The sequence below is a fragment of the Urocampus carinirostris genome, chromosome 14 (genome assembly GCF_059441175.1).
Source record: "Urocampus carinirostris isolate Australia breed hairy pipefish chromosome 14, RoL_Ucar_1.0, whole genome shotgun sequence".
In the NCBI taxonomy this organism is placed as follows: domain Eukaryota; kingdom Metazoa; phylum Chordata; class Actinopteri; order Syngnathiformes; family Syngnathidae; genus Urocampus; species Urocampus carinirostris.
The window spans coordinates 38,074,382-38,218,560 of record NC_142362.1 but is presented as its reverse complement, the minus strand read 5'-3'; the positions used below and the strand labels follow the sequence as shown (position 1 = coordinate 38,218,560).

At 39.6% G+C, this 144,179-nt stretch overlaps 3 protein-coding genes, 1 long non-coding RNA gene, 1 other non-coding gene and 2 pseudogenes across 7 annotated transcripts in view; 4 read left to right on the top strand and 3 right to left on the bottom strand.

The window, feature by feature from the left end:
* The window catches only part of dpp10 (dipeptidyl-peptidase 10 (non-functional)), a 149,008-nt gene extending 97,696 nt beyond the window's left edge, over positions 1 to 51,312 (top strand). Inside the window, exons 12-26 of the mRNA XM_088353056.1 lie at positions 1,512 to 1,550; positions 11,357 to 11,464; positions 15,527 to 15,618; positions 16,642 to 16,689; positions 17,484 to 17,605; positions 20,008 to 20,052; positions 22,375 to 22,473; positions 22,561 to 22,630; positions 26,267 to 26,461; positions 29,054 to 29,108; positions 30,217 to 30,316; positions 36,136 to 36,194; positions 45,611 to 45,683; positions 45,930 to 46,003; positions 49,025 to 51,312. Of these exons, the coding sequence (XP_088209182.1) occupies positions 1,512 to 1,550; positions 11,357 to 11,464; positions 15,527 to 15,618; positions 16,642 to 16,689; positions 17,484 to 17,605; positions 20,008 to 20,052; positions 22,375 to 22,473; positions 22,561 to 22,630; positions 26,267 to 26,461; positions 29,054 to 29,108; positions 30,217 to 30,316; positions 36,136 to 36,194; positions 45,611 to 45,683; positions 45,930 to 46,003; positions 49,025 to 49,162 (1,317 nt within the window). The 3' untranslated portion in view covers positions 49,163 to 51,312. The remainder of the gene's footprint in view (positions 1 to 1,511; positions 1,551 to 11,356; positions 11,465 to 15,526; positions 15,619 to 16,641; positions 16,690 to 17,483; positions 17,606 to 20,007; positions 20,053 to 22,374; positions 22,474 to 22,560; positions 22,631 to 26,266; positions 26,462 to 29,053; positions 29,109 to 30,216; positions 30,317 to 36,135; positions 36,195 to 45,610; positions 45,684 to 45,929; positions 46,004 to 49,024) is intronic.
* Positions 6,412 to 9,155, top strand: LOC148353387 (general transcription factor II-I repeat domain-containing protein 2A-like). 2 transcript variants are annotated; one of them, XM_088353058.1, is made up of 2 exons: positions 6,412 to 6,933; positions 7,096 to 9,155. In XM_088353058.1, exons 1-2 carry the CDS (start codon positions 6,699 to 6,701, stop codon positions 8,544 to 8,546), a joined length of 1,686 nt encoding a protein of 561 aa, XP_088209184.1. In that variant the 5' UTR covers positions 6,412 to 6,698; the 3' UTR covers positions 8,547 to 9,155. The 2 variants fall into 2 exon arrangements, with proteins under 2 accessions (XP_088209184.1, XP_088209183.1); XM_088353057.1 differs by having other exon boundaries at positions 6,412 to 7,902; positions 7,972 to 9,155.
* Positions 9,926 to 10,176, bottom strand: LOC148353386 (U2 spliceosomal RNA; annotated as a pseudogene).
* Positions 10,205 to 10,344, bottom strand: LOC148353385 (U2 spliceosomal RNA; annotated as a pseudogene).
* On the top strand, positions 40,643 to 42,147 carry LOC148353384 (uncharacterized). Its single transcript, XR_015852717.1, has 2 exons — positions 40,643 to 41,043; positions 41,772 to 42,147. It is a non-coding gene; the product is annotated as an uncharacterized LOC148353384 (long non-coding RNA).
* Positions 51,313 to 74,164: 22,852 nt separating the features above from the next.
* Positions 74,165 to 143,536, top strand: gdap2 (ganglioside induced differentiation associated protein 2). Of its 2 annotated transcripts, none has more exons than XM_088352582.1 (14): positions 74,165 to 74,378; positions 77,987 to 78,184; positions 79,855 to 79,994; positions 83,789 to 83,942; positions 89,814 to 89,902; positions 92,112 to 92,188; positions 94,019 to 94,178; positions 95,422 to 95,572; positions 95,929 to 96,005; positions 100,264 to 100,340; positions 101,844 to 101,983; positions 103,456 to 103,510; positions 103,889 to 104,032; positions 141,839 to 143,536. In XM_088352582.1, exons 2-14 carry the CDS (start codon positions 78,012 to 78,014, stop codon positions 141,947 to 141,949), a joined length of 1,548 nt encoding a protein of 515 aa, XP_088208708.1. In that variant the 5' UTR covers positions 74,165 to 74,378; positions 77,987 to 78,011; the 3' UTR covers positions 141,950 to 143,536. The 2 variants fall into 2 exon arrangements, with proteins under 2 accessions (XP_088208708.1, XP_088208709.1); XM_088352583.1 differs by lacking the exon at positions 141,839 to 143,536 and adding an exon at positions 118,182 to 119,064 and having other exon boundaries at positions 74,167 to 74,378.
* Positions 126,052 to 126,235, bottom strand: LOC148353382 (U2 spliceosomal RNA). Its single transcript, XR_015852787.1, has one exon. It is a non-coding gene; the product is annotated as a U2 spliceosomal RNA (small nuclear RNA).
* Positions 143,537 to 144,179: the final 643 nt, after the last annotated feature.

Genomic DNA, 144,179 nt, shown 5'->3' with positions numbered 1-144,179 from the left:
AAAATTCTTAAATTGTAATGTTTTGTGTGATGTGCTTGAAAAGGCTTGAAATCGTTGCCATTACCATGTTTCTTGGCAGTCTGACTTTATAATCTACGCAACAAATTACGAAAAATTAGTGAAAATAACATTAAGATACCTGCTCTGGTGGCTTGTCATTATGGCGTCATCATGTGAAGCTTTACGGTCCCCTACTGGTACCACCTAATAGGACAGCCCCATATAGAAAACCGGAGCTTTTGGCCCGGGTCACTGAAAAGACTATTTTGCCTCCTAAACAGCTCCTCAGATTTTTTTTTGTATGATATATAATAATAATAATAATAATAATAGTAATAATTTAAAAAATATTTGAACCAAATTAGAATTTCATATGTTTTGCAGGGGACCCCTGTAAAAAAACCTGATAAGATATAAATTTAATACAAACAGATCTACAAAGAAAATTGTAAAATAGAAAACTATTTTAGCTTTCATACACTGAACCGATTTAAAGCCAAAGAACAACACAAAATCCCTGAAAATGCCAAACATTAAATAAGAATGTTATCAATTGTAAAATGCAAAAAAAAACTATTTACAAGTAAATTTTGACCAATTTAGATCGTACAGGTGCTTGAAATCTTTGAAATGGTGTCATAATAGTCTGTGATAATAGTTTGCAATAGTCTTTGATCTGTGCAACCCTTTGAGACTCTTTATGATTAAGGGTTATACAAATATACATGACTTGACTTGAATTTTAATATTGTGTTTTCAAAGTCAGGGAAATGCTTGAACTTTGGTGAAGTGCTTGAAAATGCTTGAAAGTGTTGCCATTGGAATGTTTCCTGGCAGTCTGACTCGATAGACCACGTACTAAATGAAGAAAAAGAAACAAATCTGCTTGAAAACGGCGCGACACGCCTGCTGCACGATATCGTGTTGTCATGTGAAGCATCACTGCTCCCAAATGGTCGTATACCAGAGGTTGGGTGCATTAGAATTGTCATAGGAATTCCAGCTCTATTTTGAGAACCGGCTTTTTCAGCTCCGCTCAGTGAGAAGAGCCGGCTTCCGAATGGCTCCTCAGATTTTTTTTTTTTTTGTGATATATATTATCAATAAAAATAAAACATTATGCACTGATTTATTTAGTCATTCATTTCTAAGGCAAGCTACAGTGAACTTTTAGCCAATTCAAATCAAACTTTCAGGTTGTTTCTACGAAGTATCTTTCAAAACCAAGCAAGAATCCCTAAAAAAAACACTTCTGAAAAGGTGTACAAACCCTGTGGCAGCATTCGCAAGTCAATTGTTTCTAATTCCAAGCTTTTAGCACACTTTCATATTAAAGCGGGGGGCCTCAAATTGTCGACACGCTGCAAATGACCCCTGCTTTAGTGTTCTTGATTTTGTCAAAGGTATCATCAAATAAACGATGTTCAACTAATTTGTTGTCAAATAATTTGTTTTGGGGTTATTCCTGCTCTAAAAAGAAAAACATACTGACCTTTTATTTTCTTTTTCAGAGGCATGAAGAACATTCTGAGCTCTGGCTTTCCAAACAGGTAAATTATAACGTCCCTTGCATGATGATTTATTAATTTTAGACTTTTTGTCTTTCCTCTGATTCTTATTCATATTTTTTTCCAAATGAAAGCACTTTTTTTGGTCGTAACCTTGACAAAAAAGTCACAGATTTTTACAAACTTGTCTGGACTGCTGGAAATGTTGGTATTTGTATGTTGACATTCAATATTACAAAAAATTAACAGCATAGCCCCCCCCCCTGGATTTGCAAAAGAAAATAGATTTCGCGCACCATTGATTGAAATTAGAGGTAAGATCTTAAGCAGGGGCCTGAACCCAGCCCGAAATTCAGGCATATAATGTAAATCATTAAGTCGTTTTTTCTTCTTTTTTTTGTTTTTCCTTTTTGGAGAAGCTGCACAGCATGCACTTTCTTTTACTCAAGTAATTACATGGAAGACTACTTTTTACTTCTTCTTGAGTAATATTATTCTGAAGGTAACAGTACTTTTTACTTAACTAACACACTCGACGCTGCCCTCTGGTGCCTCGCATACTTCGGCGCCGAAGTTCACACTTGATTGAGAGACCGAACCTCAAGTAAACCCGAGGCTGTACTTCGGCGCTCCATTTTGGTGCAGCGTGTATTTCCGCACCGAAGTTCACATTTGTTTTGAAATCCTTTAAAACCATTGAATTCTAATGTTGTACTCTCAACATTTGAAAAGTGCTTGAATTTTTGGTGTAGTTCTTGTAATTTCTTGAAATTGTTGCCATGGATTCTGACTTGATGGACCAGGCATTTGTATGTTTGTATGGCGTTGTCCTGTAAAGCGTCATCGCCCCCTATGGGCCGTGTCCACAAACACAGGTGAAGAGACCAAGATGTTGGGTACTGGAGAAGTTGGAAAATTGGCTTTGAAAGTTCGTCAATTTGGCCATGAAAAAAGTGTACAGACCCTGTTTATTATTCGATGAAACCAAAAAACAAAGTATTTGTTTAACGAATAAAAGTACTGTACTTAAAAATATTTTCTTTTTGTTTGTTTGTTTGTTCTTCTGTTTCTTAAAATAATTTCAGTACTGTCTATCTAAAATTACAAAAATAATCCTGCTTCTTTATTGCACAACTGTCTTGATTAAGGACACAATCCAATTTATTTGACATGATACTTTCTAGCTATTACGCGACATTATGAAAAACTGCATTTACCGTATGGTCTGCCCTCCAAGTGTTCAAAGAGCCATGGTACAAAAATAGATACTGTACCCACTGTACCCAAGCCTTACATAAGCCTCATAGATACTGTACCCATTTATAATCATGAAAAAATGTCAAGACAGTGTCCTGTTTGGTCTTTTTTAAGAAACCATGCATTTTTCCATTATCAAACATTTTTTTAAAAAGCACAAGGGAGCCACTAGAGCCACATGCAGCTCCAGAGCAACATAAGCGGGTCGTGAAGTCTAAATTTGTTGGCGATTGAAAGCCTATTTCACTCCCTTTCTGCCCTGACCTCCAGTACTTTTGTCGGTCCAGAACTTTTTGTTGACATAATGGCTTTAAGAGAAGGGTTAAAATTTCAAAAGATTTACACATAAATATGTAGGTTCGTCAAACTGTTTAATGTACATGTTATTGTTGTGCAGGCGGAGACAGTAGAAAAGGTACAGGGCAACTGTTTAGCCCAGGGGTCGGGACCTTTTTGATCCCAAAAGCCATAATGACAAATCATAAGCCAAATTTGGCCGACCATAAGGCTCACATAGAAGTCTCAGTTTTCTGCAAATTGTGCAACGCGCCTTTTCGTGTGTTTGCCCTGTGTGTGATGTAAAGCGAAGGACGTAGCTAAAGACACCGTTAGGCTGCGTGGTAACTTTGGGAATCAGCGCTAAAGGGTGTGGTCTGGGTGTGTTTATAAGGCTAGGTTCACTCTTCACAGCTTAATGCTCAAGTCTAATTTTTGGATGAAAGGCAATGTTTTTGTGAGATTGTTCATATATTCAACTAAATGCGACTTGTAAGTTTCCTGTGACTTCTACGTGTCTCCTGTATCTCCCGATGGAGGAATCTGCCACACTAAACTGTGCAAATTTTGAGGCCTGCCTTACTGAGATAAAAGAGTGGATGTCACTCAATTTCTTGCGTCTTAACTCAGAAAAGACCGATATGTTAATTATTGGTCCATCTAAATGCCGCAACTTATTCTCTAAAACTGCTGTGAACATTGACAAATGTCACATCACACAGAGTGACTCACTTAAAAATTTAGGTGTCACATTCGACCCCGATCTGTCCTTTAAAACACATGTGAAGAAAATTACTAGAACCGCTTTCTTCCATCTTCGTAACATTGCTAAAATTCGTCCTATACTGTCTCAGTCGGATGCGGAGATTATAATTCACGCGTTTGTTTCCTCCCGTCTCGATTACTGTAATGCCCTTTGAGACTCTTTGTGATTAAGGACTATACAAATAAAAATGACTTGACTTGACTTGACTCCTGTATGAACGTGACAAGTGGCCCTCTATTAATCGCTTTCTGTGTTTTCGTCCGTTTTGATTGCTACGCTACGCGGAAGAACCGCGAGAGTATTAAAGATTTATTACTCGATGGTTAGCAAGCAGTGTTCCCTCTAAGCTGCGCGCGTGCGCAATTGCGCACTGCTCTCATATTCTCAGAGCACAAGAAAATCTAGCCAGCGCACAAAAATGAGGGCTCAAAATTACTAATTAAGAAGCGACTTAAGTCAGTTACAGTGCGTGAAGTTAAAAATACACGGGTTCCCCTGACGTTTTGTCCTAAATGCGGTATTTTGAAGTCAATGTCGAACGAAGTTGAAAAGTAAAGTCAGTAGAGTTTGTTGAGAACCGGCTTCTTCGGCTCGGCTCACTAAAGGGAACCGGCTCTTTCGGGTCCTAAACAGCTCTTCAAGTTGTTTTTGCTTCTTCAATCCCAACATGACCAAATATTATGTAAAATTGTGCATAAAATTACTTAAAGGAATGGGGGAATAGAACAAAGAAGACAAAAATACCAAAATGAAAAATAAGTGAAAAGCTGAGAAAAAAAGAAACAAAAGGAAGAGAAAAAATAAGGAAAAATTTAGAAAAAAGCCAGAAAAAAGTAAAGAAAGAAATGTAGGAAAAAAGTAAATAGAGAACAAAAAGAAAAAAGTAACAGCTCGGAGAAAATAAACACAATGAGATTTTTTTTAAAGGAATTAAAAAAAAGTAGAAAAAAACACGGAAGAAAGAAGAAAAAGTTTGTTTTTCATTCAAATAGTTTCCATTTATATCAAGTGAATCTTGTTGCCAGCATTGTACTTCCACTAAAAATGCGATTAAGTACAGTTCTGTATCTTACAACCGACTAAATAAGCCCCCAAAAATGTTAATATTATGCGACAAAATATGTCAGGAAATAAAAAGAAATGTATATCTTGTGAAAGAATTGTAAGAACAAACGACGTTTGTAGGCCGTACAACCTTTGCAATAGTACATGAGTCAATTCATTCAAAAGAGAAAAATTATTTTGCATTGCCGGAAACTTGCCACACTTGGGATTATGGTTGCTCACTGTTGTTTCAAGCGTTGCTCACCGACTTTGTGTGAACGCTCAGACCCGTGGAAAATCAGAGGGAACATTGTTCGCAAGTGTAGAAAGCTGAAAAACAAACTTTATTCATGTGTTTTACTTTGTGATCAATACTTAAATAAACCACAACCAAACTCAGTTTTGTTACTGTTGTATTTTAAAAACGCACACTTGTATGCCTTTCTGTGTTGTAAGGCGGCTGTAACAGAGGGCACCCGTGCCCTATTGGGCGGTACACCCTGTGTATGTCTCAAATACAGAAATACAACCAGCCTGGGGGACTGCTCCTTTTAACAGAGTGCGCCCTATGGTCATGAAAATACGGAACCTCAGATCGTTGAAGTTCATTTTGACAGCACATTTTTATTTTATTTTAAGATGTCAGATGATTTTTTTATAATTCATGAAAAAGGAATAATTCCAATGCCTGTGTCCATTATCAGAAATATACCACTTCAAACTTGTCTCCCTCCTGTAATTACAAAAGATTGTTGAGGCTCATTTTGCCCTTACTTATTTTTAAAAACAACGGTTTAAAAAACAGGTGCAAGCAGAGTGTTTTTGTAAAACATAAAAATACTGCAAACAACGATACTGACATATTTACCATCTTTGCAGACGGCGCTGGGCATAGAGAAGTGCACTGTGTGCATAGCTCCCCCCACCTCTACTGCTCACCCAATAAAAATGCTCAGTGTGCTTGGCTGGTCTAACTATGTGTTTACAGTTTGTTCTGTGGGCTTTCATCATACTGGACCGAGCGCTTGGTCAAATAGTTACAGTTACAGAATTGGAACGCTATAGAGATTTGTGTGATTATAATTTTATCTCAGAGCCATATGTACTCATGAAAAGAACCATATCTGGCTCGCGAGCTATAGGTTCCCAACCCCTGATTTAGCCAATGAGAATGCAGAACACAATGCATGATGAAAACCCCTAGGGAAGTCACGAAACCGCGAGAAGTGAACCGTGGTGTCGAACGAGCGACCCAGAGACCAAATGCAGCCCTCAGGGTGATAGTTTTAGCTTCTTGTCTTAAAATCAAAGTTAGAAGGAAGGTAAGTATTAATTGACCACTAGAGATTGCTGTATTATGTCAGGCAACCTAAAACGAGCGTTAAAACGCACAAGGAATAATACAATCTACAGAGATTCTGTAGAATCCACATGACCAAAAAGGAACAGTTTTTCTTTTCATTTTAATGCCCGCAGCCTTTTCTAACGTTTTTGACTTTTCGTCCACCCTTAGAAGCAAGATGTTTATTTGACATAACATGCCTTATGTCAGGTGTCACCAACACGGTGCCCGCGGGCACCCGGTCGCCCGCAAGGACCACATGAGTCGCCCGCGGGCCTGTTCCAAAAATAGCACATCTCATAGAGAGCTGCGTCTAAAAATTAATTTTGTTCTGTTGCTATTATTTTTTTAATCACACTTGTATGTATATAGATTTAAAAAATACTATCTTAAAAATACTTTAAGGTTAACGCGCACAATATTTACCTATGGGCAGTAAAGTAGAGCTTGTGGGATGTGGAGAGTAAGCTAGCGGGCGCTGTATGCACTTTCGTACCCCAAAAACATGGCAGAAAAAAGAAAGAAAACGTATCTCTTTCACAGTGAATGGGAAGAGGAGTTCTTTTTTACGACTGTAAAAGAAACCTGCGTGTGTCTGATTTGCGGGACGACCGTGGCGACAGCAAAACGGCACAATGTGGAGAGACATTTCAATACGTGTCACAAAAGCTACCATGATAAATATCCACCTGCAAGCGCCCTACGGGCAGAAAAAGCCCGTGAGCTAAAGACCGCTCTGGGTAAGCAACAGTCTTTTTTTACGAGGCCGGCCAAAAACTCACAAAAAGCAACCGAAGCCTCGTTTAGAGCTACACATTTTCTGATCAAGAAAAAAAAGGCATTTACAGATGGAGAAGTTGTCAAAGAAGCGATGTTATTAATTGCTAACACTGTATTTAAAGACGAGAAAAATGGAAGCGACCTAATCTCCACTCTTTCCGACGTCCAACTGGGGGCATCTACGATGGCAAGACGAGTATCAGCTATGTCCAGTAACTTGGTCGATCAGTTGGAGCAGGATCTGGCGAAGTGCAAGTGGTTTAGCCTCCAGTGCGATGAGTCCGTGGACAGCAGCAGTACAGCGCAGTTATTGGTTTTTATCCGGATGGTGTTTAATGATTTCTCCACAAAAGAAGAACTCCTGACACTACTGCCCTTAAAGACAACTACGAGAGGAGTTGACATTTATAACACGGTGAAGGAGTTTTTCGTGCAGAAAAAGGTGCCATTGGAAAAGCTGGTAGCGGTGACAACAGACGGGGCTCCTGCTATGGTCGGCCGACAGACAGGTTTCATCGCTCACTGTAAACGTGACCCAGACTTCCCCAAATTTCTGCATTACCATTGCATCATTCACCAGCAGGCGTTGTGTGCGAAAGTGATCGGCTTTGGGCACGTGATGACTCCCGTTGTGAAAATCATAAACAACATCCGCTCCAAAGCAAAGCAGCACAGGATTTTCAAGGTACTATTAGAGGAGATGTCAGCAGAATATGGGGACCTACTGCTACACACAGAAATCAGATGGCTCAGCAGAGGACGAGTTTTGCATCGTTTTTTGTCTCTTTTGCGTGAAATCAAAGAGTTCATGCAGTCCAAAGGCGAAGATGTCTCACTGCTAGAGGACACAGAGTGGACACTTGACCTTGCATTTTTGGTGGACATTACTGGGAAATTAAACCTCCTGAACTGCCAGCTGCAAGGCAAAGGTAAGACTGTTGTCGATATGATAAGTGCTTTAAATGCATTTAAAGCCAAAATGAATGCATTCTCTGCAGATTTACAGAGAAAAAAAGTTCTGCACTTTCCCTCTGTGCAGTCAGTGCTGAAAGACAATGCTTCTGCATCTGAGACATTTGAAAAAGTGGCAGAAAAGTACATTGAAGTAATAAACAGACTTGGGCAAGAGTTTGAGAATAGGTTTTGTGACCTTCATCAGCTTGAACCATGTGTGTTCTTCATTTCCAACCCTTTCATGAATGGGGACACAACATGCTTTGCTGAGCAGTTAAGTGCAACGTTCAACTTGGATGCTGGACAGGTGGAGATTGAAATTATAACATTGCAAAATGATCTCCATCTCAAAGCCTACCAGGCTGCACCAAACTTTTGGCGCCTTGTTGACACAGAGAAGTACAGTGGAGTATGCACAGCAGCCATGAAGGTTGCCAGCCTGTTTGGCTCAACCTATCTCTGTGAATCAGCATTTTCTGACATGAACTTCATCAAAAACAAACACAGAACACGCCTCACTGATGCACATCTGAGAGACTCACTCACAGTTGCAGTGTCAAGTTACACACCAGATTACAACACACTGGTGAACAGCATGCAATGCCAGTCTTCCCACTAACCAAGGACGGATACCAGATGTAGTCAGTGACAACATGGTAGTGCCATGGCAAAGTTGAATTAAAATATTGAAGAATTGTGTTCAATTTAAAAGTGTGTTCATGACATTTAAAAGTTATAATTTTGTTAAACATAACACAGACTTGGCCATTAGTTCAAAATGTGAAATAAAAAATGTATTACATATTTAAAAATATGTAAGTTGATTTTGTTTAACATTACATAATTGTTAACTTTTTGAAACATGTTGCAACATAGTTCATGATTTGTTAACAGGGCATGTCAGTGGCTTGTGCAAATGGGATATTTTTTGCTAAAATGTAGTGATGTAAGTGATCATCTGAAAATGTAACAAATACTGTGATTAATAGAGATAAAGTGTTGAATATTGATATCTGTTTCCCACCTTGTTGTCATTTTTGATAATCATTGTTAGAAATCATTAACATGATCAGTGTCTTTACATAGGTGAGTATTACTAATCATTATAAATAATGTATAACTAAAGGCAAACTGAGCAAATTTGTTATTTCAGAAGAGCGTATCAAACTGGTAGCCCTTCGTATGATTCAGTAACCGTGAAGTAGCTCTCAGTTTCAAAAAGGTTGGTGACCCCTGCCTTATGTTATGTCAAATAAACTGAAATTTGTCAACCTACGAATATTCAAAAAAAAGTCCACATTAATAAAGAATTTCATGTATTCAACCCTCCTGTTGTCCTTAGGTCAAAATGACCCACCACTTTGTTGTTTTCAATGAATTACATTTTTACCACATGGAGGCAATGAATAATACACGCTGTCCCTTTAAGTGCAACTCTAGGGGATTATGGATCCATTTTATATAAACTGTTTTTGATTCTGAATGTTTATTTTTTTAATATCTTTTTTTGTGTAGATTTTAAAAAACAATATTTGAGAATAATAGAACTTTTTTTGTGGCCCAACCTCACCAAGACCCACAGGTATATTGACTGTGATAGCGCTGTCTTAGACTGTCAACTGTAAGTTAGCGATAGTCCTTTAATATGCTAATTTGGCATAATATATAAATTCCGGACTATGGAGCGCACCTGATTATAAGCCGCACCCACCACATTTTAAGAGGATAACCGCTTTTGTACTTACACAAGCCGCACCTGTATATAAGCCGCATGCGCCCACATCAAAACATGTGACAAAATCACAAAATTAACCCAAAACCTACTTTGAGTCCCGCAATTTTGGGGGGGGATTTTGTAAGGTTTATTGTTATATATTCTTTATCAATAATCCATTATCGGTCAAATCATATTATGCTACAAAGCCAAGGGGCCGAGACACTTGCTCTCAGCCAAGAGGCTGAGTCAAGGTCCAAGCCACAGAGCCAAGCAGCGATCAGTACGAATGCACCGTTCCCAGAGGTACTGCAATACCGTGTCGATGCGTGGAGTGGACAGAGCAAGCTCTTATTCCATCTCCCGATTGCAAAAATCAAATGTCCTTCATTGAAGCGGGGGGGAGGGATTTTGTTAGGTTTATTGTTCTATATTCTTTATCAATTATCCATTATCCGTTATCGGTCAAGTCATAATACGCTACAAAGCCAAGGGGCCGAGACACTTGCTCTCAGCCAAGAGGCTGAGTCAAGGTCCTAGCCACAGAGCCAAGCAGCGATCAGTGCGAATGCACCGTTTCCGGAGGTACTGCAATACCAGGCCGATGCGTGGAGTGGACAGAGCAAGCTCTTATTCCCTCTCCCGATTGCAAAAATCAAACTCCATAATTGTAACTTCATACAAATTCAGAACCCTCATAGATGGTAAACAAATTCAGAACCACACTGAGCATAATGTACACAGTTCAAAAACCACAGGCGGCATAAATTCGGAAAATTATACCGGTACTTACAATTTAATGCAGACCTGCAGAGTCCAGGTCCCGTTAAATGTAATCCAAGGAAAAAAAAAGTGTATATTTCCAAAGGTAAAGGTGGGAAAACTATATATCCACTATTTTCTGCCGTCATTCCCCGCGTCTGTTACGCCCCCTCTTTTTTTAATTGGTCAGTGCAAGACTTATCAGAATAAGTGTCCAAAATAAATACAAATAAATACATTACAAAAATATACAGTTGCAAATACATATTATACATGGTTACACATATTTACAAAGAAAGACGGTACACCGAGAGAGTTTTCAAAGCTTTAATAATAATATAACTTTCATCCCAAACCGTGTCTGTGAAGGGTAGCAAAACGCTACTAACAACACGCTCGCAACACAGTTAATGGGGCTGTTAAAAGAAACATACCGTTCATGTAGAAATCACGGTAAACTATTCTCATCTTCTGCCCTATAACTGACGTAATCAAAGTTGTCCTCCTTTAGTATGGGAAAGAGACTTTGTCATATGGACTTCGTCCCACGCTCCCTTATTCAAAAACACGCTCGCAAGGTAAAGTTTGCGTGCAGTAGCTCTGTTTCCTTCTTTATCGGACTGCTCGATTGCGTTTAGCTTGTAATCTGCGTCATGTGCCTTGAACTCGAGCGCCGCTGGCGGCTGTAAGAAAAATTACATAAATTGGCCGCATCACTGAATAAGCCGCAGGGTTGAAAGTTTGGGAAAAAAGTAGCGGCTTATAGTCCGGAATTTATGGTAATATCAGTTTTCTTGTGCCATTTCCTAGCCTAAGCAGTGCAGTTTTGCACTTTCCAGTCCCCATTTACAGTCATGAAAAAACAGTGATTAATTTGCTTTTGTGTTGAATACCTAAAATAGGAACCTTATATTTTCCATTGATGGTACAAAACATGTTTTTTTTTTCTGCAGAACCAAGAACCTGTGTTCTCTAAAGATGGCAAACGATTCTTCTTGACCGTTCCAGTTAAGCAAGGGGGGAGAGGAGAGTTTCATCACATCGCTATGTTTAACACTCAGGTGAAGCTTTTTTCCAAATGGCATTTAAAAAAATAGCAAGTGGGTCACTTTAGGTTCATATCTCATTTTATGACAATGTAATCTACTATAACTCATTGCCGAACATCTGTCATTGGTTGCTATTTTGTTTGTCAAGTCAGTCTTCAAGTACTAGTAACAGCAAGTTATTTTTCATCTGTAATTCCTATTTATCAAAATATTCGTATAAGTTTGGATAAAGACAGGTAAGCTTTATTCTCAAACAGCTTTTCAAAAATAACTTTTGAAATTTCAAATGATTTAGTTTCCGACAGAAAATTTATTTTGGAATAAAATACAGGGTCCGTACGGGTACATGTAAGCCATGAAAGTGCTTGAGTTTCAATGTTGTGTTTTCAAAGTCAGGAAAATGCTTAAATTTTGGGTGAAGGTCTTGAAAATGGTTGAAATTGTCGCCATTGTCATGTTTCATGGCAGTCTGACTCTGTAGACCATGCAATAAATGAAACAGTGTATGAAAATTATTCCAAAACGCCTGCTCTCCTGGCCTGTCATTATGGCAATTTAATGTGAAGCATCACAGCCTTCTACTGGTTGCAAGAGGACAGCTCTATTTAGAAATCCAGGCTCTTTTGGCTTTGTTTTCAAACAGCGACTACTTGTTTTTTGTTTTGTTTTTTGATATACTGGACTGTCTCAGAAAATTAGAATATTGTGATAAAGTTCTTTATTTTCTGTAATGCAATTAAAAAAACAAAAATGTCATACATTCTGGATTCATTACACATCAACTGAACTATTTCAAGCCTTTTATTATTTTAATATTGCTGAATTTGGCTTACAGCTTAAGAAAACTCAAAAATCCTATCTCAAAATATTAGAATATCATGAAAAAGTATACAAGTAGGCTATTCAACTAATCATCTGAATCATCTAATTAACTCGAAACACCTTGCGAGGGTTTCCTGAGCCTTAAAAACACTCAGCTTGGTTCAGTAAAATAAATCACAAGTATGGGGAAGACTGCTGATCTGACTGCTGTCCAGAGGACCATCATTGATACCCTCCATCAGGAGGGTAAGACACAAAAATAAATTTCTCAAGGAGCAGGCTGTTCACAAAGCATAGCCACAAAAAGTCTGTTGGAAGGGAAAAATGTGACCGGAAACGCTGCACAACCAAGAGAGATGACCGCAGCCTTAACAAAATTGTGAAGAAGAGCCGCTTCCAGAATTTGGGGGAGCTTCAAAGACAGTGGGCTGAAGCTGGAGTCCAGGTATCAAAAGCCACAGTTCACAGACGTGTCCGGGAAATGGGCTACAATAGCCGTATTCCCATGGTCAAGCCACTTCTGAACTCAAGACAACGGAAGAAGCGTCTGACTTGGGCTATGGAGAAGAAGCACTGGACAGTTGCAGAGTGGTCCAAAGTCCTCTTTTCAGACGAAAGCAAGTTTTGCATTTCATTTGGAAGTCAAGGCGCCAGAGTCTGGAGAAAGGCGGGAGAGGAGCAAAATCCAAGTTGCTTGAAATCCAGTGTGAAGTTCCCACAGTCAGCAATGGTTTGGGGAGCCATGTCAGCTGCTGGTGTTGGTCCACTGTGTTTCATCAAGTCCAGAGTAAATGCAACTGTGTACCAAGAGATTTTAGAGCACTACATGCTTCCATCTGCTGAAAAGCTCTATGGAGATGAGGATTGCATTTTCCAGCATGATCTGGCACCTGCCCACAGTGTCAAAACCACCAGTAACTGGTGCACTGACCATGGCATCACTGTCCTTGATTGGCCTGCTAATTCCCCTGACCTGAACCCCATCGAGAATTTGCGGGGTATAGTTAAGAAGAAGATGAAAGACACCAGACCTACAAATGCAAATGAGCTGAAGGCCGCTATCGAAGCATCCTGGGCATCAATAACACCTCAGCAATGCCACAGGCTGATTGCCTCCATGCCACGCCGGATTGATGCAGTAATCCGTGCAAAAGGATTGCCAACCAAGTACTGAGTGCATCAATGGACATTTTCAAATGTTTGATTTAGTTTTGCTGTTATAAAATTATTTTTTTACTTGGTCTGAGGAAGTATTCTAATATTTTGAGATAGGATTTTTGAGTTTTTTTCAGCTGTAAGCCAAAATCAGCAATATTCAAATAATAAAAGGCTTGAAATAGTTCAGTTGATGTGTAATGAATCCAGAATGTATGACATTTTTGTTTTTTTAATTGCATTACAGAAAATAAAGAACTTTATCACAATATTCTAATTTTCTGAGACAGTCCAGTATTCATCCATTCATCCATTATCTGCACCGCTTATCTTAAGTAGGGTCGCGGGGGTGCTGGAGCCCATTCACCCGCCTTGTCACCCTAATAGAATAGAATTGAATAGAATTTACTTTTATTGTCATTCTTTGTAACAATGCATACAGAACAAAATGTTGATACACCTGACCCGTACAGTTAAACTGTAGCGAGCCGATGCAGCTATTTTAGTCATTAGGTGAGCAAACCCCCCAATTCCAACCCTTAATGCCGAGCGCCAAGCAGGGAGGCAATGAGTACCAATGTTGTAAGTCTTAGGTATGACTCGGCCGAGGCTTGAAGCCTCGGAGCGGGCACCCTACCATCTAGGCTACCGATAATAATAATAATAAAACACCATTATGCACTAAATTATTTAGTAACTAGTAATTTTGCTGGAGATTCCTGTAAAACACATGAAATATAAATTAAAATATTGACAGATACACTCAAGAAGAATAAAAATTCAAAGCAATTTTAGCAATTTGCACACTGAACAGATATAAAGTCAAAGAACAACATAAAATCCCTAGAAATGCAAAACAATAAAATCAAAATTAAAAATATTAACTCTCCATTCCTAAAAATAAATGATAAATAAATGATAAAATGCATTGAAAAATAACTAAAATATAAATTAAAATAAGGCAAAAAGCGGGCAGCACGGCGGCGCAGTGGTTAGCGCGTGTGCGGCACAGTTTTAAAAACTTGGGAACCTCCTGTGTGGGTTCAAATCCAGCTATCCGACCTACTGTGCGGAGTTTGTATGTTCTCCCCGTGCTTGCGTGGGTTTCCTCCGGGCACTCCGTTTTCCTCCCAAATTCCAAAGACATGCAATTCAGGTGGATTGGTCCAAATTGTCCCTAGGTGTGAATGGGCGAGCGAGTTGTCTGTCCCTGTGTGCCCTGCGATTGTCTGGCAACCAGTTCAGGGTGTCCCCTGCCCACTGCCCGATGATTGCTGGGATAGGCTCCAGCACCCCCGCGACCCTACTGAGGATAAGCGGTGCAGCTGATGAGATGAGATAAGGCAAAAAGCAAAAAAATAATAGCAGTCTCTAAAATTGAAGGATTGAATGCTCTCTGCTTCTGCGCAATCAATATCATGAAAATGAATGCAATTTTGGCTTATTTTTCTGCTTTTTAAACATACGTACAGTACTTTTATATTTTAGTCTCCCAATTGAAGTTATTACAATACCCAAATGACCGAATTCATGTCAGTTTATAGCAGGCCATTGACACAAAAAGATTGTAGGTCATAGATAGGAACAGCTCAAAATAGCACAATGTCTGTGATAGCAGGAAGATAGCGACTTTATCTTAGTCATCAATGTCAACAAAAAAAACGTTGTTTTGATCTGCGCTGGATTTCTTCCCTTGAAGGTACTGGAAAAATTGAAAGTGCTTAGAAAGTTCTTAAATTTGGCTATGAAAGAGGTGTACAAGCCCTGATAACTAAATGTAATGTTCAGGAAACCAATAGGGGTGGTACAGAAGCATAAAGCAGGCACGGGGAGAACATGCAAACTCCACACGAGGAGGCTACAATAGCTGAACTGAACCTCCGCACCGTGGGGCTGCGACCTAACCACCCATCTGGGATACTTTAACTATTGTGCAGGTTTTTGGTTATAATTTGCCAAACCAGTGAATCCCATCATTGATAGCTCGATAGATTATGCTTATAAGGTCAACCACTGGTTTTGCACAAATGTTGTCCGACTAACATATTATACAGCTATTGGATGTTAACAAATGCAACACAATCTTGTTTTGCTTAGTTCAGAACAGATGAAAATGAAATCCGACATTTAACATCTGGAAACTGGGAGGTGACAAAGATCCTCGGCTATGATGAAAACATTGATAACCTGTGAGTTTACCCAACGACTGTACAAATATTGTTCACTTATATTAACTTGTTCCCTGGGATATTTTTAATGACCGTTAACCCCTTGACGTTCCTGTAAAATTTGCCTCAGATCCCAATCCAAGACATACCCAAAGTAAATAGAATGCTGTTCTTGAACTGTAGGGAGAATATGGACGGGTTTTGGTCTTTTTTTAAAAGGTAGCAAACATACTGACGTTTCGTCCCAAACTGACAAAATCACTGCAAAAGCTAACAAGATTGAATAATCTGAGTTGGAACACACAGAAATAAGTTTTTATTCTCGCCTGAATTCATTTTTGTGATCTAACGCTGGCAGATGATTGCAACATGGGCATCTTAGCTGGAAAAAAGGTGAGGCAATAGCCTGAAGCTTTACCTGGTACCTTCTCAAATTTGATTACAATCTAAAAAACTAAACATTGTATTTTGCACATTTTTCTAAGGGTAGGTTTAGGCATTTCCAAAAGTAGCCATTTGAAGACAACCAGTTTACAGCACTACAACCTTTTCAACTGTGTATTTTACTTTGGCCATTTTTTCAGGCAATTTAAAAGAGTTCTTAATGTTTATCACTATTATGCCCTAAGCCTTAGGGCATAATACTGATAAACATTAAGAACATTAAATAAAAGTGCCCTAAGGGCCTAAGGGCACTTTTACTTTGGGGTCTAATTTGAATAAACAGTGAATATATCTGTATCAGAGTTTTTAGGGCTAACCAATGTGCTTATCATCAATTGAAACGGTTACTACTGGCTAAAAATATTCGGGGCTAAAGTGCATAACACCGTTTGGCCGAGTGGTGTTAATCAAAGGTCAGAGGCTAACGGCCATATTGGAAATAGCTTTACGAGTCTCATTATTTCTAAACGGAAATTATGTGGTGAAACAGATGGATTGCAACAAGGAACGTTGAGGGGTTAAAACTATTTTAAAAAGCTTATTGTTTACTAAAAGTATTAAGGAAGCTAACTTGAATGTTTGTTTATAATCTGGTTGTAGTTATTTTCTTAGTACGGAGGGTTCACCTCGAAGGCGACACCTTTACAGGTTTGTAATTTCATTAGTTTCCTACGTTACTTTTTTGTTTTTTAATAATGCAGTTGTGTGGGGATAATGATGCAAAATATGTTCAGCAATTTCATATAATTATTCAGCACTCACTTTGTTTTACATGGTTTCTGTCATTTTTAGTTTTGGCCACCGTATGCCCAGTATAAAAAGGTTATTTTGCCAATTAGGCGGGGCTGACAATTCACCATCAGAAATAGTTCGAAATAGTCTCGTTGTCTTCAGTAATTACCATGAATGAAGCAATACTCCAAACATATTGTATTTGAGCTTTAAATGGTCGATTCTACAGTTCATTGATAGTGATAATGATTGATCAGTCCAAAGGAAAAATATTGACACACAAATAAATAATGCGACATGTTTTAATTCTAAACAAACAACTATTTATCTACATGGCAAGGAAAATCAAATAAAAAATAAAAAGGACATTGTCGACAAGAAAAAAATATCATTTCTAACTGCCAAAGGAAATCTCGTGTTTAGAAAGGTTATGGGGGGGCAAAGAAATCATTTTGGTTTGGAAGTATTGACCAAGAAGTCCAATTTTATGATAATCAACTTATTTAAAGAATCAGGAGTTACTTCGTAGCGTGTCAAAATAAAACATTTGTCCAAAAAGACCAAAAATGGTTTGTTAAGGAAACATTTTTTGGGTTACCTTTGAAACAAAAGAGGGGAAAACATCAATGTAGTACTCGACAATGACATGTACCAGAAAATGTTTTTTTTTTTTTTTTACATTATCGTACTATTTAAATTTTCTCTTTTAGTGTGAAAACTACAGGATTGTTCCCACGATGGTGTTTAACGTGTTCCCTAAATAAGGCACACTGTTCGCACTTCGATGCTGTTCTAAGCCCAACACAACAGCACATTATCCTTCACTGTAAAGGTAAGTATAATCATATTGCATTGCGCATGAACATTCAGAAAACAGGAACATAACAGTATCATCATCTTGAGTTATAACGTTAATAATAATTTTATACTGAATGTAGTGTGAATGGGATTTAACTGCAGGGGCATGGAGGTTCACCATGATCAAGGGCTTTCTGACGTTTTCAAGATTGATCCGTACATCCCTTGTGGATTAAGTGACTGATTTTTAGAGAACCCCGCTCCAAGTATGAGAGAAAGAAAAATCAGAGTTAGTGATTCTGTAAATTTGAAAATAATATGATGACTATAATCCATGTCACCATGTTGGAGACCCCTGCTCCAGATACTTGACTTGCTTAGAGGATGTCAGTTATATAGCTTATCTAACCAGCTAAACTGTTTTCAGCTGTAAAGATTTTCTAATAATCCAAAACCCGTCTGACACAATTAGGAAGCACAATGTATTATTAGAACACTGGAGTGCTGGTTGCTAGAAATGGGCCTCTTTAGACCTATGTCAACATTGCATTAAAAAAAAGATAATTGCAGCTTCAATCGTAAAATACCATATTAACAATGTATGGGGTGTATTTCTGATAAGTTTTATTTTACTTTCATTAGACAAGGAATTTTCCTTACAAAATATGGAAATTTCTAAGCAACCCCAACTTTTGAAAGGTACTATACAACGTACATACTGTATGTTGCTTATTTTTCATCAGAATAAGCAAGTATTCATACATCCTCCCATGTAAGCTTTTGAGAACGGTAATATTTTCTTTGCATTGAGACTCCAATTGATTGATACACAAGTGGGGATTACAATTCAAGGTCAAATCAAATACAGCTTTTCTAAACACCAAACAAGTTTTACACATTGTGCACGAACAAACATAATAGGCCCTGTTCAGACTGCCAGCCCAAAGCCCCATAAATCCTTCAAGATTTGATAAGAGTTGGGTCAAAGAATAGAAACTATGTTTTGTACATAAATATTTATTCGACACATGTATACTGCTGTTAATCTTAATATTTTCTTAACTCACCTTGAGTTAATTTTGTATTTTTCTATTTTTAATATTTGTAATATTTTTTATGTATACTTGTATGCAGTTTCTTAGTTTTATTACACTGGCAACTGTGTGGACAGCAAAGTAAGAATTTCATTGTGCAGGGAATTGTGGTTCTTTATTGTGCATATGACAATAAACACTTTGAATAGTTGAATATTTATGTATGAAATGTCCTATACAAATAAAGTTTGATTTCTTCATCAATTGCTTTTAGGAACGAGTGCGAGTGATATCCAGGGTTCGTACAGATGGTTAAAATGTGTGAAAACGCTTAAATTATAATGTTGTGTTTTCAAGGTCAGGAAAGTGCTTGAATTTTGGGTAAAGGGCCTGAAAATGCTTGAATATGTTGCTATTGTCATGTTTCTTGGAAGTCTAACTTGATGAACCAAGCAATAAATGAAGAGGTTTTCTTTTTAGTGTGTGAAAATGCGCTGACTTGCCTGCTCTGGTCGCTTGTCATGGTGTTGTCAAGTAACGCGTCATTGCCCCCTACTGGTCGCACCTGAGAGCACAGCTCTATTTAGAAAATCTACTCTTTAGCACGGGTAACTGATAAGAGCTCTTTAGGCTCCAGAACGTTTTTCACTTTTTTGTTTTTTTTTAAAAAGAGGTCGCAGGTTCGATTCCCGGCTCCTCCGTGTTATATAGCGAAGTGTCCTTGAGCAAGACACTGAACCCCTAATGCTCCCGATAAGCTGGTAGTTGCCTTGCACGGCTGACGCTGCTATCGGTGTGTGAGTGTGTGTGTGAATGGGTAAGTGTGAAGCACATTGTATACCGCTTTGGGAGGTCTTCATTAACTTGAAAAGCGCTGTATAAACGCAGACCATTTAACTGCAATTTAGCATGTATTGACAATAATCAAACATTATGCAGCAAACTATTTAGTAATTACTAATTTCAAGTTTTGCAGGGGATCCCTAAAAACACATTAAATGTAAATTCAAATTTTCACAGATTTCTAAAAAATATTGTTGAATACCAAATATTTACAGATTTTGACACACAGTTATACAGTCGAACAACACAGCCCAGAATCTCTGAAAATGCTGCTGTCACGCATTGCATTGTTTTTTTTTATTTATTTTGGGCCAGTTGATGTAGTTCCCCTCCAAATCTTTTTCAAACTAATTTCATAACACGGATTTTTTTCAACCATTTCTCAAGGGGACCACTGTAAAACATCAAAGTATTCAACGTTTTTTTAAGTGACTCAATTACAATTTTACAGAATACAGCATGATCAGTTTAACCATGTATGAGTCATTTTTGGGGAATTTGTTGCTCATGTATCTATTTCTTGTTTTGTGTGTGTAATTTATTTTATTTTATGTTTTAGGTCCTGGAACACCTATGGTCATCATACACAGCCTCAACAGTTCAAGTAAGGAAATATGTAATTGCTGTCAAGTTTGTGAAACATTGTATGCAACAAGATTAGATATGGCACACCAGATAAACATGTAATAATTACTTTAAAAAGAAAACGACACCGTCAGGATAAATGGGCAAAAATATTTCCAAAGTAGTGCTGAGAGACAGTCCTAAGTTATAATAATAGTACAATGCAAGAATAGTGCATTGTAACAGTAGTGCAATGAAAAGTAGTGCAATAACATTTAGCTGTAACAAGAAAGATCCAAAATACCTTGCAAGATATATATTTTCACAGTTTTGCACGCGTGTTCTAGGGGTGGTGGCCCAGGGGACAAAACTGTCTCTAAGTTGGTTTGTCCTTGTTTTAAAGAGACCCGTAGCACCTACAAGGGGGCAACGGGTCAAGTCTCTTTGAAACTGACGCTGGCACGGCTCTTTACCTTTTGCAACGAACACAGACGAGACCCAAAAACGAAATCAAGTGGTAGAGGGCCTTTGAAGAGCCGCTCTCTTGTTTGTGACCGACATAGTTGGGAACTCGTGGTAGGATGCTCAGGAGACATAACTTGCAGGCCGGGCGCCATATCTTCGCATGATCTGATCTTGCGTGAATTTCACAAATGATTCGTATTGTTCTGAAAGTTTTGTGTTTAGGATGTGTTCGTACTCCTCACGGATCTTCTCCTCATGGTCTTTGAGCAGGCGCTCGCACAGGTAGCTCACCTGCTTCAGTGTGAACGAGGGCTGGTCTCGTCTGGAAGCGCCTTGTGGGGAGCTTGAACGGGACACAGGGGATATGGTCTAACCCCTCTAGGGGGACGTTTATTTAAACAGCAAAAAGAAAACACTTTAGCGGCGAGAAGCGGATGTGGGATGAGGATAGCAGAGGGGGAGATCTTAAAAGGGAAACTTTGGAGGGGTTTGTTGGAGTGGGAGAATCTTGAAAAAGCAACTTGGAAATACCTTTAAGAAGACAGTTGCAGTGACAGGGAATGCAATCACAGCCATCAAACTTGTAAAGGACTCCTTTTACCTTGGCCACCACCTCTTTCATCAGCTGCTCTAGGGCAGGCACTGCCGGTACTTTAAAACAGGAGTCTCCAACCTTTTTCAAACTGAGTGATACTTTTGTGACTATTTAGCACAAAGGGCACCATGTTTGTTATGCAGGGTTCATATGGTTGCTCGACGTCTTTGAAAATGCTTCAAATGTAATGCTGTCTTTTCAAGGTTTGAAGAGTGCTTTAATTTTGGGTGAAGTGCTTGAAAATGCTTGAAATTGTTGCTTTCTCTTTCCCCGTTTTAACTCGATAAACGACGCATCAAATGAGGAAAAGTAAAACAAGTCTGTTTAAAACTGACGCTGGCACGGCTCTTTACCTTTTGCAACGAACACAGACAAGTCCTGCATGAATTAATCAATAGCTCTATACTTTGACGTTGTAAACGGATTTATTCTATGATAATACTGGAGAAATTGGAAAATTGCCCTTTAAAGTCCTTAAAAATAATTTGCTCATCAAAAAGGTGCACAAACCTTGAAAATAACAACTTATCATGTTATTACTTTGTTGTTACTATTGTATTACGATGTTACTACCAGGTCCATTATTGAATGTAGGGTTAAATATACTCAGTCAACCACAAAAAAAAACTATTTTACTAGAAAATCACAATGACCCAGCACTGGTGAACTATTTTCAAAACAGGTTCCCGGGCATCTCAGTTGTCCTTAGAGGGGGACCCTGGTGCCCGCAGGCACCACGTTGGCTCAGAGACAGTTTTTTTCCCAGGGCCATCACCACCCTAAACAAGCGTGCAAGACTGGAGAAAATATATATATTTTGCCTATTTATAAAAAAAATAATAACTATTTTGATTTTATTTCTGGAAAATATGTTGTTGCTAGTAGCACGGCGGCGCAGTGGTTAGTGCGTGTGAGGCACAGTTCTGAGGTCGTGATCTTCCTGTGTGGAGTTTGCATGTTCTCCCCGTGCTTGCGTAGGTTTCTTCCGGGCACTCCGGTTTCCTCCCACATTCCAAAAACATGCATGTCAGGTTAACTGGCAGGTCCAAATTGTCCCTAGTTGTGCATGAGCGAGCGAATTGTCTGTCCCTTTGTGCCCTGAGACTGGCTGGCAACCAGTTCATGATGTCCCTGCCCACTGCCCAAAGATAGCTGGAATGGGCTCCAGCACCCCCGCGACAATAAAGACAATTTTCATTGTAATTGTAATACAATTACTCGTGCTTTTGTCGCTCTCCTATGCTTACTTAGTACATGAGTGCATGCAGCGAATACCTGGCTTCATAGTCCTTTCCTTTTCAGATTATTATATTCTTGAGAACAACTCCTTGCTGAAGGCAGCCTTGAACTATAAAAGGATCCAGCTTACTGACTTCAGGACCATTTCAATTGGGCATTTCGGTGAAAAAAAGAATGCCGCCGTAAAGTTCACATATTGCATCCTTTTGATGATTTAGAATTCATCATCTGTTTTTTTTTCTTGCATAGATCTACCTTTGAAAATCTCCTATCCACCGGACTTCTCAGAATCCCGTCACTATGGGCTCCTCTTGGTTGTGTACGTATCTGACACAAGATGTACGCTGATAAGCATTGTACTAGGCATATACAGTAGCACACACAGCAATATTCCCAAGTTGTATTAATAAAACTGCAACGATATTGCTGCTGTGGACAGGTTCAGATGTTTTTTTTATTTCCCGCCTCCTCGGGTTATTATTTATGGAGTATAATTTTAATTTGGTATTTATTGGCCAGCAATGTATCAAGAAGGGGAATAAAACCTTGAGTCCCTCCCACAAATTGACTTGATTTATAATGTGTGCATGCAACAAATAAGTGTTTATTATGCTAGAACAATAGCTAACCCATCAAAGAAAGTCTTTCTACATGATCAAGATACACCATCCTGTTAGCAAGGGCCGGCAAAAACACCTCTGCCCCCAGCTCCTCAATTCATGTTTGTTTGTGTAGTCCTTAATCACAAAAAGGGCTGTGCGGAATACAAACTACTATTATGCCATCCCCTGATCTAAATCTCACATGAGGGCAAGGGAAAACTCAAAACATCAGTATGAGGAAATTAAGAACCTTAAGAGGGAGCCGCACATAAGAATTACTAGAATTACCAGGCTGCAGTGGATGTTGCAAGAGCAACAACAAATAATACACGGACATGAAATATAGGTAGTTTATAAGCTATATAATATGAGAGTGTTTTAGGCCTAAATTGAAACAGTTCCACTGAGGTTGCAGATCAAATCTCAGATGGCAGATCATTCAACAGCATCGGGGTCTGAATGGAGCAAGCTCTGCAGATTTCTTTTTGGCTCTTGAGAGCACTTGTAGACCAGCATCAAACATGAGAAAGCTCCTTTCACCCGGCAGAGAGTGGAAGATCAGAGTTGACCTCAGGAGACAGTTGCAGTTTCCCAGGAAGATCAATGAAAGACCATTGGGCCAGACATGGTGGACCTCCTGGTGTCCCTTCGGAGTAAGGAATACAGGTGGCATACATGAGGAAATGGGCAAAATATGCAAGGGTTTTATAGGCTCATCAACATCTTGCCTGTGCAGACCTGGGATGCACAGGAGCTGGCCACCAAAGAGCAACAAAAGAGCTGGCAGAGATAGCAGAAATAAGCATCTTCTGGTTGTGTCTGTGGAGGAAGGATAGGAGCTGGGGGACTTTAAGCAACACTTAAGGCAGAAGAGTCAAACTCATTTGAGCTCAAAGGCCACATACCAATACCACCGATCTTGTATTTCCAATTGCATTAAATGTTATTGAGGATTGTCAGTCATTCATTGTTAATTTGTAAGCATCACCAACATAAGAGTCCAACTAAGAAATTCCATTTTGGCAGCAGTTACTTGTCTTAGGAGCGGTAAGATGTCAGACAACTTTGAAAGTCTGTGGATTAATTTTCTGTGTTCTGTGCAGAGTTCAGCACAGATGTAACATAACATGGGTAAGACGTTGCCTTTATGTCAGGTGAAAACACACTGTGATGTTTAGATATTGTTACTTCTTCAATGAACAACGCTTGAATCAACAACAATTTACCATTAGAGGGAATAAACTAGACAAAAACAGTCCACAGCTTTATATTACATAGTAACTCATTATAATACCTCACCCAGTGTGAAAAAGTGGCGCCGCAACATAAATTTACCAGATAATATGTAGCAGGTTTCCAAATAGTAAAAACCCACATTTTGCCACTGTAAAGACAGTATCTCAACAAGATAAGTGTTTTTGTTGGTGTTGCAAAACTCTCTTAGTAACAGGATAAAATGTAATGGCTCAGCAGAAGCTTGAAGAATTTTATCACATTAATTTAGTATGAATAACACTATTTTCTGGATTTTGCCGTCTCCTTTATTATTGAAAGCACTTTCCTTTTGAAGTAACGCCTGTCATTTTTTTAAGATTGATCAACGCTTCATGGGTGTTCCTTTTAAACTGAATCACTAATTAATACTGTTACAGTGATTGAAAATTAAATTTTAGCACCTGACTAAAAAATATAAATAATAGACCTGGTTGTCTTTGCAAAAGTTTGAAAACGCTTCACTCTTGTGATGGGAATTCCAGCTTACTAAAAAGAGCCTTATATCCAAATTGGCTGTTCCAAATTTTTGTTGCTTTAATCCATTACCAAATATGTAACATTTTGCAGAAAATGAATTATCCATCCATCCATTATCTGCGCTGCTTATTCTCACAAGGGCTACGGGGGATCTGAAGCTCATTCCAGCTATATCCGGGCAGTGGGTAGGGGACACTCTGAACAGGTTGCCAGCCAGTCACAGCGCAAGTAGAGACATACAATTCACTTGCTCATTCAAACCTAGGGACAAATTGGACTGGCCAAATAACCTGACATGCATGTTTTTGGAATGTGGGATGAAACCGGAGTGCCCACGAGGCACAGAGATAACATGCAAACTCCACACGGGGAGGCTGCAGTAGCTGGAATTGAACCCTGAACCTGCGCACTAACCACCCAGCTGCCGTGCCGCCCCAAAATGTTTTTTTTTTTTAATGCCCCCAACACAATAGATTAGTGACAATGTTGTACTGTTAAATGCAGTGTTTAAGGAAATATTTTAATTACAGCGACTAGATAATACAGTGACAAATAAAGATTTGCCTTTTTAATGGTGGTTTATGGCTCAGAAATATATACTTACAGCAGGACGGTGCAGAGCGGTTTGGAAAATAGCTCACCCAAAAAAAAGGATTATATGTACTATATGTATTATATGTATATATATATATATATATATATATATATATATATATATATATATATATATATATATATATATATATATATATATATATATATATATTTAGTAGTATGTTATTTATGTAAAATTATTTTGTTTTAGTGGTTAATTGAGTTTATTTAACCTTACTTCTAATAATTAACCCGATAATGATCTAGTTCAGGTGATCGAAATCCTTAAAAATGCTTCAATGTCTTTTCAAGCACAGGAAAATGCTTGAATTATGGGTGAAGTGTTTGAACATCTTGAAGTTGTTGTCATTACCATGTTTCCTGGAAGTCTAACTCTATAGACCACACAATAAATGAAGAAGAAATTTAAAAAGTGCAAGAAACTGACACCGACACGCCCCCTCTGGTGGCTGGTCGCACCCAGAAGGACAGCTCTACTTAGAAACCGCCTCACAGAGAGAAGCGGCTCTTTCGGCTCCTAAACGGGTCCTCTGATCTTTAGTTTTTTTAATGATATATTATCAATTATAATAAAACATAATGCACCAAATATTTAGTAATTAGTAATTTCATATGGTTTGCAGGGGTCCATGAAAAACACATGAAATCTAAATTAAAATATTCACAGAGCTACAAAAAAAAAGAACTTCTTTTGGTCGGGGCTGGATTTCTTCCTTTGAAGGTACTGGAAAATTCAAAATATTGCCCTTGAAAGTGTTTGAAAAATTAATGAATGAATCCTGATGATAAGTTATTTCATAAACGCATAATAATAGGGTGCCCTTTGTGGTAATTAGTAACAAAAGGTTGCTCTCAGTTTAAAAAATGTTGGAGACCCCTAAATTAGAGTGGGTATACCTGCAAGTATAACTCTCCTATTAAAGTGTTCTTTAACAAAGCACAACTTGTTCCATTCATCATTCTGTCATTTTGTCGCCTCTTGCCAGAGAGGGGTTCCCTGGTGGCCAGGCTGTTAGTGACGACTTTTCTCTGGACTGGGACTCTGTACTTGTCAGTTCAGACAACGTTATTGTGGCTCGCCTTGATGGACGGGGTAGCGGCTTCCAGGGACAGAGGGTTCTTCACGAGGTCCACCAGAGACTGGGCATTGTGGAAGTTCAGGACCAAATTGCAGCAGTCGAGTAGGTTTTTCCTTTCTGTCTGTCTCTCTTTTATTAACTTGGCAGTGGTGGGCGCATTATTGAATAAAAAGTAATTATATACAGTTACTAGTTACTTCAATTAAAAAATAATTTAGTAGCCCCCAAGATTATTGATGCTAAAAAGTGACTTGTTACTCTGAATTTAAAAATAACAATTATCGTATATACAGTACTTACGTAGAAGCCAAAACCCTTAAACTGGGGTGCCGACGACTAGCCATCAGACTGTTGATAAATAAAGTTGTGTCTTCATGATGTCACCAGTCACTTAAAAGGGTCATGCCACATATAATTGAAAGCTTAAACTATTGGGATTTAAGATATGTTTAGCATTTTCAAAATATACTCATCGCAGAAACATTATGATCAGTCCGAAACAAGATACCCGAAAACTATCAAGACTATAACTTTCCCAAAAGTGCTATAGACTACTACTCATTAAATGATTCCCCGCAAATCGGGTGTGGTTACATTCCACGAGTCCAGTGATTCCAATAATGTAAAATATTTACTCCAAAACCCACCCTTATGCCTACAGATGAAAAAAATAATCCACCTAAAAACATTCCTGCAAAGTTTTACGAGCTTTGTTGTATCAGTCTGTTTGACTTAATATCTCCCCTTTAAAAAAAACAGACTCGTCAAATGATTTTCGATACGTTTGTTAGCCACTGACCTTTTGATTCTAGCTTATAGCTTTGAAAATGCTACAATTTAGTGTTGTGTTTTCAAGGTCAGGAAAATGCTTGAATTTTGGGTGAAGTTCTTAAAAAAGCTTGACATAATTACTATTACCGTGTTTCCTGGCAGTCTAACTCAATAGACCAAGCTTTTAGATGAAGAAAAAAAGTGTGTAGAAATGTGGCTCCCGTCCTCATTATTGAGTTGCAATGTGAAGCGTCACTGCTCGCATCCAAGGGGACATTTTTTTTGAGAAGGGGCTCTTTCGGCTGTGCTCACTGAGAAGAACCGACTCTTGGCTCCAAAACGTCTCCGCAGGTTTTTATCTTTTTTTAGTTATATATTATCAATGATAATAAAACATTATGCACAAAATGATTGAGTAATTAGTAATTGCATGTGTTCTGCAGTGATCCCTAAAAATAATTTTTTTAAATACAAAACAATTTTACAATTTTACACTCTGACCAGATTTAAAGTTTAACAACCACACAAATTCCCTGAATATTAAAAACAATAGAATATAAGTTAAAAACCGTAACTCTTCAATGCTATAAAGGAATGATAAAATGCAAATATATATATATATATATATATATATATATATATATATATATATATATATATATATATATATATATATATATATATATATATATATATATATATGTATACTGTCTTATCTCATCAGCTGCACCGCTTATCCTCAGTAGGGTTCGCGGGGGTGCTGGAGCCCATCCCAGCAATCATCGGGCAGCGGGCAGGGGACACCCTGAACTGGTTGCCAGCCAATCGCAGGGCACACTCCTCCTGCTGATTTGGTTTTACTCGCAATTCACAGCTATTCATGATTCAGGATCCTGCTGCTTGACTATTTGTGGTTTGTTCTTACAAACTTTTACTTGCCTTTTCAGTAGCTTCTACTGCTAGCCACTAAAGTTGGCAATTGAGAATTTACCAATTTCAACTCGTCATAGTTTATAGCTCGGGTCAGGTATCTATGGGTCGCAACCCATATATGTCAGAGAGCAAAAACGGAGACAGGTCCCACTTGCGTTCGTTTTATTTAGAAGGAGGAAAAGTCAGTCACGGGTAGCAGGCCTTAACATATTCTCGAGCATCCTTCGCCAAAGATGGCCAACAGAAGCTTCGGGAAAGGAAACTACTGGTCCAAGCTGCCCCGGAGCTCCCTATTGGGGAACCTCTGATCGTAAGCCCTCCGGGACGAAAAGACGCCCCTCAGGACAGGTACTGGGGCCTGCTTGATACCGGAGCGCCTCCCTGACCTGATCCTTGATGTCCCAGGTGAGCGTAGCTACCACACAGGAAGCAGGGAGGATTGCAGCCGCACCCCGGGGTTGACTGTCCTTATTCTGGAACTGACGGGAGACGGCATCGGGCTTGACATTTCGGGACCCGGGAGGTAGGAAAGGGTGAACTTGAACCGGGACCAAATCAAATCAACGTGCGTCCCAGGGACGCAACTTTTTTGACACGAAATCATCATTATCATTTTTTAAGATTTACCAGACTCCAAACTTTTCGTCAGGCAGATTCGCCATTGTGGTTTTGGTCTCGCGATTCGAATTTTCGTCTGCACGCCAATCTCGAGTTCGAGTTGTGTAGTGAAAGTCCATCTCTTTTTAGAAAACCGGCTTTTTCGGCTCAACTCATTAAAGAGCCCGGCTCTCAAACGGCTCACTTGCTTTGATGCATTATATTACGAATGATTATGTTTGCATAAAGAAGTTAAGAAAAAAAGGAAGTATAAAAGGAGAAAAAAAAGACAGGTTTGTGGTGATCCCTTTTAATCAGTATATTACTTGCTTTTTACAGTTGATTTATAGGCATATAGCAAACTATTAATGAATTGATTTTGCGATCTTTCAGCTACATGATGAACTTCCCATACATCGATAAGACTCGGATAGCAGTCTTTGGAAAGGTAACCCTGTATTCTTTAAGATATTTTATGCAAAAAATGTTTTCTACAATTGCCTTTTCCTGTTTGGGCTTTTATTATAATTAGATTATAAATGTTATTTACCAAATGTGATGCGCATTGCGCTACAAGTTTTCCATTAGCTACATTGTGAAACATTTTCTAAGACACCATGATTTCTAAAAAGGCAGCTTTTTGAGAAACTGTAGCACCGCCTAGTGTCTGTTTTTTCAGATCGCAGGCCACCCTAATTGTAGAGCAGGGGTACCCAACGCGTTGCCCATGGTTTTTTTGGGGTGCCTGCAGACCTGTTCTGAACTAGCTCACCAGTGCTGGGTCAATGTGATTTTCTAGTAAAATCATGTATTTATTTTTTGTTGGTTGACTGAGGCTAGTTAACCCCTATTTAGTATAATTAACCTGGTACTAACTTAGTAACAAATAGTAATAACACGATAAGTTGTTGTTACAGATATTCAAATAAATCAAGGCCAGTTCATGGGCTTCAAGGACAAAAAAATTCAAAAATATTCAAGTATTGATAATTACTTTTAAGAAACTAATCTAGTGAGTATACATGTGTATTTAACAAATGTATTCACTCATCTTTTTTATTTTACAGGAAATACAACAAACTATACAACTAACAACTTATGGGTTTTTTTAAAGTGAATGAGCAAAAATTGTGCTTTTTAGCAAGCTATCTGGTTACCATTTTAGCTTTGTTGCTAGCTATATTTCTATCTTTTTGCTGTTTAACATGCTATCCAGTTAACATCGAACATTTTCTGCCAGTTGTCAAGCTAAATTTTGAGCTTCTTTCTTGCTAGTTATCTAGCTTTGTTTTTTGCTCTCTATCCCGCTATTTAGATGGATTTTTTACCCTTTTAGCCAGCTATCTAACTTCCTTTTAGAGTTTTACCTGTTACCTTTCTAGCTAACTATCAAGCTACCTTTTAGCTATTTAGCAAGCTAAATTGCTATTTTACAAATTGATGTCAAACTTGGAGCTCATTGCGCTAATTAAGGAAAAAAGTAGCTGAACGCTTGAAAAAGGCTGAAGAACCCTGTTGGAGAGTGATGTGTGTTTGTGTTTTTCCTTTTTGTTTAGGGTTATGGAGGCTATATTGCATTAATAATGCTCAAGTCGATACACAGTGTCTTCAAATGTGCATGTGCAATGTCACCCTTGACAGATCTGAAGTTATACGGTGAGCTTAAAACGTTTTGCACTACCTTTTGCAACATGTCAAATGGAGAGAAGACATTTTTAGGCATTTTTAATCTGTGTTCAAGTGCAAATACTATTATAAACAGGGGTCTCAAACTCGTGGCCCGGGGGCCAATTGCGGCCCCCACGATGATACAAAAGTTAAAGGGACAGTCTGTATTATTTTCCCCCTAGATGTAGCTGTATCATGTCATGCCACCGTAAACGAGTGCTAAAAACACAACGGAAGAAGACAAAATACGGAGACTCAAAGTGACCAAAACGCATGTAAGATATATAAGATTGTAAATGGTCTGCATTTACAGTGGAACCTCGGTTCTCGACCATAATCCGTTCCAGAACCCTGTTCGAAAACCGATTTGTTCGATCACCGAAATCATTTTTCCCATTAATAATAATGTAAATCGTTTTAATCCGTTCCAACACCCTGAATGTTTACCTTGATTGTTTGACGTAAACATAAAGCTAACCCAAGCTAATCGTAAGTTCGCGTTATCGTAATCTTCCGTACGAAAGATTACGCTAGCGTGTAAAAATAAAAAAATCAGGTCGTTTACAAGTCATTTAGCACCCGGGTCTCCTCAACAAGTGGTGATCGGTTCATTGGAAAAGGGGCTCCGTTCCAACACCCTAAATGTTGGGCTCCATTCCAACACCCTGAATGTTTACCTTGCATGTTTAACGTAAACATAAAGCTAACCCAGGCTAATCGTACGTTCGCGTTATCGTAATCTTCCGTACAAAAGATTACGCTAACATGAACGTGTAAAAATTAAAAAAAGGATAAAGAAAATAATTATGAATAAGATTTCTTACCTTTGTGGTGGTTAGCAGAAGGCGCAGGTAGACGGTGGGGAGAGGGATGGAGGAGGAAGGAAAATTATTATTTGGAAGGATCTAATGACACTTGCTTCTGTCTTCTTTTTAACACTTTTCTAAAGTGACTCATAACAGTGTCATTAAAGTCATTGTACTATCGTACTGATCGCAGATTTAGCCATGCTGTATTCCCTAGCAAGATCAGACACTTGCACACCTCCTTAATATTTTGCTATTATTTCTTTCTTAAATGCAATAGTTGTACGCACTACTTTTCTTTTTTCACCTGTAGCAACTTTGCTGCTTGCACTGACTTTCTTCTGAGGCATAATTAAGGGCTAAAACACTTCGTACACCAATATTAAAAGTGAAAGCAAAACGAAGCACGTCCGCACGGGATAACAGTTGGTCACGAAAAGAGCGATCTACACCCGTACGCCGCTAAGCATCGCACCCTAGCGTACGCACTCACGCATTACCGGCGTTCGAACTCTGATTTTTTGACCTAACAGCGAAGCAAGAATTTCTCGAAATTTTTGGTCGGACTCCGATTTGTTTGAGCTGAGAGGCATTCGAAAACCGAGGTTCCACTGAATATAGCGCTTTTCAAGTCAATGAAAACCTTCCAAAGCGCTTTACAATGTGCTTCACACTTTTCCCTTTTACACACTAACTAACAGATAACAGTGTCAGACATGTTATCGGAGGCGTTAGGGATTCAGTGTCTTGCCCAAGGACACTTCGACATATAACACAAAATGAACACCTGCGACCTCTTGATCCCAGAAAAGAAAAAGAAAAAAGAGAATTAAAAAAGAAAAGAAAAAGGATAAAAAAAAGAGAAAAATGAAAAAAAGAAATGATAAAAAAAGTAAAACTTTTCTTTCTTTCTTTTTTTCTTTTTCTGCATTTCCCTATCATTGCTTTCCTTTCCCCTACTTCTTTAATTCCCGTTTTCCTTTTTTTAAATTTTATTTTAAATTTCTTCTCCCCTATTTTAAATTCCTTTTTCAAAAAAAGAAATTCCCTTATTTTTGTCTTCCTTTGTGAAAAAATAAAAGAAAAAGGGTACTTTTTGCTCCCTTTCGGTCTCTGTAGTAGTATGTACTCTTCTTTGGACTCATTTTTGTTACGCTACACATTGCAGCGACATTTAGTGGACAAATATAAAACACTGCCCTTCATGAACAGCAGAGCGTTTTTATCAGCGCTGTGGAAAACCCCATTTGGCCCAACCCTACTTAAACCCTAGCTTCAGGGGCCCACAAATTAATTAAGTTTGAGACTCCTGATTTAAAGTATTATTCATTTTTAAACCAGGATACATTGTCTAAACGAGTACATAAACAATTTTCAGTCTTACAAGCATGCCATGATTTATAGTCTTACTGGAGTAAAATTCGCACCCTGTCAAGAACCAGGAATGGAGATGGGAACCCAATTGCATTAGTTTCTTAGTTTTATTGAGAACGTAAGCTGGCCCCCACGATCCAGTGATCGTTGATTGTGGGGAGCAGGTCGCTCAGGACGCGGAAGTGGCACTTCTCTGGCGAGCGATAGCTGTGTGGAAGAGGGAAAAGCAGGTCGGGTTGTCGGGGCGCAGGAGCAGAGACGTGATCAACAGGTCGAAGCCGAGAAACTTAGAGAGTCAAAAACAACAGGGAGTCAGGTTTGGAAGGCTTGCCTTCGCGGGAGCTGAAGGTTCGCAACGATCAGACGCCGGTAACAGGGAGTCGGGGGGTTTAAAAAGTGGCAAGGAGCCAATCAGTGACCCGGGCTATTGGCGCCACCAGGTCAGCCGCAGGTGCCCCGGATCAGTAATCATAACATAACCCCCCTCTCAAGGGACGGCTCCAGAACTCCCCAAAAACAAAAAGTAATCCAACCAGCAGAAAAAGGCAATCCAACGGGCAGGAAAGAAAACAAATGCACCCAGAAAAAAAATAATTCAAAACTCCTCCGAGTGAACCGAGGCACCATCATCAGCATCAGGAGGTGGGGCAGAAGCAGGACCCAGAGGAAACCGAGCGGGCAGGTAGGCGTCGTAGCCGGGAAGACGGGTGTCGTAGCCGGGCAGACGGGTGTCGCAGACGGGTGTCGCAGACGGGTGTCGCAGATGGGTGTCGCAGACGGGTGTCGCAGACGGGTGTCGCAGACGGGTGTCGCAGACGGGTGTCCAGACGGGTGTCCAGACGGGCGAGCAGGCAGACGGACGTCGGGACAGGCGGGCAGACGAATGTCGAGACAGGCGGATGGATGGATTCCAAGACTGGTGGGAATGCAGGCGGGCGGACGTCGAGACAGGCTGGCAGACGAAGCGTCGGGCGGGCAGGCGGACGAAGCGTCGGGAGGGCAGGCGGACAAAGCGTCGGGCAGGCAGGCGGACGAAGCGTCGGGCAGGCAGTCGGACAAAGCGTCGGGCAGTAAGCCGGACGAAGCGTCGGGCAGGCAGCCGGACGAAGCGTCGGGCAGGCAGCCGGACGAAGCGTCGGGCAGGCAGCCGGACAAAGCATCGGGCAGGCAGGCGGACGAAGAGCCGGACTGACGGGCAGACGAGCCGAACTGACGGGCAGACAAGCCGGACAGGCGAGCAGACGAGCCGGACGGGCGGGCAGACGGGCCAGACTGGTGGGCAGACGGGCCGCACGGGCGGGCAGACGGCCGGGCAGATGAACTGGACGGGCGGGCAGACGGGCCAGACGGTCGAGCAGACGAGCCATACTGGCAAGCAGACGCGTCGGACGGGCGGGCAGACAAGCCACGGGTGTCCCAGGACGAGCGGTTGACCGGGGGGAAGGAAGCAGGTGGAAACTTATCCGCTCGTGGTGGTTCCCAGACAGTGTCATTTCCACCGGCTTTGTAACTTTGGTTGCCGTGCACAATAGATGACCGTCCAGAGCTTGGGCAGGAACTGGGGTTGAAAGGGGAACACACCTCAATCCCATTCTCCGGGCTAAAGTCGCATCCAGGACGTTGACCTCTGCGCCCGGGTCCACGAGGGCGGACAGGGACTGGGTTGACTCGGGGCTCCGAAGATGCACCTGGAGCCTTGGCCTTCCGGTCCGGGAGATCGGGGTGTGAACGGAACTTAACCGGACGACTCCAATCATCCGATTAAGCTCCCCCTTTAGACGGTCAGGATGATATCCGGTGTACTTGCCCGCCACAGTACAGGCAGAGGCCCTCAGAGAGTCGACGCTGACGCTCCTCGAAGGAACAGCGACGCGCGATCCACCTCCATTGCCTCTGGTGGGTCTAGTAGGGTTGCGGGTGGCTGCTGGAAATCCGAAGGGGCGCCAGTCTCCTCGGGTAAGCAGGAAACTAGGTGGCTCTGGCAGATTCTCTCAGGGTGTCTGCCCTAGACCCGACGATTGATCCGGGCCGTGAGCCCAATGGCCTTGTCCAGGTTGGTAGGCGGGGAGTGGAACACCAACTCGTCCGTCATGAAGTCTGCCAAGCTGTTGAGATAGGCGTCCACTAACGCTTCTGCATTCCAGGTGCTCTGGCTTGCGAGTGTCCGAAAATTGATCGAATAATCGGCGATCGATCGCTTTCCCTGCCGTATCCTCATCAGAGATCTCGACACGTCGACTGATGAGGATCCTGTGTCAAATACCTTGAGAATCTCGGACTAGAAGTTTCGGGGTTGCAGGTCGAAAATGAGTCGGCAGTTCACAATGAATTGCACGGACCTGTGCCGGGTCTCCACAGAACTTTTCAGGTGCGCCCACTCACGGTACTGCCGATCCGATGGCAGGAGAGTTCGTGAACAAGACGGGCGGGTCGAGTGGCGCCACGGCAGACGGGGAATTACTGGAGGGCTGGGCCGATGTGTGCTGCTGACGAGCAAGAATTTCTGTGTGAGAATCCAATTTTTCTTGTTGGTGTTGTAGCCACTCTTGTTGCAGCTGGACAATTCGAAGGATGGCAGACACTTCACCCGCCATCCGTCGGACCTCCCCCAAAGCCCGATGCGAACGCTGCATGTCTCCTTTCGCCGACCGGCGCTCGTAAAAATCGTCCGCTGGGTTTTTTTTTCTGGTCCGATTGTTCTGTCAAGAACCAGGGATGGAGATGGGAACCCAATTGCGTTAGTTTCTTAGTTTTATTGAGAAGGAGATGTAAGCTGGCACCCACGATCCAGTGATCGTTGATTGTAGGGAGCAGGTCGCTCGAGACGCGGAAGTGGCACTTCTCTGGCGAGCGATAGCGCTGTCAAAGAGGGAAAAGCAGGTCGGGTTGTCGGGAGCAGGAGCGGAGACGTGATCAAACAGAAACAGGTCGAAGCCGGGAAACATACGAGAGTCAAAAACAGGGAGTCAGGTTCGGAAGGCTTGCCTTAGCGGGAGCTGAAGGTTCGTAACGATCGGACGCCGGTAGCAGGGAGTCGGGGGGTTTCAAAAGTGGCAAGGAGCCAATCAGCGACCAGGGCTGTTGGCGCCACCGGGGCAGTCGCAGGTGCCCTGAATCAGTAATCATGACACACCCCTTTTATTGATAACCTACACTGTGAGCATAATAGCAACATGAAATTTACACTGTATTTATATAAAGTCTTTTAATGTACGATTCATCATCAGAAACTTCAAAGTGCTTTTTTTCCATTATTCATATCTTTCAGGACGACCTTCTATTTTCTCCACTAATCTCTGGTAACGTGAAAACAAATAGTGTGATAATGAGATAAAATCTAACACCTTTTAGGATGTTATCTTTGTAACTGGTGGTGTAGTATTTAGGATTCAGTGCTCTCACTGGTGCAACCAGGGTTATAATTCAGTTGCGTTGAATGTTTTGCGATTGTGGTCAGCGATCATTCATTGCTCAACTATGGTGAGATTCTACCGTAAAACCTTGTGTATAACGCATAGCTAAACTTTGCATTCTCTTTTAGGTTGAAAAAAATGCCCAATACAGTAGACTTATGAATAGAGTAAATATATAATGATCATTTAAAATGATAAATTGTTCTTTTCATAGCATCAGCCTTCTCTGAGCGCTACCTTGGTATGCCCCTACGAGAGGACAGCCGATATCAGGTGCGTACACCACTTCAGATCGAATGTCTGCAGCAACATTCCCAACATGCATTACACGTAGTTACTTATTTTGTGTTAATTTTGCCACAAAGTGATTGTTTAGATAATCAACTCTCTGATGAAATTATTCTATGCCAGGCGTCTCCAACGTGGTGCCCTCCAAGGACAGTTGAGGTACTTGCTGACCAGTTCTGAAAGTGCTGGGTCATTGTAATTTTCTAGTAAACTGAGTTTTTAGCGGTTGACTGAGTCCATTTAACCCTGCTAAACACTATTTTTCTATTCTATTTTATTTTTAATGACTTACCTAGTAATAACATTGTAAAAATATACTAATAACATTTATGGGTTTTATAAAACAAATTAGCAAAACATGTGCAGTTTTTTTAACTAGCTATCTGGCTTCCTTTTTAGCTTTGAAGCTAGCTATCCTCCTACCTATTTAACTATTTACAAAGCTATCTAGATAGCTTTTTTGCATGCTATCTAGCTAACATTTGACATTTTTGCTAGTTATCACACAAAAGTTTGGCCTCCTTTTAGTTAGCGATCTAGTTTTGTTTAGGTTTCTATTTAGATGGCTCTTTATTTCTTCAGCTAGCCATTTAGCTCCCTTATAGTTTTTTACCTGTTTGCTTTTCTAGCTCACTCAGGCATCCTTTTTAGCTATTCAGCAAGCCATCTAGCTAAGTTGTTCTTTTAGAAACTCATATCAAACTGGGTGCCCATCGTGCTAATTAGTAACACAAAGTAGCTCTCAGCTTGAAAAAGTAGGAGACCCCTGGTATACGTGCATGAAAAATCCAAAAATAAAAGTACAAATTGTCAAGAACTCACGGCAGGTGGTATGGAAGCAAGTAAAGAAAGACTGATTAATACAGCAATACATATATACATATACATATTTATGTGTGTATATATATATATATATATTTATATATATTTATATATATATATATCTCATCTCATCTCATTAGCCGTACCGCTTATCCTCAGTAGGGTCGCGGGGTATATATATATATTAATATATATTAATATATTCTCGTGACAAGGGAGAGTGGTGAACAGAGGGAAATCATGAAATCAGGATTAGTGACTGCAGCTATGAGGAGGAAAAAATAGTTAGGGAATGAAAATCCAAATAAAGGCGGTGGTACCTGCAGAGAAACGGAAACTTGAGTGCAGGATTGTGACACTTACTTAAACTGTTTCAGTTAAACTAGGACATTAATCAGAATTCTGTAATCTAACTTCAATCAGACTATTGCCTGCATGTAAACTTGGTTTCCGGTTCGGGTTATCGAGTGGCGGGAGTTTTTGTGTTGCTCACGGAGTCGCGACTACTAGATCGATTCAGATTCCTACTATAGAAAAATTCTGGACTGAGATTTTTTGTCTCGAACAGTTGAAAAGTTTCAGGTAGGTATCTCGGACGATTGGCGTAAGGTAAGTGCTGCGCACAATTGTTTTACAGTCGAGCTGCTGCCGATCGCTGGTAAAGGGCAACCCACGGCGCTGTTCGGCTTCCGATTGCTCACAAGTGAGTATGGGTTGTTGCTCCCGATTCCAGAGGCAAGTAGCCCTTCTAGGGGGACGTGTCCGTGAGCTAGAACAGTTTAAAAGGAAAATGTTAGGTGCCGCGGACACCACTGCTAGCGTGGGTCGTAGCGAACCTGCTAGTCCGGTTAGCACTAGCCCTGAACAGCATACTAAACGCGGTGAGCCAATTCAGACACATAATAAGTTCAGCCCCCTATCTAGTCCCACTCCATCCCGTTCTACTGGCCCCCGCACCCTAGTTATATGTGACTCCATCACCCGTAACATAAAGCTTAGCACCTCAGCCACGGTTATGTGTATATCTGGGGCCAGAGCACCAGACATTGAGGCTAATTTAAGGGAGCTGACATGCAAATCTAGACACCAGGACAGGGCTAGCTACACTGATATAGTCATTCACGTCGCCTCTAATGATACTAAAATGAGGAAATCTGAGATTACAAAGAAAAATCTTGCCAGCAAGATGAGTCGGCATCGAGTAATTGTCTCTGGCCCCTTGCCTGCGAGAGGCAATGATGAGAAGTTTAGCAGACTAGTCTCGCTAAACCGGTGGCTGGCAAGTTTCTGTAGTCAGCAGGGATTTAGGTATGTGGATAACTGGTCTGCTTTATGGGGCCTGCTTTCCTGCTGAGGAGAGACGGCCTTCACCCTAACTGGGAAGGTGCTCTCACTCTTTCTAAAAATATAGATCACTGTTTAAGCCTTCCATACACTAGTGCAGGCCAGGTCACAGGTGATTAGTGAACCTGTAATCACAGGTGTGGAGTCTGTGACGCTAGAGCTAACTAGCGCTATGCTAGATTCATGCAATTGACATAGTTTTTGTAGTTTAGAGTGTTCCATTGCCTGCACCACACACCCTGATCTGTACTCTTCTATACCATCTTCTTAAGTGCTTCTTACCTCTGATTCTACCTTGTTAGGTGAGGAGGGAGAAGAAATAACATTATTTTCTACCACTAGTCATCCTGCTACTCCACCTGTCAACAACATTCCTGTGGTATGGAATTCGGGCCGCATCTGCCGTCATGCCAGGCACAGGACCCGGGACTGGCAGTATAATCCTGTGGAGGTTACCACTAAGGTTGCCATTAAGATTCAAAACTCTGGAAAGGGTTCAGCTCAGTCCACAGTGCTGAAGCTTGGCCTTCTGAATATTAGATCACTAGCCTCCAAAGCTTTACTTGTCAATGACCTCATTAATGAACACAATCTTAACCGTATTGGCCTTTGTGAGACCTGGTTAAAACCAAATGAGTTTGTAGTGTTAAATGAGGCTTCTTCCCCTAACTTTGTGAGTTCGCACTTGGCACGACCATGCAAAAAAGGTGGAGGCGTTGCTCTTATATCGGAAGGTAAGTTGAAATTTACTCCTGGTAACCCTACTGTTTTTAAAACGTTTGAAGCACTTGTTATGAGGTCCTTAATATCAACACCAATTTATGTAGTTGTTGTGTATCGTCCAGCTCGACCATACTCAAATTTTTGGTATGAATTTTCAGAACTGTTAACAGACTTGGTAACTTATGCGGACAATGTTGTAATAATTGGGGATTTTAATGTTCACATAAACTCCTCATCAAATTCACTTGCAATTGCTTTTAAGTCACTGATTGATACATTTGGTTTCAATCAAGTAGTTGATGTGCCCACTCATAAAGATGGTAACACTCTAGATCTTGTTCTGACCCGTAGCGTAGTAGCCTCAAATGTTAGTGTTACCGTATCCCAATGCCATCTCTAATCACTATCTTGTTAAGTGTGAGGTGCTGTTTAATGTTTACTGTGATAAGGAAAATGTAGGCTTTAGCATTCGCAATATCCGCCCTACAACGGCATTAGCTTTAAAAGAACTATTACTTATGGTAACTGCAGCCTTCCCTTCGTACAATGGGTCTGTTGACTCACTTTCAAATAACTTTAATACTGCTTTGGTTAATGTCCTTGATTCTGTGGCGCCCCTAAGGGATACATTTCGACCTAAGAAGCATACACCTTGGTTTACTGAAGAAACCAGGTCACTCAAACAAGGTTGCAGAAAACTTGAACGAAAATGGCGCACTACAAAGCCTGGCCTGGTGTGACAGCTTGCTGAAATATAAAGTAGCTCTTGCCTCAGCTAAAGCATTCTTTTTCTCTAAGATTATTGTGAAACATAAGAATAATCCGAAAACTTTGTTTGACACAGTGGCAGACTTACCAGACAACAACTTAACCCAAATAGTTCTTCTTATTCTGCTAATGACATTATGGATTTTTTAAATAAAAAGATTCAACTAATCAGGGATGACATTTTAAAAGAACGCTCTGTAACCTCCTCCTATCTCAAAGATGTGGAGGTGTTAACTAAGGACCGTGTCGGCGGTTGTTCAGAAACATTCTCCAGTTTCAATGATTTGTCCCTTGATAGTCAAACACAGATGGTCAGTAGGGCAAAACAAACTACTTGCCTGCTTTATCCAATTCCAGCTTCACTGGTGAAGAATCTGTTTGGGATCTTAGGACCATCAGTTTTAAATATTACTTATATATCCCTATCCTCGGGTATTGTTCCATTAGCCTTCAAGTCTGCCGTTATTAAACCCACGCTTAAGCGACATAACCTTGACCCAGAAAGCCTAGGTATTTATAGGCCAGTGTCAAATCTGCCACTTTTTGCAAAATTACTTGAAAAGGTCGCTGCACAGCTGTTAAATGACTTCATGTCAGAAAATAACCTCTTTGAAACTGTCCAGTCGGCATTTAGGGCAAATCACTCTACTGAGACAGCCCTGGCTAAAGTAACCAATGATCTACTTTTAGAAATAGATTCCGGTGCTTCATCAATGTTACTGCTGCTACTGGATCTTAGTGCTGCTTTTGATACTGTCGACCACAACATACAGTATTAGGCCCAATCCCATTTCTCTCACTCGGCCCCGAGAACCCTCCAGTGAGGTCCCTCGATAGAGGAGTGCCCTCATCGAGTCGAGTGCAAAGTGGAAAAGGTTTGGACAAGACTTGCAAGGTTCCACCCCTGTCCAGGAGATGGCGGTAATATTAATTGGCTGTAGACCTTAGTGACGTATAGGCCTACGTCACATGTAAACAACTCGAGTCTCAACCTGAGGCGTGTTCAGTAGTGTGTCAGTTGGAGATTTCGTGCAACGTTAAAAATGCCCGCTACAGCTGTGTTATTACCGATTGCCTGAAAGCTCATCATCTTTTCCGTGTCTCCAATCAACGGAGGAGAAATGTGCTATACTGAAGACAGCTTCGGCGCTATGTAGTGCTGATTCACCTTTACAAGGTACGTACACTCAGTAAAAAAATGACCCGTTCGGTCAAATACAGTAAGAGTAAACATACAATGCACGTTCACATAATACCCTATGTTTGTGTAGACATAAATGGCAATCTACTTATTAGTATCTCAATGCCATTTTATGACACATAGTAGGGGTCTTGAATGTGTGACATGACGAAAAGTAAACAAACACAAGAACAGTCCACCTGACCCTTAAGCTGACATAATATCGTCACCAAACTTCCCTGTACGACCCAAAAACCTTAGTTCATAAGGAATTTAATTCAAAAGAGTTGTCATTGGATATAAAAAAGGTGCTTGATTGCTGTTGTTTGGTCATGATTGTTTTCTGTTGTTGGTGTCAAGGGATTTGTTCAGACCAAAAAAGACAATCGACTTTGGCTTGGACAGATCTATTGACACTAACAAAGATATCATATAATGAAATTGTGAATATGCTTGATTGCAAATAGGATTTTCGAGAAGGGTTGTTCAAACCCTCACATTGTGTTTGCTGTTAATAACATCATATTGGAATATAATATTGTGAATGTGCTTGATTGCTGTTGTGATTGTCATGATTGTTTTTTTTGTTATTAGTGTCAATAAATTTGTTCAAACCAAAAAAATTTCAACATTTTTTCATGATGCTTACATCACAGTTAAAGCGGTCTTTTTCTTTTCTATGCCCACATTTATGTCTAAAATGTTTGTTTTCTATTGTGTTCCAGAGTGGCTGTCCCATAAGCATGGACAGGTTGGACAGGAATGTTCCCATCCTGTGCTTATGGTTGGATGTGGAGTCAGAACTCATTCAGGACTTAAGGTTGAGCAAGAAGGTTATGTGGGCCCTGCAGGAGCTGCTAAAGAGGGAACAGGGCCATGGCTGGAGGTCCTGATCTACGTGTACTGGCTGGCCCACGCTCTGTCCTACCGTGTGGTGTCACGGGTCTTCAGGGTTCCCAGGTCCACCGTACAAAGAATTGTCCACAGTTAATATGGAATAAATTGCCCAAAAGCCATATTTTAGGCTCTTTAAGTCAGACCCACATTTGCATTATGTGCTTTTCTGCATTACTATTCAATAAACATCTTCATTTTGAGTAACACCTTGGTGGTTTATTTCATAATGATGTGAGATACTGCGTGTGAACTATGTGACTGTTGGACAGAAAACAACTACAAATCACTCCAGCTTAAATAATACTTTACTTTCAGAAAAACAAACTCACATTGGGCCAAAATACATAATAGTAAATAAATAATGTGTCACAAATTTTAACAAAAATATACCAATACTTCCATAAAGCTGGAAAACACAAACTGGAACTTCATTGAGTTCTTAATAAAAAAAAATATTTTCCTTTTATAAAACAAAGGGAAACATTGCAGAGATGTCACTGTTCTGGAAATTTGTCCACGAGCTTCCCAAAAAGGACGGGAACCGCTCAGTTTTGGCCACAGTTTCTTCGAGACTTTTCCTCACTCCGGCAGACTCCACTTTCAAAAAGTCAAGGAGTGTATCGTGCTTCCTTTTTTTTTCTGGGTGATTTGGGGTTTGGCGCCGGATTAGAAGGTGCCAACGACGTGCCCGGTGGTGTGGATGGCGTGGTAGCTGTGATGGTGACCAGCTCTTCCACGGGACGTTCTACAATGGCCTTTAGGTTGGGTGGAAAAAACAAGAATTACTTAATGCTGATGTATTGTACAAAAACAACTGTGTATACGATGCTCAACTAGTTGATGTGAGACATGAAATTGACATGTTATTCTTATGGCTGTATGAGCCTTCTATTGGCCAGCATCACATATGCTTTAGAATTGTCTCCACATTTGGACAACATTTTGAGAAGGTAATTCGTTCACTTAATATGTGTTTACAGAGAAGACAGTGAACTATGTGATAGTAGTTTGTTTCAACTGTATTTCCACGTGAAATTCGGAGACATTACTCGTAATGCATGATGAAAACTAATGCATTCTGATCTCACATGAAAGAATCATATTGTAAATAAAACACGACACCCGAAATTGTGTGCAGTAAACAAGCGCTTATGTCCAGAACGGTATTCTGACTATGCTCCTTTAGCGACTGGCCATGTACATGAAAAGCACGACTCGTTTAAGATAAAAACAGGGATGGGCTGAACCGTGATTTTCTGCACAGTTATCCTACTTTACAGTTTGTAGCGTGAAGGTTTTTTTTTTTGCCAGCTCCCTTGGTAGATTAGTGCACTTCGTAAAGTAGCGATTTTGCAATGTTCGTGTTTTAACGCGAAAATACGATTTTCTATTGCATTTACGTCTAACTAAGATATCTCAATACATTTTATTGCAAATACATGCGTGGTTGTGGAAAACTACTTACATTTGTGCGGTTCCTTTCCGGGCATGTTTGTTGATATTGAGAATTCGCAAAGCCTTCTGGGTAGTCACTTCGCCGCCAAGTGAGGTAGGGAGCCCCCTCGGTCTTGAAGTGGTTACGACATGGTTTGAGGTCACTTCTGCCTCGGACTTGAGAGTATCGGGACACACTCCATTTTCACGTGAACGCGCAAACCGAGTGACTAGGGCACATAGCGAGTGAAAGTGCGAAGAATGGGACGCAGCCTTACTTGTTCGTCTGGAATGCATTGGTATCTCAGGAACTGTACTGTCATGGTTTAGGTCCTACCTGTCAGACAGGATGCAATGTGTTAACTATGGCAATCTGACCTCTAAAGAATCTAATGTCTCCTGTGGTGTTCCACAGGGCTCTGTACTTGGCCCCCTTCTTTGTAGTATTTATATGATCCCGCTTGGTGACATTATGCGCAAGTATATTAGTTTCCATTGCTATGCAAATGACACTCAACTGTATGTGCCACTGGAGACAACTGTCAGTTAAGTTGTAGAAATCTGGAGGCTTGCCTTACTGAGATTCAAAGATGGATGTCACTTAATTTTTTGCACCTTAACCCAGAAAAAACTGAAATGTTGATTATTGGTCCAGCTCACTGTAGTGAGTTGTTTTCAAACACTACCCTGAACATAGACAAATGTAATATCACCCAGAGTGAATCAGTCAAAAATATAGGTGTTATATTTGATCCTAATCTGTCGTTTCAGTCACACGTGAAAAATACAGGTATTACTAGAATAGCTTTTTATCATCTCTGTAATATTGCGAAGATTTGTTTGATGCTGTCCCAATCAGATGCAAACCTTTAACATTTTTTTCCTCTCAACAATTGGGGCATTTACAAGAAAAGAGGCGGGAAAATAAAGACAATATGCAGCGTAAAAAGGATTGTTAACATAAAAAAAAAAGCCATCAACATCAAATTAAGTTTGTATGAACAGGAACTCAACAGCTCAGCATCCATTACTACACAACATGCAATAAGGCACCATCAAGTGGACCTATTTCAACCTGCAGCTCCTTTTTCTCTTGCACTTCTCTGAGCGATGGGCCGGATTCAATCCCTAAGTGGGCCTGATCCGGCCCGCGGGCCGCCTCTTTGACACCCCTGTTTTAATTCATGCGTTTATTACTTCTCGGCTTGATTACTGTAATGTATTGCTTTCTGGTCTCCCGATGTCTAGCATCAAAAGTTTGCAGCTGGTTCAGAATGCAGCAGCTATAATTTTGACTAAGACCAAAAGGTTTGAGCATATTACTCCTGTATTGGCCAACTTGCACTGGCTCCCACTCCACTTAAGATGCGACTTTAAGGTTCTCTTATTAGCATATAAATGTTTGCATGGATTTGCACCCACTTATCTCTCTGATTTGATTTCCCCCTATGATCCTGCACGGAGTCTGCGCTCGGAAAATGCCGGTCTACTTGTGACTCCAAGAGCCAAGAAGTCTGCAGGCTTGAGAGCGTTCTCCATCCGGGCCCCGGTGCTATGGAATGCCCTGCCTATGGAGATAAGATCTGCAACCTCAACGGAAGTTTTTAAATTAAGGCTTAAGACACAATTCTATTCCAAAGCTTATGATTGATGGCCACCTCATATTCTGTATTGTCCCGTCTTTTTCCGACTGCCTGCCTGGTGGTGATACGAAGGAGAAGGGCAATTTGATACAAGCAGCGGACCAGCGTTTGACCTGAAGCATGTCAAAACCTGCATTGACCAGCTGGCAGAGATAGGAAGCTGCGTCATGGCCATCATATACTTTCTGGACTAGTTTACAGGCTGGGAGCGTCGCTGCTGTCATGCACTTTCCGGACAAATTTTCAACATGTTATCTAGTGTTTACTATGTTTGTGTACTGTAATGCTAAATGTAATTCACCCTGGTCATCCTGAAAGGGTGATACCACTTGTGAGGTCCCTTCTCAAGGTTTCTCTTTTTCCTCACGCTGAGGTTTTGAGTTGTTCCTTGCCCGCATGTTGGTTTAAGATTAGGTAATTGTATCATTGTAAATCTGTGCAGTCCTTTGAGACATTTTTGTGATTTAGGGCTATATTAATAAATTTGACTTGACTTGACTTACCCCTCTTTCTTCTTTATATTGTATGTACATCATGCAGGAAGTAGTAATTTTTTAAATTATTTGCTCCATTGTTTTATTACATTCCAGTTCTCCAGTGTGTTGCAGAATGTTCATGCACTACGAGACCACACACTGATGCTGGTGCACAGCACAGCAGATGGTAAGTGAAAACTAATTTGTGGAAAATAAATACATCACTGCTGAGTACAAAAAAAATTATTACCCAAAGGTAATGAGGTAAATGGCTTTAATCATGGAAAAAAGAGGAACGTGCTTTGCCTAAATTAGAGATATCTAAAGATATCTCAATGAGGAATGAATACCAAAATTGTTGTTGTAGTTCAAATCAAGCAGCCTTTAATTTGAGTGGAAACCATGCTGACACATTTTCAATTTTTATTGGCAGCTAACATCCACTTTCAGCATACTGCCGAGCTTGTCAAGAACCTTGTGAAAGTTGGAGCAAATTACTCAATGCAGGTGAGCGTCACACTGGAAAATATGCTTTGCCAATAGGGTGCTTGAAATCTTTGAAAATGCTCAAGGTCAGGAAAATGCTTGAATTTTGGATGAAGTGTTAGAAAATGTTTGAAATTGTGGCCATTGCCATGTTCCTTGGCAGTCTGACTCTGTAGACCACACAATAAATGAAGAAAAAGAAAAGGGGCTGGAAAATGACTGACCCACCTGCTGTGGTGTCTTGTCATTATTGTGTTGTTATGTACTACTGATCGCACTCAAGAGGACAGTTCTATTTAGAAAAACGTCTCTTTTGGCTTGGCTCACTAAGAAGAGCCCGCTCATTCATCTCCTAAACGGCTTCTAAGATTCAGTTATTCTTAATGATATAATATCAATAATAATAAAAAATGATGCACCATGTTATATAGTAATTAGTAATTTCATGTGTTTTGTGGATCCCTGCAAAAGACATAAAATATAAAATGAATTTTTCACAGTTGTTCAAAAAAATTATAAAATACAAAACACTTGTAGCTTGTTACTCACTAAACAGATTTAAAGCCGAACAACAACACCAAAACCCTGAAAAAGAAAGAAAAAAGTATATATATATATATATATATATATATATATATATATATATATATATATATATATATATATATATATATATATATATATACATATATATATACCGTAAATTCCGGACTATAAGCCGCTACTTTTTTCCTAAATTTTCAACCTTGCGGCTTATTCAGTGATGCGGCCAATTTACGTAATTTTTCTAACGGCCGCCAGCAGCGCTAGAGTACAAAAGGTAAGATTTAGACTGCAACTTCTTAGCTTGTGCACAAATAAAATTAGCGTGGACATATCCTCATCATGCAAACTGCAAAAAGAAAGGCACATGACGCAACAGTAATCGAGCAGTCCGATATAGAAGGAAACAGAGCTACCGCACGTAAACATTACTTTGCGAACGTGATACTAGTGTGCTTTTGAATAAGGAAGCGTGGGACGACGTTTTCATGACAAAGTCTCTTTCCCATACTGATGGATGACGACTTTGATGACGTCAATTATAAGGAGGAAGATGAGGACGGTTTACCGTGCTTACTACAAGCACGGTATGTTTTATTAACAGAGCTGTTTACTGTGTTGCGAGCGTGTTCCTAGTAGCATTTTGCTACCCTTCACAGCCACGGTTTGGGATGAAAGTTATAATATTATTATTAAAGCTTTGAAAACTCTCTCGGTGTACCGTTTTTCTTTGTAAATATGTGTAACCATGTATAATATGCATTTGCAACTGTATATTTTTGTAATGTATTTTTTTTTAGAAACTTAGTCTGATATGATTTGTACGAGCAAATGAGAAAGAAGGGGCGGGGCAAACGCGGGCTGACGGGAAGTGGAGTAAAGGTGAGACGTGTTTGTGGACGCGGCCGACAATAGTGGATATATATTTTTCCCACCCTTACCTTTGAAAATATACACTTTTTTCCTTGGATTACTTTCAACGGGCACCCGGACTCTGCAGGTCTGCATTAAATCTTAAGTACCGGTATCATTTTCCGTTCATTTTGCCGGCTGTGTTTTTTGAACTGTATCCGGTATGGGTTAATTTCGTGTTTGTATTGCGTTTTTTTCAATGTGGGCGCATTCGGCTAATATACAGGTGCGGCTTGTGTATGTACAAAATCGGTTTTCCTCCCGAAATCTGGTGGGTGCAGCTGATAATCAGGTGCGCTCTATAGTACAAAATTTACGGTATATATATATACCAGCTCAGTAGCCTAGATGGTAGTGTGCCCGCTTTGAGACTGGGAGGTCGCTGGTTCGCGCCTCGGCCGAGACATACCTAATTGGTATACTGGCGGCGCCCTCTGTTGGCTGCGGCTGCATCGACTCGCTACAACGGGTCAGGTGTATCGACATTTCGTTCTGTGTACATTGTTACAAAGAATGACAATACAAAGGAAATTATTATATATATATATATATATATATATATATATATATATATATATATATATACTGGACATCCATTCATTATCTGAACTGCTTATCCTCAGTAGGGTCGCTTGGGTGCCGGAGCCCATCCCAGCTATCTTCAGGCATTGGGCAGGGGACACCCTGAACTGGTTGCCAGCCAGTCGCAGGGCACACAGGGACAGACAATTCGCTCGCTCACTCACACCACGGACAATTTGGACCGGCCAATTCACCTGACATGCATGTTTTTGGAATGTGGGAGGAAACCGGAGTGCACAGAGGAGACCCACGCAAGCAAGGGGAGAACATGCATATATATATATATATATATATATATATATATATATATATATATATATATATATATATATATATATATATATATATATATATATATATATATATATATAGGCAGCATGGTTAGGTTAGCGCTTGTGCGGCACAGTTCATGTCATGGGAACCTGTCGTGGGTTCAAATCCAGCTCCAGACTTCCTGTGCGGAGTTTGTATGTTCTCCCTGTGCTTGCGTGGGTTTCCTCCGGGCACTCCGGTTTCCTCCTACGTTCCAAAAACATGCATTTCAGGTGAATTGGCCGGTCCAAAATTGTCCCTAGGTGTGAATGATCGAATGAGTTTTATGTCCCTGTGTGCCCTGCGATTGGCTGGCAACCAGTTCAGGGTGTCCCCTGCCCACTGCCCGGAGATGGCTGGGATGGGCTCCAGCCCCCCCGCGACCCTAATGAGGATAAGCGGTACGGCTGATGAGATGAGATGAGATGAGATATATATATATATATATATATATATATATATATATATATATATATATATATATATATATATATATATATATATATATATATATGCATGTTCTCCCCTTGCTTGCGTATATATATATATATATATATATATATATATATATATATATATATATATATATATATATATATATATATATATATATATATATATAAGCTAAACTTGAGAGCAGGATTTTGACAAAAGGATTCATACTGTAAGACTAATGTGCCTTCTCCCCACCAGCTCTACCCAGACGAAGGCCACTTCTTGTCCCATCAAAGTAAGCAGCACCTGTATGCCACTCTTACGAGCTTCTACAAGGAGTGTCTGAAGGAGGATTTACTCCCACCGATTGACAACGACGACGAAGACGAGGAGTAGCCGGAAGTTGTTTTGCATTCTTACGACAATTTCCACTGACATGTACAGTAGAGTGTAGAGCTGCACAAGCACTTATGCCTGTGCGTGTTCATATGTTTTCAAAAGACATCTATTGATGGCAGTAAGATTTTTTTTACCGTTGGAACTTGAGGTAAGAAATGGCCTCCAAAATCATTTCAGTTCTACTGCAATTATTGTCAAAGCACACGCCACTCTGTCCCTGCCTTTTACGGGGTTTTTCATTATTGTGGTTCTTCACCATTATTCCAGTTGCATGGTTCCGATTCATTCCTTATACCTTTGTGGTAGAGACACTTTTTTGTATCTTTCCTTCGATTTTTTAATTTGCAACATAGAAAGCTGTGTTAAACAGAATCACCAAATGGTTATGTTTACAGTAATCCCTCGTTTTTAGCGGCGGTTGCGTTCCAAAAAAGCTTGCAATAGTCAAAACCCGCAAAGTCGAAACATTTAGCATTATCTATTAAACCCCTTAACGTTCTGATAAACAAATATATGTCTGTATGATGTTACAAGTCATTGAAATCTGTCATGCAACATAACATCGGAAAGCCTCAACTCTTGGGATTCAAGATAAGATGACCATTTCCAAATGCAAGTATCACAGAAACATCACAACCAGTCTGAAACATGATACCCAAAAACTATAAAGGCGAGGTGTCTCACCATTAGGTCCTCTAGGAGTCGGTTCATAAGATAAGATAAGATATGATAATCCTTTATTCGTCCCACAATGGGGAAATTTCTTTTGTTACAGCAGTAAGACAGTGAACAATGAATAACAGCGAGAATATGAACAGTATAAACAAGTATTTAGAAATATAAAAAATAAAAACTAGAATATTTCCAATGGCAAATGTGCAAAATAGTTAAATTGGCCAGTACAGTAATGTGCAAATATGCAAAGTCATGGAGGGTGTGCAGTCTATCGGAAGCACTGCTTATTATATTGTCTGACGGGTGCAGGAAGGAAGGACCTGCAAAACCGCTGCTTTACACACTTGGGGTGAAGGGCTGGGTGTTGAAAAGGGGGAGGTGAGAAGGGAGGTGAGCAGCATGGAGGACTGGGCCAGGCGAGGGGCAGATGATTGATCAAATCTATTGAAGAAAGTGTTCAGGTCATTTGCCTACTTTTGGTCCCCCACAGCTAGGGATTCTGGTTTATGGTGGCTTGAGATTGTCCTCAGGCCTCTTCAGATTCCACGGATGTTTTTCTGCTGCAGCTGGTCCTCCATCTTCCTCCTGTAGATGTTTTTCCCCTTTCTGATCTTCCATCTCAGCTTCTTCTGCACAGCCCTGAGCTCGTCCCTGCTTCCTTACTTAAAGGGATTCTTCTTCTCCTTAAGCAGGGCCTTTATTTCAGAGTTAATCCACGGCTAGCTGTTGGAGAAACACCGGACAGTCCTGGTGGGTCCAGTATTTTCCACACAGAAGTCGGTATAGTCCGTTATGCAGTGTTTGAGACTGTCGATGTCCTCTCCTTAGGAATCACAAAATTCCTCCCACACAGTTCAGTCAAAACAGTCCTTCAGAGCCTCATCAGCCTTGTTGGACCATCTCATCACTGTGCGGGACGCAGCTGGTTGCCTGTGTATGAGAGGTCTGTACACAGGCAGAAGATGAACCAGGTTGTGGTCAGATGAGGTGTATGCCTCCGTGGTGTTGGCATAGCACAAGTCCAGTGTCTTATTGTCTCTGGTGCAGCATGTTACATATTGGGTGAAAGTGGGCAGAGTGGAGGATGGAGAGGCATGATTAAAGTCCCCAGAGATAATAAAGAGGGCCTGTGGGTGCTCTGGCTGCAGCCTGCTCACGATGGAGTGGAGAGCGTCACAGTCTGCGTCCATGGTAGCAGGAGGGGGAATCTATGCAGCTATCGCGATAACATGCGAGAATTCCCACGGCAGCTAATATCGCCGCATTGTAATTGCTAACAGTTCGATGTACGTGATCCCCAGACACGGTCACAATCAAAAACAGTGACAAAAACAAAAGAAAGACCAGAGCAAACCCGGCAACTTTGGTCTTCATAGTTTGCTGACAAAAAAAGAACGCACAATAAAAAAGAAATAAAGAAAGAATTCCGTTAAAAAGAGGGAAAAACGTTCATAAGTGAACGGAGCTGCTGTAACAAGTGCAGCGCCATTTTAGAGATGATATTTTGCAAACATGGACACGTTACATACGAACCATCCCATGAATCCAATTGTGTAAGATAATGTCTTCAAAACACACGATAATGCTTACCGATTAAGAAATCTGCTGAAATGCATTCCTGCATCGTTTGGCATTCCTTGTTGTAATCTGTCTGTTTTGCCACATAATTCCCGTTTACAAATAAACGCACTCGTAAAATTATTTCCAATGTGGTCGTTAGCCTCTGATCTTTTGATTTACACCACTGCAATAGCAGGCTTTATTTTTATGTCCACAGTCCGTATTAGCTCATAAGGGCACATGTTGATAAAATGGAGAGCGCCTTCTTTAGCCTTGCATATCTTAGCCAGTATTAACTAATTCAAATGATGATTGACACATTACCCATTAAAAGTCTAAAACAAATTCAGATTCAGATTCAGATATACTTTATTGTCATTCTTGTACACGTGTATACAGAACGAAATGTCAATACATCTGACCCGCACAGTTTTCTTGTATGTACATACATAAATAAATGTTGTACGGAGTTAGAGTATTGAAGTACTGATAATATGCTAAATAATTTATAGCTTTGTAGAGTATTATACAGTAGTGCAAAGAGTGCAAGAGGAGCAACTAACCAGATGTGCAAAATGGGCAGTCAGATAAACAATTCATTATACAATAACAATAACACTGGAGTACGATAGTGCAGAGGAGAACAGATGTGCAAGGAGTGGCTAGGTATAAGAGAACTGCCTTTAGTGCAAAAAAAAACAAAACAAAGAGATGTACAGATTAGCAGCTGTGTAGGCTTACTGTGTGTGTGATAGACCATTTAACAGTCTAATGGCCAGGGGAACAAAGCTGTTGCAGAACCTGGTGGTCCTGCACCGCACACTGCAGTACCTCTTCCCAGAGGCTAGCAGAGTGAACAGTCCATGATGGGGGTGAGAGGGGTCCCTAATGATGTTTTTGGGGCTCGGGATAGGCAGCGCTTCTGGCCAATGTCCTGAATGGAGGGGAGAGAAGTCCCGATGATTTTCGCTGCTCTCCTCATCACCCTCCTCACACTACCCCAGTCGGAGGCACTGCAGCCTCCACACCACACAGGGATACAGCTGGTCAGGATGCTCTCTATGGTGCCCCTGTAGAATGTGATAAGGGTGGGTGTGGGCAGGATGGGCTCTCCTCATCCTCCGCAGGAAGTACAGGCGCTGCTGTGCCCTCTTCACCAGTGATGCGGTGTTCACAGATTAATGTTACACAGATATATATATATATATATATATATATATATATATATATATATATATATATATATATATATATATATATATATATATGGTCTTAAATAGCATAACGTTTCAGGAAGCTATTTAAGTTTGATGTACATTTATATGAGTTGCTGCTAAGCCTAATTTTATTTCCTGCATTGTCAATTTTTGGCTTGTTTGTGAAAGACTAATATGTTTGTTGTGTCGAAATTCTAATTTATTTACTGTAAAAGGTTTTCAGACATTTATTTATCTGTATTTGTATTTGAATTCTTAAAAAAAAAAAAAAAAAAAATATATATATATATATATATATATATATATATATATATATATATATATATCTCATCTCATCAGCCGTACCGCTTATCCTCATTAGGGTCGCGGGGGGATGGAGCCCATCCCAACCATCTCCGGGCAGTGGGCAGGGGACACCCCGAACTGGTTGCCAGCCAATCGCAGGGCACACAGGGACAGACAACTCATTCGCTCATTCACACCTATGGACAATTTTGACCGGCCAATTCACCTGAAATGCATGTTTTTGGAACGTGGGAGAAAACCGGGGTGCCCGGAGGAAACCCATGCAAGCACGGGGAGAACATACAAACTCCGCACAGGAAGTCTGGAGCTGGATTTGAACCCACGACAGGTTCCCATGACATGAACTGTGCCGCACAAGCGCTAACCACTGCGCCACCGTGCTGCCCATATATATATATATATATATATATATATATATATATAATATATATATATATATATATATATATAAAATATATTTTTTTTTCTATTTTTTTTTTTTTTTTGCATTATTAAAATGTTCTAACGCCAATTTTTAGGCTTTTACAGCAAATGAACATTGTCTTCAAATATCAGTTATTAACCTCCCCTTAATAGTAAAAATTGGTATCGGCCCTGAAAAACCCATATCGGTTTATCCCAAATCGAATCTGCGAAACCGTGATACAGCTAGGGATTACTGTAAATCAGAGGGGGAAAAAAGGAAATTCTTGTCCTTTACTGTAAGCAATGTAGTTTGTGTCAAATATTGTATTCATTTCTCATTAAAGAGGCCATGTATTGAATGCTCAGAAAACAAAAGCTCCCCGGCCAGTTACACCTTAAATAAGTGCAATTCCTACTCTGTATTCTGCCACCACTGCCCCCGACTTAAAAAACCTTCCTCTATGTCAGATTTATTATCATGGGGGGTTAACATGCACAATGCCTTATGATTTTCAACATTCTGTAGTATAGGTGTCTCAAACTCACGGCCGGAGGGCAATTGTGGCCCGCCGGATGACAGCATGAGGACCCCGCTTTGAGATGAAAGAATTAAGGGACAGTGTGAATTATTATGAACCTCATGGTGGTAAAAAGTCTTTCATTTAAAAAGATTAATTGATTTAAAGTTAAGCAAAGATACATTACCTATGATATAAACATCCATGGCATTAAAATACTCAGATGTGGAGAAATTACATGAACTAATTGAACAAAATGTTTTTTTCTTCCATTTTCCCCTTTTTTCTTTTTGTTCTTCTATATTCTATTCATTTTTCTTCGTTTTCTTTCCTTCTTTTTTTTCTTTTTTTGTGAAAGGCTGGGCGATAAATTCAAAAGAAAAATGGTGCGTTCTGGTCACTTTGAGTCTCCGTAGTTTGTATTCTTCGTTGTGCTTTTAAGCACTTATTTTCAGTTGCACTAAAACAATACAACATCATCGAGTGGACAAATAAAACACATTGTCCCCTTAATGTAAAAGTGCAGACCACATAAATTATTACTGATTGATTGATTCTCGCATTAGTTCGTGATGAGTTTAAAACTTATTTAGTTTTACACATCCAGACCCCAGGTCCTGCAGCCCCGGAGTTAATCGAGTTTGAAATCCCTGCTGTTGTATATCTTGACATCAGTGGTAATTTAGAATTAGATATGTCACTTAAGCCAATGACAACTCAGGTGTTTGAGAAATAGAAACAGTTTAGATAAGAAAAAACCCTCTGCTGTATGGTCTCAATTAACGTTATGTTTTTACATGAAGATAATAGCAATATTAACTCGTTCACTGCCAGCCAAGTTCATATGAATCATTATTATTCATAGTTGCCAGTGGCAAGGAAGGCGTTAATTTGATAATATAATAAGTTATTTAAAATTAAATCAGCAGTAGCATTTAGAATTGGTGCATATTGTTTCTTTTTGCTTTTTTTGCAAGACAAAATGCAAATATGTTCCAGAGGGAGTAGTAAAAAGGACATTTTTTGTGTCAAAGTGTTTGCATGTCTGGAGAATGTTTCACATTTTGTCACATTTTGTAAATTACGAAGCAGCAAAGTATGTACATAAGTATATTTTTGAGATGCCTTGTAGAAAGTAAGGTTGAAAGGGGATTCGTTTATTTGACTAGACTATATTGTATTGTTATGTTTCTATTATCTCTACAATCATTGATTTTGTAAAATATGCTTTTTTTTGTTTCATTTTACGTGGGAAAAGAGCAGAGGATTTGGATGTTGGGGTTATTGTGATCGTGCTCTAGCAATGGGTAAAAATAGATAAATGATTAAAAAAAACATGAATGAAGTCTTTTGTGTCAGCATTGTACACACATTGCATAACCCAGAAGTGAGCAACCCAGTTTTGAGGGCTGTATGGCCTGCATGTTTCGTGTTTTTTTTTTTTTTTTTGCTCCAAAACAAGTCATTCCAATCACCATAATGGTTATCAACAGTATTCGGCATGTTACTTTAAAAATTATTTAGTTATAGTTAATGACTACTTCTTAAAAAGGTAACTAAGTAAGTAACGGAATTACTCCATAGTAAAAGGAATTCATTTCCAGTGAAAATAACTATTTTCGTTACTTTAAAAATAAGTTGTAAGTCAAAGAATTTGACATTTTCTGAGCAGTATTTGTGTCAGTTAAATAGAGAAGACATTTAGTTGTGTTATAGAATCTTGTAATGTCATGATTATTGATTCAGGGCACCTGCGACTGCCCCGGTGGCGCCAACAGCCCGGGTCACTGATTGGCTCCGTGCCACTTTTTAAACCCCCCGACTCCCTGTTACCGGTGTCCGATCGTTGCGAACCTTCAGCTCCCGCTAAGGCAAGCCTTCCGAACCTGACTCCCTGTTTTTGACTCTCGTACGTTTCCCGGCTTCGACCTGTTTCCGTTTGGTCTCTGCTCCTGCGCCCCGACAACCCGACCTGCTTTTTTTCTCTTCGACACCACTATCGCTCGCCAGAGAAGTGCCACTTCTGCATCCCGGGCGACCTGCTCCACACAATCAACAATCACTGGATCGTCTGTGACAGCTTATGTCTCCTTTTCAATAAAACTAAGAAACTAACGCAATTGGGTTCCCGTCTCAGTTCCTGGTTCCTGACATGTAATATTCATTGCACTTTTTCTGCATAAGATTAATCCTTCACTTGAAGTGCAACCAAAAAAAAGTTAACAATATGAGAAAACAAAAAACAGTAAACATTATAAAGTGAGTTTAATATATTTGATGAAAAAAAGTCCATTCAAGCAATGTTAATTTTGATAGCCTTTAACCACAAAAAGTCTCAAACGACTCTAGTGTACAGACTACTTGTAGAAATTCAATGACAAAAGGAAAAAAAGAGAGATAAAAGAAAAATAAGAAAGTTTCCATGTGTATATACACATTAACACTGAAAAACACAGGAGATAAAAATAAAATATTTAGAAATATACAAAAAAAAATTAAAATCCAAAACCGTTTTAATCTATTTTTATGCTCAGCAAATCAGTAAATAGTTTTTTTGTAATCGCTCTCTAACTATATTGTAGTTGCTCTCTGAAATAGTGACAAAATCTGAAAAGAAGTAACCTGAAGAAGGGAGGGAAACCTTATGAAAACAGTGTAAGGTTTGAGGGGACGCAGCCAAAGTAACGCACCGCTTTTGACCATCAGTAACTGTAACGGACAATAATGACAAAAAAATTAAAGAGTTTCATTATCCCATTACTGAAAAAAAATCCTGTTTTTACATTACAGTGTTCTTTATAATTGCGTTACTCTCAGCTCTGGTTATTACGCTAATGTGTTACTTGATAATGATCTTCTGAAATAGCTGAGTTGGGGAAGAATAATTGCCAAAATTATGCATAAACCAATTCCATTTACATTTAACTACACAAACAAGGAAAATTTAGGCCACAAAGATGCAATGCTACAGGAAACTTCTTGGCATCAGCTACAACCCTCTTGTGACAAATGAAAATTGCATCAGAGACAGGGTTCGTATGGATCCTTGAAAATGCTTGAATTTTAATGTTGTGTTTTCAAGATCAGTAAAATGCTTAAATTTTAAAGTTGAGGTGTTTGAAAATGCCTAAAATTGTTGCAATTGCCATGTTTTTCGGTCGCCTGACTCCATAGACCACGCAATTAATGAAAACATATTTAAAAATGTGCATGAAAATGATGCCGACAAGCTTGTTCTGTTAGCTTGTCAGTATGGCGTTGACATGTGAAGCGTCACCACTCCGAAATGGTCACACCTAAGAGGACAGCTCTATTTAGAAAACTGTCTCTTTTGGCTTGGCTCCCAAACAGCTTGTCAGATTTTTTTTTGTTTCTTTAATGAGATATTTCAATGATAATAAAACCTTTGGCAAAATATTTAGTAATTAGTAATTTCATATGTTTTGTAGGGAATACCCGATAAACACATGAAATATAAAGATATTCACAGATCTACAAAACTTTTTTGTAAAATATAAAACAATTTTAGCTTTTTACACACTAAAAGGATTTAAAGTCAAACAGCAACAAAAAAACTCTGAAAATGCAAAAGAATAAAATACAAATTAAAATAAAAATATAAATTAAAATGAGTAAAATAAAAAGTAAAAGATCTCTTAAGATTGAAAGATTTAATGCACTCTTCTTCGGAGAAATCAATATCCTTAAAATGAGTGCAAATTTGGCCTATTTTTCTGCATATAATACATACAATTCTTTTTTTTTGTCTTCCAGATTGAACTCTATTATACCTATTTAGCCTTTTTCATCTTTGTAAACAACTGATGTAGCCAAACATTGTTGAAGCAGAATGTCAGAATTCATGTCAGTTTATAGCATCCCAATGACACAAAAATATCGTAGATAGGAACAGCTTAAAATAGCACAAGGGTTTTGCTAGACATCAAAGAAAACAACAACAAACAAGTTTTTTTAATCAGCGTTAGATTTTTTTTCCCTTTAAAGATACTGGAAAAATAAAAAAAATGGCCTTAAAAATGCTTGAAAAGTGCTTGAATTTAGCCCTAAAAAGATGTACAATCACTGTGGATGGCAAATTGGACCCTACGAAAAACTGTTTTCAACTGTGCAGATGAAAACGGCATTTGTACATCACAAGATCATCAGGACTGTCCAAGATCATTCTCCGGGGCTCTGTCAAAGAGGGAAGAAGGAGAGGAAGACCGAAAAAGAAATGGACCAACATCATCAAGGAACGGACTGGTGCCAACTTAACTAAGACCCAATCCCAGGCCTGGAACAATCAGCAGTGGTGAAAGCTGCCCAGATTTATATCCTCAGTGATACCCTGTTGACCCAGGATGTCAAGGGATCCGTGAACTGTGAAAACAAACAAAATAAATTATTCTCTTAATCTTGACATTTACAAAAAAAAAAAACAGCTTGAAGCAAAACAAACACAACTCAATATGAGCAGTTTAGTTGTGAATGGCAGTCGACGTTTTTTCAAGTAGTTTAGTGGTTTTAAACTATTTGCAACTAGTTCAGTTGTACTGTTAATTCTGGACTGCACAGCACACCTGATTCAAATATGCATATTCATATTTTAAAACGAAACTCAACTTGATGTATGTACGAGCTGCACCGGATTTAAAGCGGCAGGCTTAAACAGCCTGATATAATGCACATCCATTTGTTATATTTTAAGTCAAGTGCACACCTGCCACAAACGCATAGGGAATTTGGCGTCTTGCAGGCCAGATTAAAACTCTTGGCGGGCCTGAACCGGACCGCGGTTCGCCTGCTTGACACCTGTGGTTTAGAACGCAAGGAAGTTGCATTTTCATAATATTGCAATTAACATGTTCATTCTCTCATACAAACCTCAATCTGAAACAAAAAACGAAATCTATTTAATATAGAATAAACATTCCCAAAAAATACTGGATACAAATTTGCTTTTGTTGCCTGACCTTTCATTTTATTGAATTTGTGAAGTGTAGTTCAGGGTAGTCCAGGGACAAGAGAAATTAAAGCATAATGGGAAAAAATGGGACTTGAGGAATTTAATAAACTGAGCGAGCCTTATTGAGCTACAGTACACTGTATTGCAAAAATCTTGAATTATTTCCCTCTAGTATTGGATTGTAAAACTAACAGTCTGAAAAGCAGTGCTTTACAGGTGTCTCACTGATATTATTTCTAGTTGAAACAGTCAAGTTGGCACTTAGCCAACCACTGTTTCAGACCAAGACGTACGGGCCAAACACACAGGGTTCATGCGGGTGCTTGAAATCCTTAAAAATGCTGGAATTTTAATGTTGCGTTTTCAAGGTCTATGTAAGAGTGCCTGAAAGCCTTGAATTTTAATAGTGTTTTCAAGGTCAGGAAAATGTTTGAATTTTGGGTGAAGTGCTTGAAAACGATTTTAAGATTGTTTGACTTTATAAACCACACAATAAATGAAGACATTTTTTCTTTTTAAAGTGGGTGAAAATGTGTTGACAAGCCTGCTCTGGTGGCTTGTCATTGCAGAGGTCTCATGTGAGGCGTCACTGCCCCCTACTCGACGCATCCAAGAAGACATCTCTATTTAGGGGGCCGGCTCTTTTTTAAAAAAAATTTTATATTATCAATAATAGTCCTCCCCTGCCCATTGCTCGAAGATAGCTGAGATGGGCTCCAGCACCCCCGTGACCCTACTCAGGATAAGCGGTGCAGAAAATGGATGGGTGGATGGATAGTAATTTCATATGTTTTGTAGGGGATCCCTGTAAAACACAAGCAATATACATTACTATTATCTGTTCAGTGCTATAAATGAATAATAAAATGTAAAAAATTACCTATTTACAGTTATATTTTAACCAGTTTAGACACAGACGCTCTGAAAAACGTGCAAAAAATATAAACTGAAATAATTTAAACAAAAAGCAAAAGATCAGAAGTCTCTAGGATTGAAAGATTGAATGCACTCTGCTTCGGATAAATCAATATTAATAAGATGTTACAGACAAGGAACGGAGACGGGACCCAATTGCGTTCGTTTTACTCAGTTTCTATTAAGAAGCAGAACAGGACTTGCATCCACGATCCGATGATCGTCGGTCACGGGTAGCAGATAACAGGAACGCGGAAGTGGCACTTCCGTGTCGAGCGAGGGTAGTCATTGACAGCGAGAAAAACAGGTCGATGGCCGGGGCGCAGAAGCAAAAACATAAACGGGTCCAGAAAAGAGGTCGGTAGCAGGTATCAGACAGAAAACAGGGCAGGATAGAGTCGGAGAGTCACAAAACCTTGCCTAGCTGGGAGCATAGGTTCGCAGACAATCTGACGGGTTCTTTTAGGAAGAGAAGAGTTTAAAAAGAGTCCAACAGCCAATCAGGGTCCGAGGCTGTTGGCGCCAACGGGGCAGCCACAGGTGCCCCGCATATCAGTAATCATGACATAAGATGAGTCCAAATTTGGCTATTTTTTTCTACTTTTTATGCATACAGAACTTTTTGATTTTTTGTCTTCCATATTGAACTAAATTATTACCTAACACCTATAGAGCCCTTTCCCTGTTTGTAAACAAGTGTGTTAAAGCAGAATCGCGGAATTCATGTCAGTATACAGCAGGCTATTTGACACAAAAAGGTCACATAGACAATTGATAAGAACCGCTCAAAATAGCACAAGTTATGTGCTAGCAGCAACAAAGCCACTTTATTTCATTCGTCTAAGACTTAGACTTAGACTCTAAGTGGACAAAAAAAAAAACATTATTTTGTTTGGCGTAGCGTTTCTTCCCTCAAAGGTACTAATAGAATTAATAATTGGCCTTGAAAGTGATTGAAAAGTGCTTAAATTTGGCCATGAAAAAGGTGTACGAACCCCTATTTTCAATATAAACATTTTCACGATGGCTGTAAACAATTGATTGCAATCATTGGGTTTTACTCAATGTGATTTGTCTGACCTGCCATTAAATTAGAATCAGATTACATTCCAGCTCAGGGCAAGAAATAACCATCAGCATAAGGTGATTTTTTTGTTTGTTTCAAAAGTCTAGTATGTAAGAAACCTCTGACTGTAATGCTCAACACATTGCTGAAAAGATTGTAGGATTGTGTTAATACCCTTCCCACCATGCAGCACATCTCATCACCATGACCACAGCATCATAATTAATCTTCATTGAACCACTGAACCTTAAAGCTTACAGGCTAAGTGCTTGCTAGCTGGATAACAATGTCCCCCAGCGTGGCATTATAACCATTCTGATAAAAGTAGCTTTAGGAACAACTGCTCAGTGTAATTGTTGACACGGTGTACAAAGCTGAGCTGTAACAAATTGTTCCCTTTTTCTTTTAAAACGGCTGTATTTTCTGGACTATGAGTTGCATTTGTTTTTCATAGTTTGGCCCGGGTGCAAATTATACTCCGTTGCGACCAATGTTCCCTCCAAGCTGAGCGCAGGCACAATTCTGGACATGTCAGACCTCCTCAGTGCACACAAGCTATTCTGCGCATAAAAATCAGAGCACAAAACTAAAAAATTAATTCACCAGTAAATTCGGCCAGCGTCACAATGCATGATGGAAAAAACAATGTGAGTTCTCTTGGCAGTCGGTTTTAAACAAAGTCTTTTGAAATCAATTTCAGCCCCAGATTGGGGGAGTTATTTCAATAGAGACACGGCGATGTTAGGGGGAAGGAAATTGCTTCTCTTTTTTTATTATCGTATTACATTTTTATTACTAAGACAATACTGTAAAATATAGAGAGGCAAGTGTGGATTACTTTAATAACTGCCTGCACAGTTAATATATGTAGCTATAGTATGTGACCTTTCTTACCTATGTGACTATGTCAATGTTGATGTACAAGTTTCTGTCTTTTTTCAGAGAAGCAGCTCTTTCGGCTCGGGTCACTAAAAAGAGCTGGCTCTTTTGGCACTCAAACGGCTCCTCGGATCATTTTTGTTGCTTCCATCCATATCTTGCCAATTATTATGTGCACAAAATTACCTAATACGAGGAAAAATAGAGCCATAATTGGAGAAAATGCAAATAAGAGGAAAAAAGAAAACAATCAGGACAAAAAGTAAAAAGAGGTAAAAGCAGAGGAAAGAAGTAAAAAGCTACTAAAACAAAGCTAGGGAAAAATAAACAAAAGAAGATGAAAATTAAAGAAAAAGGGTAAAAATTAAAGAAGCAGGAAAAGGCATGGAAAAGGCCACGTTTTTGGGCACTCTGCTCGTGTTACATTCAAATCATTTGCAAATGGTTTGAAAGCAACAGTAAATCTTTTTGCCAACATTGTACTTACACTAAAAAAGTGTGATTAAATTCAGTTCTGTATTGTGAAACCAACTAAATAAATCCTCAAAATGTTATTATTATGTCACAAAAGATCTTTTTTTTATTTTATTTTTAAAGGGAAATCTCCTGTACTAGTTGTAAAAACACTTGTGTAAGCTGTGCAACCTTTCCAATATTACATGAGCCAATTCATTAACATTTGGAAAAAAAATTGAAATGCCAGAAAGCTAGCAAAATGTAACTTGATTTGATGTCAAGTTTTGGACGTGTTTTAGAATGATTTGGTTGCAATCCTCGGGATTGATGTTGCTCGCTGTTATTCCAAGCGAAGCTCACAGACTTCGGGTGATTGCTCAGACCAGTGGAAGCTTACAGAGAACATTGGTTGCGACTTATACATCCATTTTTCCTTCTTCATTTTTTTTTGTGCTGGTGTGATTCATAATCGGAAGCGATTTATAGTCCGTAACATACACTACCTTAAGACTTATTTGGGTTTTAATTGCTGCTGCCAATGTTTTTGCACTTATTTTCATCACAGTATTGTTATAAGGCAATATTATTTTTCAATGTATGACTATTATAACATCAGTCAGTTTTCTAAGTACTTCGTTTTAATTTTTTTTTTGCCTATTTACCCTGATACAGTTGTACCTCTACTTACAAATTGAATTGGGTCCAGCAGTGGCGTTGTAAAATTAAAAGGTTCTAAATAGAGACACGTTTTCCCATTGAAATGAATGAAAACGGGAGTAATCTGTTCCAAGGTCATCAAAAGCAACCAAACCCACATTAAATCTACCGTAAATGCACTCGTACACTAATTTTAACTAAAGCTGATTTTGAAAAGTTCCCACTGGAGCCGACGAATGCTGACAAATTGTGACGACAATGCAGACCACTTCAGAAGAAAAAATTCTAAAATCAAGTCCAGCCTTCAAGCCCATCAGAATGTAAGATCTACAATAGCTAGACAATTTATTTTACCTGAGGAAACACTGGAAGGTTTTGCTTTGGTTAATGCAAGGACTCTTGGTCGAGTTGTCTGCCAAGTCAACCTAACAACCTGCCCACATCTTTTAAGGACATTTTATGAATTCTCCGAGGAACAGATTTTAAATATAGTTAACTGCTCTCTCCAGACAGGCGTTTTCCCTGCCGCCTTTAAAAAGGCAGTAGTTAGGCCCCATCTGAAGATCAATTTAGACTCAAGAATTTTTAATAACTACCATCCAGTGTCCAACCTACTGTTTATAAGCAGAGATATAGAAGAATTGGTTTACAGCTGAATTCTTTTATTTTAGAAGAAAAAAGTATTCTAGAGAAATTTCTGTCTGGTTTAAGGAGCAACCACAGTACAGAGACAGCCCTTTTAAAAGTGTGAAATGATATGAGGCATAATATGGATTTTAATAAACACATAGTTTTGGTGCTACTGGATCTCAGTGCTGCATTTGACACAGTAGATCACCAAGTCAAGTCATAACTGATTTAGAAACCTCACAGACAGACATTTCTTTGTAGGTATGGATTCATGTTCCTCCAGAACCCATGAAATTACATGTGGTGTTCCCCAAGGTTACATTTTCGGCCCAGTACTTTTTAATCCGTCTATGCTTCCCCTTTGGGGAAGACATCAAGAGACACGGAGTCAACTTCTAAAGTTATGCTGATGACACCCAGCTCTACATTCCCGTGCCCCATGATTGCCCAAGTCCTATAGATACCCTTTTCAATTGCATTTCAGATATTAAGTCATGAATGGCAGACAACCTCCTACAGCTCAACCAAGACAAAACAGATGTTTTAATCATTGGTCCTGAAAGTCGGAGAGAGAAACTTTTACCAAAACGACACGATTTTAGACCTTTAGATTATGTTATAAACTTGGACGTTATCTACGTCTCTAAGCTCAATTTTATTCCACATATCAAAAACGTGTTTTTCATCATCTCAAAAATATAGCCGGAGTCTGCCAATTTCTCTCAGGCAAACACGGAGGTACTGTTGCAGTGCTTTATATATTCTTGTTTAGATTATTGATATGCTCTGCTCTATGGTCTTCCCAAAAAGAGTATTGCCAGCTTGCAGTTATTGCAAAACTCAGCAGCACGGGTACTCACGGGGATCGGAGGGAGGGATCACATTACACAGTTTCATATTAGTTGGGATTTTAATGTCTTTTTGTATGCTATGTTTCTATACAGCAGTTTGAGTGGCAATTCTTTGCCAAAAAAATACATTACCAATAAATTTGATTTGATTTTGATTATGTACAGTCAATGTTCATAAATATAGCGTATTTTACTTTACTTTATTTATATATGTGTTTTCCATCTTAATTATGCATTTTTGGCTAGTGCGACTTATAATTCATAGCGATTTATAGTCTAGAAGATACGGTGTTGCTGATTGGTTTCCCAAAAATACTTCGCAATCATGTTATTCTGGTTCAAATACAAAACTAAGTAGCGTATTTCAGTTTGAAAACAACTTATACAAATGGGTTAAAGGATGTGAAAGTAGCCTGAGAGTGATCAATTCATCAGGTCAATTGGAATTCCTGTTCTGCATTATTTAAGCACTAGGAGAAAAAACGAATAATTTTCTAAGCTAAGGCTTACTAGCATAAATATTGACAACTCAACGGTTTCTCTAATTTGTAGAATATTTTACTCTTTGCTAAGTCCCCCACATCTTACTTGCTACAGCTGAAATCCCCCAAGTCACGGAAAGCAAATAAGTTTGATAGATAGATAGATAGATAGATAGATAGATAGATAGATAGATAGATAGATAGATAGATAGATACTTTATTCATCCCCGAAGGGAAATTCACTTTTCCAGCAGCATCCCTAAGCTGAGAACAATCGAAAATAACTGAGAACAATCGAAAATAACACGGGAGCTGCTGGAGTGGCTGCCATTCGTGACGGCGCCGGAGAAACGATTCAATTTGAATCATGTACAAACAAACAAACAATTGAATCATGTACAAGAAACGATTCAATCTGAATCATGTACAAACAAACAAACAATTGAATCATGTACAACAAACAAACAAAATATTTATGTTTCAATAAGTGGAGTGTTAATAAAATGGGGTGAAAATAATTTCTGATACTGATATAACCAGGTAAAACTAATTTTAAGTTACCTGACCTGTCCAAATGAATGTTGTGCCATCTCACCTTTCCCACTCTCTCTGCTCGCTCCTGAAACTTTATCAAATAGTCCAAAATTTTACCTCATCTTCTCCGCTCACCTCGTCGTCCTCTTCTCCTTCCACTTCAATTGTCACCAAAATTAAAATAAAGCATTTCTTCCACACAAAATAACAGTAACATTAAAGGTGCTGTACAGAATTTGGACATTTTCTACCGTATTTGCCATTTTCTAGCTTAAGTCATCATTGCAGCCCCTGTCAAGCTCCTTACGTGGCGCATGCAAGTACGTGCATGTCTTAGACATGCTTGAATATACTTTTCCTTTTCATCTTTTGGGGATTTTTGGTAAGTGTTAGGACTGTATTTGAAACGGGAGTTTTCATACTTTTTATGGTACACTAACAAAAAACTGGCACAAGTTTAAAATGATTCTGCAACCTTCCTAAAATGTGGTAGGTCCTGAACAACATTGCTTAAAATAAGATAAAGCAGATAGCAAGCGGTACGGCTGATGAGATGAGATGAGATGAGCTGCATTAGAAATAATGTAAAGGCTCTTTGAACACATGTAAAGACTCTTTGGGCATTGTTAACACATACTCAATAGAAAAAATATTCTACTTTCAACTTTCTAAGAACACCTCATACAACGGACCCCACTGTTGACGTTACAGCATTGACCATGTTTTGGAATTAGCCAACAGCCATGTTGACTTGCGCTAGCAACAAAGCTAAAAACATATTAAAGTAAAAGGAAGCCAAACAGTAAAAAAATAAAAAGATAAATGAATGGCTGGGTGATTGGTTCCATTAACCACTAGGGTCGTAGGGGCACCGTTTCCTGTGGTGTGTACTGGGCAAGTACAATCTGGTGGCGCCCATCCCTCTCCAGCTAACCAATCTCTTTAAAAGGTTTCAAACGTGTTTCAAACGTTTATACCGCAGCAGTCTTGATTGAAAGGATTAAGCCTTTAATGTTCCGATGGCCCGCTGGTGGGCCTTCAGACTGTTGACTAATAAAGTTGTGTCTTCACGATGTCACCAGTCATTCGTTATGCCACATATTCAGATTCAGATTCAGATTCAGATCTACTTTATTGTCCTTCTAGTACACGTGTATACAGAACGAAATGTCGATACATCTGACCCGCACAGTTTCCTTGAAGTACAGATATAAATATATATAAAATGTTGTATTGAGTTGGAGTATTGAGTACTAATAATATACTAAATAATTATGGCTATGTATAGTATTTTACAGTAGTGCAAAGAGTGAAAGAGGAGCAGCTAACCAGATGTGCAAAATGGGCAGTCAGGTAAACAAGTCAGGTAAACAGTAACAATAACACTGTAGTACAATAGCGCAGAGGAGAACAGATTGACACATCATTGGAAAGCTTCAATTCTCTGGATTCAACATACACTGACCAATTTAAAATCTACTTATCTCACAAACATAACAATCAGTCTGAAACATCATACCCAAAAGTAACGTCGGAATAGCTCACCAATAAGTCCCCCGTTAGTTTGAGATAATACTCTGCAAATATGGACTCGTTACATCCAGGACCATCCAGTGAATCCAACCGTGTAAGATATTTACTCCAAATCACACAATAATACCTACAAATATATACTGGTATATATATATATATATATGTATATATATATATATATATATATATATATATATATATATATATATATATATATATATATATATATATATATATATATATATATATATATATATATATATATATATATATATATATATATATATATATATATATATATATATATAATAATAATAATAATAATAATAATTATTATTATATATATATATATATATATATATATATATATATATATATATATATATATATATATATACAGTATATATATATACTGGACTGTCTCAGAAAATTAGAATATTGTGATAAAGTTCTTTATTTTCTGTAATGCAATTAAAAAAACAAAAATGTCATACATTCTGGATTCATTACACATCAACTGAACTATTTCAAGCCTTTTATTATTTGAATATTGCTGATTTTGGCTTACAGTTGAAAAAAACTCAAAAATCCTATCTCAAAATATTAGAATACTTCCTCAGACCAAGTAAAAAAATAATTTTATAACAGCAAAACTAAATCAAACATTTGAAAATGTCTATTGATGCACTCAGTACTTGGTTGGGAATCCTTTTGCACGGATTACTGCATCAATCCGGCGTGGCATGGAGGCAATCAGCCTGTGGCATTGCTGAGGTGTTATTGATGCCCAGGATGCTTCGATAGCGGCCTTCAGCTCATTTGCATTTGCAGGTCTGGTGTCTTTCATCTTCTTCTTAACTATACCCCACAAATTCTCGATGGGGTTCAGGTCAGGGGAATTAGCAGGCCAATCAAGGACAGTGATGCCATGGTCAGTGCACCAGTTACTGGTGGTTTTGGCACTGTGGGCAGGTGCCAGATCATGCTGGAAAATGAAATCCTCATCTCCATAGAGCTTTTCAGCAGATGGAAGCATGTAGTGCTCTAAAATCTCTTGGTACACAGTTGCATTTACTCTGGACTTGATGAAACACAGTGGACCAACACCAGCAGCTGACATGGCTCCCCAAACCATTGCTGACTGTGGGAACTTCACACTGGATTTCAAGCAACTTGGATTTTGCTCCTCTCCAGCCTTTCTCCAGACTCTGGCGCCTTGACTTCCAAATGAAATGCAAAACTTGCTTTCGTCTGAAAAGAGGACTTTGGACCACTCTGCAACTGTCCAGTGCTTCTTCTCCATAGCCCAAGTCAGACGCTTCTTCCGTTGTCTTGAGTTCAGAAGTGGCTTGACCATGGGAATACGGCTATTGTAGCCCATTTCCCGGACACGTCTGTGAACTGTGGCTTTTGATACCTGGACTCACTGTCTTTGAAGCTCCCCCAAATTCTGGAAGCGGCTCTTCTTCACAATTTTGTTAAGGCTGCGGTCATCTCTCTTGGTTGTGCAGCGTTTCCGGCCACATTTTTCCCTTCCAACAGACTTTTTGTGGATATGCTTTGAAACTGCACTCTGTGAACAGCCTGCTCTTTGAGAAATTTCTTTTTGTGTCTTACCCTACTGATGGAGGGTATCAATGATGGTCCTCTGGACAGCAATCAGATCAGCAGTCCTTCCCATACTTGTGATTTAGTTTACTGAACCAAGCTGAGTGTTTTTAAGGCTCAGGAAACCTCGCAAGGTGTTTCGAGTTAATTAGATGATTCAGGTGATTAGTTGAATAGCCTACTTGTATACTTTTTCATGATATTCTAATATTTTGAGATAGGAACAATCCCAAAGCCCTTTTTGACACTGTAGCATCGCTTACAAGGCAACAGACTACTGCAGATAGTTCGACGCACTCTGCTCATGACTTAATGGTCTTCTTTACTAAGAAGATTCAATGCATACAGGAAGAAATTGCTAAAGAAATTATTAATACCACACATACTAAAGGGCTGAAATCTACAGATGCACGACAGGGTGGCTGTCCTGGGAAATTGTCCGGTTTTAGTGAACTGTCACTTGATGATCTCAAACAGGTGGTGAATGCGGCCAAACCGACAACTTGCCAGTTCGACCCGCTCCCAGGTTCACTTATTAAAAGTCTTTTTGGCGTCCTTGGACCTTCAGTTCTAAATATTATAAACATATCACTCTCCTCAGGTGTAGTTCCAGCAGCTTTTAAGTCCGCCGTTATTAAACCCTGAAACGACCCAACCTTGATCCAGAAATCTTAAGTAATTATAGACCTGTGTCAAACCTACCTTTCCTCTCTAAAGTACTTGAAAAAGTAGTGGCACAGCAGCTAAATGTTTTCATATCCGAGAATAACCTTTTTGAATCCATGCAATCAGGATTCAGGGCTAACCACTCTACTGAGACAGCTCTGATCAAGGTAACAAATGATCTCCTACTGGCAATGGATTCTGGCGCTTCATCACTTTTGCTGCTGCTGGATCTTAGTGCTGCTTTTGACACAGTGCACCACAATTTCCTACTAGAACGGTTGGAAAAATGGATTGGTCTATCAGGAACCGTCCTTTCGTGGTTCAGATCCTACCTCTTAGATAGGACGCACTGTGTTAAATATGGTGAAATGACATCTGAGCCCTTTAAAGTTACCTGCGGTGTTCCGCAGGGTTCAGTGCTTGGCCCCCTTCTTTTCAGCATTTTACATGCTTCCATTAGGTGATATTATTCGCAAGTACAATATCCGCTTCCACTGCTACGCAGACGACACTCAACTATATCTTCCGTTGGAGGAATCTCCCACACTAAACTGTGGAAATTTGGAGGCCTGCCTCATTGAAATAAAAGAGTGGATGTCACTCAATTTCTTGCGTCTTAACTCTGAAAAGACCGAAATGTTAGTCATTGGTCCATCTAAATGCCGTGATATATTCTCAAAAACTGCTGTGAACATTGACAAATGTCACATCACACAGAGTGACTCAGTTAAAAATTTAGGTGTCATATTTGACCCCGATCTGTCCTTTCAAACACATGTGAAGAAAATTACTAGAACCGCTTTCTTCCATCTTCGCAACATTGCTACAATTCGTCCTATGCTGTCTCGGTCGGATGCGGAGATCATAATTCACGCGTTTGTTACCTCCCGTCTCGATTAATGTAATGCACTACTCTCCGGTCTCCCGAAGTCCAGAATCAAGAGTTTTCAGCTGGTACAAAATGCCGCAGCGAGGCTTTTAACTAGGACAAAAAAGTCTGATCACATCACGCTGATTTTGGCTAACCTGCATTGGCTCCCAGTTAGCCATAGATGTGATTTCAAGGTTCTCTTAGTATTGTACAAAATCATACATGGACTTGCTCCCTCTTATCTTTCAGATCTGATTTGCCCCTACGTCCCGGTCCGAAGCCTACGATCTGAGAGTGCCGGTCTTCTGGTGATCCCAAGAGCAAAGAAGTGTTCTGCTGGTTCGCGAGCGTTCTCCATCCGGGCACCGGTGCTGTGGAATGCTCTTCCCCCTGAGATCCGATCTGCAACCTCAGTGGAAATGTTTAAATCTAAACTTAAAACTCACTTCTACTCCATAGCATATGAATAACCTACTCTTCTCGTCGGCTGAAAAATAGTCTGTAATATAGTGTAATAATCTGTGAAGCTCTTTGAGACTCTTCGTGATTTAGGGCTATACAAATAAAAATGACTTGACTTGACTTGATATATATACATACAACGGCCAAAAAGCATTTCTGCGTCGTTGGATGTTCCTTGTTGCAATCTATCTGTTTCGCCACATAATTCACATTTCCAAAATGTTCGGTAGCCTCTGACCTTTTGATTGACACCACTCTCGGCCAATTGCAGGCTTTTTTTTTAATAGTCTACAGCCCGCATTAGCCTATAAGGCCATATATTGATTAAAGGATATCACCTCCTTTAGGTTCGAATATCTTTAGCCAGTAGCAACCAATTCAAATGATGATTGACACATTGGTAAGCCGATGGAATTCTAAAAAGAATGGTACGGCAGATGACGTTGTGTGTGCAAATTGAACCCCCCAAAAAACTTTGTGACGCCACTTGTCATCTTGTTTTTTTACGGACTATTATTACGCACAAACATTTACAACTATTTCAAAATGTCTTAAGAAATTGGCCAAGGTAAAACACACTGATGCAATTGTTTGAATGCTGTAAACTGGTTGTCTCCAAATGGACAGTTTTGGAAATGCCTAAACGTACTCTCATAAAAATGTGTGAACACAATGTTTAGTTTTTCAGATTGTGATCAAATTTGACAAGTTACCTGGTAAGGCTACAAGCTATTGTCTCACTTGTTTTCTAGCCAAGACGCCCATGCTACACTTATCTGGAGGCACTTCATTCCAAAATAATACATTTGGGCAAGAATAAAAGACTTCTATTAGTGTGTTTTCCAACTCAGATTATTCAATATTGGTAACACTTGCAGTGATTATTTCAGTTTGGGACAAAATTTCAGGTTGTGTTACCTTTCAAAAGAGACCAAAATCATCCCTATTGTCCAAGTGGTTAGAAAACCGTATTTAATATACTTTGGATACATCTAGGATTGGGATTTTAGGCGAATTTTACAGGAACTGTAAGGGGTTTACAAGCTTTCAGTATCAAATCAGTCACTCATGAAATGGTTAGCACAACAGAGTTGGAGTGGCTGTCTGTACACTTCATTGAAGACAAAAATTATTACTAGGACTTCTCAAGGTCTCTGAACTATAAAAGGTAATAATGTTGCACAAGCAACAGAGCAAGTCCTCCGTCCTGATCGTTTTCTTGTCATTGCTCTGAAGGACACTGCACTTAGCTTTAGCAGAGGCATGCGAATAGCCCGGTGGTCGAAACCTGCGACTCAGGGTCCCTGGCACTTTAACAAAAATATTTCTCATCTCATCTCATCAGCCGTACCGCTTATCCTCATTAGGGTCGCGGGGGGGCTGGCGCCCATCCCAGCCATCTCCGGGCAGTGGGCAGGGGACACCCTGAACTGGTTGCCAGCCAATCGCAGGAAACACAGGGACAGACAACTCATTCGCTCATTCACACCTAGGGACAATTTGGACCGCCCAATTCACCTGAAATGCATGTTTTTGGAACGTGGGAGGAAACCGGAGTGCCTGGAGGAAACCCACGCAAGCACGGGGAGAACATACAAACTCCGCACAGGAAGTCTGGAGCTGGATTTGAACCCACGACAGGTTCCCATGACATGAACTGTGCCGCACAAGCGCTAACCACTGCGCCGCCGTGCTGCCCACAAAAATATTTATTACCGTAAATTCCGGATTATAAGCCGCTACTTTTTCCCCAAACTTTCAATCCTGCGGCTTATTCAGTGATGCGGCCAATTTATGTAATTTCTCCAACGGCCGCCAGCGGCGCTCGAGTACAAAAGGTAAGATTTAGACCGGTGGAATATATGCGCCGAGGAAGACAGCAACTTCTGGGCTTGACTAGCGGCGAGAAATCTTTCACTACAACTGTCCGCATGCGAAAGGCAACTTTTTCGCATGCGGCCAGTGGATCCTGACAGCGTGGGGCAGCATAAAAAAATCCACCATCACCAACGGGTTCCGAAAAGCCGTGACGGAAAGGAGAGCACACCAGACAGTGACAGCGTGAGTGAGGCTTGATGTCCTCTTAAGTAAACTAAAACAGTGTATATCTTGTCTAAAATGTGAAAGAGAAAGTTGTATTTTTGCTTAACAAATTACACTTACATGGTTAAAATTTGAGAACCTTTTTGTAAGACTACAAGCAACAACCTAACCTTGGATTTCTCCAATTCTTATTCAAAGTTACATTGTTCCTTTATGTTAAACAAAACTTAGTAATTGTATTTCTATTGTTGTTTTGTCTTTTATTAGCATATTTGGTGTCACGAGTGCGTGGTGGCGTGGAAGGAGACCGGACCAGAACGTAGGCAGGAGGCATGAAGGGAGAACTCAAATGCGTTGACGATCCATAAGTTTTATTTTTACAAAATAAAAGTCGCCCAATACTCCGGGGCAAAACAGAACAACACAGAGTTCCTCCGGCACGAACTCAACAGGACAAGGCATAACAGACTAAAACAGGACAAGGCATAACAGACTAAAACAGGACAAGCATAACAGACCGGGATTGTGTATAAGAGTAGTAATGAACCCGCAACCGCAGAGCCCACCATGCAGCCTTAAATACAGATCCACCATTAGTGGAACTGCTTTCAGCTGTTGCCCAGGGGGCGGGGCAGACTGGTCACCAAGGCGACCGTGACAATTTGGTATTGGAGTTATCCAAAAGTAATCAAAAGTTATCCAGTTACATAACTTCAGTATTTTAGATGTAGAGCAAATAAGCCCAGCATAAAAATGACGACTACATTCCTCTTTTTTCTCTATTATTTTTTTCCTTTCTTATCCACAAACAAAAACTCAACAGTTACAGTTGCTTAGTTCAAATAACTCCAAATTTCGGAATAGATGGAACGACTGTGCCCCCTTCTTACAGTTCCCAGACGTACCAATCTGCCATGTACCATAAGGAAATCTGTTAAGATTAAGTTTTGAATGTAATTAAAACATCCAAAGCAATGTATCTATAAAACAATGTTCGTGACATTCTCAAGTACAGAACATTGCACAAATTTCTCACTTATTTGGCTTTCTACCAATTTTAAACACAGTCATCTGATTCTGGTGGTATCAGATATCGAAGACTACGCCCAAAGAGGCATGATCTGGTCAAGCATCAGTGATCCTTATAAAAAGAATAGCTTATCGATAGCTCACTCTTTTTTGTTCCTGCTTAACTCACCGCACACCCCGGCCACATATATATGTATATACATACTTTTAAGTACATACTTTTAAGTATGTATAAATGCAAATTAAACATTCTCAATGTACATGTATCTTGAGATATTTTATTGAAAAAAGCATGCCTTGGCTAAAAAAAAAGATTTAGAAATACTAGGCTATAACACTGTGAGAACATCCTTAAAACTATACTGTTGCTTTACTGACTTTTTTTGACTCAGCTGACTGCGAAGACAATAAATCCGTTTGTGTCTTTTGAAAAAGTTTATACAGGCAAAAGTGAAACTTATAAATAGAAAATAAAGGAGCAGGAATTTCCTCTGAGCAAATGACTGTCCCTTTTCAATTGTGTTGGGGCATAATTTTGCTAACAAAATCGATTAAATATTGGATATAATACACATTATTGTAAAGTACACTGTGTGGGTGCCCTGAACATCCTCGAAGTTATTTGACAGGAATACCTGTGCCTTTAACATGAAATTTTAAACCGGATGTGCGCTGGGTTACTTCATATGCTTTCAAATTACAGAGCGTGACTGCTAGCATGACGGTTATGCGTGGTAAAAACTACGTTTTTAACTCCCTCGGCCTTTTTTTTCCCTCGAGTGTGTATTAAGTATTTAATTGAAATTTTCACGCCGATGTTACTCAAATAATTACACGTGACGTGGACACCTACCCCTGAAACTGCCCACTACAACAGCATTGAGGTACGTCTATGCAAACATAAGATTGTCCCTTGCATTCACATTCACAGAAGTGAAGAACGCGTTCAACTCTCCTCCTGTGTCACTGTCCCCTTTTTTATTTTAAAATGCATACAAAAGGCACTATTGTTTATTGCTTCAAGACGTAGGAATAAAGTAAAAAAAAATGTTTTTTTGCTATAATATAAAGCATTAGTTGAAATTGTTACATTTATAGTGTTAGGGTCAGTTTCGACCTAGTTATATTAAGATTCTAAAACATTGCTCCTAAAACTGAATTCATGTGTGAACACAGTGACACGAGCCCCTCTGAGCTATAGTGGATTCCCATTTTGCCATGTTGCTAGTATAGCTGCACAAAAAATAGAATAAAGACTTGCCAAGACCTCTTAGGTCAATTCAGTAAAGAGCTGGTAATTTCAGATGATCTAAATAGTCTTCAGCTTTGGCAAAATAGACAGCGGAGTCACGTCTGACAAATTGGCCCCATTAGGTATATTTGGGACGAATGGGTGGGGGTGCCTCCACTGATGTTCAGCACAGGGTTAGAGGTGACAGTTGATGAACATCTTATTATTTTCCGTGACAAGCTCCTTTCGCCAATACATACCACATAAGCCAGGGCTACAATATCACTTATGACAATTCTTTTTACTAGCTATGACCATTAACAGGAAGGAAGAAACGTACCATAGTGTGAACATCGAAGAAAAATAAACTTGAGCGACCTAATGAAGTTTTGCAGATAAAGGGCATTCCATGACTATAACAAAAACAAAAGATTAGTGGAAAACCTGGACAAGTTGACTGCAACCTACACTAGCCAGTATATGATCAGGAGAAAGCCAAATTTTGTGTTCTACAATATGTTGATGTGTCTGCTTATGATGCATTTGTGTTGTGGACCCACATCCGCCAAAGGTGGACTTCAACCAAGGGGAAAAAAAAACAAAAAGCAAAGGAGCTGAGAAATTTCCTTGTCAAGCCACACATTGAGCGAAGGGAAAGGGAGCTGCAAGGCCCTTCTTATGCTGCAAGCTTGATCACTGCAAGAAATTTGTCAGCAATGATCACATTAAAAGGTGTCACTTTTTGCCATACATGCATCCAAACATACTTTCATACACATGCAAGTTCTGTCACATAGAGACTTTTACTCCTTGTTCTTTATTTGTTTTGGAACTAGTAATTAATCATTCTTCATGTGTGTCTTTTGACTTAATTATTTTTACCTTTTTCTTTAAGTCTGTAATGGTCGGAACCTACCGTAAAACCACAGGTGTCATTATAGTTTTAATTTTAATTTTAAAATGTAAAGAAAAATTCAAAATATGATTAGCAGATATGTTACAATAATCCTCTGTAAAAAAAAAACGGGTAACAAAAAATACTTTTTGATTTATATAATTCTCTTAAGGTTCATTTTATGATTAAAAAAAAAAATCAAAATTAAGGGTGTACACTTGGGGAAAAGGGCTCAGAGACCCACACCAAAAATTGAAAGAAAAAAAAAAAAACACAAAAAATGATCCAAACATAGGTGAAGGTTTAGTATTTCGCTCATATTGACATTTAGTGGCTGAGTTAACTTGATGCAGAGATGTTTTCTACCTAAAATGTCCCAATTGTAAAGTTTATTTCATATGGAAACTGAACGGGAACTAAAGACTCTTATTGATAAAGGGCTATACAAATAAACATGACTTGACTAAATGTAGAAATGCATCATACTACACGTTAGTCTGCTACTTATACTCAGATTTTTGATTGGGCATTGATACAGATACCAAATACCGATGCATAAACATTTCCCTTCTGCCAAAAATGTCTGATATTGTCAAATAAATATGTAAAATATTTCCTTCAAAATTTCCTTTTATGGCAATTCCATTCCATTCCGTTTACTCGGGCACTGGCAGCCACTTCACAGAGCAGTCACCTTGCCAGCCATTTTTGAGGAATTTGACACATTTTCCGAGGCCTGCAATACTTTATATTGTGTTCAATAATCAGGAACACAATAAAGGTAAGATCTCAAGCCCAAGGCTGATCCCAAAGAAAGAGCGACCAAGATCGCATACCTGTCAACTTATTCATGTTCCTTGTATTTTGTTGCAGTATTCTACATAGTCTGCATTGCTGTGAGTAAACAGTTGCTGCGTTGTGTTTGTAAAGTGTATTATCACTTAATAAGGATGATATACGATCATTATTAAGTGGAGCAATTCGCAGATGTTGATGGGTATGAGATCAAGAGACTGTTGATGATACGTAAGCACTTACTGCACACCCAAAATGAAAGTTACTGTAATTTTGAATAATATACACACAAACATTTTTACGGCACAATTTTTTTTTGTCTGTAGTAGTATGCATGTGGGCAGCACAGCGGATGGGTGGTTATAGCGCAGACCCACGGTGCAGACGTCCAGGGTTCAATTCCAACTAGCGCGGCCTTCCCGTGCAGAGTTGGCTTGTTCCCTCCGTGCCTGCGTAGGTTTCTTCAGGACACTCTGGTTTCCTCCCAAAAACATGCATGGCAGGTTAATTGGCTGGTCCAAATTGTCCCTAAGTATTAATGAGCGTGTGGTTGTATGTCTCTGTGTGTCCTTCGACTGTCAGTCAACCAGTTCAGTGTGCCCCTGCCCACTGCCCTAAGATGCCTGTGATGGGGTCCAGCGACCCTATTGAGGATAAGCTGTGCAGATAGTGAATGGATAGTTAGCATGCACAAACTGGACAAGCTGATGCTGCCAATGAGCTGTGAGCGGCCTGTCGAGTGGTTAGCCTTGAATCCTGATTGCATTGATTCAAAAAGATTGTGTTCGGATATAAACTAATTCACTGCTGTGCCACAACGTATTTACCTGGATGAGGAGTGTGTGCGTTTCGTCTGTGTATGGCTCTGCCCATTCCTACACATTACCCATCACATTGCTCTAGGTGTTTTGCTAGAGCCTGTGGGTAAAACATTTCTTTTGGGTTGAAGATTGTGGTGTGGCTGTTCATTATAAAATGTTTAAACAATGAAAATAGAATACAAAGTGCGTTTCCTTATAAAGGATTGTTTAGCGAGTTATAGCCAAAAGGGGGTCTGTTGTTGTGACGCTTTGACTGTAAATGGTTTTGTAAATTGTGTCCTATACATACTGAACCAAACCTTTGGGTAATCTCGGCTTTGTGTTTGTGGCAATTGCCTCCTCGTGTAACTGTAAAGAAAATTAAAAATTATGTTCTGTTTTTTCTCTGAGCCATATGTATTCATAAAAAGAGCCCTAAATAGCTCGCAAGCCATAGGTTTTCAACCCCATGATGTAAAAAGATAAAGCCCAATTCTTGACAATAAAATCTACACAATTTTAAGACTGTACACAATAAATGCTGCTTAGATGATAGGTTGACAACTCTGAAATCATGGTTGAAGCTTTTGGTTTGTCAACACATCCAAGTGCAAAAAAAAGGTGTCCGGTTATATTTGCTTGTGGTATTCTTGGAGGAAAAAGATTGATCAAAAGATTTATAAAACGAAAGACACACAAATATACAAAACATACAACATGCATGATAAAAATATATTCATTTGACGTTGCTAATGAGAGCTTTTTATAAAGGTTTGAACTTGGGTAGCTCGAGGTGATGGATCCCTTGGGTGCTCGCTCCCAGTTTGTGGACATCCAGACCCTCCCCACATGGCAGCAGATGGATGAGGATGGCATTTCACAGGATTTAAGTGACAGCCTGCTAAACCAGCAGTACTTCCCTTCGCCCTTCCCTTTCAGGCCGGACATCAACCGCAAAATCATTCTTTTGTGAGTCTCTCTGAAATATTGCTGATGTTTTTAAGACTGCAATGGAAGCTGTGCTTCCTCTAAAATGTCCTTGTGTGGTTATGTGTATACAATCTATTTACAATATATTCACTATAATACGGTCAGAAAAAAAAAAGAAAAAAGAAGAAATATAATTTAAAAAATGCAGATTTTGGGGTTCCCTTGATCAGTATATTACCAAAAATAATGCAATATTATGCACAAAACTAATTAATGATTTAAATATATATAAAATATATATTTCTAATAGATTATAAAAATAATTCACTCTTTAGTGAACTTTGAACTCATTTAAACTGATCCATTTTACACTTATACACTTATTTATTCTCTATACTTTTATGCTTTTTATACTCAAATAATTTAAAGTCAACAACACATAATCCAATGAAAAATGCATATTGACCAATCACAATGGGGAAATAAGTGCCTAGAAGGGAGATGACTGTTGTTACAAGTAATAAAACCTGATGTAAGCTGCTGCTTGATGTGCTGTTGGCAATGTTTAACGTGTACTATTGCTGTGTAAAAACATGGCGGGTAATTATAGTTGTGCCCCTCAATTCATTTGATATGCCTCATCTGGACTGATGTCTGGTGACGCTACTGCCGCCCACCTAAGATGACGTCTTTTTTTGCTTGAAACAACATGTTGAGGCATTGAAGCAAAACGGTTTTTTAAGAGTTTTTTGAGTGAGGGCCACTTTTCACATATTCCAAGACCAAATTAAACGAAAACAGTAGAAACTTCTCTTTTTTTAAAATACTGTCACTGCTAGGACATGGGTGTATGTACCCTCAGCTGTGGGTCATAGTGCCGTTTTGTAATTTCTCGTCCTCCATTTCGTTTTCTACCCATGAATCTTCAACATCTTTCTTATCTCTAAAAATGGATACCATAATTACTATAGCTTACAGTTCTCTTCTGCAAAAAACTATGACTATCACATATGTCCCCTTTATTAAAAACAGGATTGATTTTCAGTACTTTAGTTATGAGGAAATGAAAAATCCTTGAGAATGTCCCGTGCGCGAGCTAATACCCCTTCCAGATGACCAGGCTGCAAAGGATGTTGCAAGGGCATCAACAAAAAATACACAGATATCAACATGAAATAAAGTTCATTCATAAGCTATAAAATTAATTCAGGTATTGAGTGGATCTCGTTAGACCCTGTCAGACCTCTTTAAAAAAAGTTACACCCCTTTGACAGCCAAAATGTCAAAGTTCTAGGTGGAAATTAATTCTTTAAACTATGTGATTTTCAGGGTTTTTTCACATTCAGTCTCTCATGGTTGAGGTTCACCCGTGTTGACAATTACAGGTCTCTTTAACCTTTTCACGTAGGAGAACTTGCACAATTGGCGGTTGACTGATACTTATTTTCCCCTCTGTATAAAAAGTGCTTATTGGTATGGCAGAATTTGTAACTCAGCTATGCATGAGCAACAAATGTATTTAATTTAAAATACTTAATTAGATACCCTGGATTTTTAAAGTCATAAAAGCATCTCATGGTTAAACCTTTCTTGGTCAATTTTGCTCCTTGTGTTGGTGCTGTTGATTTTACAGGCAGAGCACTTGCTGTCACAAGTCTTATGCTATCGTGCAAACAGTAACTGTCATATTTCTACCTTTCGCCCTCCAGTTCCGGTGATGTAGCACTGCTAAACTGCACCGCCATCACCAACACCAGCAATGAAGTTCTCAATGACAAGAACCCTGTATCAGAGCGCATCCATCAGCTGGCTGGGCCTGAGCTGAAAGATGAGCTGCTTAAACTTAAAGGTACCTAATATTTGATCCTTGTCTCGAAAAGCCGGGATCTTTTCACACTGAGCAGGTCTCTTTTCTACATTGTTCGTACGAGTACTTGAAACCCTTGAAAATGCTTGAATTTTAATGTTGTGATTTCAAGATTATCAAAATCCTTGAATTTTGGTTGAAGTGCCTGAAAAAATGATTTCCATTGCTGTGTTTCTGACTCAATTGACCACACTTTTAAATGAATAAAGGTTTCTTAACAAGTGTGTAGAAATTACGCTGATTGTTGCTCCTCATTATTGAGTTGTCATGTGAAGCGTTATTGATCCCTAATGTCGCATCCAAGAGTACAGGTTTATCAGACTAGTCAGAGAACCCGGTTAACTTTTTTGGTGCCAATATTGTCCCTATTGTCACTTAGTGTGTCCACTCAAAAATACTTCTTCAGAAATACTACACAATAACTACAAAACAAAATATCAAGTATAGTGCTTAAAAACATGGACTTCATATATTATTTTGCTTTCATTCAGAAAATAAAAAAATAGCATAGACTTACTACAAAATACTACTACAGTAATTCTATACTACAAAATACCACTACAGAATTATTTACTCCACAAATACAACAAAAAGACGGCTATAGTAATATTACAAAATACTAAAGAAATATGATGAAAATACTGCAATGGTAATGCTACAAAAATACTACGAATACTGCTTTGGAAATATATCAATTATACTTCTACTGAAATACTAAAAAATACCAATACATAATACAATAATATAAAAAACTACTAGAGAAATATTACCACAAACATACTACTACAAGATGTTTACAACAGAAATACTGTAAATTACACCTTTAGAAATATCACAAAAATACTACAATAAATACAATAAACAAATAAAAATTGTACTACAAAAACAATCCAGAAATACTACAGATATACAACATTATTATATGGAAATACAACAAATACAACAGATTAAAAAAAAAATCCCCCCAAAAATACAACAGTAATACTGCTAAAATACTACAATAATAAAACTACTGTAATAATACAAAAATACTATGAAAATACTACGTATATACAACAAAAATATATACTTTTGAAATACAACAAAAGTACTACAGAAATACTAAAAAGTACTACTATGGAAATACTCCATAAAAATTACCGTATTTTCCGCACTATAAGGCGCACCTAAAAGCCTTTATTTTTTTCAAAAGCTGACCGTGCGCCTTATAATACAGTGCGCCTTATTTATGGATCAATATTCAGGGATCAGAATTTTCCGCGGATCCGCGGATTTCCGCTGTTTTTGAACCCCAAAGGCATTCCGACTTTTTCACTTTTTCTCTTGCGTAGCAAACAAATTCAAAATCTGCTGCTTTATTCCTGGACCCTGGCTATTTCAGCTGAAAATGAAAATCTCCATTCTGATCCCTGAATATTAAGTCGCAAAGTCTTCCAACTAACTTGCAGCCAAGTCCGCGGTGTATGCTGGGATTTATTTACCGGCGTTTCATTGGCTAACCAATGTGTCAATCATCATTTGAATCGATCACTATTGGCTAAAGTTATTCGGGGGTCAAGGGGCGGATCCTTTTTATCATTTACAGGCTGGCATAGGCTTAAGCTGCAAAACAAAGCCTGCAATTGGCCGAAAAAGATGTGTCAATCATCAGTTGAATCGATCACTATTGGCTAAAGTTATTCAGAGATCAAGGGGCGGATCCTTTTTATCATTTACAGGCTGGTATAGGCTGAAGCGGCAAAACAAAGCCTGCAATTGGCCGAAAAAGATGAATGTGTATAGCACGTGGTTGACGGCATACAGAAAGCATTTTTTACTTTTCTATATTTGTAAATATTTTATTCTCCTGGATTTACTAAACTCACGGATATAAGAGGACCATGGCTGCACATTATTATTGAACACAACGACTTCGGTGAGCTACTCTGGCTATATATTTTCCCTGTTTCTTGTTTCAGACTGAACTTGATGTTTCTGTGATAAGCGGTGCAGATAATGGATGGAATGGAGTGTCTATTTTTAAATTAAACTCAATTCCAAGTGTTTATTGTCATATGCACAGTAAAGTTGCGAGCGAAAAAGAAAATAGAAACTAAGGAATGGTTGTCATTTCTTGAATCCCAAGACTTTAACCTTCCGAATGATGGAACGATGCATTTTAGTGACATCTTACGGACACCGCATCCGCACGTGTTCTCGACACGTATTTGCGTCTTTGCAAGCTTTGGGAATGTTAAGGGGGTAGTAAGTTTGACTGAACTTTCTGACTGTTTTGTCGACGTTCCCATTGTAGCGCCTATAATCCGGTGCGTCTTATGTATGTCAAATATAGGACCAAAAACTATTTTTTCGGGGTGCGCCCTATAACCCGGTGCGCCTTATAGTGCGGAAAATACGGTACTTCAAAAAATACTACAGAAATAAAACTACAGTTACACTTCAAAAAACTACAGAACTTCAATAAAAATCAGACTTCAGCAATACTAAAAAAAAACACAGTAATACTTCAAAACTAAATAACAAATGAAGTGCTTAAAACAGGGACCTAATATAATACTTTGCTCCAAAATGGTCATTTAAAAATTCAAAATTTCAATTTGCTGAAACTAATCTATTTAAAAAGAAGCACAACATGTCACATGTGGCCCCTGACCCAAAATTGTTGCCCACTCTTGGAGTAGTATCTGGAATGAGTTCTAGTGGGTATGCAAATTACAAAAAATAGGGGGCCCCAAATCTAATTTTGCTTAGGGCCCCATGAAAGCTTGGGCCGGTCCTGAGACCAGTCATGGGAAACCGGTCTCTGTTTGGAGAAGCGGCTCTTTCGGCTCAACTCACTGAGGAGAGCTGGCTCTTCTGGCTCCCAAACGGCCCCTAAGATTTTTTTGTTTTAGCGATGAATGATACATAAACAATAACAAAATATTATGGACAAAATCAATAATATTTTGTAATATATGTTTTGCAAGGGGTTCCTGCAAAACCTATGAGATATAAATAGATCTACAAAAAATGTAAAATACAAAACAATTTTAGATTTTTACACACTAAACAGATATAAAGTCGAACAACAACACAAATCCCTGAAATTGCATCACAATAAAATATAAATAAATAATAATAACTATTCAGTGCTATAAATTATAAAATGCAAAAAAAAACACTTTAAAATTCTATTTTAACCAGTTTAGACACATATCTTCTGAAAAAACATAATAAATATATATATACATTAAGATAAGTAAAACAAATAGCAAAAGATCAGCTTTCTCTCAGATTGAAAGCTTGAATGCACTCTGATTTGGAGCAATCAATATCATTAAAATTAGTTAAATTTGGCTAATTTTTCCGCTTTTTATACATACAGAGCTTTGTTTTTTTGTCCTTCATATTGAATTCCATTATTACCCTACATCTCTGGAGCCCTTCCCGTTTTTGTAATCAAGTGTGGGACGTAGCAAAGCTGTGCATGCATTGTTGAAGCAGAATATATGTTGGTTTATAGCAGCCCACTGACACAAAAAGATCACAGTTCATTGATGAGAAAAGAACAAAATAGCACAAAGTAGGTGCTAGCAGCAAGATAGCAACTTTATCTAAGTCATCATAGCCAACCAATAAAAACGTTCTTTGATGGGCGCTGGATTTCTTTCTTTGGAGTAACTTGGAAAAACTGAAAAATTGCTCTTGAAAAGTGCTTGAATTTGGCTATGTAAAGGGTCTACGAACCCTGTTTATACTGTAAATGTGTTTCTTATGTAATGCTTCGTGCCCAGGATGCCGCACAGGAGAGGCGAAACATACAAAAGCCTTCAACTTGGCCGCAAGGTTCATCATCCACACAGTAGGACCAAAGTACAAAGCAAAGTACAGAACAGCAGCAGAGAGCTCTCTGTATAGCTGCTATAGAAACATCCTGCAGCTGTGCACGTAAGAATCATGACCAGATTAATTCTAATGATTTGTAAGGGGAACATTTTAATGGCAGATGGTAATTGGTACCGGAAAATTATATAACTGCCCAAACTATGAGACACACGCCAAGAAAACCGCTTAATTTTGGCACATCACAATAAAAATTTTGCATGTCGTCCACAGTGTTTACATAGCGCCGTTCCTGAGGTTTAATGTAAGGTGTTCTTGAGTTTGTTAAATGCTATTGATTTTTTTGAGTGTACCATTCTTTCAAGATTGATTGTCTGTGATTAAAAATGCCCACAGCACTTTACTGCAGGTGGCAAAAGAGACACTTGCAGCTGCAAATCTGGAGCTGTCAGTACCAAGTACCCGTCTAAATAGTTGGGCAATGATTATATGGATATAGAAATAGATGACAAACATTTGGATCCCTTTTGTTCTGCGCACATTTAACCTTAAACTCACCACCCACCAATATCCACTTTTTCTTGCCAGCATCTTTGTACGTTAATGTATTCTTGACTCACTCCCAACGTGTCATTTTAGTACTTTTCCTCATTATCAATTCAAAGCACCTAAATTCCTCAAATATATTTAGGATACAATAATGAGCGCAGTGTGCATGAGGGAGCCTCTGTTAGACACATGTTTTTCTTTTGCTAACCATCTTTTTTCATAACTTTGAGGAGGATTGCCTCGCTTCATTTATTCCCCCTTGAAATCCCAAATGCCACACAATGTATAATAATAATAATAATAATGCATTTTATTTAAAAGCACATTTCAGGCCACCCAAGGACACTGTACAGACAATGAAAAAATACAATTTAAAAAGTTGTAAGCGAAATAATAAATAAAAACAAGACAAGTTTACAATTGCCTGACAACTAATAATTATTTCTATGTCAGTGCAAATAACGTATCTACAAAATGTCTTTAACAGTAACTTTTTTAGGAATAAAGTATCAAGGGTCGTCTGGTGGCTGACTGGTTAGCATGTCTTCCGCACAGTTCTGTGACTGGGTTTAACTCCAGCTACTGGGTTCCCTTTACGGAGTTTGCTTGTTCTCCCCAGGCCTGCAAGGTTTTTCTGCTGGCACTCTGTTTTCCTCCCGCCGACCATAAACATGCGTGGCAGGTCAATTGGCTATTCACAATTGTCCCAAGGAATGAAATGAAATTAAATGATTTATATAGCATTTATATAACGCTTTTCAAGTCAATGACTTCCCAAAGCGCTTTACAATGTGCTCCACATTTCCCAATAGCGGCCTTGCAGCCATGTAAGGCACTAACCTGCTTATTGGGGGTATTAGGGGTTCAGTGTCTTACCCAAGGACACTTCGACATGTAACACGGACGAGCCGGGATTCGAACTGGGATCCCTTGATCCCAAGACGAGCGCTTTACCTCCTGACAGGGATGTGATTTTTCCGACTATAGTCGGAATTCCGACTTTTTCACTTGCGTAGCAAACAAATCCGACTGTCTCACTCTTTCCTTTATTGCTCTGGCGCACCCTGGTGGCCGTTAGAAAAATTGCATAAATTGGCCATATCGTTGCACAAGCTGCAGGGTCTGAACTGCATTTGAACTGACCTTGCAGTATTTACAAAAAAAATCAGGTATGTGAGCAAATTATTTTGTTATTTAAATCTTCTAAAGATGTTAAATTATTTATTTAAGCATGGTTTTGGACAAGTAAATTGCTTAAAACCCAGGAGCTTCGGGGGGGCATTGCCCCCCTGTGTCCCCCCACTGGGCTCTGCCCTGGGCCCCCAAACCCCCGGCTAGGTTTCAGCCTTTTTCTTCTCACCTCAATCACATCCCTGTCCTGAGCTACTGCCGCCCCAGAGAATGGGACTCGGTGAGTGGATAAATACCTTATTTTCACGACCATAGGGTGTACATAAAAGTCTTAGATCTTCAAATTGTGCAGAGCAACCTTTCGTGTTTTTTAAGCCGGACGTAATAGACAACATGAGAACGCTTAAGGGTCAAGTGTGGAACTTCTGGACATCAGTGTGAACCAGCCGTTCAAAGTAAGGTTGCAAATGCCGGCGGGGCGATAGATGAGCCTAAGACAGGGCTGGGAAGATTACGCCACAACTTGGAAATAGATGCTTGGGCTAACGGGTCTGCTGGGATTGTTGTTCAAGCTTTGGCACGAGCCGGCATCATTTCAGAGGAGCCACAGAGAACAGAAAGTGACTCTGCCGGGTGAAGAAAGTGAACCTGGCAATATTTTATAGAGACTTATCGCAGAAACAGAGGATGAGGACTTAAATGAGTTTGATTGATAACGATTACCGGTAAAAAAAATGTGAGTACTAAACTCTGTTTTGCGCCGGCTTTTGTTTAAAATGTGTTTGATTCATGCATCTTTCCATGCCTGCGCCTCTGGCTTTTAATCAATACTTAAATAGACCACTGTCAAACTCAGTTTTGCTTCTGCTGTAAATTTTAAATACGCATTCTTGTATGCCTGTCTTTGTTGTTGTAAAGCTGACATAGTGTATGCGCAGCTAGTTGGGCGCAGTTAAATGACATATGCGGGTGTGTACGTGAGAGTTGAAGTTCAATGTTGTGTCTTCGGGTGCCAAGGTTCTCGCTCTCTGATGAAGTCGAACATGTTCATGTGTATTTTCTATTTAACGAGGAGCGATCCAAAACAACACGCTACATGAGGAGAGGACACCCACGCTCAGTAATCAGGAACACCATACTTATGTACCGTAAAATTCGGACTAAAAGGCATACCTGATTAAAAGCCTTACCCAGTACATTTTGAAAGAAAAAAACATTTTGGACATACATAAGCAGCACCTGACTATAAACCACATGTGCCCACATTGGAACATGAGATATTGACAAATAAAGACGGTACACAGAAAGAGTTTTAATAATATACAGTACCTTAAGCCCTTAACGTTCGATGGCCGGCGGTGGGCTGCCGGACTTTTGATAAACAAATACATGTCTGTACGATGTCACCAGTCACTAAAATGCATCATGCCACATATCTTTGGAAAGTGAAAACACTTGTAATTTAAGATATGATGGCCATTTCAAAATATACTCATCAGAGAAACATCACTATCAGTCTGTATCAAGATACCCGAAAACTGTAAAGCTGAGGTACCTTATCCCATGGTCGTCTTCAACTTCTTTGAACGCAAAAATGGCTTAGTACATCAAGGGCAATCCATAGAATCCAACCGTGTTAAATATTTACTCAAAACACACCATAATCCCGACAGATGAATAGGAATCCGCCTTAAACATTTCCACTTCGTCTGAAGTTGAATTCTTGTAATCCGTTCGTTTCATCACATCATTTCCGTTTGCAAATAAAAAGACTCGTAAAATTATTCCCAATATGCTAGTTAGCGCTCCCCTTTTGACTGACACCTCTTCAATGGTGAGGCTTTGTTAATGCCCTTTTTATTTATGCACAAAACACAAAGTTACATTAAACTTGCGTCTTCCTCGACCATTTACTGCTCGGGTGACCCTGGCGGCCATTAGAAAAAAATGCATAAATTAGCTGCATCATTGCATAAAAAAGTCTTATTGTCTGAATTTTACGATAGGTTACATACAGAAGTGGAACCAGCAACTGAGACTGCGCCTTTTAACAGTGTGCCCTATTGTTGCCAAAATATGGTAGTTTTCTGTCTCTGTGTGCTCTGCAATTGGCTGTTAAACTTCCAGGGTCTCCCCTGTGCACTCCCCGAAATCAGCTAGGATGAATGAATGAATGTATCTCATGGTTTTCATTGGGCAAATTCATCTTCACAGTCGGAGTTCCCTTTAATTTTCACTGACCACTTACAGCATCATGACTGCTGACAATCAAAGGCCAATATATCATTCGCCGGGTTTACATGGAAACTTTTTGTACTGTCATTACGAATAAAGATATGTGGTCGCCTGTTTAAATGAGACGAGATCCATTCCGTTCTTGTGTTTACATGCTCTGCTTGCTTAATCAAATAAGCCGCCCTGCAAACGTGGGTTCTGCGAAAAGGGATTACGCGATTACTCAAAAGTGTGTTCCTTCATCATGCATTTTTGAGAGCTGTAACATATTTATTGATAAACTAGCTGGAACAAGCACCAAACACTTCAAAAAGAGTTTCTGCTACGCAAACAGGCTCTTTTCATGCTCTTCTGATGAGATTCGCCTGACGGCATATAGCCGTCATCTGACTTTTAAAGTTAGAACCCACACCTCTCAGGAGCTTGTGCAATACAGACACAGCCTGCCCATTTATAACGGAATGTAAACAGTACATGACAATTATTTGGATGGCAAAAGGGAATATGCCACCCTTTTTCAATCCATTACATCTGAAGACCCCTATGGGGCCAGACCGGTTTTTCAGGATATATTAATTCTCATTTTTGCCCGTAAAAGAGAATGTGTTTCTTACACTGTGCCACTTTTGGGTTTTTTTCTTTTAATTTAAATATTTTTCTACAATACTAAACAAACTTCTTTGACATGCTTTGTACATTACAGTAGAGGAATTATAAGTGGTGCTTGAATTCTTCAATGTTTATGCATATGGCCTGCTCAAGGGACTGCACAGGATTACAATTAAACTATCCCCTGATCTTAAACCTACATGCGGGCAAGGAAAAACTCAAAACCTCCTGAGATTGCTCAGGAAAAAAAATCTAAAACAGCAGCTGCAGGTGTCCTTTTACAAAGCCACAGTGAAGAGCATTCTAACATACTGCATTAAGGTGTGGTATGCTGGGTGCACAGCAGCAGACAGGAAAAAGCTCCAGAGAGCTCCATCAAAACAGCCCAGAAAAATCGTCAGTTGCTCTCTGCCCAGTCTGGAGGACATTGCCTGCTCTCGCTACCTCAGCAGAGCAGAAAACATCATCAAGGACTTTTCTCAACCCGGCCACCACCTCTTCGACCTGCTGCCTTCCGGCAAGCGCTACAGGTCACACAAAGCAAAAACAAACAGACTCAGAGACAGTTTCTTCCCCACAGCCATTACCACCCTAAACAGACACAGCACAAAAAAAATGAAAAACTGAAAACTCTTGCAAAAAACTACCTCACACGAATGTAAAATAGTACTCACGTACATGCTGACTGCACTATGTTTGTTCACTGTAAACAGACACCGCACAAAAAAACTGAAAACTCTTGCCAACACTACCTCATACGAATATAATGGTACTCATGTCTATGTTCTTGCACATGTCGACTGCACTATGTTTACTGCTCACCTTGCACAATGTCTGACCATTTCTTTTTTTCTGCACTATGATGACTATATTTGCACCAATGCATATGCTGACTATTTTTTTGCACTATGATGACTTCTGCACCAAATGCAATATTGCACACCCCTTACGATACCAACGGTATCACGATAACAACTGTATGTAACATCCCACATGCCGAAAATTTCTTGTGTAAATACCATGTAAATTATAACTATAGCCTTATCCCCCTTGTTTTATAATCTTATCTTCTCTGTTCCTTTATCTTCTTGGCTCATACCTCACTGTTAATGTGTAAAACTGGAGTGTCATGCCCAATTTCGTTGTCACAATATGTTAACCCATTTTGTAACAATGACAATAAAGGTATATTCTATTATATTCTATAAGGAAAAAGGAAACCTTGAGAAGGGGCCTCACAAAAGGTAATCCCCCTTCCAGGATGACCAGGGTGTAATAGATTTAACATTTGGTAACGGTACACAAACAGCGAATATCAATAAAAGAGAACAATAGGTAACATGTTGAAACTTGGCCAGAAAGTGCATCCATTTGAACCCTAAAGTTTCAATTTAATTGTAATATTTTAAAACACTGAGTCTTAACATGTGATTTTTTCTTTTTCTTTATCAGGGAACAATCGATGTCATCTATTGGCCTGAGTGTAGTGACCACAGCAAAACGAGGATACCCCTTTGAGGATGCCACACATATCGCTTTGAGTAAGACACACAAAATAACGCAATATATATAGTACAAATGGCAATTGTTGCATCATTTAGTAATACAACAGTGTGAAATTAAGAGAGGAATTGATGCTTCACTTCTTCATAGAAGAGTAAATCGTTTGGATGAACTTGCTTGGAACTTACTTTTTTTTACCAGTAATGTAAAACGTATTGAGAAAATCACAACCAGTATGTCAAGATGCAGGAAGGAAAACTTTTCAACCTGAATGTAAGGGGCCTGCCCATTTTTGTTACGTCTATATGAGGTAAAACGTGGAATGGTGAGGTAAACGTTGCATATTTGTATTACATTAATCATGGTTTGTGAATCCAGTAAATGTATTCTTCAAATCAATCTACTGGTGGCTGTATATTCACAAATATTTTCCAGTAGTTTTTTAGCCCTTCTTTCACATTGCCACAATTGCAAATAGGTTTCTTTTTTTAACTTGACAAAGAAAAGTATTATCACACATCGGTGTATTTTGCAGAACAATTATGGCCAAAGTAATAATTAATAGATACTCAAATTGACTTCCATGTTGGTAAAAAAAAAAAGTCTCTTGGTATCAAATAGGTCTCAATTTCTTTTTCTGTGGCAGTGTGGATATGTTTGATGCCAAAAATATGTTTGTTGACAAACCAAAAGCTTCAACTATGATTTCAGAGTTGTCAACCAATATATGTAAATTGTGTGCATGTTGTTGTCAAGAATTAGGCTTATTCTTTCTAGATCAGGGGCCACGAACGAAAAGATATATGGCTCTTTTCATGAGTACATATTGCTTGGATATAGAAAAAAAGACGTATGTATTGTAACTTGCAGAGTTGATTGTCGCTCATTTAAAGCTGATTATATATAGGACACAGTTCTCACTACAGTTTACAGTGAAAGTGTTACACCAACAACCCCGTTGTGGCTGTAAATTGTAATAATACTCCTTTTTATGGAAGCTTATTTAAACAATCTATATTCATATATGAGGCATTTTATGATGAAAAGTCACAGAACAAACTTTAACCAAAAACAAACTTTTTACCCCCAAACTCTAGCAATGCACCTAGAGCAATTTGATTTGGGTTAGCAGTAGGAATGGGCATAGCTATACCCTGGGCGCTATACACTCCTTTCCCAGCACCATCTGCACTATAAAAAAAAACGTTGGTATCCTCGTTTGCAGTATTTTGTGACATTAGCTCAGGAGGTAGAGCGCTCGTCTTGGCATCAAGAGATCGCAGGTTCGATTCCTGGTTATATGTCGAAGTGTCCTTGGGCGAGACACTGAATCCCTAATTCCCCCAATAAGCAGGTCGGCGCTTTGCATGGCCACTATTGGTGTGTGAGTGTGTGTGTGAAGGGGTAAGTGTGAAGGACATTTGGGAGGTCTTCATTGACTTGAAAAGCGCTATATAAATGCCGACCATTTACTATTTTCATGTTTACAAACAAACTACTGGCACCTCGAAACTATTACATAGGACAAAAATGGCAGACAAAAGGAACCTCAACACTCTTAAGTTACTGTGGGAGGGAGAGCAATTTTAATTGGTATGTTTATATTCATATGGGACACAGGCTCTGATATTATTATTATTTTAAGATTTTATCAAATTATCAAACATCACACAGTAAAACAAAACGTGCCGAAGAATTAGTTTAGTTCAGGAGAAGCGGGTCTGGCGGTTTTGTTGAATTTTGTATATAAAATAAATTGTTTGGCTCTCTCAAAACTCAATCCAAATATTTTTGCTCTTTTGGCTCTTTGGGTCAAAAGCTTCCTAATGGTTGTTCTAGATTGTTCTAAAGCAGGGGTCAGTACCTGTCACTTGTTTGAAGTTTTTCCTAATCACCTAATTTATTGTTTAAATAGGCCTTTTACAGGATCCGTCTACTATGGTGAAGATGTACTATATTAAGGCCTTGTATTTACATCTCTATCATTTTACAATTTTCTTCATCTTTTCTCATTGCATTTGAGTATTAAAGTGATTTATTTGCCAGCATTTATTTTCCCAGTTATGAAAATAATATCTATTGTGCATACTTGTTTATTTTAACAGTCACATTAAGGGTGAAAAAAACTTGATTGCAACAAATTGATACACTGTACCTTGGTCACTTTTAAAAAAACAACATGAACTTGACATTTGAACATGGATGAGCACAGTACAGACTTCCGATATCCACTCTATTTGTCTGTAGGAACAGTCCGCAGGTTCTTGGAGAAGTATGGAAGTAGCATAGAGGCAGTTGTGTTTGCTGTTTCTGAAACACAGGAGGTTTGTCTTAATTTTCTTATTTTTTAGAACAGAGAATCTCAACTGTTCTGACTTCAGGACACACTGTTGAAACCTGATGGCAAGCCGAGACTTAAACCAAGAAAAATAATTGACTTCTCAAATGTATTGAGTAAAAGAAAGGTGCAGTTTAACCGAGAGAAACTATAATATATTCAGATGTTTAAAAAAAATAATAAAAAAAACGAAACGACCAGTAAAACCAAAACGACTTTATAGTAGTACCGTGTTTTCATAACATAGTGTGCACCGCAGTCTCTGTCGCTGGTTCTGTTTCTGCTGCAGCCATCTTACAACAACATATTATACAAGTGTGCATATTTAAAAATACTGTACAGTGGGAGCAAAACTGGGTTTTGTTGTAATTTATTTAATTTTTGTTAAAAAAGTAAAACACACGGATAAAAACTTGTAGGAGTTTGTTTTTCAGCTTTATCCACTTGCGAACCATCGATTTATTAATCGTCAATTTTTTCGCGACTGCTCAGTTTCCATATTCTTTCGCATACTTGTAGAGATCAACACACAATAGTGTCTGAAGACACAAAAAGCATTCAGTGGAGGGAAAGTGAGGTTTTGGATTAGATCAATGTTTGTGGGGACAACTCTGTTCAGTTCTCTGTAGCACAATGACTTTTAAATAATACATCCGACAGCGCTGTTTTCTGAAGGCAAGGCAGTCGACAGCCCGCCCCTTTTGTATCACACACAATGCATGGGCGGCTTCACCATCTCAACATGCATAGGATCGATGGGGGCAAAAATCTGTAGTTGCTACGGGGTTTCTGACTTTCTCATAGATCGCCAAGATTTTGCATCCAACCTTAAAAGGTTCTTTGGACACCTTGATGCCATGAACATAACTCTGTATATAATAATTGAAACCCTTTTCTACTGTCTTTTGTGATAAGTTTGCATAATAAGTACGAACTGATATGCTATCAGGATTAGCAACTAGAGTCGCTGGCTGTTGTATTTGCTCCATGAGTGATACATGGATACCGTAACTATCGTCGCCGTGGATTTGAGCTATCTGTCAGATCTACTGTTTGCTAGACACGCTATGGCGTTAACATCCACGAGTACTTCCGCAAACAATGCATTGCGTATGACGTCACGTGTCCTCTTTTGCACAAGCGGGACATGGTGGTGTTCATACAGGAGAGAGCATAGACGTCACAGGACATCGCATGTAACTCGCATTTAGTTGAAAGTGTGAACGATCTGACCAAAAATTGGATATCACCCAAAAATAAGAGTTAAATATTAAGCTCTGCAGTGTAACCTAGCCTTATACCACCTCAACCTTTAGCAGTGATGCCCACACTTGCCACACAGCCTGTTTTTTTGTTTTGTTTTTTTGTCTTTTTCCTGACTTTTATGAGTCATTATGTGACCAACAAGTCCAAACCCTAATGCCGAGCACCAAGCAGGGATGCAACGGATACCAATGTTGTAAGTCTTAGCCAAGGCTCAAACCTGTGAACCCCCAGCACCAGGGCACCCACACAGCCTCATGATGTCCTTAGTTAGGCTTTAAATGTTCCCCTTAAATCACACAGGGCCCACTGCAGGAAAGGGCGCTTTGCACAAGTTGAAGAAAATTGGAGCCTTTTATGTGGGCCTTATGGTTGTGAAAATACAGTAACAGTAAAAGTAATATTATTCCCTTTGACGCTCAATTAGCTAATTTTTTAACTGAAAGCGAGGTCCGCTGCACACTTTTGGGTCCCGACTCACCAGTTGAGAACCATTGCTTTATAACCTGCTTGGGAGAAATGCTACCTGTGGTGTTTGTGCATGTTTATATAGACGGTCTACAGAAAACTGCTACCACTCTACTTTCCTCGCTCTGAAGAGGAAGAAAGGTTGTGCTTACCACTCGTGCCAGCTGACATTGGCAACTCAGAGGGTGAGCCTATAGTCCCAGAGAGGCAAATCCGGATTTCAGAAAAACCAGGAAGCTTTGAAGGTAAAAGTAATACGCTCACTCACGAGGCCACAATATATCCCTGTAAACATTCCAGTAGTTTTTGCGTAACAATACAATTAGTACATAAAACTGCTGTTACATTTATAGTTCTCCTGTGAATAATAGACACTCATAATAAGGAGAGAAACCACTAAAATGGAATTTGTACTTGAAAGAAGAACATGGACGACTGTACAAAATCTTGAGATGTCCTGGTTGTCTAGTCAGTTTTTAAAGTTCCATCTAAGCCTTTTTTATTGAAAATCATTGATGGTACACAGAGTAGGACAGTCCTAAAGAGTGGGGGAATCCATGAAAACCCACATGGTTTGCCTCCTCATGGGTAGAGATTAATAGTGTTGGAACAGTAAATATAAATAGAACAACCTTTATGCAAGTAACATTTTCCATGTTTCAACGGTTTAATTTTCCTGTGTCAGCTTTAGTTGAGTGATTTCTTAATCGTGTTTGTTAATTTTCCCAAACCAGTTTTATTGACCATCGCACAGGAAACAATTTTTTCATTGCAAACTCTTTAGGGCTGCAACTAACAATTATTTTTAATAATTGAGCAATTACTTTTTCGATTAATTATGGAATGCGATTTTTTTTAAAACACATTTTTAATTTCCTCTATTCAAATATTGAAGTTTTGGACAAATAGAAAAATAGTCCACAAAACAACTGAATATTGTAGGATATAAAACAATAAAGTATAAAACAAAACAAAAATATTCTAATGTATGCTATACACCTGCAATTATATATAAGATACTAAGTGCAAAAAAAATAAAAAGAGGCCAACATCATAGGAAAATCCAAGTTCTTTGGATAGTAATCTTATTGTCCATGTAATGTTTTTTACAGCACTTTGAGCTGCATTTGGGTGTCTGAATTCTGTTTTTTTAACAGCCAGGACCATAAAGGGACGTGTCAATCTATGAGTATGTCACAGCAAATAATCAAATCTGATTTCTCAGGTTGTTTTAAACTGGGTCAAGATTCTTAGTATGGGGAGTGAATAGGACCTTTCTTGTTGCAATTTGTCAGCTTTCCAGGATAGGTTCCTGATGCCTTATGTAGCTAATAGATCTTCAGCAGCCCGCTGTTTACTTCTAACTTTGATGGTAGGTTACAAGACTAATGTCTGAATATAAACCGAAGGTGGTGCTGTCATTGCAACATCTTGACGAACACACGCACATTAAAATAACCTATATTATTTGTCTGATTTTTGGCATAGATGATTCAGAAGAAGAGAATCTAGGGTCGGATCTAGGCCAGGTGGGCACCCATGCCTTTGCACGAATGGAGGGAGATGTTGACAAGCAACGCAAACTGATTCTCCAGGGGCACTTGTCGGAGGCTGCCATACAAGAGCAACGCCAGAGAAAGTAAGACTACCATTGACAACAGTGCTATGGTTGTCAACATTTTCAAGCAGCTTTTCCATGTTTGGGCTATTTATTCAATCATCAAGACAATCAAGCTGATAGTCTTAATCAAGTTAAAATGTAGCCTGTACTTAAAATCATGTTGTTTATTTTTGTTAGAGCAATTATTTACACACTGTAATACTACTCAAAGTACAGTTTAAAAACGCAATTATTATTCTCAACTGTTGAATTGGTGTTTGATTTTTTATCTTTTGGTTAAGAGCTGATCCAGGGACGGAAGTTGTAAATTAGCCTTTGCTTCTAACATTGATGTATAAAATGTACAACTGATTTACTGTTTTTATGTTCCTTAGTTACAACCGCTGGTTGTGTCATGCCAGAGCAGAGGACCTCTCTGACATCGCTGCCCTGAAAGCATTATATCAAACAGGTGAAGTACCTTTTCTGTGCATGACTGATGCATTTTAGGGTCAAGATATCTCCAGAGGAGGGCAGTGTTGTCTCACACTCCTCAGTCGTGGGCATAATAAAAAGGCAAATCGCTACCAATGCTCCCCTACTTACGAACGAGATTCGTAATTTAAATTTGTTCGTAAGTTGCTTAAGTGCTATATTTTGTATGGAATGTATGTTTAACGTTTATATAAGTATGTTAAACGTTTATATAAGTATGTTTAAGGTTTTGTACTGAAAAATAAACATTTAATAAAATAAAAAACTCTATAAAGATAAATAAAGTGAAGTTTAACTTACTTTTCGAAAAGTTGGACTACCTCCTTCTTTGTGGTAGAAAAAAGCGATCCAACAATTTTTCTCAACCGCTTCAAGCTTTCATATTCCACATTCATTTCAAATGAAATTGCTCGCCAATTCTTTACACTTTACACCAACCATATTGAATGGATGCATGAGATATTAAACTATAAAAATGTTGGAGATACAGTATAGTATGTTTACACACGAACTAGGGCTGTGACAGGAAGAGGAAGCCAGTGGATGCTGGGTGAGCTCTCACAGCACCACACGCCAGTAGCGGCGGAAAGAAGCTCTACAGTACTGTCCTGTACTTGGAAAAAGGTCCACAACACAAAATCTAACTTACATCAATGTCCGGATCTTTTTCAACATCCCGAAAAAAATGTTTGTATCTACCGTTTTTCGAAACTCGACTGTTTGTAAGTAGGGGAGCGTCTGTGTTTCATACTTTGGTCGACCAGGCCCCCAATGATTATATCAAGATTGAAACAATTGGCTCAACAGTGAAAAGTTGCTTTTATATTGACAAAGGTTCTTAACTGAAAGACTACATCATCCCTGTTGAGGGGACCAGTCTATAGCCACCAATCAGAACTTGTGATCCTTATCACATTAGAGGAGTTGTCGTGGCGTGCATTTTGTTTTGTGAAACAATGCACGTCTATGTACATTATTTCAGTGTTCATTTTACCTCTGAAAAGTTTTGGGTCCCGGGGACTCGCATGTTCAAAAATCTATGGGTCCCAACAGATATCTATGGGTCCCCAAAATTTAGTGTTATACTGAAATTGTAAATCAGCGACAAATATATAATATAAATCTATATATTCATTCAGTTTTAATCATCACCGTTTAATGATAATACAAAGCAGTTATCACTTCAAGTTCACAACAATATTGTACATTATACAAAATACAGTAATCCCTCGGTTATCGCAGTTAATGGGGACGAAAACCACCCGCGAAAAGTGAAAACCCGCGAAGTAGCTACGTACAGGACAGTACTGTTGAGCCTTCAAAAATGTTTAAAAAAAAAAATTGTATTTTTAAAAAAATATATTTTATTTTATTATTATTTTTTTTTAGACCCGCGAAGCTTTGAACCCGCGAATGTGGAACCGCAAAGTAGCGAGTTCAGTAATCCCTCGGTTATCGTGGTCAATGGGGACCAAAACCACCCGCGAATTAGCGACGCCCCCTTCAAAAATGCTTAAAAAAAGGAAAAACATTTATTAGTGATGCTAATAAAAGACAAAAGAAACTAAATATGAATAAAATTATGACTCACAACACGTGGTAAGCTTTCTCTCCTGGCTTTGATCTGTTTGATCTCCGGCAAAACTAACATAAAATGCGACAGAAACAAAATGAAAATAAATCCAAACAGCTTGCCAACATCATTTTTGCCGTTCCATGTATTCCGTTACTCCCCAAGCCGGCACAAAATTTATTAATTGTATTCATATTTAGTTTATTTTGTCCTTTATTAGCATATTTGGTATTAGAGTAATCCAAAGTAATTGAAAGTAATCAAGTTAAAGTAACCCTACCCAACCCTGCCGCCACAGTTGTAATGCCTTCTCAAGGTCCAATTGCAGCAACGGAATTTCGATATCTAATTTGTGGTTTACATTGTCGTGGTGCCAATCGAATGTGCTCTTCTGAAAGTTGGTATTGCGAAATAATTTATGCAATCCATTTTTTTGTCACGCTGGGTACACGCATCACAGAACATGTAGCCTCCATTATCATCCTCCTCATAGCGTAACCAGGAATATAATTGAGTCCATTTTGGCAGAGAGGTCCTTTTCTTGCTAGGAGTATTCTTTTGTTTATTTTCTTTCGTCGAATCGTTCGCTTCAACACACGTGCTTTCCTTGCCGGAATTATTGACGTTGTTATCACTCTCCGCATTATGTTTCGACTTATTACTGACACTGATAAATGACCAATTTTGTGTTGATTTTTACCTAATACTGTTTTTTCGGAGGCATACTTGACCTTCACTCGACAACAAGCACCACAACAATGACGTAATCTCGAAGCAACGAAATCTCGTTTCCCGAATTCGGCGTGCATACGAAATCTCGAACCGCGAGACCAAAACAACAATGGCGGATCTGCCTGACGAAAAGTTTGGAGTGCGATAAATCTTTGTTAAAAAAAAAAGTAATCTGGTAATAATGTCAATTTTGTGTCAAAAAAGTTGCGTCTTGGGGACGCACGTTGATTCGACACTATGCGTCCCCAGCAAAAATGATGCTTCTAGGACGCGGACAAACGAGAACACTGTTATTTGGACGTGAGCTAAAATAACTCATTTATAAATATTTTTTGACTATCCCTCTGTCATGTGTATCAGACCTATCCATACACATATATTTTTTTATTTCTTTGTTCATCAACCTGCCCCCTAAGACGGTACGAGTCACAACATGGACTTTAAAGAAAACTAACTGAACTGTGTATACATATACATTAAATTTTTGGGTGAATATTTTATGTGGCCTAGTTAGAGATTTGAATTCGTCAAAGTGGCGACAATTTCTTATTCAATACATGCCAATTATTTTGACAAGAGCAGTTACCCTAAAAAACCTCCGGACATTGCTGTTAGTTAGATTTTGTACTGTGTGCACCTTTTTTCGAGTACAGGACAGTACTGTTGAGCTTCTTTCTGCCGCTACCAGCGTTTGGCGCTGTGAGAGGTCACCCAGCATCCACCGACTTCCTCTTCCTGTCACAGTCTCAGTTCGTGTGTAAACAAACTATACTGTATCTCCAGCGCGCTAAGAACTTTCACATTTTCTTTGTTTAATATCTTGTGCATCCACTTAATATGGTTGGTGTAAAGTGTAAAGAAGAGTGAGGCGTTTCTTTTGAAACGAAAGTGGAATAAGAAAGCTTGATGTGGTTGAGAAAATGGTTGGATCGCCTTTTTTCGGCCACTCTCTCTACCAGGGAGGAGGACCTCTTGAAGCTCATCTTCCAGAAGTAAGGTAAACTTGATTTTTTTTTATCTTTACAGAGCATGTTATTTTTTTAAATTTTTATTTTTTTAGTACAAAACAATACAGGTTACTTATACAAGCCTTTAACATACTCATATAAACCTTTAACATAAAAAATATAGCACTGAAGCAACTTACAAACAAATTCAACTTCGTAAGTAGGGCAGCCTCTGTACATAGCATGTTTTGTGTCTAGTATTTTGTTGGCTCATAAATGCAATAATATTTATCACAGCACAATGCCATGAGTTTCAAAGTGTTAACTTTTCAATTTTTTTTCTCTTACCTGCCAAAAAATGAATGAGGGAAAAAAACCTTTATAAGTCTCATTTTGGGTAGAAATTTATTTTATCAAATTCAATACCCAAAACATACATGTCATTTTGAAAGGCAATTTAAAATCGAGAACACGGTATACTAACGTTACACGTTCGTGGATATCTTAGACACGCTCGTCAGTAACGACATAAAATATTTCGTGTTATTCAGATAACTTTAGCATAAAGAAACATGTTTACCAAACGATCATCTTCACTCTAAATCACTAAACCAATCAGATCTTCATCCTCTGTGTCACTTTTATCGGTCAACATCTCCGGGTATGTCCCGGAGTTAGACGATGTGCAGACTTCCTCCTTCAGAATTTCAAAGAGCGCCACTTGCGGTTTAAGGTTAAAGTAACTTGTGAAGTGTTATACAGTACCAATAATGAAAATGTAAAACTCAATGAAATGATAATGTGTTAATATATTCACCAGAGTATAAGTCGAACCCCCGGCAAAACTATAAAAATAAATGCGACTTATAGTCCGGAAGACACGGTAGGTTTCCACTCACTTTTTCCGAAGTTGACGTATTATTTACATTGTATGTATATGTGTGCATGTGTGCATGCCTGTTACTTTTGTCTCTCCTTTTCAGGTGTGGACATGTGTGGCAGGACAGTGATGGTTGTAGTGGGACGAAACATCCCAGTGACAGTCATTGACCTTGAAAAGGTGCAGCTTTTCTATTTCTCAAAGAATTACTGCACACATTGCCTTTTTCGTGTTTTTTTTATGGGTGCTTGAAATCCTTAAAAATGCTTGAATTTTGATGTCGTGTTTTCAAAGTAGGAAAATGCTTGGATTTTGGGTGAAGTGCTTGAATTTGTTGCCTTTGCCATGTCTCATCACAGTCTGACACCACACTTTTAAATGAAGAAAAAAAAGTGTGCGTAAAAATGACACAGATTCCTCATTATTGAGTTGTCATGTAAAGTGTTTCTGCCCCCTACTGTCTCATCCAAGAGTGCTGAATTATTAATGATAAAACATTAGGCATAGTTATTTACTATATAGTAGTTTCTTGTGTTTTGCAGGAGATCCCTAAAAAACATATGAAATATTAATTAAATAATTCACAGATCAACAAGAAAAAGAAGAAACAATTTTAGCTTTTTACACACTAAACCGATTTAAAGTGAAACAACAACACCAAATCCCTGAAAATGCATCAACAGAATATAAATTTAAAATATTACCTTCAGTTCTATAAATAAATGATAAAGTCCCCCCAAAAGATTAAGTATTTGCACTTCTTTTCTAACCAAATATCATTAGAACAAGTCCAAATCCGGCTCATTTTTCTGCTTTTTATACATACAGTACTTTCTTTACTTTCTTTTTTGTCTTCTGTATTGAAATCCATTATTACCCAACACCTATAGAGCCCTTTTCATGTTTATAAACAAGTGTGACTGGCCAAGCTGCGCGTGCATTGTTAAAAGGGAATGGCAGAATTCATGTCAGTTTATAGCAGCCCACTGATGCAAAAAGCTCATCGATAATAAAAGCTGAAAATAGCACAAAGTATGTGCTAGCAGCAAGATAGCCACTCCATTTTAGTCATCAAAGTAAAAAAAAAAGAAACATTCTTTTAGATGTTTAACATCTATAGCACCCTTTCTGTGTATGTAAACAAGTGTGATGTAGCCAAGCTGTGCGTGCATTGTTGAAGCGGAATGGCAGAATTCATATCAGTTTTTAGCAGGCCATTGACAGGTCATTGAGGTCGTAGATCATAGATAGGAATCTCAAAATAGCACAAAATATGATATCGACTTTTTTTTTACTCATCAAAACAAAGGAAAAAAATAAACATTCCTTTGATCTGCACTGGGTTTTTTTTTTTTGAAGGTACTGAAAAAAATTAAAAATTGGCCTTGGAAGTGTTTGAATCTGTCCATAAAAAGGGTGTACGTAAAGTGTTTTTTGTTGCTAGTGCTAAATGTCGTTTGTCACCTTAAATTTGACACAATTTTAACATAATTGTTAAAATTATATTTAAATTTAATATTAGTCCTTGCTAGTTCGATACATCATTTAGGATTGTGAGTGGCTTCGATTTACTCAAAAACTGGCGACTACTAAAACCTGCTGAATACTGTGTTTGTCTGATGGGACTTTCTGTGATTACTGTACTGTGGAATTAGTGCATCTAATGTTTATTTCTGCACCCAGGCTTTGCTGTATTTTATCCATGTGATGGACCACATTGCTGTAAAGGAATATGTGATGGTTTATTTCCACACACTGACAGGTGAACAAAACCACTTGGACACAGAATTCCTCAAAAATCTCTATGAAATTGTCGACACCAAGTAAGTTTTGTTTGATATACTGTAATTTTCATCAGATTGTTTCAAATGTTCTCCCACCTATGTTGTCTTATACATTAATTTGCTGCATGTGCAAAAATAAAAGTATTGTCTAAGATTTGATCTGCAACTTCAGAGGAACTGTTTTAATCTATCCTCAAACCACACTTATATTTTATAGCTTATGGATGACCTATTGCAACATCTGTTGCAGCCTGGTCATCCTGAAAGGGGGATTACCTCATGTCCGGTCCTTTCCCAAGGTTTCTTCATTTTCCTCTTGTTAAGGTTTTTCCTTGCCCTCATGTAGGTTTCAGATCGGGAGATGGTGTATGAATAGTCTGTTGTTTGCAATTATCTGTGATCTGCGCAGCCCTTTGAGACTCCTTGTGATTGAAGTCTATACAAATAAGCATTAATTGACCTAATTATAATGAATAAACGATAAGCTAAGACTCAATATATAGTACAACTATTTGAAATGCTCAAAATGTTTTGTTTGAAATAGTCCTGCAACAACGAATCGATAAAATCGATTATTAAAAGCGTGTGTAATATAGTGTAATAATCTGTGAAGCCCTTTGAGACTCTTCGTGATTTAGGGCTATACAAATAAAGATGACTTGACTTGGCAACGACATAGTCCATCTATGTATGCGTCTTTCAGCACGTCTATTCAATGCAAATGAGTGCATACTTGTAGTAAGTACCCACTTGGCCTGACAGAGGGCGCCATAGGACTGCATTATGTTGCACCAGGTACTTATAGAACCAAACCCAAATTAATTTTAAATCACTTTTCAGATCATGAAATTCAACTAAATGTGCTTTATAAAAACTTTCAATGTACAATGATATGCCACCCAAAAGCTTATGTTTTATCGAACCATGTAGACGATGACCTTAAAAATGTACTTTATTTACATTAGTTTAAAAAAAAACATACTTAACGTGTTTTGGATAAATATAATAAAGAAGATGAATATATCAAGACTTTCTTTGGGTATTACATGTTATATGAGTCACTACCAATACTATGTTAAGATTTATATGTAAATTCTTTGTTTTCTTATGTCTTTTGTGGGGTAAGGTTTGTTTTCTTGTTTTGATTTTAAAGATGTCTTTCCTTCTAGGAAAACAAAAGGGACAGCTGTAGGTACTGAAAAGAATGTGCACCCTGTTTCAATATGAACCATCTATATGAAAAACAACATGAAAAATGTTCAATATCTGATGCCACAATTTTGCTGGTTTTCAATGCAAAAAAAGCTTGGACCTGTTGGTATACTGGGTGACTAGTGTGTAGGTAGGTAGGTAGGTTGGGTACAGTGGGTAGGTGGGTTCGTAGATGGCAAGGTACATTTAGTTTTATTCATCTATATTATAATTACAGCAACATTTCATCTCATATAATAGTAGATCAACGTTGTTCTTCAACAATCTTTGATTGCTGTTTTCTTTTTCATCAATTCTAGGTTTACAAGAAACCTAAAGGCTTTCTATTTTGTTCATCCAACATTTCGCTCCAAGGTAAAAGTCATGGTGTGTCAAATAAAGAACACATTTCACTCAATTGTAATTTTACTGAACTTTGAAAAGAGGACTCTGCATTGTTTTATTGCAAATTGTCAGGTTAACGACCTTGCAATCAAGTCATTTGTATTTAAAGCATCTCGGACTGCTTTCTAAAAATGCATTTTTGAAATTCACTGCTAACCGTTGTACTTACTCCGTTTACCAACAACCCAACCTTTGACCTAATGCATGACTAACTCAAAAAGCTATACAGGTGAAAATCGTAACCATATTTTCTAGTAAAGTGTCTTTCCCATTGTTGAGTTGTACTCTTACTAAACTTATTGAAACATGTTGTCATCTAAAATGAACTTTTCTTGTCAAAACTCGCAGGTTTCCACCTGGTTTTTCACCACCTTTAGTCTTTCTGGCATGAAGGACAAGGTGCATTTCCTCAACAACTTAGAGCAACTCTTCACCTGCATCAGGCCGGAGCAGATTGACATTCCTCCTTTTGTTTTAGAGTACGATGCACGGGTGAGTGCTCATACGACCAAATCCATGACTTGCGCTTTCACATACCCACTTTGTCTCATTATTTCTGTATTACATGTTTTATTTTTCAATTTCATATTCATTTTGTCATTTTTTTCTTCTACCTTTTACGCTGTATATGCCCTCACTTGTCTCAACACAACAGTCTAATTATTTTGGTGAAATATGAGATTAGTGTGGAAAAACCTACCTGAGCACTGATATCCCACACCCAAAAAAAAATCCCCAAAATGGTTGGTTGGTTGGATCCCTTACCTACTAGGGTCTTAGGGGCACCATTTCCTGTAATCATACATGTATGATGTATGTATGTATACATGTGAATATTTGTAAGTATGTATACATGTGCATATATGTATGTATGTATACATGTGCATATATGCATGAAGTGTCCCGATGGATCACCACCTTATCGTGGTGGGGCACTTTGTGTGTCTCCATGACCCCTAGAGCTATGTCGGCGGGAGTCTCGTACTCCTGGTAGGGTTACCCAAGCCGAACAGGTCGAAGGGTAGAGTCCAGACTAAGAGTGATCCCAAAAGCTGGTGGCGGCACGCTTTGAGGCGGTTTCCTACAGGCCTGGATCCCGGCAGCCGCCTGCAGTTGTAGGAAGATGCCGGTCATCTAGGGTCTCCCTTGCCAGTTGAACCATCTTCTTTACAATCAAGATAGTGGCGTTGGGGAAAGCGCACCCCTTACGCCACTTTAAAAACCATCATTGTGCAGGTATCCCCTTTTACCTGAGTCTCCGACCACAAAAGTCTGGCGGCGATGGAGTATCCAGTGACGGGAGCAGGTTTGAATGAGCTGGAAGCTCTCAAACCTGCTCCCGTGCAGACCCTTGTGCGTCTGAGCAGCACTATTTAGTGGCCGCACTGCTCACCCCAATTGGGGAAAGGCCTAGAAATGGTGGCCATTCAGCACAGTACCCGGACAGGAAACCGCGCCTGTCGGGACATTCCACTATGTGGTCGAAAAACAATAGCATTTAGAATTGCAGCATGGAACATAAGGACACTCCTGGATACCAGTCTGGACAGACCACAGCGCAGAACAGCACTCATTGCCAACGAGCTGAAGCGCTATAATGTGGATGTGGCAGCGCTCCACGAGACCAAACTCCTTGAGGAAGGCTCACTCAATGAAGAGGGAGAGGGTTATACATTCTTTTGGAAGGGATACCCCATGGGCAGACACCATCTTCACGGAGTTGGTTTTGCAATTAAGAACACCCTACTGCTGAAGCTCACAGAGTCACCAGTGGGTGTTAGTGAAAGACTAATGACTCTTCGCATCCCACTTGCAAAATGCAGACATGTCACGTTAGTAAGTGCCTATGCACCAACACTGGCATCGAATGATGAAGAGAAGGATCGCTTCTACCAGGCACTCGATGACATCCTCAGTCACATCCCGAGGAATGACAAAATCATGCTGCTTGGTGTTTTCAATGCAAGAGTCGGAAAGAACTTGCAAAACTGGAATGGTGTGATTGGTGCCCATGGCATTGGAAAAGTTAATTCTAATGGCATGAGACTTCTAAGTCTGTGCGCAGAGCATAACCTTACCATCACAAACACCATCTTCCAACAAAAGAATAAATATAAGGCATCCTGGATGCATCCCAGGTCCAAACACTGGCACCTGATCGACTACGCGATCGGAAGGAGGGCTGACCTGAAGGACGTGCTCATTACAAGAGCTATGCGTGGGGCGGACTGCTGGACCGACAACTGCATGATTCTGACAAAGGTCAGAATGCATGTCCAGCCTCTAGATCTCAACCCTCCTGGACAGAATGCACAAGGCGCACAGAGCCACCCTGAACAACCCACAATCTCAATTCCATAAAAAGCTATGGCAAGCCCTTCGTTCCGAGGCCCAGACAACTCTCAGAAAACTGCAAGATGAGTGGTGGATCTCAAAAGCCAATGAAATCCAGTCTCACGCTGATAGAAGCGATATGCACAGTTTCTATGATGCAGTAAAAAACATCTATGGCCCAGAAACTGCTCCCTGGCACCTGTTAGATCTGCTGATGGAACATCTCTAATCAAGGATCAGGCTATGATAGTGGAGCGGTGGGCTGAGCTTTTCAACACCCTGCTCAACCAGCCCACCCCAGTGGACCCAACTGTCCTTGCAGAGCTCCCTGAACATCCTACATTGCCAGACCTCGACCTCCCGTCAACTTTTAATGAAATCCTGCATGCAGTCAAAACCCTGAAAAATATAAATCCCCTGGACCTGACAACATCCCAGCTGAACTTCTCAAGGTAGGAGGCTACCTCTGTTCACGGACACTGTTTCACTACATTTCAGAGGTGTGGAGACAAGAGTGTGTCCCGCAACTGTGGAAAGATGCCAACATTGTGACCATCTTCAAGAATAAAGGAGATAAATCCATCTGCTCCAACAGTAGGGGTATCTCTTTGTTGGCCACTGCTGGAAAGGTCCTTGCCAAGGTCATGCTCCGCAGACTCATCTCCACAATATCGGAACGCGTCATCCCAGAGTCACAGTGTGGTTTTCGAAAGGACAGGGTAACAGTCGACATGATCTTTGTGACACGTCAGCTCCAAGCGAAATGCCAGGAGCAGCACAAGGACTTGTTCATCGCCTTTGTCGATCTCTCAAAGGCATTTGACACAGTGAACAGGGACCTACTGTGGCAAGTCCTGAAGAGATTTGGGTGTCCACCCAAGTTTCTCACCATTCTTGCACAGTTCCATTCAGGGATGACGGCCAGAGTGGTAGTTGGAAGACACAGCTCAGAGCCCTTTGGCATTGAAACTGGAGTGAGGCAAGGCTGTGTGCTGGCTCCAGTTCTCTTCAACATCTTCCTTGTCTGTGTAACAACACTGCTACGTAGAAGGGTGGAGAAGCAGGCTGGAGTTACCATCAACTTCAGGGTTGATGGTAACCTGTTTAACATCAGGAGGCTAGAGGCAACTACCAAGCTGACCTCAAAGACCATCATCGAGCTGCAGTATGCTGATGACTGTGCCCTGGTTGCCCATACACCAGAGGCTCTGCAAAACATTCTCTCTGCAGCTGTAACTGCATACACCGTTGTCGTTCGTTGGGGTTGTCCATCGATTCGATGATGACCATCTTCTTTTATTTGTGAGTCTGCTGATGTTTGAACAGTCCGATCCTCGATTGTGGTCGGAGACTCAGGTAAAAGAGGATACCTGCACAATGATGGTTTTTAAAGTGGCGTAAGGGGTGCGCTTTCCCCAATGCCACTATCTTGATTGTAAAGAAGATGGTTCCAGTGGCAAGGGAGACCCTAGATGACTGGCATCTTTCTACAACGGCAGGCGGCTGCCGGGATCCAGGTCTGTAGGAAACCGCCTCGAAGCGTGCCGCCACCAGCTTTTGGGATCACTCTTAGTCTGGACTCTACCCTTCGACCTGTTCGGCTTGGGTAACCCTACCAGGAGTACGAGACTCCCGCCGACATAACTCTAGGGGTCATGGAGACGCGCAAAGTGCCCCACCACGATAAGGTGGTGATCCGTCGGGACACAATGCATACACCAGAATGGGACTGACTATCAACACCCAGAAGACAAAGGTACTCTGTCAGTCCAGTGCTGACCTCCCACCAAACCCAATCCTCACAGCAGCAGGGCAATACCTGCTCATGGTGCCCACCTTCATATATCTGAGGAGCATAGTGTATGACACCTGCTCATTGGATGATGAGATCCAGAGCCGTCTCAAGCAAGCCTCAGCATCTTTCGGTCGACTAAGGAGAAGGGTCTTTCAAAACAACAACCTTAGACTCCACACCAAAATGCTGGTCTACAGAGCTGTATGCGTCACTACATTACTGTATGGATGTGAGGCATGGACTATCTACAGCCCCCATCTGAAGAGCCTGGAGACCTTCCATGTAAGATGTCTTTAGAAGATCCTTGGCATCACATGGAGGGACAGAGTGCCGCACACACAGAGGTGTTGGAGAGGGCAGGCAGCTGAAGAATAGAGTCCATTATGGCTCAACGCCAACTCAGGTGGCTGGGGCATGTTGTTCGAATGCCCAGCCACAGACCACCACGCCGTATCCTCTATGGTCAGTTATATCTAGGCCAACGCATTGCTGGTGGGCAGAAGAAGCGGTTCAAAGACCAAATGAAGAACATCCTGAAGAGATGTCGGATAAACCCCTCCTCATTGGAGGAACTTGCTTCCTGCCGAGACCTCTGGCGCTCCCACTGCTCACAGGGAGTGGATTATATGGAGGAACAGCGCATGCAACACCGTGCAGCAAAGCGTGCAAAGAGACATGCTCGCCAGGCCACCCCTGCTCCCCTCAGCACCCCCTTCACATGCTCTCTCTGTAACTGCATCTGTGGATCCAGGATCGGACTGTTCAAACATCAGCAGACTCACAAATAAAAGAAGATGGTCATCATCAAATCGATGGACAACCCCAAGCAATATGCATGTATCTATACATGTGCATATATGTATGGATGTATACATGTGCATATATGTATGGATGTACAGTGGGACCTTGCGGTTCGATGTTCGCGGCTTCAGAGCTTCGCGATCTTTAATGGTTAAAAAAAAACCATGGTCGGGATCAAAGTTTTTTTTTTTTTTTTTGAAGGGGGCGTTGCTACTCTGCAGATTTTCACTTTTTGCGGGAATCCCCTTCGGCCGAAGACCCTAGCACGGCGCGCCGTTCTCGTTTCCTGGCGCGCGGTTTCGGTGCGGCTTCCACTTCACCGCCCCCCTAACCCCACAGGTTCCCCCTACCCCTTTCCCCCGCAGCCGCCCGTCTGTCGGCCGGAGCCATCCAGGGCCGTGTAGCGCCATGTAGAGCCATTGCGGCCCGGGCGGGCGCCGGTGTTGTGCCCAAATCCGACGTACAAAATCCTCCTCCCCTCGCGTGAACGCGCATTCTGCTTCGCTTCCGACAGTCCAGGCTCCGCGCCGAGCGCCCGACCCGCTCGGCTTGTCGCGGTGTCGTGCGTATCGCGCCCGAAAGTAACCGCGCTGCGGGTTAGGGGCTCGCTCGCGGAAGCGACTGAACGGCACCCGCGGTGCGGCGCAAGTATAAACCCTGTCGTGAATTTGTCTCCGATCGTCCCGGGCGGACGAAAATCGCCCAGCTGTACGACTCTTAGCGGTGGATCACTCGGCTCATGTGTCGATGAAGAATGCAGCTAGTTGCGAGAACTAATGTGATTTGCAGCTGCGATTGGCTGCCAACCAGTTCAGGGTGTCCCCTGCCCACTGCCCGGAGATGGCTGGGATGGGCTCCAGCCTCCCCGCGACCCTAAAAAGGATAAGCGGTGCAGATAATGAAGGGGCGTTGCTAATTCGCAGATTTTTACTTTTAGCGGGTGGTTTTGGTCCCCAATAACCGGGTCTAAAAAATAATAATAATAAAAAAATTAATTTGTATTTATCATTTTTTTTTTCTCTTTTTGAAGGGTCGTTGCTACTTCGCAGATTTTCACTTTTTGCGGGTGGTTTTGTTCCCCATTAACCGGGGCTGGAAAAAAAAAAAAAAAAAAAAAAATATATATATATATATATATATATATATATATATATATATATATTTTTTTTTTAATTAATTTATTTTTTTTTTGAAAGGTCGTCGCTACTCCGCGGATTTTCACTTATCGCGGGTGGTTTTGGTCCCCATTAACCGCGATAACCGAGGTCTTACTGTATACATGTGCACATGTGTATGGATGTATACATGTGCATATATGTATGTATGCAGTGTCTGAAACTTGTGACAAAAAGTTACCGGACACCAGGGCAGACAACTCTGAATAGTTGCCTCCCCAGCCATAAAGTTGCCTGCCCCATTTCTCACAACTTGAAACACAAGACGGCTGATCGTAAAAAAAAAACATTGTTGCAAAGTATTAAGGATTGATAATCAGAATATATAACAGAACAACACTTTAAATTAAGTTTATTATAAATATGCCTATAAAATTAATTGCATGTATATGACATCGCTGTTTTCCATCTGCCATCAGTATGTACCTGTATTTATTCATCTTCATTCATGCAATGTTTGCGTTGCGTCGTCTGCTACAAGCAACGTGAACTCCTCTTTCCACGATACTTATAATGTACGTTTTACGTTGCGGCTAGTTGCTGTCCAGCTAACCTTCTATTTACTACCGTTCTCTTATCTTTTTTTCTTTGTTTTTTGGACACATGTGTGGCCAATAAGACTTATAGTCGGGAGGAACTTATTTTATTGGGTGGGCGTCTAAATTTCGACTTTTCGGGCACTTTTTACACTGCCTATGATTGCCTATGATATTTCGAACGAGCTACAAAGGCATCTGGCATCTCCGTGGGCAGCCACTCCACCTACAAACTGACGGAGGCTCCGTAAAGATAGAAACCAGAAGCGGAGTTGTCGTGCGGGAAAGTGTGTGAAGCGTGCGAAGTCGAAGGAGCAAGAAGGACACGAAGATGTGACTAATTCCACCATTATTTCTTTACCGGTCTTGCCGGTCCACCGACGTCTGAAACTCAACGTACCCGAACGGCGACATCTTGTGACGATCTCTACAAAGACTTCAGCTATGTTAAACGATTCAACAAAGCTAAAATTTGGTCTTTTAATTATTAGATCGCTTGCTCCTAAAGCTTTACTTGTTGATAATATTATTCGTGATTACAAACTTAACTTGATTGGTCTACGTGAAACTTGGTTGAGACCGGATGAGTTTTTACTGTTAAATGAGGCTTCTCCTCAAGACTACGTGAGCAGCCATATAGCACGCCCTTTGAAGAAAAGTGGCGGTGTCGTGCTAATTTCAAGGCGTCTGAGGCTCTTGTTATGTCGTCCTCTCTATTGTCAATTTATGTAGTAACTATTTATCGCGCACCAGGGCCATACACAGCTTTCTTGGACGAATTCGCTGAACTTTTGTCTGAACTAGTAACCTATGCAGACAAAATTATAATTATGGGGGCCTTAACATTCATATGAACTCCCCACTCAATTCACTTACTGTTGCGTTTCGGTCTCGAATTGATACATTTGGTTTTAATCAACTGGTTGATTTGCCAACTCATAAAGATGGAAACACGCTAGATTTGGTTCTGACTCGAGGAGTTTTAACCTCAAACATGACGGTGTTACCGTGTACTACCGTTATCTCGGATCATTATTTAGTTATATTCGAGGTGCTAGCTAAATGTAATACTAAAAAAGCTGAAGGATTTAGCGGACGCAATATAAGCACTGGCACAGTTTCTGAGCTCTCCGATCTTTTTTCAGGAGCAGTTGCGTCCTTTCCTTCATACAAAGGCTCTATCGACTCACTCATGAATGAGTTTAATGCTACCCTGACTAGTGTCCTGGATTTAGTAGCGCCCATACGGCTTAAATCACGACCCAAAAGACGCACGCCTAGATCCCGATGAAACTAGATCCCTTAAACAAGAATGCAGGAAATCTGAAAGAAAATGGCGCGCTACCAAGCTTGAGGTTTTCCATCAAACCTGGTGTGACAGCTTGTTAAAGTAGAAAGCGGCCCTTGCCTCGGCTAAATCAGCATACCTTTCGAAGGTGATTGCGTCACAAAAGAACAATCCCAAAGTCCTTTTCGACACTATAGCATCGCTTACAAGGCAACAGATTATCCCAGATAGTTCCACCCATTCAGCCCATGACTTAATGGTCTTTAATAAGAAGATTCAATGCATACAGGAAGAAATTGCTAAAGACAGTATTAATACAACACATACTAAAGGGCTGAAATCTATAGATGCACGACATGGTGGCTGTCCAGGGAATTTGTCCCAATTTAGTGAACTGTCACTCGATAATCTTAAACAGGTGGCGAATATGGCCAAATTGACGACTTGCCTGTTCGCCCCGCTTCCAGGTTCGCTTATTAAAGGTCTTTTTGGGGTCCTTGGACCTTCAGTTCTAAACGTTATAAACATCACTCTCCTCAGGTGTAGTTCCAGCGGCTTTTAAGTCCGCTGTTATTAAACCTACACTGAAACGACCCAACCTTGATCCAGAAAGCTTATGTAATTACAGACCTGTGTCAAACCTACCGTTTCTTTCTAAAGTACTTGAAAGAGTAGTGGCACAGCAGCTGAATGATTTCATATCCGAGAACAATCTTTTTGAATCAATGCAATCAGGATTCAGGGCTAACCACTCTACTGAGACAGCTCTGATTAAGGTAACCAATGATCTCCTACTGGCAATGGACTCTGGCGCTTCATCACTTTTATTGCTGATGGACCTTAGTGCTGCTTTTGACACAGTGGACCATAATATCTTACTACAATGGTTGGAAAAATGTATTGGTCTCTCAGGAACCGTCCTCTCATGGTTCAGATCCCACCTCTCACATAGGACGCACTGTGTTAAATATGGCGAAATGACATCTGAGCTCTTAAGTGTTACCTGTGGTGTTCCGCAGGGTTCAGTGCTTGGCCCCCTTCTTTTTAGCATTTCATTCTTCCATTAGGTGATATTATTCGCAAGTATAATATCAGTTTCCACTGCTACGCAGATGACACTCAACTATATCTTCCGTTGGAGGAATCTGCCACACTAAATAGTGGAAATTTGGAAGCCTGCCTCACTGAGATAAAAGAGTGGATGTCACTCAATTTCTTGCGTCTTAACTCTGAAAAGACCGAAATGTTAGTGTTTGGTCCATCTAAATACCGTGACTTATCTCAAAAACTGCTGTGAACATTGACAAATGTCACATCACACAGAGTGACTCAGTTAAAAATTTAGGTGTCATATTTGACCCCGATCTGTCCTTTCAAACACATGTGAAGAAAATTACTCGAACCGCTTTCTTCCATCTTCGCAACATTGCTACAATTCGTCCTATGCTGTCTCGGTCGGATGCGGAGATCATAATTCACGCGTTTGTTACCTCCCGTCTCGATTAATGTAATGCACTACTCTCCGGTCTCCCGAAGTCCAGAATCAAGAGTTTTCAGCTGGTACAAAATGCCGCAGCGAGGCTTTTAACTAGGACAAAAAAGTCTGATCACATCACGCTGATTTTGGCTAACCTGCATTGGCTCCCTGTTAGCCTAAGATGTGATTTCAAGGTTTTCTTAGTATTATACAAAATCATACATGGACTTGCTCCCTCATATCTTTCAGATCTGATTTCCCCCTATGTTCCGGTCCGAAGCCTTCGTTCTGAGAGCGCCGGTCTTCTGGTGATCCTAAGAGCCAAGAAGTGTTCCGCTGGTTCGAGAGCGTTCTCCATCCGGGCACCGGTGCTGTGGAATGCTCTTCCTCCTGAGATCCGATCTGCAACCTCAGTGGAAATGTTTAAATCTAAGCTTAAGACTCACTTCTACGCTATAGCATACTACACTATACTATACTTTTCGTGGACAATATCTCTGTATTATTTGTGATTGCAACATCCTTTGCTGTCTGGTAATCCTAGAAGGGGGATACCACATGTGCGGTCCCTTTTCAAGGTTTCTTCATTTTCCTCATGTTGAGGTTTTTTGAGTTTTTCCTTGCCCTCATGTTGGTTCCAGATCAGGGGATGGGTTAATAATAGTCTGAAAAAATAGTCTGTGTAATAACCTGTGAAGCCCTTTGAGACTCTTTGTGATTAAGGGCTATACAAATAAAAATGACTTGACTTGACTTTAATGTATGCTAACGTTTTGTGGAGCCATACATTTTGTTACCTTCATTTGATTGTTCATTCTTATCATTTATCCATTTTTCTTGTGTTCTTTTTGCGTCTACTTTGGAAAATGATATGCAAATGCGCGACCTTATAAAGCTCGGGGAATGTCCGGAAGCACGAAGTTATTCGATGCAGGCTTCTCATTGGCTGCAGAGTATGCAAATTGCCAAACGAACCAAAATTTCCAAACCGAACGAAGATTTCGAAATTTTAATAAAAAGCACACGTTTGATTTGAAAAAATTAAAAACGAAAAGTTGTCGTTCATCCGGGCAGAGACGTTGTGTAAGTTGTACGCCCGACGTAAAAGATGCACGCCCCGGGCGTCCGGGCAGACGTTATTTCAGACACTGATGTATGTATGTATGTACACATTTATATATTTACAGTATATATGTACATGTATGTATGTATATATGTACATGTATGTATATATATATATATATATATATATGTATGTATATATGTACATGTATGTATATATGTATGTATATGTACATGTATGTATGTATATATATATATATATGTGTGTATATATATATATATAAATGTATATATATAAATGTATGTAGACGGAGCTAGTTCGGCGGACGCGGCGTCACACGGCGCGATGTGAGAAAAGGCGGCGGGCGTGATCGGGCTACCCCCGTAACTGACGGGAGCCCGCTCGTGCGACGACCCCAGTAGCGCGGCGGATGTGCGCGGGACCCCCGTAACTGTGTCGGTGTCGTGCGTATCGCGCCCGAAAGTGCCCGCGCCGCGGGTTAGGGGCTTGCTCGCGGGAGTGACCGAACGGCCTCCACGGTGCGGCGCCAGTATAAACCCTGTCGTGAATTTGTCTCCGATCGTCCCGGGCGGACGTAAAATCGCCCAGCTGTACGACTCTTAGCGGTGAATCACTCGGCTCGTGCATCGATGAAGAACGCAGCTAGCTGCGAGAACTAATGTGATTTGCAGCTGCGATTGGCTGGCAACCAGTTCAGGGTGTCCCTTGCCCATTGCCCGGAGATGGCTGGGATGGGTTCCAGCCGCCCCGCGACCCTAATAAGGATAAGCGGTGCAGATAATGAGATGAGATTTTTCTTTTCTTTTTTTTGAAGGGGCTTCGCAGATTTTCACTTTTTGCGGGTGGTTTTGGTCCCCATTAACCGGGTCTAAAAAAATAATTTTAAAAAAAAAATGTATTTTTTTTTTTTTTAAGGTGCGCCGCTACTTTGCGGATTTTTACTTGTCGCGGGTGGTTTTGGTCCCCATTAATGGCGATAACCGAGGTCTTACTGTATACATATATATATATATATACATATATACATATATATATATATATATATATATATATATATATATATATATACGTATGTATATATAATTTATACAGAGGGCAAACAGGTAAAACTGTTTGAGATTAAAACATAGCCACCGGCTAGCTATCAGCTAGCTACATTAAGCTTGTAGCTATATCGCTCTATGACTCTTTGTTACTTATGATGCTTATCCATTTGTATAATAACCATTTATGTCATTACTGTGTTGTTAACATTTTATTACCAAGACAATTATTGGAAGTAGGGTTTAATAGACTCAGTTAACCACTAATAAAATAATTTAACAGAAAATCCCGAAGACCAAGCACTGGTAAGCTATTTTCAGGACAGGTCCGTAGGCATCCTAGTGTCCTTAGAGGGCACTATGTTGACCCCTGCACTACACAACACTGACATTTTGTGGTCAGATATTCACATTGTATCATTAAAGCTGCAACTCTGGGAGCTATCAATTGAGAGGAATACTAATAGTTCACTTAAAATCTCAGTAAAAGTTGTGGTAGATGAGAGGACCAGGTTGCGCTATTAATTTTATAAAAAACTTGGTAAGCAAACTACTGTGAGAGAACAGCAGCTGATCTTGAAAGTCTATTTCCAATGGAAATTTCCACTGATAAAGACCAAATGTAAAGTGGGTCACATCACAGTGTGTCGTTGCTGAAGGCCACTGAGAAATTCAACACATTCCAGCTTCACGTATTTTAAACTTCATATTATTATCAATATTTTCTTAAACTTGAGTTGTATTACGCGAAAATGCCATAAAGAAATACGGACTAACTTCATAACCGAAGCTTGATCTAGTCTGGCAAATGCATTGCAGCTTAATCGGTTGCACGCAGGGTTCGTACAAGTGCTTGAAATCATTGAAACTGCTTGAATTTTGATGTTGTATTTCAAGGGCCAGGCAAATGCTTGCATTTTGGGTGAAGTGCTTGAAAATGCTAGAAATTGTTGCCATTATGTTTCTTGGCAGTCTGACTCTATACACTACGCAATACATGAAGAAATGTTTTTCAAATATCCGTAAAAATTACGGTGACTCTCCTACTCTGGTGGTTTGTGACTCTGGTGTTGTTATGTGAAGCGTCACCACCCCCTACTGGTCACACCCAAGAGGACAGCTCTATTTAGATAACCTGTTATTTTAGCTCGGCTTCCAAACAACTCCTGAGATTTATGTTCTTTTTAATTATATATTATCAATAATAATAAAACATTATACACCAAATTACTTGGTAATAAATAATGTAATATAGATTAAAATATTCACAGATCAGAAAAAATAAATTGTAAAATACAAAACAATTTATATTTTTTACACATTAAACAAATTTAAAGTCGAACAATAACACATTTCTGAAAATGGCAAACAATAAGATAAAGATCTTAACTCTTAAGTGCTATAAATTAATGACAAAATGCAAAAATTAACTATTTACAATTCTATTTTAACCAATTTAGACAAAGATCCTCTGATAAAACATGCAAATGATATACCGGTAAATTAAAATAAGTAAAGCAGAAAGCAAAAGATCAGCAGTCTCTAAGATTGAAAGATTGAATGCACTTGGCTTCGGAGCAATCAATATGAGTTCAAATTCTGCTCATTTTACCTATTTTGTACATACAGTACTTTCTTTCTATTTTTCCTCATATTCTCAATGTAAAGTTTTAATGCAACATAAATTAAGTAATGCAACAGATCAAGAAAGTACCTCTGGTGATAATATTAGCCTTGTTGGGGACTAGCTGTAAAGCCGGGCCGTCAAACTTATTTTAGCTCTGGGGCCACATGGTAGAAAAAAAAACATTCTCATGGGGGCCGGACTAGTGCCTCAACTCCAGGGATGGGTTCTTTTCAGGGGCTCACAAGTAAATGATGATTCAAGTTTGATTATAACAATAGTTAAGGTTTTTTTTTTTTAATCATTTTTTCCTTCGTAAAGGTGTAACCTCTTGCAGTGTTTATCAACTATGCATTTGTACAAATAATGATAATAATAATAATTTATTTCCACTACAGTTTATTTAAGACTGGAAAGTGAAAAAAAAATGCAATAAAACACAAATTTAAATAATTTATGTAATTATTTGCAGGTCCTTTCTTTATATTTGTATTTATATGAAATTGTTTACCTGAATATAAAGATTCTGCTGTTAGATTTCATATCTGTTATAGAAAGGAGCTAAATCTTCTTTAAATGTTTGCAAAGACACATAGGTTCTCTTTTTTTTTCGTATTTTTCACATTGCCTCAAATAGCCCTTCCGTGACTTAAATTTTAAGTAGGATAACACAGGGATTTATGAATAAAAGACAAATGAAAGAAAATAAATAAATAATGCTCTTTTGCAGAGACCGACAGAGGCTTACTTACGTGGAGGGGATTTAAGTAACAGTTAATGTAGCAATGTTGCTTAATGTAGCAGAGCAAGAGTCCACTATCTTCCTTATATCTCATCAGCTGCACCGCTTATCCTCAGTAGGGTCGCGGGGTGCTGGATCCCATCCCAGCAATCATCGGGCAGTGGGCAGGGGACACTCTGAACTGGTTGCCAGCCAATTGCAGGGCACACGGGGACAGACAACTTACTCGCTCAGTCACACCTAGGGACAATTTGGACCGGCCAATCCACCTGAAATGCATGTCTTTGGAATGTGGGAGGAAACCGGAGTGCCCAGAGGAAACCCACCCAGGCACGGGGACAACATACAAACTCCGCACAGTAAGGCCGGGAGATCTTCCATGTATATATATATATATATATATATATATATATATATATATAATATACTGAAGTAAAAAGTATAGTGATTTAAAAATACTCCTAGAAATAAAAAATGTCCCAAAACTTACTAAATTAAATGTACGAAGTAAATGTACCTCATAACTAACCAACTCTGGGCGGGCCAGTTTTGGCCCACGGGCTAAGAGTGAATTTAGTTCCCAGCTAAATTTGTCTTTCATGCAACCGATTGGAGGGTAAATTCAGCCAAAATAATAAACATATCCCGGCTTAATTCTTTATCTTCTTTTTGGGCAATACCCCCCAGTTCTTCAATCTTGTGTGAGGCTCAACAAACTCTGTTTCTTCTGTGTCCACACCAGGTAAACAGGCGTTCCCATTCTACCGGCCTCTGACAGCAAAAGTCTTAATCCGATTAGAAGCCATGTCCACACATTTTATGGAGGACGACCTGTGTCGTGGAGACAATTTACATATACTTGCTGCAACCAATCTTCAAGTTGTTTCCATGCTCCCATCATGACTGAAAGTTGTCACCGTGCAGGACATCAAATGATATAAAAATAATCTTATAGATTAAGCTTGCAAGGAATTTTTCAGATTGCCAAATATGATGTCAGGAATGTTCATGCATCTATTCGAAAAAAAGATTGAAACCTTATTATGCTAATTTAGGTACTTCGTTTTGGGGCAACACCGTTTTTAAAGTTTGAAGCACAATCCCAGTTACATCACAAAGCTCACTCTCTGCTTCAGAGTTTACTTATGAAAGGAAGATGTGTTTAGTTTACCATTGACGATGTTACTTTTTTTGCTCACTTTCTTTACTAGTTTCACACACGCGCACACAAGCAAGGTTTTTCAAATGGAATTGGGAAAATGTGTTTCTTAGCAAATCAAAAAAACAAAACACAACACTTGAATACATTCCCATCATCATTTTATAGTCTAAATCGAAGTAGTCATTTGACTTTAACGTTACTTACATAACTTCAGACTGTAGTCTAATGATTTGTTTGTTTCTCTGGTTGTTTACCAAAAGTCATAAGAATTCTTTGTTTCTCCAGAATGTGAAATTGTGAATATAATCAATGAGTAGCGTAGATGATTTTCTTTTTCAGCTGTAATAGTGCAAAAATGATTACCTGCCAAATCACCTTTTTTGACATGTATTTTAAGTCTTTAAAATGATATCATGTTTTATTTCAACCTGTTTATACTTTGAATAAAATTATTTGCTTTGTATTAGTTTGTATTTTTCTTGTTTGTGTGAGGAGAATTGCTTAAAACCATATTTATTTAGGATCTAATTCAGTGGTTACATAGTAGAGCACTGCTAGCTCTAGATTCCCCACCAGAATTTGTCCCAAAAATACTGTCTCATTGTATTCTAAATTAAGCAATCCTTACAGCATATTTAATTTTAGCTTTGAATAATCTATTTTGAATTCTATTGATATTAATAATAGTAATGTTTTATCAATCCAAAGAAAAGATGAATAATGTGGTTTGATTTTTTTTTTTTTATCATTGAACGTATTGATCAATAACCCCGATTTTGAAATAATCAACTCATTTTAAATTATTAGGAATACCTTCATAGCATGTCAGAATGATATTTATACAAAGCACCAAGACCGGTTTGTTGCGTTCTTATTTTCATGTAACCTTTTTGCCAGACAAAGAATGACGTGGGGGAAGGGTCCCCAATGTAGAAAAACAAGATTTTTCTACCCTGCAGACCCCCTTAGCTGCGGCTTGCTATGTATTATTTTGTATTTTTGTGTGTGCTTCTGGACTGTTATCTTGACAAGCTGACCAAAAAGTTTTAAGTGTTTTTGTAGTATTTGTCTGTTTATTTTTGAGTTAAGGAAGTGAGAGGAGGATTTGAGTCACACAGCCCGTGTCAGCTAGCCACCAGATAACTGACACCAGAAAGCAGCGCATTACTCTCAAAGTAACTATCTAGTTACAAATCACCACATATATCCATGTAGAAGCCAACCTCCTGAAACGGCCTTAAAATAGCCACATCATAAAATGAATATATTAAAATGTGTACACCAATCTGTGAAGGTATTTAAACCTTCATATTTCCTGGCTTGTGCAATCTTGAGAGCTTTCAAACAAATACTTAGCAGAGACACTCTATATCCATTTTGTATCTGGGCTTCAAACCACTGGAAGATTTAATCTGGCCGGCAAGACAATCCTATCGGAAGCACACCCAAAAATTAGCCACATCATGTGAAACAATGACCTGTAGTTTTGAATATGCCCACTGGATGTCGTCAAAGCCAGACACCACTCTTAGAGCAAACCGCCTACTGTAGGTCGTTTTGCTGACAACCATTTATCATCCAGAATCCAGATGTTACCCAAACTATTTTATAAATCCCTGATTTGTTTGTGTTTTGTATGTGTCTATATGCTAAGACAGGGGTAGGGAACTAATGGCTCATGGTCCATATTTGGCTCGTCTCATGAGTACATCTGGCTCAGAGATAAAATGGTAATTGCTCCATAATTCAGTTTTGTATTACATTATTTAGATATGCAGAGACAAACATGGCACATGCGAAGCCAGGTCAATACTGTGACTTGTCGTAATTGAGTCCAGGATATAACGGACACAGTCTCATCTACAGTTTACGGTCAAGGTGTCACACAAACACTCTGTTTTGGCTGTACGTTGCAAAATAATCTTTAATATGGAAGCACATTAAACAATCTATGTTGCCTGTTAAGAAACTTTATGATGAAAACCCACACAAAAAACTAAACACGCCAAAACTCCAGTTTTGTGACATTTTTACAAAAGAACTTTGCTTGCACCTTGTTTTGAAGCCATTATTTGGGAGAAAAATGCCAGACAAACTGATCCTCAACTTGCTCAAGTAACTGCGGGAGGGAGACACATTTTGAGTTGTATATTTATGCTGATATGGTACATAGGCTCTGGCATTATTATTGTAAACTATTTTGTTACTGTAAACTCTGTGTTGACATCTGCTTGATTTTCCGTTAGTTTAAATGTAATGTATGAGCCACACCACTCCTTACACACTGCCTGCCTTTCGCTACTGGTGACACACAACCAAATATGCGCACATCACCTGGCTCCCTAATTTAAGTGTTTTATTTTATAGTTGTAAATTTTACTTTCATGCGAGCATATACAGTAGAGAAAATATCTACATGAGGAGAAATTCAGCATCTTCGTAGTATGTGCACGAAAAAAACACCATAACTATTCAGTTTTTTTGTTTGTAAATATAAACTCCATTCACTGATTTCTTCACTGGATCAAGGCATGTATGTTGCATCGGTGAAGCAAGAATTCTCAACTATAAGGGGACACTAAAATTATTGATCTGCATAAATAAAGAAGTGGAATAATTTAGCGCACAAAGTAATAACAACAGTAGATTTACTAAATTAAAAAGATTCCTCTCAAATAGAGTGGGTAATACTGGGAGTTTTAGTACTGAGCCGATTCATCCAAGTAAATACGGAGTACTATAGATCAATACCGATCTGATACTGTTTTTTTCTTGGAAATGTCATGACCATTGAATTTTGAACCCTTACCCCCTTAAGTTAGTCATAATTTTGATACACAGCACAGATTTAAGGCACTAAAATTTTGCTGTTTTTTAAATATTAAATAAATGCAACTCCCCAACTCTAGTTGCACTCATCGAGCCCCAAACCATGACATTCCCAACGCCATGCTTGACTTAAGGCACCACACAAACATCAGGCGCAACTAGAGGAAGCTGACATTATTGTCTGACATCTTGCTGATAAGAGTACACCCAAAATCTAAAAAACATGTGAAAGGCTGGGCCCCCAAAAATGGAAAAATTGCTTAGTAGGGTAATTTTCAGTCTCTGTAGTGTTGTATTCATCCTTGTAATTTGTTGCTCTGTTTTTCAATTGCACTACACAAGAGTGACATCTCATTGTCAAACAATACTCAGTGTCCTTTAATTTGAATCATTACAAGTTTATGCACAGTATTGAAGGGAGTGGGGGGGACATTTTTATTTTCAAGAATTCACATTTGAAGCGCTTCTCATTCAACAGTTCCCTAAGGCACGGAACCATTCATTTTAGTGGAACCATAAAATTTCTCTACTCCATTGAGGCCAATTTAAATATTACATTTTATGTTGCTTTTTACCATCACAATGCACCTAACGTTTACTAACCAAGCGCCTATTTGTCCCCTTGTTTTTTTCTACTTCTATATTCAAGAGTTTCTCATCAAAAGTCTTTGAACAAAAGCTGCTAAAAGTCAACTCTAGCAGCACCCCAAATGTTGTGGAACTTGGTGACTCCAGAGGTTTTTCCACAGCATTTTTTGTTATAGTCACAAAACTGCTTCTGTTTTGTTCAGGTCAGGGGTCAGCAACCCAAAATGTTGAAAAAGCTATATTGGGCTAAAAACAACAACAAAAACAAATTTGTCTGGAGTCACAAAAAAATAAAAGCCTTACATAAACCTTTTAATGAATGCAACACATGTGTATCTATATTAGCCTAGTAACAAAATGACTGAACGAATGAAGTTGGATGCAACGCATTCTGTGGAGAATGATGCACCATGTGACTATTTAGGATACCTCCTCAAGTTTGACATCATTAAAATATCAACCCCTTACAATCCTGTAAAATTCGCCTTAAATACCAATCTAAAACGTAGCCAAAATAAATTAAATGCTGTTCTTGGACCGTTTGGAGAAAATGGACAGTTTTGGTCTCTTTTGAAAAGCCACATGCTGAGGTTTTGTCACAATATCTTGATGCCTTACCTCGTACCTTGTCAAATTTGATCCCAATATGAAAAACGAAATATTGCATTTTACACATGGTGCGGCAGCTGAGTTGTTAGCGACAATTCTGAGGTCATGGGTTCAAATCCAGCCACCAGCCTTACTGTGTGGATATTGCATGTTCTCCCCGTGCACTCTGGTTTCCTCCCACATTCCATGACTAGTCCTTCAAGTTGCCCTGTGTTTTCCTCTGCACCAGGTGCACTCGTTGGTTGCAACTTTCAGAAAAAAATAGCTTTTTATTTCGTTAATATTATTTTAATTATTATAATACTGTATTTTTTATGTTTAATTACTATGTGAATGTGTTTTTAGTGATCAGGAAGATGTGTTTCATAGCTATTTATGTTTTCACTTGCTTTTGGGTTGGGAGTGGACCATCCATCCATCCATTATCTGCACCGCTTATCCTCAGTAGGGTCGCGGGGGTGCTGGAGCCCATCCCAGCTATCTTCGGGCAGTGGGCAGGGGACACTCTAGACTGGTTGCCAGCCGATTGCAGGGCACACAGGGACAATTCGGGAGCGGACCAAATCTTTTTAACTATTTCTTTTCAGGAATATTTGCGAATTACACGGGCAATTTGAGACACAAACATGATTTCGTGAACAAATTTGTTTCAATTTAAGGTTGGATTACTTGGATCAGATCAATACCAAAATTCACAGTATCATCCACCCCTACTGGAAACCTGGCATAATGTTATTTACGCATACATCTTGACCCAAAAAAAGCATACGCCTTGGTTAATTGAAAAAACAGGTCACTCAAACAAGGTTGCAGGAAACTTGAACAAAAAGGGCACACTACAAATCTTGATGTTTTCTGACAAGCCTGGTGTGACAGCTTGCTGAGTTGGAAAGTAGGTCTTGCTTCAGCTAAAGATTCTTATTTCTCTAGGATAGTTGCTGTACATAAGAATAATTCAGAATTTTTGTTGGACACTATGACGACACTTACTGGGCGGCAACTTAACCTTAACAGTTTGACCTATTCTGCCAATGACTTAACAGTACTGTATTTTTAATAACGAGATTCAACTCATCCGGGAATAAATTTTAAATAAACATTCCGCAACTTTGTCTCACCTTAAATATTAAGAAATTATAGATCATGTCCGTGTCGGCGGTTTTTCAGAAATGTTTTCCAGTTTTAATGATTTGTCCCTTGACATTCTTACACACATGGTTTCAGAGCCAAACATACTACTTGCCTGATAATCGCTACTGACTTCACTGATGAAGGATCTGTTTGGGTTTTTAGGACCTTCGGTTTTGAATATTAATATATATCACTCACCTTGAGTATTATTCTGGTAGCCTTTTAGTCTGCTGTCACTAAACAAATGCTTAAGCAACCTAACCTTGACTTAAAAACGCCTATGTAATTATAGGCCAATGTCAAATCTACCATTTTTTTGCAAAATTACTTGATAAGGTTGTCGCACAGCAGCTGAATAAATTTATGTCTGAAAATAATCTATTTGAATTTGTTCAGTGAGCATTCACTCTATTGAAACAAACTTGGTTAAGACAACCAATGATCATCTCTTAGCAATAGATTCCGGATGAATATCCTAGCCTGAGGACATTTACAAATCTACATTTCGCCGTAATGGTTGCACCACCTACTACACAAATAAGGTAAATTGTATTTTCTTTGACGTTTCTGTCCGAGCAGATTAACCGGCTCGACCTTGTATATTTTCAGAAAAGTGATTAGTTATTCAGGTTTTTAACAACACAAATGTAATGCTTTTCCATAAAACGTTGTCGCCATTGCAACCCAATCCTTGCTTTTGTCAAAGTTGAGGCCCGTCGGGCAGCTGTGGCCCTCGAGAAGGTTTTCTACAGCCCTTAACATGACGGTTGGACATTATTTCATTAAACACCAGGAACCATTTTTACCATCTAAAGTATTTCAATACAATTCTCTTTTTTCAAAGAATTTCAAATGAGTGAATGATAGAAAATTGCTGTTATTTATCTATTTTTTCTTGGAAGTCAATTTCACTCACTTTTGCTAAAATTGAAACTTTGGGTTACTGGTGATGACAGAATAATAGAGGTTAGCGTCACTAAGGAAGCTTCCAGCATCAGTCTTCTCAATTAAAAACACTGGAAATTTCCAAATACATGCAAATTAATACACCACAAAAAAAATAATTTTAACTAGTTTAGCTTTAGCGTTAAGCGACATTATGCATGCGCAAATTTTGAGTTTCTGAAAAAGCCACCATGTCAACAAAATGCTTTGGATCGAATACAGCACCAAAAGCAGTGTCTGAAATTACGTTTGCCCGGACGCCCGGGGCGTGCAACTTTTACGTCAGGTGTACAACTTACAAACGTCCTACAACTTTTTCAAGAAAAAATAATTTGGATTTTTTTTTGTTTGTTTTTTACAAATCAAACGTTTGTTTTATTCCTATTTTGAAATCGTTTGGTTTGGATATTTCGGTTCATTTGGCAATTTGCAAACTTGGCAGCCAATCAGAAGCCTGCATCGAATAACTTTGTGCTTCCGGACTCTCCCAAGCGTTATAAGGTCGTGCATTTGCATATCATTTTCCAAAGTAGACGCACAGAGAACACAAGAAAAATGGAGAAGTAGTTAGGAATCAAGCCAAAACCTCAGCCCCAGAAGAAATATTCAAACAAACTAACAAAATTTATGACGCTACAAAATGTAAACGTACATTAAAAGCATCGTAGAAAGAAGAGTTCACGTGGCTTTTAACAGACGACGCAATGCAAACATTGCATGAATGAAGATGAGTAAATACAGGTACATACTGATGGCAGATGGAAAACAGCAATGTCATTTACCATAAATTCTGGACTATAGAGCGCACCTGATTATAAGCCGCACCCACCACTTTTTAGATGATTTGCCACTTTTGTTCTTACATAAGTCGCACCTTGGTACAAACCGCGCGCGCCCGCAGTAATACTTGTGACACATGTTCGGATTTAACCATCACTAAGCTGTAGGTTCCACAATTGGAATGGGGTTTTTAAGGGTTATTGTTCTATCTTCGTTATTCATTATCCATTATCCGTAATCGGTCAGTTCATAATACGCTACAAAGCCTAGGAGCCGGGACATTTACTCTCAGCCAAAAGGCCAAGCTAAGGTCCTAGCCCTAAAGCCTTGCTGCGACCATTGCGAATTCACCGTTCCCGGAGGTACTGCAATACCGGACCGATGCGTGGAGTGGACAGAGCAAGCGGGGTTGGGGTTTGTAAGGGTTATTGATCTATCTTCGTTATTCATTATCCATTATCCGTTATCGGTCAGTTCATAATACGCTACAAAGCCTAGGAGCCGGGACACTTACTCTTAGCCAAAAGGCCAAGCTAAGGTCCTAGCCCTAAAGCCTTGCTGCGATCATTGCGAATGCACCGTTCCCGGAGGTACTGCAATACCGGGCCGATGCGTGGAGTGGACAGAGCAAGCTCATATTCCATCTCCGAAATGCAAAAATCAAAGATAGTGACGCATAATGCTGGAATATCAGTCAGCATTTCATTTTTTTGGTTTGAACAAATTTATTGACACTAAAAACAGAAAACAATCATGACAATCTCAACAGCAATTAAGCACATTCACAATATTATATTCCAATATTACGTTTTTAACAGCAAACACAAAGTGAGGTTTGAACAAACCTTCTCGAAAATCAAACATATTCACAATTTCATTATATAACATCTTTGTTATTGTCAATAGATCCGTCCAGGCCAAAGTCGATTGTCCTCGGTCTGAACAAATCCACTGACACCAACAGCAGCAAAACAGCCATCAAGCATATTCACAATTTTTTTATATTTGACAATATGACGTGACGATATGACGTTTTAACATTTTTTCCTGACATTTCCAACATCAATTAAACAATTTCAGAGTTATTTTCTTTTAACAGTAGTTAACCAGCGTGTAAAAGGCAATACTATTGTGCAAGGGCATAGCTCTGCCATCCCACCCTCCCAAGCAGCATTCTTCCAGTCCTCTGTGTGGGTCCTTTCCCTTCTGCGTGGGTCCTCTCCCTTCTGGGTTCCACAACCCAGGCCGTTGCTGCCGGGACTCCCACAGCGTAGCTCCGGCTCCCCCCTCCGGGTGGGTACAGACGAGTCTTCTTTATGGCTGCGTCCTAGGCCCGCCGCTCGCAGATTGTATGGTATCTGCAGCCATTTGGAGCACAGCCACGGGGGGGATCTGCCTGCACCTCCATACCAGCAGGTTTCTGGAGGTCCAGATGGCGTCCTTGATGGCGGCGAGAGTGAGCCAGTCCCTGGCAAAGTCGTTCCGATTCCTCCTCGACCGACTCACCCCGTAAAGCACGTACTGTGCATCAGGGACCTCTCCTGCTGGCAAGTCCGGGAACTTTCCTAGTTGTTTGGCCATTGTCCACAAGACCTTGGCAGCGCTGCACTCACAAAAAAGGTGCCTCACCGACTCCTGGGCGCCACAGCCAGGTCGAGGGCACGTCGAAGTCGCTGACATTCCTCGGTGGTGCATTACAGCTCTGACTGGGAGAACTTCATGAGCCACCATCCATGACAAGTCTCGTAGTCTGTTTGGGAGGGCAGGATGATTGACGTTGCTCCAAACCGTTGTGGATTCGCCAAACGCAAGCCCCCGCACAGGGCTTACTGTAGCTCGCTCTTGCACAATAGCAATAAGGGCCCTGTGGTTTTGTAAAGTGTGACATTCTTGTGTTTCCAAATCAAACTTCTTCAAAAAATCCCGAATAAAGAGATGTGTTGGTGGCAAGTTAAATGAAACTGGAATCAAACGATTGTTTGGTACAAGCTTTAGCTTCCGCAAATATGAGCCCATCCAAAACCGGGTCATTGCTTGACTTTTCGGGTTGTTGGGTGGGCCCACAGCGTTTTGGAAGTGGAGAGAGACATATTTGCTTCCCAGGAAAAGCTGGAGGTCAGGCACTCCTTTCCCCCCTTTTTCCTTTTTCTTTTTCATTGTATCTCTTTTTATCCTTTCCCACTTTGAGCCCCAGACAAAGCGAAAGATGGCTCGGTCCAGTTGTAACAGCACGTTTCTTTTAGGCATAAAAATTAAACTGATTGACAAAAGCATTGGGAGGATGATCGCTTTGATGATTAGGACCTTCCCCTCTATTGTCAGTTTTCTTAGTGACCAAAAAACAAGTTTTTGCTTAACTTTCCTTGTCACGTCAACCCTAGAACCACAGTTGGATTCATGAATGGAAAATGATACCCGTAATTAACGTATGATGCAGACTTGTAAAGTCCGGGTCTCATTGAAAGTAATCCAAGGAAACAAAATGTATATTTCCAAATTTAAGGGTGGGAAAAATATATATCCACTATTGTCCGCTGCAACAACAGACAGATCTACTGGTAACTCGGTTTTGCTCCATTTCCCATCAGCCCGCGTTTGCTCCGCCCCTTCTTTTTGATTCGTCCGTGGTTACACATATTTATGAAGAAAGACGGTACACCGAGAGAGTTTTCAAAGCTTTAATAAAAATAATAATAATAATATAACTTTCATCCCAAACTGTGCCTTTGAAAGGTACCAACACGCTAGTAGGATCACGCTCGCTATGTATCAAACGTGCTTGTTAAAAATAAGCATCCCGTAATTGTGAAATTCACGGTAGATTGTCCTCAGCGTCCTCCTCATAACTATCCTATCAAGGGCATCTTCCACATTATCGGAACGTACCTTAACTTTACAAACAATGTATGAATAAACCTAGAGGTTGCAGTCTTTCTTGGCGCACATATTCTACTGGTCTTAATCTTATCCTTTATTCTCCAGCGCCGCGGCCGTTAGAAAAATTCCATAAATTGGTCGCTTCACTGAATAAGCCGCAGGGCTGAACATTTGGGAAAAAAGTAGCGGCTTATAGTCCGGAATTTACGGTACATGCAATGAATGTTATAAGTAGATTTATAATAAACTTAATTTTAAAATGTGTCTGTTATATATTCTGATTATCAATCGTCAACACTTTGCAACAATATTGTTTTTGCAATTAGTTATCTTATTGTCTTTCAAGTTGGGAAAAATGGGGCAGGCAACTTTATGGCTGGGCAGGCAACTTTTCGGAGTTGTCTGGCCTGGTGTCCGGTAACTTTTTGTCATTAGTTTCAGACACTGCCAAAAGCAGAGAAAAATGCATTCTATTGCTAACATTGTTGGACTTCTTGACACGTTAAGGGAAGGTAAAAACCACTTTTCCATAAGATGAGGGCGACAAAATATCATCTAAAGTAAAAAAGGTGGTGGCCTGATATCATTTCCGCCCCTTAGTGCAATACAGTATAACATCAATATTGTCTTTAAAATTACAATTTTACATTACAAAAATTATTTTTTAAATAAAATGTATTAAGTACAATACTTGTATTTGCTAAGCAAATACTTAAGCCTGTTAATAGGATTTGTTCCTTTGTTATAATGTATAAAAGAGTATTTAATAGATAAATAAATTACAAAATAAAGGTTTCTAGTTTGTGGATTGTGACTATTGGGAGTCAGTTTGGTTCTGCCCCCCTTGTGAAAACTAGGTATTACTGTATTGATTGAAATAATGAGCAAAAATACATGAACTTTCATGTAAACATGAATTTTTTAAATACTCGTCGCTCAAGAAAATTGTGTTCATTTTACATAACATGAGGCTCATCGAGAAAAATAGCACACAATTGTTGCTAATTTAAGTGCAAATTATTTCATTATAAGACTTTTTTTCAATTATCTCAAATTTATATTTTTCCAGAGAAAAGAGAATTTTATGTGCAAATGGTATATGAAAAGTTTGAAATCAAACATTCTTAAATTGTTGCACCTTTTATTGAACCAATCATAGATTTGAGATATTTGTGTCTGATACTTATCCAATGTATTATATCTCGTATACATTCTTGTTGTTTAAAGCTAGGGAAAGTTGTTTAAATGGACAATGCTTATGTCACCTAGTCTACGAAAAACATCATTGATTTAAATAACAAGCAAAAATACATAAACTATCATATGAATTTGTTTTATTTTTAAGGAAATTTGTATATATTTTACCGAGAGGGAGCTGACATAACCTTCCGCCAACTTGCTGCTAAGGGTACCCCCAAAAGCCAAAAACCTTGAGAGGGTTGTAAAAAAAAATAAAAAAATAAATGGTGCGTTTTGGTTACTTAGAGTCTCTGTAGTTTGTATTATCCCCTGTGCTTTAAAGCACTTGTTTTTACTTGCACTAAACCAGGGGTCTCCAACATGTTGCCCATGGGCACCAGAGTGCTCCCCAAGGACAGTTGAGGTGACTGCAGACCTGTTATAAAAATATGTCACCAGTGCTGGGTCATTGAGATTTTCCAGTATTTTTTTTTTTTTAATTCGATGACCTACTTTATTTAACCCTACTCCTAATAATTTACCTGGTAATAACATAACAACAACATACTAATAACATGATAAGTAAAAAAAAAATCCAGCGTTTTGGCATCATGGACAAAAAAGAATGTCCTTGAGTATATTATTTCTAAGCAATCAATTTATCCATACATCTTTTTATTGATTTATTTTACAGGAGATACAACAAACTGAATTCCAATTGATGGTTTGTATGAAGCAAATGAGAAAAATAATCTGTAGTTTTTTTAGCTAGCTATCAGGCTACCTTTTAGCTTTGTAGCTTGCTAGCATTCTACATTTTTAGCTATTTAGCAAGTTATCTAGATAGCTTCCTACATTTTTTGCATGCTGTCTTGAAAAATGTAAAATACCCTTTTCTCTAGTTATTAAGCTAAATTTTGGCCTCCTTTTAATTTCTATTTAGCTATTTGGATGGCTTTTTTATTTCTGGCTAATTATCTAGCCCTATTTTAGTTTTTTTTTTTAACTTGTTTTTCTTTCTAGCTATCTAACTTTTTAGCTTTTAAACAACCCATCTCGCAAAGTTGCTATATCCAACTGGGTGCCCATTGCGCTAATTAGGAACAAAAAGTAGTTCTCCGTTTGAAAAAGGTTGGAGACCCCTGCATACACAATACAGTGGCATCTAGTGGTCAAAACATAGACACTGTCACTTTAAGGGAAAATTGTGAATTGGATAATTGTATTATGTGATGTTCACAAGGAGAGCCTTTCGAGTTAAAGAGTTTGCTTTGCAGATTTTGAGTGAGTTCCGACATTATTTTCCGAGATAATACATTTTGAAAATAGTCTGTCTCGTCTTTGAAATTCTGACTTGTGATGTCATGTGAAGAACACCAGCACCCAATCGTCACCCAATTAGTTTACATGTTAATTAGTTGAAAAGGTTTTGAGAGTTTTAAGCCAAGTTTTGGCAGCTTTGATGGAGAATGCCTAGGCATTGTTTCGCAGGTGGGTGCAGCAATGGTACAACAAATGGCAAGCAGGCAAAATGATGCAAACTGGCAAAGACAACACACAGAGAGCTAACAGGGGCTTCACCAGCCGGGGAACGACAGACTAGTTGGCTTCTCAAAATGGCTAACCAGGACCGAACGGCGGACAATCGTGAGGCTGGCCGGCCAAAAGCATGCAGTAAGCAGGCAGGATAACTGGGAGCCAACAACAAACAACAGCCACGGCAACAAATATGAACCCAGCCGTAAATATAACAAGGGATCACAGCAGGCTAGCCGGATACTAAAGAGGGCATACTGGGACCGATCAACGGAAAAACTGGAGGCTGGCCAACAGAAAACCTGAAATAAGCAGCCCGGGACCCAACAACAAAAAACAACCACGGCAACAAAGACGAACCCAGCCAGAGAAAAAACAATTAGCACGGCAGGCTGGCCAGCTAGCCAACTGCTAATAGGGCTAACCTGTAAGACTTTTGGAGGCCGCATGCTAATGAGAGAGCTATCTGGACAATATATTAATTGCAAGACACGCTGTGAAAAACTCATACTTAAGAGGAGGCGAAGGCAAGAAAGGAACACACGAGGACAGCAGGTAAACTTAGCTTTTGATGGTTAGAGTACACAACTCAGTCAAAACAATAAAATTCCTATAACGCAGAGCAAAAATGTTCGCTTTGCAGTCGCTGATTACTAAAATACAACACAAAATCCCTGAAAAGGCAAAACAATTAAATAAAAACAAAAACTATTACCTCTTCAGTAAAAATTCCAAAAAATAACTATTTCCAATTCCAATTTAGACACAGATCCTTTGAAAACACGTAAAAAATATAATTTTTTCTGCTTTTACTACATACAGTACTTTATTTCTTTTTTTTCATCCATACTGTACTCAATTATTACCCAACTCCTATAGAGTTCTTTCAGTGTTTATAAACAAGTGTGACGTATTGAAGCCGCATGTGCATTGTTGAAGCAGAAAGGCAAAATTTTTGGCAGCCCATTGACAAAAAAGACTGTAGATCATCGATAAGAATAGCTCAAGATAGCACAAAGTATGTGTTAGCAGCAAGATAGTTGCTTTACTTTAGTCATCAGAGTAAACAACAACAAAAATTTTCTTTTGATCAGCGCTGGATTTCTTGCTTTAAAGATACCAGAAAATTGGCCATGAAAGTGCTTGAACAGTGCTTAAATTTGGGCACTAAAATCCCCAATTTTGGAGGCTTTGGAAATAAATGTTGACATAGCTAAAAATTTTGGCAACGAACAACAGCAAACATGCAGATGTTCATTATACTTTTATTTATGGTGAAGATGGGTTAAAATGTGGACCATTGTGTGGCCTTACACTTGAACACAATATGATGTAATGTTTATCCTTTACTAGCTTATTTGCTCTGTTACTTCAGTTACCTCATATCCACATAAACATTGTATATGCAAGTGAATGCATATGGTGGTAGTCGGTACAAATGAGGCTCCCTGGTGTTTTGGCGTCTTCACAGCTGTTACAAGACACCACAAACTCTGGGGCACACACATTACCGACAAACAAAAAACTCCCAATGTATATTTTTTCACTTGCAGGTCATCTATAAGATGTTGAGGCGGCAAAAACGTCTCTTAAGTAGGTAAAACTCCACTAAACTAAAAATCAAAAGGATGAGTCATGACAGCCAAACCTTTTCATGGTTTTGACACGTGATTTTAATTACATGTTAGCTGACGTTATTGGGGCCAGACCTTTTGCATATATATGGGTCAGTAAGCAACGACGGACTGCCTAAAGCAGTGTTTTTTTCCTTAGTTTTATCGTTTCTTTTTTATTGATGTGCATTGACTTTTAAATGCTGTAATTTCCAAACAATAACCCACACCTGATAATAAGCTGCATCTAATAATTTTTTTAAAGGATTTGGTACGTGCAAAACCCATTCATCAATTATTCTACCGCTTATCCGAGGTTAGGTCAAGGGGCAGCAGCATCTGCAGGGAACCCCAAACCTCTCTATCCCCAGTCACTTCATCCAGCTCGAGCCCGGGGCCTCCTGACAATGGGACATGCCCGGAACACTTCCCCGGGGAGACTTTCACGAGGCATCTTTATATCCTTTTTTAGATGCCCGACCATTCTCACCTGGCTTCTGCCAATCCAAGGATCAGTCGCTCTACACTGAGTCCCTGGAGATTCAGAGCTTCTCACCCTATCTGGGAGGAAGAGCTTAGCCACCCCAGCGGAGAACCAATTTTAGACACATGTTTCTCTTGCTCTTTCGGTCATGGCCCACAGTTTGTGACCCTAGGTGAGTTTTGGAATGTAGATCGACCAGTATATCGAAAGCTTTGCCTTTAGGCTCAGCTCTTTCATCACCACGACCGACCGGTACAGGGTCCACATGACTGCAGACGGTGCACTGATCCATCTGTTGATCTGTTCCATTCTACCGTCCCTCGTGAACAAGACCCCGAGATACTTGAACTCCTTCACTTTGGACAGGATCTCATCACGACCCGGAAAGGGTATCTCGTCTTTTACCAGATGAGAGCCATGGTCTCAAACTTGGAGGTGCTGATCTTCATCCGCGCTGCTTCACACTCTTAGATGTAGTTTGCTGTAGGAAGCCAACAGCACTACTTCAACAGCAAAAAGCACAGATACTATGCTGAGGCTTCCTAACCGGACGCATTGCATGAATTCTGTCCATAAAATTCTGAACAGAATTGATGACAAAGGGCAGCCTTGGCGAAGTCCAACTCCCACTGGAAACAAATCCCACTTACTGCCGGCAATACAGGTCAAGTTCTGGCACGGGTCATGCAGGGACCAAAGAGCCCTAATAAGACTGTCCAGTAGCACATACTCCCGAAGCACCTTCCATAAGGCTCCCAGAGGAACATGGTCAAAAAAACCACATGTAGACTGAATGGGCAAACTCCCATGCACCTTAAAGGACCTTGCAGAGGGTGTAAAGCCTGATCACAGTTCCAGGACGAAAAACCACACTGCTCCTCCTGGATCTTAGATTTGACTTCCTTATGAACTGTCCTCTCCTGTCACAGACCAGAACGGACACAGGACTCAATAGCGTACATTTCTCAGTTTTTATTTGAAAAGAGAGGGAGAGTAAGGCTTGCTTGCTTGATCCGAGGACCGACGGAAAACAGGAGCGAGCGAGGCGGGAGTGACACTCCCGTGTCGGAGGGAGACAGGTGGGAATAGTGAGTCGTTGGCCGGGGCTGGGGATCAAAGGGGATGTCGTGTTCGTAACCAAGGTCGTAGGCAGGAGGCAGGCAGGTAACGGGGCAAAACGGATCAGGTAACAGGAGGCAGGCAGAACGGGCGCAATCAGGTCCAGAAACAGGTCAATAACGAAGATCAGGCGGGAAAAAGGCTTTGTACAAACGGAGTCGGACGGCAATGCTCACTGAGCGGAATGCAACAGTTCGCAACGATCTGACAGTCACTGAAAGGAAGCCGGGGGTTTAATAAGGGAGTGTCCACCAATCATCTGTCCGGGCTGTTGGCGCCAATCAAGCTGCTGCAGGTGCTCCAAATTGGCAATCAAAACATCTACAGTAACCCTGCATAGACCTTACCATGAAGACTGAGAAGTGTGTTTAACCCGCACCTAACTATAAACCGCATATGCTGTATACGATGAAACATTTACAAAGAAAGACACATAGAGTTTTTAAACTTTTACCAACAAGCACACAGCAAAGAAACACAGCAACAACACAAATAACCAGTGATGGTCACAGTACTTTAAAAAAGTAATTACTTACAGTTACTCCTTATTTATTCCAAAACGTAACTGAGTTAGCAACTGACTTTCACTCTATACTAAAAGTAACTCACAGGGAGAGTAACTATTGCTGTTACTTCAAAAAGGTGTGTATGTCAGAGAATTTGAAATGTCCTGAGCCTTATCTAAGTAAGTTGAATAGAGAAGAACGGACAGGTATTTTGTGTTTTAGAACGTTGCAATGATCATTGCGCATTACCAGCAACAAATTGATCCTACACTTGAAGTGCAACAATAAAAGTAAACAGTAAACAATGTTATAAAATAACATTGGCAAATATTCCATGTTGACACGCTATGAAAATAATTCCCAATCATTTAAAACCGGGTTTATTAATCAGTGATGTTAACCTACTACAGTATTTCTTCCCACTCTCCCCCTTGCTAACACTGTGAGTGCTTGCGCCAACAATGTGCTTTATTCTTTGGTTTGATTCAATTTCCCTTGTTATGTAAATAAAATGTAGTTTGTTTGAATCAAACAATGTGCATTATTTATTTGTGTGTCCATATTATTTGCTTTTTGGACTGATCAATCATCATCCATATATATGACCTGCAAAATTGATAATGTATGGCTAAACATACAATATGTTTAGAGTTTTGTCTTCTTCCTGATGAAATCCAGACACAATATGAGGCTATTTTGAATTAATTCCTGTGGGAAAACCACCTACTAGCCGAATTGTTTACCACTGAATTAGATTCTAAAACAAATAAATTACAAATAAAGCCCATCCCAGCCATCTCCGAGCAGTGGGCAGGGGACACCCTGAACTGGTTGCCAGCCAATCGCATGGCACACAGGGACAGACACCTCACTCGCTCAGTCACACCTAGGGACAATTTGGACCGGCCAATTCACCTGAAATGCATGTCTTTGGAATGTGGGAGGAAACAGGAGTGCCCGGAGGAAACCCACGCAAGCACGGGGAGAACATACGAACTCCGCAGAGTAAGGCCGGTAGCTGGCATTTAACCCACACAGGAGGTTCCCACGACCCCAGAACTGTGCCGCACACGCGCTAACCACTGTGCTGTCGTGCTGCCCGAAAATAAAACATATTTAACAAAATAAATATTACCACTCCTCGAACCTAGAACAAGTCCAGTAGCTTTTCTTTCCTCTGTCTAACAGCATAGGAGGTACACTCAGGTATTGCTGAGGTTTGTATTCGAGACTGTATCGCTATATACAAAAAAATGTAATCAACATTTTTTTTCTCCTCCTGGCCCTTGTTTAATGTTTAAGCCAAGGCGACTCAAAAAGTTTGCCCACCCCTGGGTTAAATGCTTAAATGTGAAAGCTCAGGGGAGAAGCAATGAAAGGAAGCTTACAGACAATTTTGAATGGTTTAACAAGTATTGATGGACAAAATATAACTAACAGCACTTGATTCAGATATTTTTAAGGCCAGCAGAGAAGCCCTTTCAGGTCCTGATGGCCCACCACGGTTGGATGCAAAAGCAGCAGCCAATCAGCAGTAAGAATGCTAACTTTCTATGACGTGCAGGACTACCAACAGCTGCGGACTTTCCCACACATTGCAACAAGATATTTGGCATGTGGGCTCACCATGTGTACCAAAAATACCAACTAAATAGTCATAATGATGGTAAACTGAGTCTATCGTGTGGAAAAAAAAACAAACACGTACATGGTGGAAGTGACATCACAAGAAGTTGTGAGCTGACTTAGTCACGGAGAACAGATAGGATCACAGCCAAACCATTAATGGATTACTTTGTGTTTGCATGTGGGCGTTTGAGCGCATATGCGTGTGTGTATTTAGTGTGTTAATGGAAGTCAGTTCTGCCGCATTGAAACAAACAGTAAAACCACTCAAAAACTTGACGCCTATCATTTATCATAGAATAGAATAGAATAGAATTCAAAAGAATAGAACAGAATAAAAGAATTGCCACTCATTGATAATAACTTAGTGAATGTTTTTTTTCCAACAAGATTAGACCTGGCAGTCCAGGATAAATAAGATAAACACATTATAAAGACTTGAAATAAAATATGACAAATACAAATGACAGGATAAATAGGCAAAAGTATTTACAAGGTAGTGCTTAGAGACAGCTTTGTTGTAAGTGCAATTTTCTTTCAACATAAAAGTGCAATAAGAAACAGTGGATTGTAACAATAGTGCAGTGAAAAGAAGTGCAATGACATTTAGCAGCACAACATTGCCAAATAAGTCAATAAATATAATATGAATACCCTTTTTATCTGTACAATACACAATTTTCAGCACCAAATACCAGAAATTACATGGAAACCGATGGGTAAAAATCCTTGGAAAGTTTACTATTCTAATTCTTTTTCTTTTTTTATTGCGTGGAAATGACACTTTGCATGACTCTAACTGTTACCATGATCATACTGTCATGAAATGTACTAATCATTCTGTTTTCCGATGAGTGAGTACAAGCTATCTTTATCGTTGCTCGTGACTAGTGTTGCAACCAACACATTCCTTTGTAACGCGTTCTTGAAACTGTGGTAGGTAATGCACTGCGTTATCAATAAATTTTCTCACCCAACTGTATTTACACCATGGTGCATTACTCAGCTACTTGTTTGAAGCAGATCATGAAATACAATGTTCTCCGATTGCTAACTGCTCATCCTTTGCGCACAAGATAACATACTACTCTTGATCAGCGCATTTTTATTATTTAGATTAGAGTTTTCAGCTTGTTTTTTTTTTAATACCGGACACCTGCTAAGGAGATTGCACAAGAATTTTGTTATTTTAACTGTTATGCACTGTTTACATCGTCATTATCAGCCAATAGTGTTGCCGTTCTTTGATTCCCACTCCCTTTAGGGCAGATATGCTTTTTGTAATCTAAGGTATTAAATAAAAATAAAGGTTTCAAGAGAGACTTTTAGAACGTCTTATCTTGAAGATTTTTCTACTGTTCTCCTTGCAAGTTCAAAATTCAGAGGCGTCCTCTCCTTATTTTGAGTGTCTAGTAAACTGTAAACATATCACAGGCCTCATAATCATCTATTTTAAAATAACAACTCAATTCATTTCTTTATCTATTTCACCACAACTCTGGAGATACGATCAATTTTTCTGCAGGCTTGGGGAGTTATGGAATACATGAACCGGCGTTAGGTAATGTGGATACACAAAAATGTCATTGCATTTTGTTACAGTTATACGAAAAAAGATGTAATCAAATTACAGGTACAGTACATTCAGTTAAAATAAGGATCACGGTGACTTTGCAGCATTCCAATTATATCTAAAAGCATTTTTATGTTGCATACTACTGGGGACAGTGTGCGTTAGTTTTATATTTTTTATTATTTTCCCTGTTCCATTAGCTTTGTTTACATTTGCTTCTCTTTCTCTCGCTCTCTTTCTTTCTCTCTCTCTCTCTCTCTCTCTCTGTCTCTCTCTCTCTCATTCTCTCTCTATTTCTCTATCTCTCTTTTTCAGCAGTCTCGTTAAGATTCCTCGTCCAGGCATACTCAATTTGTCTTACATTTACATATGCAAAATGCACTCATAGAAAAATTGATTCTATCATAATTTCAACTTTTGACACTAGAGTGGCAGAGAGAAATGTGCCAGAGCGTGTTGAAGACTGTAACAACAATATTGGGTTCTTGATGTGCTCTTAAATGAACAAAAACATAGCATAGTTCATCCGCCATGTGTTTTCAATACACTATACTATGCGATCAAAATGTGAGCATTTTTTGTTGTACTACAAGCAACTACCTGATCTTGGTTTCCTCTATTAATTTTCAAAGTTACATTGTTCATGTATTCTAAACAAAATGTATGAAGTTTATCTATATAAAGTTTATTTTATCTTTTATTAGTACATTTGGGGCCTGCGACTGGCTGGCAACCAGTTCAGGGTGTCCCCTGCGCACTGCCCGAAGATGGCTGAGATGGGCTCCAGCACCACCGCGACCCTACTGAGGATAAGCGGTGCAGATATTGGATGGATGGATGGATGGATAGTATATTTGGTATTGGAGTAATCCAAAACTAATCCGATATTACTTTAATATTATAGTATTTGGGTTATATTACTGATTAAATTTTTCAACAGGTGATTTGTAACTGTATAGGATTACATTTTTAAAGTAATCCTCGCAACCCTGGTTTTATGACAGCTGAAGGGATTTCCTATTTTGCCTGTTCACTTCCTGTTCTGCTGACACATGGGTGATCTATTACTTCCTATCGAAAGAAGACCACCTGTTCGCTTAGACACACACAAAAACACACACATTTTTGTCATGATTACCCAAGTGGAGCCACCTGGGGTAATCATCTGACGCGCGGGAATGTGCTTCCTGATTGGTTTATGTTCCCTTTTTAAGCACGCTACGCCGAGACCTGTTTGTCTGAGGACAACTTCTGTACCCCGTATGACTCTCCCGATTACCTGTGCCTTCTTGTTTACCTGATTCTGCCTGCCTGCCTCCGATCCGACCTGCTTCCGTCCCACGCTACTATCTTCTCTCCAGTCCCGGTAAACACGACCTGCTTCCGTCCCACGCTACGATTGGCTACGTGTTCCGAAATTGTCTTCACGGCTTTGCTGCTGGCGTCCGACGGTCATCGCGTCTCCCGCAACCCTGTACGCGTCCTCAAATAAAAGACTTGTAACGAACGCTCTGGGGTCTCCTGCTCTGTTCTGGTCCTCCTGACAGAATCCTCAGACCAGAATGGACCCCGCGTTCGTACATCTGCCCCCTGACGACTAAGAAAGCCAGAACCAGCAGCCCAATTCCCTTTTAGAATGTGCGGTTCGGCAAGTCATTTCCGACGTGGCGAAATTGGCTAAGCAAGTGAGTCAGTTACGGCTCGAGTGGGATCTGTTGGGTCGGGACTGGTCCTATCTCTCCAAAGTAATGACCCATCAAGCCACTTAATCGGTGCCCAACACTGACAGGGCACCTTTGGCCTTATGACTGCGCAATGACTCCCATGCCTGCCTGTTCGACTCTCCGGCCTGCCTGTCCGACTCCCCGGCCTGCCTGTCCGACTCCCCGGCCTGCCTGTCCGACTTAGTGGTACTTAGTACCAAAGATGACAGAAGACACACTCCAGAGAGTTTGGCACAAGCGCGAATACTGACTCAACGTGTGCAGATTCTCAGGCTACCCTCATAATCTGTGTTGGGCACGATATTTCAAAAAAGTAATTCCTTATAGTTACTCACTACATCTTCCAAGAAGAATTGAGTTATTAACTGATTTGCCCTATAGTAAAAGTAACTAGTTACCAGGGAAAGTTACTATTTCCGTTACTTTAAAAAGAAGTTGTTGTATGCCAAAGAAATTGAAACACCGCGGTCAGGTCTTGAACCGGAGTTTATTTGTATAGATAAGAATTCCTAATATTTTAGAGAACCGGATTTTTCGATTCGGCTCTTTCGGATCCCAAACATCTCTCCAGGTTGTTTTTGTTGCTTTAATCCTTACATTACCAATTAGTATGTAACATTATGCAGAGAATTCTTCTTAAAGGGGGAAAAATAAAGAAAGAAGATAAAAGAAGAAAAATGAGTACACTTTAAATTTGTATATAAACACACTGAAAAACACAGGAAATCTAATTAAAATATTTACTATGTTCAAAAATATATATAAAATAAAAAAACAAATGTAACCTATTTTTACCAAACAGTTTTAAAGTCAACAACACAGAATCCCTGAAAAAGAAAATACATATTGACCGATAACAAGAGAAAAAAAGAGTCCTGGAGGCAACCAGCTATTTATTGGTGGGGACCAGGCTCCCTACGTCCACTTCCAAGAGCCGGCTCATAAGAGCTGTTTCGTTTGCAAATAACACAAGAAGGTTTCCGCACCAATGACAAAAGCACTGGCGCGTTTAGATATAGGGCTCACATTTTTCGCAACTCAGGCCTAAATTACCTTGACTTTCTGTGCATTAGTAAATACTATATTTATAATCACTCTTTTACTAAATGTAAGTCACTATTTTGAATGGTGACATGATCTGAAAAGACTTGATATAAACAACGCGGAGGAGAGCGGAAAATCACTTTATTTAAAGTAACGCACCGCTTTTGAATATGAGTAACAATAACGGCATTTTAACAGGAGTCTCAAACACAATTTACTCAGGGGGCCGCTGGAACTAGAGTCTGTGTGAGGTTGGGCTGCATAGTGTTTCTAAGGCAGAAACTCACCAAAAAATACATGTGAAATGCATCAGATATTGTTTAAGTTTCAGTTCAACAGCATTGACTATCTCCTTCTACACTCTCATTTCGCACATCAATTTGAACAAAATATTTTGCGTTGAGTTTGCAAAAAAAAAAAAAGATAGTTAATTGAATTAGATAATTTGTGTAAACTTTGAAGAAGCTAGCCAATCATATTGCAGGGCAGTGTACATCGATCTCAAATATTAGTGCAGTGTCTACAGTAAATCATTGTCATACTGTGTCGTAGGAAATTATCCAATTCGTAAGCCTGCGCGGTCTAGCATAAGCTATCTTTCATTTGGATTTACCTTAACCGGAGATGCACCGGAACCGACTGGTGGTGTTCCGTGGGATTTTTGTCAAATTATCCATTCTTGATGTGTTCTGTTTATTTTTCTTCTTGGAGGATCTTCACAGCATTCACTCTACCCTGACGACCTCGGTAGGGGCAGGACAAAGACTAGCTACCTTCCCGTGGTGTCCTGCGAAGGGCTCTCTACCGGGGGAGCCTTACGAATCCAACTCAATCCACTCTGACTCGCTCTCTCTTTCTTTCTTGGTCCTTTCTCCTTCTTTGTCTCTCCTTTTCTCTCTTCCCCCTTTACACTCTTGTCTCATTTTCTCTATCCCTCTCTTTCCTACCCTCTCCCCACCTCTCTCACTCTCTTTTCCCCCTTTTTGAATTTTACTCTGTCTGTCTTTCTACCTTTCTATCTGTCCCTCCCTTTCTCTTTCTTCTACTCTCCTCTCTCTGTTCTTCTTAGGGCAGGCGACTTCGAGAGCAACCCTGGCCCCAGTCCAAATGCTAGTGGTGCTTTCGAACCATTCGCTGCGACCACACCCCAATCACCTGTACTACCTGCCCACGGGGCTTCCATGAATCATGCACCGGCCTGTCCGAACGTACTAAGGACTTCAGAGGCTTCGTCTGCTTGGTTTGCTTGGGTCACACACTGTCAGGCCTGGCGGCACAGGACAGTTGCAGCCCCCCTCCTTCGGAGAACTACGGAGCCCCCCACGAGCGAGTCTAGCGCTACTAAGGATTACCTTAGGCGCCTTGAGTGACTCAACAACAACAACAACAACCTCGGAAGGGTGATTTTTGCCGTCTCCGTCAAGCCGTTTGTTGTCGGAAACGCCAAAAATCAATCTAGTGAGGTCTTCTGGGTAGCTTGCATGCTGCGAACTTGGGCGCTGGGCTGTTCGTTGTCGGAGACGGCAAAAATCCCCCTTACGAGGTAGTCCGGGTATCATGCGTGCTGTGCCCTCCGGAGCCATGGTGCTCACTTTGGCGCCAGGCTTTTTGCTGTTGGAGATGGCCAAAATCACCTTTCCTCCCCACAAATAAAATGTGAAAATTCTGTTTTTTGTCGGGCTCAGTCGCTCATATCAAGTTAATCCGGCAGGTAGGGGGAAGTTCAGGCTTTTATACACTCGAGCCATGTCAGGTCTGGCTGGATTTTTAAGCCCGATCTTTCCTCTTTTTCATATTATGTTGCAAATGGCCCGCAGGCCACGTGCTTAAGTACCCCTGATTTAAAATCATACTGTAGTCCCCGTCTAACCACGTGGAGCTGGTTTTTCTATTTCAAATATCATGATGTGGATTTTGATCATGATAGTACCTGATAGAAAAAAATCACCCAGTGTCAATTGATAGGCAGCAATATCCATGTGTAAACTAGAGAAGTTGCCAACTTCCACTTTCGCCGGTGGTGGTGTGTCATTCGCAAACGTAACGGCTCTATGTGCCGACTCTCTACAGTGAACTAAGGAAGCTGCCTCCTTACCAATTAGGAGATGCTTTCTTTTTTTCTATTACGATTAGTCCACATGCGTTTTTTTGGGGATTCCGTGTTGTTGACTTCAAATATGTTGAGTATGTAAAAAGTTAAAGTTGTGATAGTAATTCATCATTTATTTTTACAGTTCAGTGGGTATTTTACTTTCTATTTGCTGTGTTTTTCTGGAATAATGTGTTTCACGATTAGCCATGTTTTACACAATAGATTTTACGTTTATCAAGTCAAGTCAATTCAAATTTATTTATACAGCCATCAATCACAAAAATGTCTCAAAGGACTGCACAGGATTACAATTAAACAATCACCCGATCCCAAACCAACATGCGGGCAAGGAACAACCCAAAACCCTAGTGTGAGGAAAAAGAGAAACCCGAGAAGGGGCCTCACAAGTGGTAATGCCCTTTCCAGGACGACCAGGGTGAAATAGATTTAGCATTACAGTACACAAACATAGTAAACACTAGGCAACATGTTGAAAATGTGTCCGGAAAGTGCATGATAGCAACGACGCCCCCAGCCTGTAAACTAGTCCAGAAAGTCTATGACGGCCACGACGCAGCTTCCCATCTCTGCTAGGTGGTCAATGCAGGCGTTTATCTTTTATTCCATAGTTTGTTGTTGGAAAGAAAATATTTGTTTTTTACATTGTGTTATGTTGAGTGTTTTCAGGAATTCTGCATGTTTTACTCTAAAGTTGCATTGTATAAAAAAAGTTTAAATGAGTAAAGGTTCACTGTATTATGAATAAATAAATGCTTTTATAATTTAGTAATATAATGGATTTTTAATTTCATTTTTTAAAGGTTAACACTGATAGCACTGCATTGTTTGAGAATGAAAACCACTGCCAAATGTGCACAGCGTAGCAGCAAGATGCCAGACAAACATGGCAGTGACTACTAGGTATGGATTCTGCTATGTAAAAGAAATAAAAATTTCTCGACTTTTAAATCTCATCTCATCTCATCAGCTACACCGCTTATCCTCAGTAGGGTCGCGGGGGTGCTGGAGCCCATCCCAGCAATCATCGGGTAGTGGGCAGGGGACACCCTGAACTGGTTGCCAGCCAATCGCAGGGCACACGGGGACAGACAACTCACTCGCTCATTCTCACCTAGGGACAATTTGGACCGGCCAATTCACCTGAAATGCATGTTTTTGGAATGTGGGAGGAAACCGGAGTGCCCGGAGGAAACCCACGCAAGCACAGGGAGAACATACAAACTCCGCACAGGAAGTCTGGAGCTGGATTTGAACCCACGCAGGAGGTTCCCAAGACATGAACTGTGCCGCACATGCGCTAAC

Coding starts and splice junctions, on each gene's coding strand:
- LOC148353387 (XM_088353057.1), top strand. CDS start 6,699: ATGGCAGAAAAAAGAAAGAAAACGTATCTCTTTCACAGTGAATGGGAA. Junction 7,903..7,971: donor CTGCCAGCTGCAAGGCAAAG/GTAAGACTGTTG, acceptor CATTCTCTGCAG/ATTTACAGAGAAAAAAAGTT.
- gdap2 (XM_088352582.1), top strand. CDS start 78,012: ATGGATCCCTTGGGTGCTCGCTCCCAGTTTGTGGACATCCAGACCCTC. Junction 92,189..94,018: donor CTGTTTCTGAAACACAGGAG/GTTTGTCTTAAT, acceptor ATGTTTATATAG/ACGGTCTACAGAAAACTGCT. Junction 100,341..101,843: donor CAGTCATTGACCTTGAAAAG/GTGCAGCTTTTC, acceptor TTCTGCACCCAG/GCTTTGCTGTATTTTATCCA.